Source organism: Eulemur rufifrons, chromosome 7, assembly GCF_041146395.1.
Source record: "Eulemur rufifrons isolate Redbay chromosome 7, OSU_ERuf_1, whole genome shotgun sequence".
In the NCBI taxonomy this organism is placed as follows: domain Eukaryota; kingdom Metazoa; phylum Chordata; class Mammalia; order Primates; family Lemuridae; genus Eulemur; species Eulemur rufifrons.
Genome location: NC_090989.1, coordinates 195670738 through 195814916, shown reverse-complemented (window position 1 = coordinate 195814916; position 144179 = coordinate 195670738). Strand labels below are relative to the sequence as shown.

Here is a 144179-nt window from a genome sequence, read left to right as displayed (position 1 = left end):
CCCACCCTTGCCAACACCTGGATCTCAGACTTCTGGCCTCTAGAACTGTGACAAAATACATTTCTGTTGTTTTAGTCACCCAGTCTGTGGTACTTTGTAATGGCAGCTCCAGCAAACTAATATTGTGGGTGATCTTTGTGGAGTGTGGGTGTCCTTCTGGGGCAGGAGGTGGAAGTGGCAATGGGAGATTGGCTATATACAGTGGAATTGACCAAACAAGTGTGCTAAAGATAATGGAATCCACCAAGTGTCAGAGAAGGGAGTTAATAGAGAGGAAGAAAATTAGAATGAACCTTCTGGATTCACACTGGAAATGGAAATATCAGGACAAATTTATGCTTTTCAATAGAGGGGTGGATAGATTGATACACATGTACATACATACATAAAGTACACATATTAATGCATATATACATACAACCTTTAGCTCTCTCCTCTGAAAGAGTCTAGAAGAGGCAACACCCCAAAAGCAATAAGCACATCTGGGACCCAGATCTTGGTATCTAAATACCATTCTCCAATGAAAGAGCACTGGGCTCTTTGGAGAGAGAGCTGATTCCAGTGCTAAGGCAGGGAGAGAGCAAGAAGAGCCTGAAATATCTTGTGCTATCAGGAAAGGATGAAGTGATCAGAGGATAATGAAACCTAACACAGAAGCCAGTTTGGAGACTACAGAGTCATGTGACACATGTCCTGGCCTGGATCCTCTAAAGGGCTCCTGTTCACCAAGTCTGGAGCAATTTGATAATCCAAATAAATACTGACAAAAATAGATTATAATCCATTGAATCAAAGAGGAAACTCCAAGTCCATAGTGATAGAAATAAATATACAAATAAATAAATTGGCTGGGTGTGGTAGTTTCAGCCTGTAATCCCAGCACTTTGGAAGGTCAAGGTGAGAGGATCACCTGAGGCCAGGAGTTTGAGACCAGGCTGAGCAACATAGCGAGACCCTGCCTGTATAAAAAGTAAAAATAGCTGGGCATGGTGGCGTGCGCCTGTAGTCCCAGCTACTTAAGAGCTTGAGATAGTAGGATCACTTGAGCCAGGAGTTTGAGGTTGCAGTGGGTTATGATGGCACCACTGCACTCTAGCCTGGCAAGATCCTGTCTCAAAAAATAAATAAATACATAAATACATTGAATATTGAGGAACAGGATATTTCCATGGTTCCCCCCAAATACTCACTAATTATAAAAGTAAAAAAGAGTACCTTAATGGTGAAGCAGTCTGGCAGATAGCAGCTGAGTCCAAAGATTAAGGTGAACATTACAAGGGCAAGTCAAATCATGTGCACCTGTGAGTGTGCCGTGAGGACTTGGCACCCCTTCTGTGGTATTCTTGCCAAAATACAGAGCCTGAATCAGATTATTAAGAGAAAAATCAGACAAATCCAAAGTGAAGGACATTTCACAAAATAACTTACATGTAATCTTTAGAAGTGTCAAGGTCATGAAAATCAAAGAAAGGCAAGGAAGGAGGGATTATTCCGGATTAACCAAGACTACAGAGTCATGTGACACATGTCCTGGACTGGATCCTTTTGCTGTAAGGGACACCATTTGTACAACTGGTGAAACATGAATGAGTTTGTACACTAGAAGCTTATAGGGTATCAGTGTTAATTTCCTGACTGATGGCTGTGTTCTGGTTATGTAGGAGAATATCCTTGTCTGTAAGATATACATACTTATGTATTCGGGTGTCATGTGCATCAGACCAGCAACGTATTCTCAAATGGTTTAGGAAAATAAAATAGTTCATTTGTATTGTGCTTACAACTTTTGTGTATGTCTGAGATTGTTTTATTAAATTGATGAAATTAAAAACCCAGGTCTTCTTTACCTAGTATAACAAATTGCATCTACCTATTGTTAATGTCAACCAAAGTCCAGTCAGGAGACAGAAAATGTAGCGGCTATTTAAATAGAATTTAAGATACAGAACTGGTAAATAAGTAAAAAATTATTTGCTAGGTAACTGAAATGGCAAAACAAACAAACAAACAAAAAACAAAACTCTGAGGCACCACAAATGTTGCAATTGCAAGAAGCAGCTACAACCCCTAGGGTTGAGAGGAAGTAAAAGGAAAAGGCTGAAATTATTAAAACTTGGAAACTTTGTGGCCTGTCCCCCTGGGCCACGGCCCCAGACCACTGAGGAAGGTGAGCTCAGGAGGGAGAGTGGGGTAACTGACATACACATGGTGAGTATTAATATAGCAATTCTCTATTGCTGTGCAGCCCATTATCCCAACATTTAGTGACCTAGAAAATGATGTTTATTATGCCTGCTGAGTTTGTGGGCTCTTCAGAACGGACACAGTTAGGTGGCTTCAGCAACCATTTCTGGGGCCTCAACCGGGAGGACCAGAAAGCTGGTGGTGACTCCATGGCTGAGGTCAGAAATTTCGAGTATATGTGTCTTCTCCCTGTGGCCGGGGCTCCGTCCCAGCGTGGCAGCCTTGGACTTCTTACCTGGCAGCTTGGAGCTCCAAGAGAACCAAGTGGAAGCTCAATCACCTTTCATGACCTAAGCTCGGATGTCACATGGATTCACTTTCCTGTCTGGACTCAGAGGAGGGAGCCACTCTCCACATGGGGAGTGTCACGGCACCTCGCAGAAGCGCACTGGCATGAGAGGCGGGGCGGCGGCCGCGGTGGGGCTGGAGGAAGGCGAGTTCCAACTGCGCTTGGGAAGAAATGACTGGCACTCAACCAGGGAGGGGGTGGGGCGTTCTGGGGCAGGATTCCTGCTACTTGGGGGGATCCAATCCTGCCTAGAAGACCCTACTGGAAGGGTCACGGGCCGCAAAGCCCAAGACCACGTGAGGTGAGCGGCTGGAGACCCAGGGCCGATGGGTGGGTGGTGCCCCCCCCCCCACGGCTCACCGAGAGCAGAGAGAGGCGGAGTCACCGGGGGGTGGCGCTGAGGGTCAGAGGTTTCAGCAGGAGAAAGGACCCCCGAGAGTGAAGTGACTCACCCCAGGTCACAAGGAGTTAGTGGCAGCACTTCAAGTACCGGCCAGGCCTGGGGGTACACCGTCAGACGACAGGTCCCTGTCAAGTTCATCCCCCTGGCGCCTGCGGGAGGCGGCGCGGGCGGGGCTGTGTACCCAGAGGACAATCCTCGCGGGCACAGCTTGGGCAGAGGGGCCGAGGACACACCAGGGCCACGGCTTTCTCCCCGGTCGAGGCGAGAGTGGGTGGAGAGTCACAGGACCCGCCACGGTCTCCAGGCCGGGGCGAGCTGGCCCGCGACGGGGCTCGCACGGGCAGCGGAGGCGAAGGTCCACCAGGCCGGCGTGGACAGGCTCCAGGGGCCCACACGTGGCCACAGGCGAGCTCTCGCAGGGCAGCCTGGGCAGAGGCCTTCCTGGGGGGAAGAGCCGGGAGTCCCTTTCTGGGAGGAGGAAGTAACCAGAGAGGTGACACCCTTTGGGGGAAGGTGTTCCCAAGGCCAGCCCTTCCCAGACTTGATCCGGGAGCGGGAGCCGCAGAACCCTGCCCGCGGGAGAAGGAGGCGCAGAGCAGCTCAGCCGGCCTTTGGGAGCTGTGGGCGCGGGTGCTGGGTTCCTGACTCAGAGCCCTGGGGACCTGGATTTGCCGGTCAGAAAGTTCCCTTCGATGCTGAAGCGGCTGGACGAGGGGCCACACTTGGAGAGGTGCTCGTGTGAGGGACGCTGGCTGTGGCGCAGCAGGGCTGCCTCGTTCCCAGAGATCACACCAGCTTATTTGAAACGTTATGGGGTACAGCTCTGAGTGGAAGTCGGAGATTAATTAAACCACCGCAGAGGACACACAGATAGAGCCTGTGCTGTGTCCGCGATCCTGGGCCCGTGAGGCCAACAGACACCGCTGCTCCTCTGGCGGTGCCAGGAGCGCAAGAGCCGGGCCGGAGAGGCTCGAGCGCCTTCGGTGGCACCGAGGCCAGCAGGGAGCTCACGGGGTCCCTCCGCCTGGGTACCGAGCCAAGGCAGGATTAGCGGAAGCAACAGCTGCCTGCCCAAATGAGAATTCTTTCATAGGGTAAATCAGTAATTACAAGCACAACGGGGAAATAAGCAGAGAAAACTACATCACTTCAGTGTTGCTACTAGAATCATACATGCCTACAAACAGCAAATGCGGAATCCTCCCCGTGGTTGTAAGTAAACTGCACACGTTGCACACTTGCAAAGGGACGTGTGCATGCACAGCTTTTGCTCTTCATCGCTGTGACACACGTGTGCACTGCTTGTAAAATGTGACAGTTGGGACAACTACAAGAACCATTGCTTTACAATGTGTGTAGAGAATAAGTGTGTGTGTTCATGTGTGTGTGTGTGTGTGTGTGCATGTGTGTCAGGCTTGTCCCAGGGAAAGCACTATTCTTTCTCTCCAGGAAAAAAAAATTATTGAATGAAAAAAAATTGGCAATGAACCATTTTGTAAATCTACACACCAACTTTAGGGAGCAGTTCATAGAGCCGGACAGAAATGCCCCAGCCCACAACCCGGTCTGTGCCTGTCCACTTCCTGCCCTCATGGTCACGCTGGTCCTTCATCACTCCTCTGCCGCACAAAGTCTAGCTGTCAGCCTCAAGCCCCAGCAATAAATCTGTGCAGGGTCTCTCTCATTTCAGGGACATTTCACTACCTGGAAATAGCCTCCCTAATTATTATGTCCCTGTGCCAAAATTTGTATATTTTTAAACCACCTGCATCTTAATGTTATTTCTAACTTTAATGCTAATTTCTTAATTTTATAAAAAAAGAAAAGCAGCAAACGTGGAGAGCTTAGTGTTGTCTACAAGTTGCCATGGGCAGGGGTTAAGGTGGATGCCAGACCTGCACTGGTCTTCCTGCTGTGCAGCCCACGCAGGGCAGACCTGTCTCCTTCCTCCATGCCCACATGCCGGGTCTCTCCCCACGCCTTCCCTAGGGCGACCACTGACGGCATGAAGGTTTGCCGAGTGTTTCCCCAGCCACATCTCCACAAGCTTCTAAAGTGTCTGTGCACTTGTGTGTCAACTGTGTGTAGCACATTGGGTTCTGAGAGTGGGACTTACATCCGTGGCACTTCCCAGAGTGGAGGGATGCAGAGGACTAAGGGCCTGGGGAGGAGAGGTGGGCATTGGGCCTTGGTCGGCCCAGAGACGTGTTCCTAGGGACTTGACCTGTCTGGTGCTTTCTCCACTCTTCACCTGCCGTCTGATGTACTTCACACTGCCATGCGGGCAGAGCCAGATCAAGGGATGGGCCAGCCAGGCACACGGACAGGACCCTGATCTAAACGAGACACACACACAGTGCTGGGGAGCCGAGGCAGCTCTGGAAGAGTCATGAGAAGAAGAAAGCAGCATTGCCCAGGACTTTCCTCAGAGATGTGGTTGAGAGGAAAACATGGGGAAGCCATGTAGGGCAGAGAAGGAGACCCCAAAGAACAGAGCTGGAGGAACAATGATCAATAAATGTCATTTATTGGCCGGGCGCGGTGGCTCACGCCTGTAATCCTAGCACTCTGGGAGGCCGAGGCGGGTGGATCGCTCGAGGTCAGGAGTTCGAGACCAGCCTGAGCAAGAGCGAGACCCCATCTCTACTAAAAATAGAAAGAAATTATCTGGCCAACTAAAATAGATATATAGAAAAAATTAGCCGGGCATGGTGGCGCATGCCTGTAGTCCCAGCTACTCAGGAGGCTGAGGCAGGAGCATTGCTTGAGCCCAGGAGTTTGAGGTTGCTGTGAGCTAGGCTGACGCCACGGCACTCACTCTAGCCCAGGCAACAGAGTGAGACTCTGTCTCAAAAAAAAAAAAAAAAATTAATTAATAAAAAAATAAATAAATGTCATTTATTTTTCTGAGCTTATGCAAATTTGGGGCCAGAACTGAACTTCTCAAGTGAATAGAGATGCATGAGGCAGAGATGCCACCTGGGACCTCCTCTCTCCTGCCCCAAGTGTGCTCTGCCCCTCTGTGTCCATGTGGAACAGCTGTCTGAAGACTTGCAGTTGTCTGTTTATGTTGCTATGAAGGAATCTCTGAGGCTGGGTAATTTATGAAGAAAAAGGGTTTATATGGCTCATGATTCTGCAGGTTGCACTGGAAGCATCACACCAGCACCTGCATCTGGGGAGGCCTTCAGGCTGCTTTCACTCGTGGCAGAAGGTGAGGGAGGAGGTGGCATGTGCAGAGATGACATGATGAGAGAGGAAGCAAAAGAGAGAGGAGGAGGTGCCAGGCTTTTTTCAACAACCAGCTCACCCAGGAACTGAGCAACAACACACTCCTGGGAGAAGGCACCACACCAGCCATTCACAAGGGACACGCCCTAGCAGGCTAAACACCTCCCACCAGGCCTCACCTACAACACTGGGGACCAAATTTCAGCATAAGATTTGGAGGGAAAAACATCCAGACTATAGCAGAGGAGTACCATATGCGTTCTTGCCTCATCTTCTGCAAGCCTCAAGCTAAATGAAAACATGCCATTTCCTTTCTACCGGAGGAAGGTGGCACACCTGCCAGCCTTGTCTGCATCACAGAGGGCACTGGCTCACCTTCTAAGAGGCAGCACCCACAGAGTCTTGGCTCTGCCAAGGCAGACTCATTGACCATCTTATGCCTGCAAGTTTAACCAATGATAAGCTGCACCCTCATTTTGTCTCCCCTCATCCACAAATATACCCCTTTGATTTCTCTTTAACAATTTGAAGCTATCCTCCTTAAAAGACAGTCCTCATCCTACCCACCCCCAAATTCTCATAGTCTCTCAAAATTTTTCCACATACTATCACCTCTCAAGGACCCCTCTCTGGGTATTCTCAACAACATTCATCAACTGGTTGTATTAATTTTCCTCTCTTGGCAAGTTTTCTTTTCCTGAATCATGTCCTCTGCCTTGAACATTTCACTGGTGACCTGAAGTCACAATGTTCCTCTTAGACCCTGCCACTCCCTTCCCTTTCTCCACACACTGGAGCCACGTTGACCCAATGCCAGCTCCAAGGAGAAGTACATAAGGCCTCTCTAGTTGCCCAGGCAGCAAATGTCAGCAGTTCACACATAGTCTGGCCTTTTTTCACTCTCTGCCTCATCTTAAGAATGCAGCCACTTCTTTTAGAGCTTCTTGAGCTTACAAAATCAGCTGGGCTAACTGCTGCAGAGTCCTTGTGGGAAAGTGGCCAGAATGTTCCTACAGAGGAGGGCACGTGCGCTGCGCTGGTCTGTCTGAGTGACTGCTGTAGGGAACAATCTTCTGAGGGCTCCAGTGTTGGCCCTTCAGGACTGAGAGAGACCCCAGGAGGAGTAAAGGAAAAAGAGGTATGCTGCAGCACAAGCTATGAAAAGTGAAATTTTTCTGATCCAAGTCAGCCCAACATAAGTAGAAAAAAGTATCTCTGGAGCTCCCCTAACTCCCCTTTTTGTCTTTCAACTCCTATTTTCTTTTTGTGAAGCAAGGGATGGGTTATCACAAAACAAAGGAAAGAAGAAAAAGGAAAAAATTGTGGGCATCTGTTTTATTGTAGTACTTACTTAATGCATATTTTGACTAATAATTCTCACATTACCTTCTGTGATAAAGGTATTACTGAAACTATTTTGCAAACAAGGAAAGCATAGTTCAAAGAGATTAACCAACTTATTTAAGATGCTACAACTAGTACTTATACAGAGACAGGGCTTACATGCAGGGCGGCCTGGCTTCAGAAGCACATTGGTTCCAGAGTTCTAATTAATTCAGCCAAGGAATAGCAAGTCCCAACCTTGAGCCCTGAACTGTGACAAGTGCTGGGGGGCTAGAGAAAACATCTCATATATTCCCACGTGAGGCTTCTGATTTAGTTGAGGAGATTAAACAAATAAACATGAATGAATCAGCAAGAATTATGAGTTGGTATATAATTATATGCTGAATTACATGACACACACAAAGAACTTTAAGACTTAAAGAGAGGGGAACATCAATGAAAACTGGCATATCCTTGGGCTCAAGTTGGTAATCAAAAGCAAGTTAAGATTTTATCAACAAAAGTAAAAGAGGGAGTTTCTGGTTCCAGGCAAGATGGAGTAAATACATTCCACCCTATTCTTCTTGCTAATTATAACTGAAAACCCTAAATGAAATGCATGGAGCAACTATTAGAAGACTCTGAAAGGTGGAGAAAAGAAACTGACTAGGGACCTGAAGACTCCAAGTGGAATCTGATGGTGAATTCCTATATATCTTGACCTGGGTCCTGCACTAGCCTACAGCCCAGAATCACCAATAGACACAGACAAGGAAAAAAAAAAAAAAACACCAAGAAAATCCTACTATGTCCAGCCAAAGGCTGGAAAGAGGATAGTCTCACAGGATGGAACCACATAGACTATATCTGCCCAACTCAAGGCAAACACCATGAAAGAAGTTGCACCCTTTCCCACCTACATGGGACCTATGGAGACTCTATGGGTTATTAACCACCCCCACTCCACCCCCCACACAAACACAAGGGTAGCATCCCTCCTCTTCACCACGAGGTGTGGTAGAGATGGCGGAAGAGAGTTCTGTTGACCATTCCCACCAACACTAATGAACGTCAGCAAAGACACGGTATCTCCCACATACATACACATCTGATGTATCAGCCACAGGGACAATGGAGAGGAGCCATGCTGACAAGTCCCTTAATACCAGAGGCGATACCTCTCCAGCCTTTCCCATCAGACACAGACTATCAGGTGGAACACCATCAAATACCTGTTCTATACTAGGTAAACAACAGCAAGGGTGTGAGACAGTGGGAGGGGGAAGTAACAGAGAAGAGGAGGCTAGAGAAAGGTATCATTTAATCTGGGAATAAAGTTCTGTGCATACTCTTAAGTAGTTCATATGAGAAATGAACTGAACTGTGGTGTGAAATGCTGTCCAGGTTCCAGATTGACTCTGGGTAGCATATAATTGGGGTCATCCAGATCACTGTTGTCCCTGCTTGAAACTTTATTGACATTTGAACCACAGCTTACAGAATTGAACCAGAATGTGTGTTCTAATTCTAAATGGGCTGACTGCCTAGTAAAATAGAAAACTAAAATAGAAACCAAATTTGCACAGCATAACATTCAAAATGTGCAGGATACAATCCAGATTTACTTCTCATAACAAAAACTTCAACTTAAATAAGAAAAGACAACAGACACAAACAGAAAGATAACACAGATGTTGAAATTATCCAACAAGTATTTTAAAGTAGTGATTATAAAAATGCTCCAACCAGTAAGTGCACTTTTCAAAAAAAAAATGGAAAAATAAAAAATCTCAGCAAATAAAAGATATAATGAAAAAACCAAATAGAAATTTTAAAACTGAAAACACAATAACCAAAATTTTCAAACTCACTGAATGGGCTCATTAGTAGAATGTAGATGATAGAGGGAAGAATCAGTAAAGTAGAAAATATATCTATAGAAATGACCTAACCTGAACAATAGAGAGAAAATAGATTGAAAAATTGAACTGAGCTTCAGAGAGTTGTGTGACAATAGCAAAAGATCTAATATTAATGTTACAGGAGTTTCAGAAGAAGAGGAGAAAGTGTGAGGGTGAAAACATATTTGAAGAAGAAATGCCAGAAAGCTTTCAAAACTGGGTGAAAAACTTAACCTACAAATTTTAAAACTTTAGAGAATTCCAATTAGAATAAATCCAAAGAAATCCACACCCAGATACATTATAATAAATTTTCAAAAATGTAAGACAAAGAAAATCTTTTGAAAGCAACCCAAAAGAAATAAAACATTACTTCCAAGAGAACAATGATTCAAATGAGTCTGGATTTTTTAAAGAAATATGAGATAGAACACTTCCAAATTCATTTTATAAAGCCAGTATGACCCCAATATCAAAACCAGGCAATGATGCTACGAGAAAAGAAAATTACAGGTCAATTTCCTTGAAGAACATCGATGCAAAAATCCTTAATAAAATACTAACAAACTAAATTCAACAGCACATTAAAAGTCTCATCCCCTATGACCAAGAGGGATTTACCTCAGGATGCAAGGAATGGCTCAACAGACACAAATCAATCAATGTGATACAATACATTAACTGCATAAAAGAAAAAAACCCACGTGATTATCTCAATAAATGCAGAAAAAGCATTTGACCAAAGTATAACACCAGTTCATAACTAAAACACTCAACAAAATAAGCATAAAAGGATATTAGCTCAACTCATTAAGGGTCATTGATAAAAAGCCCACAGCCAACATCATAATCAGTGAGGAAAAACTGAAAGCTTTTCCTCTAATATCTGATACAAGGCAAGGATGCTCATTCTTACACTTCTTTTGAACACGGAATTGGAAGTCCTCGCCAGAACAATTAGTCCAGAAAAAGAAATAAAAGACATCCTAATTGGAAAGAAAGAAATTAAACCTTTTGCAAATGACATGAACATATATATACAAAATGGGAAAGACTCAAAAAAAGACTCAACAACAAGAAAACAATGTTAGAACTAATAAATGAATTCAGTAAAGCTGTAGGTTACAAAATCAACATACAAAAATCAATAATGTTTCTATTCACAAACCATCCAGAAAGGAAATCAACAAAACAATTCAATTCCCAATAGCAACAAAAAGAATAAAATACTTAGGAATAACTTAACTAAAGAAGTGAAAGACTTGTACACTGCAAATTATAAAACACTGATGAAAGAAATTAAAGAAGACACAGATAAATGGAAAGAAATCCCATGTTCTTGGATTGGAATAATTAATATGGTTAAAATGTCCATGCACCCAAAGCAACCTACAGATTCAATACTATCTCTTTCAAAATCCCAGTGGCATTCTTGCAAAAATTGAAAAAACAATTCTAAAACTCATATGATACCACTAAAGACTCTAAATAGTCACTATGGAAAACACTATGGAAGTTCCTCAAAAAATTAAAAACAGAACTATAATATGATCCAGCAACCCTACCTCTAGGTATATACCCAAAGGAAATAAAATCAGGATCTTGAAGAGATAAACTGCACCCCGTGTTCACTTTAGCATTATTCATAATAGTTAAAATGTGAAAATAACCTAAATGTCCATCAATAGAAGAATGGATGAAGAAAATGTGATACACACACACACACACACACACACACACACAGGAATACTATTCAGCCTTAAAAAGATGAAAAACCTGCCATCTGCAACAATAGGGGTGAACCTAGAGGACATTATCCTAAATGAAATAAGCCAATGCAGAAACAAGTTTCCAAGGAAACTTGGAAAATCAGAGAGAAAAAAAAAAAAACAATGAAAAGATAAATATTTTGTTAAAAATAATGGGCTACTTTTTCCTCTTAAAATTTTAAAATCATGTTTGATAGTAGAAAGCAAAATATACCACTGTTTTATATGGTTCTTAAGAGAGATAGAGATAATAGATAATAGAGATAATATTTAAGAATAAGAAGGGAGGTGGACAAAGGATTCTATATGGCAGTAAGTTTCTACATTTCACTAAAAGTGGTAAGATATTGATGCTAGGAGACTATGATATATTAAGTATGGATATTTTAATCTCTAGAACAGACACACACATACTATACAAAGATAGATACTCAAAAACTATTGATGGATCATAATGTAATACTAAAAAATGCTCAAGTAATTCCACAGGAAGTCAGAAAACAAGAAACAATAATGAAAATCAGAGAGAACACAGAGGAAATAAATCATAAAATAGCCAACCTAAATCCTGACATAGCAAAAATTACATTAAGTGTAAATGATCTAAACATCCTAAATTAGAAGGCAAAGATTGTCAGAATGGATTTAGAACAAAAATATGAGCTCACTATATGCTGTCTACAAGAAACTCATTTCAAATATAAGTATATAGGCACATTAAAAGTAAAGGGTGTTATCTAACCACCTATGATGGGGGGAGAAAAGTAAAAGGCTGGAAAATATATAACTTATAAATACTACTAGAAAGAAAGCAGGAATTTCTGTGTTAATGTCAGACCAAGTAGCCTTCAGAGCAATGAAAATTACTAAGGATAAGGAGCAGCATTATATAATGATAAAAGGATTACTTCACCAAGAAAATATAACAATCCTAAATGTGTATGCACCAAACAACAGAGCTTTACCACACATGGAGCCAAAGCTGATAGACCTGAAAAGAGAAATAGACAAATGCACAATTATAATTGGGGACTTCAATAATACAATATCTAGTCAGAAAATCATCAAGGCTATAGAAGAACTCAATAACCACCAACCAGTGGGATCTAATTAACATTTATAAAACTTCACCCAATACCAGTGGAATACACATTCTTTTAAGGCACACATGGAACATTCATTTAAGTAGACCATATCCTGGTCCATAAAACAAAATTTAACTCATTTAAAATAATCAAAATTATACAAAGTATGTTCTCTGACCATAAAGGAATTGAGCTAGAAATTAGTGACAGAAAGATGACAGGAAAATCCCCAAATACTTGGAAATTAAATGACATACTTTTAAATAATTCATGATTCAGAGAGAAACTCTCAAGGGATATTGAAAAATACATTGAACTAAATGAAAATAAAATTGCAACACGGAAAAAAAATCTATGGGATACACCTAAAACAGTGCCTAGAAGGACATTTGTAATACTTTTAATAGATGCTAATATTGGGAAAGAAGAAAATTCTCAAATTAACAATCTAAGCTTCCACCACAAGAAAAAGAAGAGCAAAATAAATTCTAAGCAAATAGAAGGAAGGAAATACTAAATATAAGAGCAGACATAAATGAAATTGAAAACAGAAAAATAATAGAGAACATTGACTCAAAAGCTGGTTCTTTGAAAGGATCAGTAAAATTTATGCACCTCTAGCAATACTAACAAAGAAAAAGAGAGAAGACAAAGAAATTACTAACATCAGGAGTGAAAGAGGGATATCAGTACAGATTCCACAGCCATTAAAAGGATAATAAGGAACTACCATGAACAACTCAGTACACATAAGTTACATAACTTAGATGAAATGAACCAATTTCCACAAACACCAAAATTCACCTGAGATTCAATAATCTTAAAAGTCCCATAACTATTAAAGAAATTGGATTTGTAGTTTAAAATGAAGGAAGGAAGGAAGGAAGGAAGTCAGTCAACTCAATTAATCATCAGGCCCAGAGAGTTTCACTGGTAATTTCTTCCAAACATTTAAAGAAGTAGTAACAGCAGTTCTACATGATCTCATCCAGAAAGCAGACGATAAGGGAATACTTTCTAACTCATTTTATAAGATGAGCATTACTCTGATACAAAAAACAGACAAATACAGAACAGAAAAGAAAATTTCAGACCAATATTCCTCATGAGTAGAAATAGAAAAATCCTCAACACAATATTGGCAAATATGTGTATAAGCAATACATAAAAAATAATAATACACCACAGCCAGATGGGGTTTACTCCAGGAATTCAAAGTTGTTTCAATATTGAAAAATCAATAAATGTAACCTGCCATATTAACAGGCTAAAGAACAAAAGCCATATGATATCAATTTATGCAGAAAAAGCATTTAATAAAATTCAACATCTATTCATGATAAAAACTCTCAGCAAACTAGGAATGAGAAGGAACTTGCTGCATACAAAGAAGGCATGTGTGCGCAGACATGCCCCCAGCTAACCGCGTACTTACTGGTGAAAGACAGATGCTCTCCTTCTGAGACTGGAAATAAGGCAAGGATGGGCACTCCTAGCACTCCTGTTCCTCACAGCACTAGAAGTCCTAGCCTGAAATAAGGCAGGAAAAGGAAATACATGGGCATACAGATTAGAAAGAAAGCTGTCTCGATTTGCAAGTGACATGACTGTCAACATAGAAAATCTGAAGGAAATTTCCCCTCAAACCCCTTAGAACTAATAAGTGAGTTTAGCAATGTGGCAGGATACAAGGACAGCACAAAAATAAACCACATCTCTACATACTAGCAATGACAAATGGGAAACTGGAAATTTAATTGGACGTTAAAAATACAATACAATTTACAATAGCTACAAAATATGAGATACTTGGTTATAAATCTGATGACGAGTGCATGTGGGCTGTGTGCTAAAAGAAGACCTAAACAAAATTGAGAGACTTGCTGTGTTCATGGATTGGAAGACTCAAATTAGTAAAAATGACAATACTTCCCAAAGTGATCTACAGCTTTAATTCAATTCCTATCAAAATTCCAGCAGGATTTCTTTTTTATAAAAATAAGCTAATTCTAAAATTTGTACAAAAGGCAAAAATAAAACTTTGGTTAGTTAAAATAATCTTGCAGATGACCAAATATGGAGGAATTACTCTATACTATTTTAAGACTTATATAGCTCCAGTAATTAAGACAAAATGCTATTGGCAGAGAAGTAGATAGATAGATCAATAAATGAATCTTGAAATAGACCCATACAGTATGACCAACTGAATTTTTAGCAAAGATGCAAAAAAAATCAATAGAGAAAGTATTGATTTTTGAATAAATGGTGTTGGCACAATTGGACATTAATAGATTTTTAAACATAAACTTCCACACAACCTCACATCTTGTGCAAAACTTAACTCAAAATGGATGGTGAAGGAGGTCAGGAAATTTCACCCCAAAATATGACTACTTGGTATAAACAATATTTTGAATTAATGGCCATTCAAGATCAAAAACAACGGAAGGGGCTTTCCCTCTATCTGCGTAAACTGGACTGACCAATCAAAAGAACAAGTGATTTCCTTTCTCCTCCCTGTCATCTCAGTATATTGCAGGAAAGAAGATCAAGAATGCAACCAGACCTGGCCCAAATCATTTCAAATATAATATCCACCTCTCAGGTTAATTTAATTTGCTAAGAGAATCCTTTACAAGTCAATCTGCTTCCCCACCCGTTCATTCTCCCTAGCAACCATTTATTGCCCCTAAACAGAATTACCTATACTGCTCATCTCCCTCTGCCCTCTAAAAGGCAGCTATAAAAATATCTGGATTCAGCCGGGCACAGTGGCTCACGCCTGTAATCCTAGCCTTCTGGGAGGCCGAGGCGGGTGGATCGCTCGAGGTCAGGAGTTCGAGACCACCCTGAGCAAGAGCAAGACCCCGTCTCTACCAAAAATAGAAAGAAATTATCTGGCCAACTAAAATAGATATAGAAAAAATTAGCTGGTCATGGTGGCGCATGCCTGTAGTCCCAGCTACTCGGGAGGCTGAGGCAGGAGGATCACTTAAGCCCAGGAGTTTGAGGTTGCTGTGAGCTAGGCTGACGCCACGGCACTCACTCCAGCCCGGGCAACAAAGCAAGACTCTGTCTCAAAAAAAAATAAAAAATAAAAAAAAAATAAATCTGGATCCCCTTGGGATACTGGGCAATCATTTTGTGATTCTCCCCATGCACATGGTAAATAAACCTTTCTCTTATTAATCTGCCTTAATTGTAAATTGATCTTTCAGTGAACTTCCAGGGGAAAGGATAAGTTTCCCCTCACCCCCATAAGGGGAGATCCAAATGTAAATGTAAAACTGTAAAAATGGTTGGAAAAATATAGAATAAAATCTTTATGACCTACAGTTATGCAAAGAGCTCTTAGACAAGGCACCTAAAGGACAATCCATAAAAGAAAAAAATTGGCTTCATCAAAACTTAAAACTTTTGCTCTGTGAAAGACACTGTCAAGAGAATGAAAAGACAAGCTACAAACTGGGAGAAAATATTTGCAAACCACATACCTGACAAAAGATTTGTATCTAATATATGTAAAGAGCACTCTAAATTCAACAATAAGAAAACAATCTAATTAGGAAATGGACAAATACTTGAATAGACACTTCATCAAAGAGGATATATTGGTGGAAAATAATCACATGAAAAGATGTTCAACATTACCAGTGACTAGGGAAGTGCAAAGTAAAAACACAAGGAGACACCACTACATATGTATTAGAATACCTAAATTAAATAATACTTACAATATCAAGTGGTGGTGAGAATGCAGAGCGACTGGATCTCTCACATATTGCTGGTCGTGGTGCAAAATGGTACAGCCACTTTGGAAAACAGTTTGGCAGCCTCTTATAAAGTTAAATATACATTTACCATATGACCCAGCAGCAAACCCATTCTTGAGTATTTAACCTAAAGAAATGAAAACTTATATTCTCACAAAATCTGTTCATGAATGCTCATAGCAGCTTTATTTATAGTAGCCAAATATGTTCTTCCATGGACAAACGGATAACCAAACTGTGATGCATCCATAAAATGGAACACTGCTCAGCAATCAAAAGGAGTGAATTGTTAATATGTGCAGCACCTTGGACAGGCCTCAAAGGCCTTATGCTGACTGAAAAATACCCATTTCAAAAAGTTACATATTTTATGGTTTCATTGGTGTAACAATCTCAAAACTACAAAATTATAGTTAATGGAAATGTGTCGGTGGTGCCCAGGGGTTAGGGCTGGTGGAGACATGAGAGTGATGGGACAGTTTTGTATCCTGGTTGTGGTGGCTCCACAAATCTATGCCTGTGTGTCGGGGGCCCCAAGACCACCCTCAGGTTGAATGATTTGCAAGAAGTTCTCACAGGACTCAAAAAAGCCGCTATACTCACAGTTATGGTTTATTATAGTGAAAGGACACAGATTACCATCAGCACAGGTGAAAGGCTCGCAGGGCAGGGTCCAGGGGAGATGAGGCAACCTCCCGTTGTCCTCTCCCAGCAGTCACATGGACAGTGCTAATGCTGCCCGCAGCGCTGTGTCGTCACATGCACCAAGTAGCTCCATGCAGGGATGCTCACAGGAGCCTCGCTGTCCAGCGCTCCTATAGGAGCATGGACGGCCCACATGACTGGTCTGACTCAGTCTCTAGGCCTCCAGGGGTCAAATTGATCCCACCTGGCCCAAGGCCCCACCATAAATCACACTGTTAGCATAAGTTATCCGGGTGGCCTAAAGCCCCAGGTATGCAGGTACACTCTTATCAGGCAGGATAATCCAAGGGCTCAGGGCTGGCCAAGGGCCCTCCTTTCTCTGGAAAGTGCAGGGTTTAAAAATCCCAAGCCTGTTCAGTTAACCCTTTGCTTCATGACATGATAGAATTCTATAGAACTATACACCAAAAACATTAATAATAATAAAAAGAATGTGTGAGTGCACATAAAAACTTAAAAAATCTAAAATTCTGAAGTTTAGTTAATAGTATCATTCATACTAATGTAATTTTCCTATTTTGGATAATTGGTGATTGTTCCATTGTTATGTAAGATATTTTTGGAGAGAGCTAGGGAAGAGAACACAAAAACACTCTGTAGCGGTTTTGCAACTTCTTGTGAATATAGAATTATTTCAAAATAAAAAGTTTAAAAAAGTCAGTGATTGTCTATTTACTCTTGTGACTGTTTCTTTGGCTGTGCAGAAGCTTTTTAATTTGATCAGGTCCCATTTATTTATTTTTGTTGCTGCTGTGATTGCCTTAGGGGTCTTCCTCATAAATTCTTTGCCTAGGCCAATGTCTGTAAGAGTCTTTCCTACGTTTTCTTCTAGAATTCTAATAGTTTCTGACCTAAGGTTTAAGTCTGTTAACCACCGTGATTTGATTTTTGTGAGGGGTGAGACCTGTGTGTCCTGTTTTAGTCTTCTACATGTGGATATCCAGCTTTCCCAGCACCATTTATTAAATAAGGAATCTTTTCCCCAGAGTATGTTTTTTTCTGCTTTGTCAAAGATTAGATGGCTATATGAGGATGGTTTTATATTTGGATTTTCTATTCTGTTCCACTGGTCTGTGTCTCGGCACTTGTGCCAGTACCAGGCCAAGAGTAAATAGACAACCTACAGAATGGGAAAAAATTTTCGCATACTACACATCAGATAAAGGACTGATAACAAGAATGTATTTAGAACTCAGGAAAATCAGTAAGAAAAAATCAAACAACCCTATCAAAAAGTGGGCAAAGGACATGAATAGAAATTTTTCAAAAGAAGATATAAAAATGGCTAACAAACATATGAAACAGTGTTCAACATCTCTAATCATCAGGGAAATGCAAATCAAAACCACAATGAGATATCACTTAACTCCAGTGAGAACGGCCTTTATCAAAAAGTCTCAAAACTATACATGTTGGCGTGGGTGTGGAGAGACAGGTACTCTCATACACTGCTGGTGGGACTGTAAACTAGTGCAGCCCCTGTGGAAAGCAATGTGGAGATACCTTAAACAGATTCAAGTAGACCTACCATTCGATCCAGCAATCCCATTACTGGGCATCTACCCAGAAGAACAAAAGTCATTCTATAAAAAAGACACCTGCACCCGAATGTTTATAGCAGCACAATTCACAATCGCAAAGATGTGGAAACAACCCAAATGCCCATCGATTCATGAATGGATTAGCAAAATGTGGTATATGTATACCATGGAATATTACTCAGCTATTAGAAATGATGGCGATATGGCATCTCTTTGGCTCTCCTGGAGTGAGCTGGAACCCATTCTATTAAGTGAAATATCCCAAGAATGGAAAAACAAGCACCACATGTACTCACCAGCAAACTGGTTTCCCTGAGTGCACATTTGGGATTCACACCAATTGGGTATTGGACAGAGGTCGGGGCTGGGTGGAAGGGATGGGTGTATACCTACTTGATGAGTGCGATGCGCACTGCCTGGGGAATGGACACGTTTGAAGTTCTCTCTGGGGGGGATGGGGTGGGGGGAGGGGAGGAGTGCACACCTATATGATGAGAGTGATGTGCACTGTCTAGGAAATGGACATAACTAAAGCTCAGACTCGGGGGGATGGGGAGGCATGGGCAATGTATATAGCCTGATCTTTTGTACCCCCTTAATGAGCTGAAAAACAAACAAAAAAAAAAAAAAAAAAAAAAAAGTCAGTGAGAGGCAAAGCATACGAGGCAAGGGGTGAGAGGGAGGCTTTCAGGGCACAAGCGCCGGCGCAGACGCACCGGTGCCGGTGCAGATGCTGTTCCAGGCACTGCGGAGAGAGCGGCGCCCTCTAGTGGACAAGACAGACAAATGACTAAAGCAGCATGTTTCCGTCGTGAGCGCTGGTGCAAAGGGACTGAGCAGGAAATGGGATCCCACCCAGCACGCGCTGGGAAGGTGGGGCGCAGAGCAAGGGGTGCCTGGGGAACAAAGGCCCGGGGGTGGGAAAGGGCTGTCACCTGTAGGGAAGGGAAAAGCCGCTGTGACGGGAGCCAGGAGGGGCCAGGAGGGTGCCGAGGTCAGGGCAGGGGCTGCCAGACGCAGACTTCCTGGGGCTTTGCAGGGGTGGGAAGGGATTTGGGCTTTCCTGTTAGAGCAATGGCAAAACACGGAAGAGTGCGCCGCCAGAGAGTGAGCGGATCCGGTATCTGCTTTGAAAACATAATAGATTGGGGAAGGAATGGGATGAGAGCAGGTCAACTCTGAGGGCCAGGTGACAGGTGTGGTGGCTCCGGCGGGCTGGTACCGGCGGACGGCAGTGTGGACTCGCTCACTCCACACAGCGAGCTCAGGCGGGCGAAGAGGGAGCGAGGCAAAGAGCCTCCACGTCCAAGGTTTTGTGTTCCAGACGGGAGACAGCAGGCGACATGCTCGTGGGAAAGCTCAGGCGAGAGGGGGACACGCCAGGGGAGAGGCTGGGAGCCGACACAGAGCCCGCCACGGCCAGCCGCTGCAGAGACACACAGAGCGTGGGGATGTGCCCCGCAAGACACAGGGGCTACCCCTCAGGTGCGTCCACTTCTCAGTGACGGTGGAGCCAGGGGACGCAGGGCGTGAAGCAGGAGGGGAATGTTAGGCTGGAAGAAAATATGCAAACCATGAAATCCATTGCTCGCTGAGTCTGGGAAGAGAAGCAAAGTTCCTGGAGGAAACCTCGTGGCCAGCGGCGAGTGCAGGTGTGCAGAGCTTTGACCGCCAAAACTAGGGCCAGCTATTCCTTCTGCACTGGGCCTTGCTTCCTCCTAAGTCTAGGGAATCAGAAGTTTATGGCACCACGGAGCAAAGGGGCTTCATTACCTGCTCCACACAGTGCTAAAGGCGTGGAGAGACCACCTCTCTCCTGACCACCTCTGCCTGACTGTGGCGTGAGCGTCAGTCCACAGCATCTGGCCACAAGCTGGCAGGACTCACGGACCCTGAGGGGTTGGCCATGACCCAAAGCCTGCAGCCAAGAACTCTCAGGGTGACCTGGCAACTGCTTTGTAGGATGAGGCCTTCCGTCTTTGGTGTCCCCGTCCCAACATCAGTTTCCCTCTCCCATGATCAATTTCCCCTTCCTGACATCAGTATCCACTTTTTCAACCTCAGTTTTTCCTCCTTACTTCCTAACAGACTTGGTTTTGTGCAGTACTTTTCCTCCCCACACGCATGCTCTGGCTCTCTGGTGCTGGAGTTAGGGAACCTGCTCCACCCTTTGTACCCAGGGTCACTTCGCCCTGTTACAACGCCCCCTCAAGGTCCCCTGTCAGATACCAAAGCCACAGTCATGTCCCACCCAGCAGCGCACGTTGCCTCGGTCCCCCCTGCAGGGACCAGCCCCTGCCATCCCCTTCTCGCCCCTGCTCACTGAGGGCGGTGCCGAAAGAGAGTGTGGGGCCGGAGCACACCCCGAGGGCCGCTTCTGTGCCAGAATCAGCCTGCGCAGCCGAGGCCTCCAGGCAGGCCGGCTTCGTGGAGCTGGGTGAGAGTGCAGGGCTGGGCCAGTGCAGGTCCAGTGCAGTGCTGCTGCTCCCAGAACATTAATTAGTATTAGAGAGAGAAGTCCAAAGCTAATTAGAGGGCCCTTCTCCTGTATGTGTTAGCCACTGCTGCCCACTAATAAGATAGCACCTGGCCCACCCGTGGTCAGGCCACGTATACGTCTTCATCTCACCAACCCTCCCTCTCTTCCTCGGGTGAACTCGTGAGGACCCAGGGCCCATTTCCTAGAGGGTATTCGGTGGCAGCAATTCCCAGACCACGATGCTGTTGCCACTGGTAGACAATGAGGATGCATTGGGAGTATACGACCAGCTCCTCTACCTCCCAGTTCCCGGAGTCTTGCCTCGGATGGGGCTAACGTGTGCTGGGCACTGGGTCCCATCCAGGGCAGAGCGAGTGTGCTAGCTCGGCTGCAAAACCCCAAGACAGGCATTTGCAGAGCACTGTCTGAGGCATCCCAGGCAGTGTGGGCTTGGCTCTCCCTGCAGGTGGTATTCTGTCAGAAAAGCTGACGTGCTCAGAGAAACCTTTCCTGGTTAAAGCTTCCTAATGCTTTGCCCTCTGTTGATAGGCAAATCCCCCTGGGCACTGACCCACTGCTGCAGGTCACTGACCCTCTGTGAGTTCATGCCCTGACAGGAGTGTGTCGTAAGAGGGACGGAGAGAGAACAAGAAAGGGATGCCACTGAGGGGTATGTGGGTGACCGGGGGACCTGCCTTCTGTGACAGGGCCATGTTGCTGATCTGACACTGAGGGAGCCTGCAGACCACTGGCCGCACTGCTTCCATGCTAGTAATACTTAACAGTTTGTTTGAGTTTAGCAGGGGTGCACTAAAAGTTGTATTGTCTTATTCTGATGAGACATTTTTTGTTGACATGGCAAATAAACAAGAAGTGCCCAGTTTAGCAGTAAGCCTCTCATGGTGTAACAGATGCCTTTATAATTTAGTTCCTGTGCACTCAGTGAATATTCATATGCATTAGATGAGAATTGTTTGGCTCCAGTGAGACTATGCACTGTCTCTTTGTCAACAAACAGAGAGAGGTGTGCAGTTCCGCCGAAGGTTTATGTTCTGGTCATCAAGGCCTGCTCACTGGAGCCCTCCTTCCGCCGCACAGGTCACAGCAACACAGCTTTGCTGTTCCTTACAGAGCTGCCCAGGCGTCCCTGTCTGTTGTGATCAGAGGATGGAAAACAACGTCTCACACCTGCTGAGGGCTCTCCACGAAATAAATGCTGGTTGCTCATCTGATCTCGTGGGATAACGCCTGCGTGATGTCACAGAGTGGCTCTGCCCTAGTACTTTGCAGTAGACTTAGCCAAAGAGCGAAGGCTAGCAAACGGAGTGGGTCAGAGAATCGCACACGGTGAAAAATCTCCATACGTCTGTTCAGCACATTTGCATTTTTATACCATATCCCCCTAAATTAGCTTTTGAATGCTCTAGACCCCAAAGCTGTTTCTGCATCTGGGCCACAAAATTCACATCCCCTGATTTCTTGCCAAAGCGTGGGCTCTCTGAACGGCCTGGAGAATCAGTCTCAACCCCAGTCTGAACCATGGTCCTTATGTGACCGGCCTTAAAAGTTACTCCATCTGTTAACCATTTATTTGGAAAACAACACAATTCAACTAGAATTGTATTTGTTAATTGCTGTATCGACCATTACTGTTGTAGAACAATTTCTGTGTATTCTAACCAAACCCACAGGACAATTTTCAAATGTACCAACACAGCAAATTCTCTAAACTAATGGTTCCATTGTACAAAACACCAAATACCTTATCCCTAAACTTTAGTATCAAGATTATATATGAATTATGATCATATATTGCATATATGGATGATTTAGTATATTGTCCTAATTATATTATTTAGTATGTTTTGACTTATAAATACTTTGCACTGTAAAATATTGCATATTAATAAGTCATATGTTATACATTACAGGATAGAGGAACTTTGTCCTAAAGGAGGAGATAGTGAGTATTTTAGGCTCCCAGCGGGGAAAGCACATCGACCCCGCGCGCGGGGCTGTGTCGCAGTAACAATGTGTTGGCAGAACAGGCTGTGGGCCCATGGTCATAGTTTGCCGGTCCCTCATATATTTTATGTGCTGTATGTCATAAAATATGATTGTGTACTAAATATTAGGAATGTCTCGCATACGTGGACTGAACGCCTCAGTAACAGAGCTTAGTTTCACGCCACGGACAGCAGGAACTCCCAGGAGGCGTCTGACTGGGACAGATAACACTACCGGGGATAAAATGCATCAGGAAAATGTTCTAGCGTTAACATGAACTTAAATGTGTTTACGAATGAATGTTGAAATGCTTGTCAAACCTGTTTCACTCCTGTGAGAAGTGAGCAGGCACTGCCTGGGTCCTCCGGTGAGCCGATGAGCCCGTTCTTCCTCTGGGACAGGTCCCTCTGGGCCAGAGCCGGTCTCAGTCCCAAGCTCCGAACATACTTCAAGCAGGGTCTGTGCATACGCTGGCTTTCTCAGCAACTCAAATGGTAAATGCTTTGCTGGGTCCCTTGTGTAATGTCCTTGACATTCAGTAAAAACCTCTCACGTCTGTATTTTTCCCATTGTATTTTTGATGGATTGACTTGGAGCAGCCGTCCTTGGCTCTGAGTTGCATGTTCACACAGTGGAGTCCCCAGGGCTGTCCCACTCCTCTAAGATTTCCCACGCGGACCAAACCTTGGAAGTTTGTGAACCTTTGGTGGTTCTCCTATGGGGCTTCATAATCCTCACCTAATAGCTAAATTTCCTGGTGAAGTTACTCTTGGTTTACACTGACTTATTTTTGTTGTTGTTATTGTTGTTGTTTTGAGACAGAGTCTCACTCTGTCACCCTGGCTAGAGTGCTGTGGAGTCAGCCTAGCTCACAGCAACCTCACGTCTGGTGCCAGTTGTAGTTAACGTCATCCAGGGGAAGAGGAGGGTCTCCAATGGGGGAGGGGGAGCTGTTGTTGCATACCTTCTAGTTTTTGGTTACAAGTGATACTGGGAACACACGCCCTGCACAAGCTGTTCATGCGCTGATCATGTCTTGCTCTTCTTATCTACTTAGTTGGTTGGAGGGCCCCTGGACTATCCAGCCCTTTATCAGGAAGTAACTTGCGGTTACCTCCCCGGGGCTTTGCTTTCCTTTACTTTAGTGAAGCCTGCCATGGCTCACTTACGCTAAGCACCAAGCCAGCAAGCCATATATACAGAAGCAGAACTAGGCTTCTCACATCCAGGAAGCCTAGCCTATCATGGAGTTACCTTTGCTCTTATCCCTGTTTTTCATTCTGATTAACTATATTCATCAAACAACCAAAAGCAAGCATAGTCACAGAAGCGAATAGCATCAGTTAGAATCAAAGAGAGCACACATGTTCCTACTATCAATTCCTGTTCTTCAGTCTGAACCTTGAAAGTGGAGCACGTGTTTGTCCCTGGAGGCCCCAGCCTCAGCCCTGGTGGACTAAAAGATGCAGCAGCAGCTGAGGCGGCAGTCACCCCGCAGTGGCCTCTGCTGGCTCCTCCCTCCGTCTTCCCCTCACTCTGTTGTATCTGGGCTTCTTTCTTCCCTCTGCCTGGCCATGGGTTTGGGCATCACCATGGTCTTGGATGAGAAGCTCCTGGATCCCTGGAACTCTAGACAGGGCTGTCCCAGGAGCGAGGGCCAGAGAATACACGCGTGGAGGAACTGTGCCCTCCTTAGTCTGGATACGGCAGCTTCGTATGTGTGCTCTGTGGCCACCCTGGCTGTGTGAGGAGCTGCTGACACTGAGTTTACTATCAACCGAGCCCCACCTCCCACTCTCCACGTGCTCAGCTCTGTGTGTGACAGGCAGAAGACTTCGCACTGACTCCACTCACACCTCCCTGCGACATGTCTACTCTCCATCTGCGGTGCGGTGCTCTTGGACTCCAGGCCTCTCATTGCCGCGCCTGCCTTTCTTCAAAGCTTCTGAGCATTCGTTAAGTTTAATTCAATTGTAAAAGCCTTCCCCAAACCCTCTCTTCCTTTTCACGTTTGCAATCTTTCCTTGTTTCCCCCTCCTTGCCCACTGAATAACGAATGTCTATGATGACCTATCACGTCTCATACATGCACACACACACACACACACACACACACATTTTCCTCATGTGGGGGTATAAGAGTCAATGCGAGGCTGGGCGCGGTGGCTCACCCTTTTCAGCCTAGGCGCAATAGGAGCTGGGACAGGAATCTCATCCTTAGCGATACAACATAGGGGGGTCGATAGTTTGAGGGCCGCCGTAGATAAAAACATAGCCAGAATTGAAAAATCCATCTCTCTTTTAGAAAAGTCCTTAACCTCACTGTCTGAGGTGGTGCTACAGAATTGGAGGGAACTGGACCTCATATTTCTCCAACAGGGAGGGCTATGTGCGGCCCTTGGGGAAGAGTGCTGTTTCTACACTGATCATATTGGGATAGTTAGAGACACCATGGCTAAAGTCAGGGAAGGACTGGCAAAGCGAAAACGGGAGCGTGAACAAAGAAAAAGATGGTTTGAGTCATGGTTCAATAGCTCCCCTTGGCTGACTACTTTGCTTTCCACTATATTAGGACCCCTAATTGTGCTCCTGCTCATCCTCACTTTCGGACCGTGTATTCTAAATAGATTAGTTGCCTTTGTGAAAGAGCGGGTCAATACCATACAATTGATGGTATTGCGGCAGCAATACCAAGAGCTGAGCCGTGATACCTGCTTAAAAATAGAGGAGGTGAGAGACCCCATGTACAAGCAAGAGTGCTCGTAGCTAGAAAAAAAAAGGGGGGGGGAATGAAGAACAGGAATTGATAGTAGGAACATGTGTGCTCTCTTTGATTCTAACTGATGCTATTCGCTTCTGTGACTATGCTTGCTTTTAGTTGTTTGATAAATATAGTTAATCAGAATGAAAAACAGGGATAAGAGCAAAGGTAACTCCATGATAGGCTAGGCTTCCTGGATGTGAGAAGCCTAGTTCTGCTTCTGTATATATGGCTTGCTGGCTTGGTGCTTAGCGTAAGTGAGCCATGGCAGGCTTCACTAAAGTAAAGGAAAACAAGGCCCTGGGGAGGTAACCGCAAGTTACTTCCTGATAAAGGGCTGGATAGTCCAGGTGCCCTCCAACCAACTAAGTAGATAAGAAGAGCAAGACATGATCAGCGCATGAACGGCTTGTGCAGGGCGTGTGTTCCCAGTATCGCTTGTAACCAAAAACTAGAAGGTATGCAACAACAGCTCCCCCTCCCCCGTCAGAGACCTTCCTCTTCCCCTGGATGACGTTAACTACAACTGGCGCCAGCACGAAAAGCCCGAAGCTTAGAGTCAACAAACCTGAAGCCAACGCGATCAGCCACTTCTAAAAAAAAGAACAAATAAACTGAAGGGGGATGAAGTGCAGACTAGTGTGTCATGTGCAGACTAGTATGTCGTGTGCAGACTAACATGTTGTGTGCAGACTAACGTGTCATGTGCAGACTAATGTGTCGTGTGAAAACTAGCATATAGAAAAGTATAAAAGCTTAACCTTTACCCCAGGGCGGGGTCCTAGTTCCTGGAGAGGCCACTGCGTTGGTGCTCTGGAATTTGGACCCTGGCTCGGGCTAGTCAATAAACTCCTTTGCCTTTTTGCAGCCTCAGTGACTCTGCCTTTCTGTTCCTGGGGCCAAGGGGAACTGTATCTAACAAGACGGTACCGAGCACCGTGGCTGTTGGCAGGAAGCACTTTATAAAGGACGTAGCAGGAGTATGTGAGCAGATCCCCAGGACATGGGGTCCGAGCCCCGTGCTGCAGGGCTCACGGACCGGCAGTCTCGGGTGGGAAAAGAGGAGCACAGAGAAGGCATGGGGGCCGGGGGTTGTCTCTAAACTTCTGAAGAGCTGTCTCCTGGTAGAGGGATTTTGTTCCTGTTTTATAAGTTACCCACAGAAGCTACACAAACATATTTCAAATAATGAATTTACAGTCAGTGGCTGAGCAAGGAGCAGACACAGTTCCAACACAAGGAGATGCCTGTCGTGACACCGTGCTGCAGTGTGGGGCGTGGGCATTTCCCACCTCCAGGAGGTCTGAGAAGAGACGAGAGGGTCGTCTGAGCCCCGTCCTAACACTGCTGGAAGCAGCGGTACGGCCTTGACAGTGTCACGGACATGCCGTCCGTGGCCTGGCATGCACCAGGTCACCGTGAAGGACACAAACGAGGGCGTTTCAGGAACCTCGAGGCACTGCCATGCCAGGAATTACTCTGTGGCTACGGGATGACGGGGGCTGAACTGTTTTCACTTTCGCATCCTTCCAACCCCAGGATTCTGAGTCTCAGGACAGAGCCAAGTTAGAGTCAGTCCCACGCAGGTAGAATTATCAGGAATTTTAAGACATAGAACCTCAATAATCCCTGTTTCTTTTCCACTTTCCAACAATGAATCCGCTCTGTGTGACCAGCCTTGATATGAGGGGATTCCCCGCAGTGGGTCATCGACTCTCGGACTCATTCACAGACAGACAGACCAGGGGCACCAGAGCACTCCCTGGCCAGGCACCAGCAGGCCCCAGAGTCCCGCTCCACACCCCACCCTCACACTCTTAGTCCTTGTGTGCACTTCTCTGACCCCTCCACACCCCACCCCAAAGCTGCCCCAGATTGGAATGTTCTGGGAAGCTCTGGCCAAGTTGTACAACCCACTGATGCTTCGATTTCCTCCTCTCTAAGAGGAGGCAGATGCCTCTGCCACCTCCTTGAGTGGCTGTGGGGATGACGCAATTCTGTATGAGTAAAGTGTTGGGGGGTGGACACGCCTGAAGCTCTGACTCGGGCGGGGCAAAGGCAATAGATGCAACCTAAACATTTGTACCCCTGTAATAAGCTCAAATAAAAACGAATTTTTAAAAAGCATAAAACACTTTTTGATTTTAGCAACCATTTATTAAGGACTTCTAAATCCCATGTATTCACGTCCCTGTACTAAAGCACATCCCAAACTTTACCTTCCAATTCCCAAGAGTCTCCTGTTAAAATGTCCTTACTCCATTTGACACAAAGGGAAACTGAGATTCTCTCACAAAACTTGTAAATAGCAGCACCAGGTGTTAAATGCAGCTCTGTTTAATTCCAAAACCTATGCTCTTCCCAGTTCTTGTGCTGCTTTCCCGGTTATTGTCACTTTTGGACAAAGTAGAGAAGGATCTTTGGGGAAAGAAGGATGGATAGACTCAGCTGCAACCCTCAGATACAAAGTTCCTGTATCTTCAGGGGATCCACCAAGGACACTGGCAGGGGCATGAACATAGCACGGGAACTGCTGCAGGGGGCACACCGCGCTCCCCTCCACTCTGCAGCCAGGCTGGTGTCAGAATGGCAAAACGTCCTCCTGACAGTTGTCACATGCTGGAAGCATTTAACTGCACCGATGTGTATGTGCTGGAAGCCGTCCCAGAGATTCTCGCACCCATCAGCATTCCGCTGCCAATTAATCAACAGGTTGTTATCAAGACACAAATCTGCTTGCAAGGCTATTATTGTGGAGTTTAATTCCACAACGAAAACACTGCTACTTGTTAATGTAAAAGAAAGACGTAAAATACCAAGAGAAGTCGCATGCCTGGCAGTCCCCAGCACAATTTGAAAAGAAGATTAACAATTTGAACAATGTGTGAATTCTAAAATTTAGGAAATAGGGTCTATCCAGAATGAGTATATTTCAGATCCTTTTTATAGTTTGCTATGGGGAGTCTGAGGCAGATGCAGCCAGGCCTTGGAGAGCTTGGTCATCTCCTTCTTTCCTGTCCCCACCCACGGAAAGCATATGGGTCACTGCCATTCCCTAGGACAGCTGAGCGTGCACACTGTCCTGTTGGCCGTGTCTGTCTGATCAACGCCATCGACATGCCGAGGGACCAGCCCCTCTGTCGTGTGCTACATCCGTGCACCCCAGGCTGCTTGTCTCTTTAGGTCACGTGAAGATGTTCTGTTACTTTGGAAACACCAGGAAAGTTTCCGCAGTGCTGTGTCATAAGAATCACAAAACAGGAAGGTAAATGTCTATCTACGCTGATGTCCAGATTTTTGCCTTGGCCTAATTCATATTTTCTTTTATTTCCAGTGCTATCTATTTTCATTTCCTCAATAGTGTTTTTGCTTTTACTTTTCAAATTTTCTTTAACTGGAGACTTTTAACCCCCACCTAAGGTTGGTTTTCATTATAAACTTTTAGCACTGTTTGATGTTTTAAGCAATATATTGACATCACTTTATTAAAAATTAAAAGTATATTAAAGAAAAGAAATAACCCTTAAAAATTCCCCATCCCACACTTCTCTCTAGAAAGTTTTATCATTTCTTGTATATCCTATAAAGGATATACTATGACTATATAAGTATGTGCATACTTGACTATATAAGTATGTGAGTACTATGACTATATAAGTATGTGCATAAGTATGTGCACAATATAGTCATATTCTATGACTATATAAGTATGTGCAAATATATATATAAACACACACACGTATAATTGCCAATATATATGGTAGAAGCTTAAATTGCATTCTCATTCTCTAAAATTCAAGCTTCACTTGAACTGCTACCCCTCTATATTTGTGCTTATAGTTCATATAGTTTTGCTCCACTGTTTTTTAAATCTTCACAATATTCTAATATATGCATATACCACATTTTATGTATCACTTAACTGTTGAGTGAAAGACTTTAAAAAGGTTCTAATTTTGGACAATTAGTAACAACACTGCAAATAACTTCCTCTTCCATATATGTTGACACCCTTGCCCAAGTAATTCTATGTGACAAATTTCTAGAATTTAAGTTAGTGGATCCAAGGGTCACCATATTTAAATTTTTCTAGCTGTTGCCAAATTGTCATGCAAGCAGGGATGCTACCCATGAACGTCCTATGAGTGTTCGTTTCTTCTAGTCCTCAGAACACAAGGTATAGTGAATTATTTCATATCATTGCCACTGTGATAAATGTTTTGTGACATCTCAGTATATTCATTTGCATTTTATTGACTATTGCTAACACTGAGGTTCTTTTCACGTATTGTTTGGCAATTTTATTTTTTCCATGTTCATTTCTTTAGTCTATTTTTCTGTTACACATTCTCTGTCTCATTAGGTATTTTATGTATTATGCATTACTGTGTTCCAGATATACCCTCCAATTTTGTCATAGGTCTTGTTTTATTTATAGTATAGCTTACAGAATAATGATGTATTATTTCCAAGTATGAAGCCTGCTATCCTTTTCCTTTAGACTTCCAAATTCCACATCCTGCTTAGAAAGACTCCTTCGACCTGGATATTACAAAAATAATTTGTTTCCTAACACTAATAATTAGGATTTTAGTTACTGAAAACTTCTGGAATTTATATGTGTATGGCTTGACATACTTACAAATTTATATGTGTGTGACTAACTTGTTTTGTTTTGAATTGCCTACTTTCTCAATTAAATAATCCATATTTTCCCACAGTGATTTGAAATGCTACTGTTATCCAATTGCCAATTTCCATATCTAACTGAATTTTGGACACTGTTATGTTCCATTGGTCTCTACCATTGGCACATTTCTTTAATTATTATAACTTATGTTGCTTTATTGTAACTTTGCCTTATGTTACTTCTGGAGCTTTAAAAATATATAATTATAGACCATAAGAAGTTGCAAAAACAGTACAGAGAGGTCCCAGGTACCATTCCCCAGTTTCTCCCAATGGTTACCTGCATCTTACATAATTGTAGTACACTAACAAAACAAGGAAATTGACATTGTACTGTTCTGTGTCATTTTATCGTATGTGTAAATTTGTGTAAGTACCACTGCAGTCAAGATACAAAAGTATCCCATCGTCACAGAGATCTCCCCTGGGCTTAATAGGCACACCATGCCCATCCCCATTCATCATCTCTCACCTGGCAACCGCTAACCTGTTTTTCATCTCTATAATTTATTGTTAATTCAAGAATGCTATATATATGAAATCATACAGTATGTGCCCTTTTGGTAGTGACTTTTTTCACTCAGTGTAATGCTCATGAGACCCCCCCAAGAACTGCAGGTATTATTAATAGTAATTCGTTCATTTTTTATGGCTGAGTAGTATTCCATGACGTATCAGCTTGCTTAGCCATTCATCCACTGAGGGACACGATTGTTTTCACTTTTTCCTTAATACAAATAAAGAAAGCTTCTATGAACAATTATTTCCAGGTTGTTGTGCAGATATAAGTTTTCCTTGATCTGAGTGAGATAAAAGCTCAGGAGAACAACGGCTGGATTGTATGGTAAATGTACTTTTAGTGTTTTAAGAAACTGCCAAACTGCATTCCAGAGTGGCTGTATCATTTTACATTCTCACCATTAATGTATGAGAGATTCAGTTTCTCTGCTTTTTCACCAGCATTTAGGGTTATCACTTTTTTCTATTTTATCTGGTCTACTAGATATACAGTGATATCCTACTGTGGTCTTAATTTGCATTAAGGAAATGCAAACTGAATAATGAATAATGATATTGGATATCTTTCCAAGTGCTCATTTTCCATGTGTACAACCTGTTCTTGCCTTTTGCCCATTTTCTAATTGGACTGTTTACTTCTAATGTTGATTTCTGAGAGTTCTTTACTCTTCTAGACCTGAGTCTTTAGTCAGATATGTGGTTTGCAAATATTTTATCCCACTCTGTAGCTTGTCTTTCCATATTCCTAACAGGGTATTTTGCAGATCAAAAGTTGTAACTTTTGATAAAGTCCAATTTATTGTTTTTCTTTTATGGCATGTGCTTTTGAGGCTCTAAGTCTCAAACACTTTGTCCTATTTTTTCTAAAAATTTTATGTTTTATTTTAAATCTGTCATCCATTTTGAGTAAAGTTTTGCATGAGGTTTTCTTCCTCCCTGCCCCACCCCGACCATGAATAGCCAATTGCTCCTGCGCTGTCTGTTGAAAAGCCTGTCCTTTCTCCATCGAATTACTTTTGCAACTCTGTCAGAAGTCAAGGGCCCCTGTCCTGGAACTGTTTACAGGTCTACTATTTTGTTCTAGTGATCTCTGCTTATCCCTCTGCCAGTCCACAAGGTATGGATTATGTGGCTGTACTGGTCTTGGAAATGGGTAGAGTGATTACTCCCAGTTTATTCTTGTTTTTCAGAATTGTTTTGGTTATTCTAGTTTCTTTGCCTTTTCATATAGATTTTAGAACAATCTTGTATACATCTATAAAAAATATCTTTCTAGGATCTAATAGAAACTGTGTTAACCTGTCTATCAATTTGGGGAAAACTGACATCCTCACTATGCTGAGTCTTCTCATCCGCGAGCCCAGATTCTCTCTTCATTAATTTAAATCTTCAATCAGTACTTTGTAGTTTTCAGCACACAGGTCCCATGCTTGTGTTCTTAGATTGATACTCAAATGTTTCATTATTCCTTGAGTGATCGTAAGTGGTATAGTGTTTTAAATTTTGGTTTCCACATGTTCATTGCTAGTATATAGAAATAAAACTCACTTTTGTATGTTGATCTTATATATTGCAGCCTTACTGAACTCATTTATTAATTCTAGGAGTTTGAGTTTTTTGTTTTTCTATTTTCCTTGGTATTTTTTTCTACGTAGACCATCATGTCATCTGCAAATAGAAGCAGTTTTATATCTTTGTTCAGTTCTGTATGACCTGCATTTCCTTTTCTTGCGTATTACAGCACCTAGAACTTCAGTGCTATGCTGAATACAGCAGAGAGTAGACATCTTTGCCTTGTTCCTGATCACAGAAGAAAGGTATCCAGACTTTCACCAACGTGTATGATTTTAGCTGTGTGTTTTTTGTATAAGTTCTTTATCAAGTTGAGAAAGTTCTCCTCTGCTCCTAGTTTTCTGAGAATTTTTAATCATAAATGAGTATTACATTTTTCAAATGCTTTTTTTCATCAATTGATATGATCATGTGATTTTTCTTCTTTAGCCTATAAATGTGGTGGACCACATTGATTGATTTTCTAATATTGAACCAGCCTTGCATACTTTGGACATGGTATGTAATTCTTTTTATATATTGGTGAATTCCATTTGCTAATATTTTGTTAAAAAATTTTGCATCTTCATGAGAATATTGGTCTATAGTTTCCTTTTTTTGTACTATCTTTTTCTGATTTTAACATTAGGATAATACTGGCTTCATAGAATGAGTTGAAAGTATTTTTTCCTCTTCTGTTTTTTGGAAGATATTGTGTAGAATTGATGATAATTCTTTTTTATAAAATAGTTGGTAAAATTCTCCAGTAAAAACATCTGGGCCTAGAGATTTCTTTTTATTTATTTATTTACTTTTATTCTTATTTCAGCATATTGTGGGGGTACAAAAGTTTAGGTTATGTATATTGCCCTTGCCCCCCCATCCCCCTGAGTGAGAGCTTCAAGCCTGTCCATCTCCCAGACGGTGCACATCGCACTCATTATATCTGTATACACCTATCCCCTCCCCTACCCACATCTGCCCGACACTTGATCAATGTTATTCCTAAATGTGCTCTTAGGTAATGATCAGTGAAACCAATTTGATGGTGAGTACATGTGGTGCTTATTTTTCCATTTTTGGGATACTTCACTTAGCAGAATGGGTTCCAGCTCTATCTAGGAAAATACAAGAGGTGCTATATCACCATTGGTTCTTAATAGCTGAGTAGTACTCCATGGTCTACATATACCACATTTTATTAATCCACTCATGTATTGATGGGCACTTGGGTTGTTTCCACATCTTTGCAATTGTGAATTGTGCTGCTATAAACATTCAGGTGCAGATATCTTTGTTATAGAATGTCTTTTTTTCTTTTGGGTAGATGCCCAATAATGGGATTGCTGGATCAAATTGTATCTGTTTAAAGAATCTCCATATTGCTTTCCACAGAGGTTGTACTAGTTTGCAGTCCCACCAGCAGTGTATGAGTGTTCCTGTCTCTCCTCGTCCACACCAACATTTGTTGTTATGGGACTTTTTGATAAAGGCCATTCTAGAGATTTCTTTTGAGGGAATTTTAAATTACAAATTCAATTGTCTTAATTGTTAAGTGGATATTCAAATTATCTATTTCATATTAGGTGAATGGTGACAGCTTACTTTTTAAGGAATTGGTCCATTTCATTTAAGTTGTCAAATTTATGTGTGTACAGTTATTCATAGTATTCATTTATTATCCTTCTAATATCTGCAGGATCTGTCAGGATATCCCCCGTTTCATTTCTGGTATCAATAATTTGTGTCTTCTCTCTTTTTTTCTTTGTTAGTCTTGCTAGAAATTTGTCGATTTTATTGATCTTTTCAGAGAACTAGTCTTTTGTTTCATTGGTTTACTTTATTGTTTTCCTGTTCATGACTTTATTGATTTCTGTTATCTTTATTATTTCCTTCCTTCTGCTTGCAATAGGTTTATTTTTGTTCTTCTTTTTCTAGTTTCTACTTTGAATTTGTTAAGGTTTACTTGGTGGCCCAGGATATGGTTTATCTTGGTATAGTTCTGTGGAATCTTGAAAAAAACGTGTGTCCTGCTGTTGTTGAGTAGAATGCTCTGTAAATGTCAACTAGATGCTCTTGGTTGATGGTGTTATTGGGTTTTTCTGTATTTTTGCTGTTTTCCTCTCTAGTTTTTTTTCCAGTTGTTGAGAGGAGTGTTGAAGTCTCCAAGCATACATGTGGAAATTGTCTATTTCTCTTTTCAGTTCTATTTTTTCTTTACATATTTTTCAGCTCTGTTGTTTGGTTTAGTCATGTTTAGAATTGCTATGCATTTTGTGGAGTGACTCTTCTATCATATGTAATATTTCTTTCTAGCCCTGGTAATTTTCTTTGTTCTAAAGTCTACTTCATCTGATATTACTATAACCACTCTTGGCTTCCTTTGGTTAATATTTTCATGGTATATCTTTTCCACCCTTCTACTTTTAATCTACTTAAATCATTATATTTAAAGTGAGTTTTTGTAGACTGTATATAGTTGGGTCATGTTTTCTAATCCACTCTGTCAATCTCTGTTTTTTAATTAGTATCCTTAGAACATTTACATTTAATTTAATTACTGGTACATTAAGGCTTCAGTCTGTCTTTTTATTTTTCTTTTTTTTTCTTTTCTATTTCATTTCTCTGTTTTCTTTTTTCTACCTTTCTTGAGTTACTTGATCTTCTGTAGAATTCAATGTTTATTTATTTATAGTGATTTTTGACTGTGTCTTTTTGTGTTTCTCTTTTGGTGGTTGCTGTAGGCATTACATTACACATACATAACTTACTGAAGTCTACTGGTGTTTACATTCTTCCAGTTAAAGTAGGTAAAGAATTAGTATCCATTTCACCCCTTTACCTGCCAGAATATATATTACAACACAATTGTTTAAAATAATGTCTCTACATATATTGAGAACCACATTAAACAGTGTCATAATTTTCATTTTAATCATCAAACATAATTTAGAAGATTAAAGAATGGAAGAAAAGTCTATTGTTTTAATCCATATTTTTGCTCCACGTTTTTTCCTTCCTGATTTTGAAGATTCTTTATTTTATCACCTCTTTTCTGTTTTGAGAACTTCCATAACCCATTCTTTTCAGGTAGGTCTGCTGGCAACAAACTCAATTTTCCTTCATCTGAGACTATCTTTATTTCACTTTCATCCCTGAAAGATATTTTTGCTAGATATATAATTTTGGATTGAAAATATTTTCTTTTAGCACACTGAAAACTGTTATTCCACTTCCTTCTGGCCTCCCATGTGTGTGATAAAAGATCTACTGTCATTCAAACTGTCTTTTCACTAGAGGTAATGCATCATTTCTTCCTGGACACTTTCAAGATTTTTTACTTTGTCTTTACTTTTTGAAAGTTTGACTATGATGCGTCCTTGAGTGTCTTTCTTTGGGTTTATCATGTTTGGGATTTTCTCAGTTTCATTAATCTGTAGGTTTATGGGGGTTTTCTGCTTTTGTTTTTGTTTTTTGCCAAATATGGGCATTTTTTAGCCATTATTTCTATGAATACTTTTTCGGCCCCGCTGTCGTCTTCTTCTGGAACTCAATGGCATGAATGCTAGGTCTTTTGTTATATAGTTCCACATGCCTGTGAGGCTCTATTCATTTTTATTTCAGTCTGCTTTTTCTCTGTTGTTGAGGTTGGATAATTTCTATTGTTTTATCTTCAATTCTTTCTTCTCTGTTCTGTTGTTGAGTCCGTTCATTGAGAGTTGTTTTTTTAAATTTTGATCATTGTATGTTTTAGTTCTGAAATTTTCACTTGGTTCTTTATATCATCTATTTCTTTGCTGAAACTTTCTGTTTTTCCATTCATTTCAAGAGTGTTTGAATTGCTTGCTGGAGCATTTTATGATGGCTACCTTGAAATCCTTGCTGGATAATTCTCACATATGTGCCATCTTGGTGGTGGTGTCTGTTTATTGTCTTTTTTCGTTCCAGTTGAGATGAGTTCCTTGTATGCCAAGTGGGTTTTGATTGAGACCTGGATCTTGTGGGTATTATGTTATGAGGACATATCTCCTTTAAACCTGTTTTAGCAGGCCTCTTCTGATACCACTGTGGTGGGTGAAGGGGGGTATCACCTTGTTACTGCTAGGCCAGGTGGGGTAAAAGCCCAGGTTCTCTCTTGACCTCCATTGGCCCTGGGAGCGGAGGGTACCTTGTTGCTGCTGGGCTGCTGGATGGGGTGGGAGGTCAAGCTCCTCACTAGGCCTCGGCTGGTAGCATCTCGACTGGCAGGGGCCTCCACTGACACTGCTGGGGCTGGGCCTTTTTCCTGCTGATGGATGGTGAAGTCCTGACTTTCTACGAAGCCCCTTGTGAAATCACCCCTGGAAGGAGGAGGTGCGCCCTATTAGCCCTGAGTACAGTTGGAAGCACAGGCTCCCCCGGTGACAGCCACTGATGCCACCAGACACAGGGTGGCTTGTTACTGCTACCAATTACTGCTACTGCTCCTTGTTACCTGCTACCCAGGGGGAATGAAAGTCCCAGCTCCTCACTCTGCCTTCTCTGATGCCACCCAGCGGGGAGTTGGGGCTCCCTGTTAGCCTGCCAAGGGCGGAGGTCAGGGCTCCCCGTTCGGCCACCTGTGAGTGCTAGGTGTGGCCACAGTGTTTTCTGTGGTGTTGGTTTGAATACAGCAGGTTTTGTCTGAAGGTTTTCTGTCTTGCTAGGCTGCTGCTTTCATGACCCTTTGTCTAGAGGGAGCAGGCTCTTTCTGGATCCTTTTTTGTCCAGTGCACACTGGTGCTCATGGACTGCTGGCATCTCCAGTATCCAGTCTGAGATATCTGAGGCAAAAGAAAGCCCAGGAGACTCACCACCAAGTCATCCTTGGGTCCCAAGGCCCCTAAACAGTCTACCTTCTTCTCTCTGCCAGTCAAAGTGTTCTTATGCTTATTTTACATACAATTTCTAGGGGTTTTAGCTGTATTCGTTGTATTTATTGGGAGGAATAGGGAAATGTGCATCTACTCCATTTCCCCAGAAGCATAAGTCTCTATAGTATGTTTTGCTTCTGGTAAGGAAAAGAAATCTCTATTTTTCTTTATTTTTCAAAATTCTCTCTCTCCCCCCTCCGCCTCCCTCTCTCTCTATATATATATTTACTCTTTCAGAGAATGTTTGGAATAAAATTGTTGATCTCGCTCAAAATTTTCATTGGGGTCACATTAAATGTAAGGTGACTCTATGACCCAGTCATTTAGAATATTCAGTAACTAAATTGCAAGTAAGCCCTGGTCTCAGAGAGATTAACAATCTTAGGGAAACATCAGCTCTGGATACTTAAGGAGGATTTGAAGATCAGAGAACTGCCACTTTGTACATAACTAATTATAAAGTTCTGCCTCAATACTTCATTCATCATCAGTGATTTTTTTCCTATCACATCACTACACTAGCTATTGTAGTAAGTTCAGTCTTTCCCAGTTTTGCACTGTCTTGGTAGGGCTATGAACTCCTAAAAATACGTACTATGCTACTGGGGGCATCTGGTCTACTTTTTGTCATCCAACTGTTTTTAAACAGGAAGTCTTTAGACCAATCATTGCATGGGATGTCCTTGCTGATAAAGAATCTATAAGCTCTGACTTCAGCTGACTCTCCTACTTAAGAAAGCAGACCAAGGTTTTTAAAAAGAGAGCAAACTGGAGTTTCCTGATTGTAGTACGTGTGTGTTTGTTTTCTACTATTTGTTTTCTATTTACATTCTATGTAAATAAATATGGCAAATCACTCGACAGAGACTTATACTGCATTTCCTGGCCTCCCAGGAGGAATGTTTTCTTTTCACTTGCCTTTTCTGTAAAAACGTGACAGCAGGAAGAAGGAGGTGGTGGTATTAAAACAAGTAGCTATGGCTGCAAGCTGCAGAAGCAACAGTTTTGGACAGATGTCCGTGTGAACAATTTTGGTCTGGAGAGTAATTTTTATGTAAGAGAATATGATGTAAGTCACAGGGAAATTGGAAAAAGGAGAAATATTTAAGGCAACATGTGACTTTTAAATTCAAAAAAAATATTAAAGGCTTTTTAAGCAACAGCATCCTTATTGTCACAAATACTGTGACGGTGTTGACTGAGTCCCTCCTCTTCCTCTCTCACCTTCATGTGCTATTTCAGGCTCGTGGAGAATGCTCGGCACCTGTGAACAGGTGCTGTGCGACATCTGGCCAGAGAAGCTTCTCACTTCACATTGACATGTAACATAGCCTGGCTTTACGATGTCGAATTCCATTTATTTTTGTTTAAAGATAAAATGCAAACATGCCCACAAGAGTTTTCTGTTTTCCTTACTGGAAACAGATAAAAGGACTTGATGGCATGAGGGGAGGCCGGGGAAGCATCTTCTGTGATTCAATTCCGTAGATTCACTGACAACGGGCTTTTCTCTAGAGGAGTGCGTTGTGTGCAGAAGCACTAACCTAGAAATGAATTAAATTGAACTTGACTGTGAGTTCCCAGAGTTTCAAGAGAGAACGTGTTGGATCCTTTGCTTCAAAATTCTTTTGCAGCAGCATTCAGGGGAAAGCATTTACTTAAGCAGAGTGCCATGGGCTGACCGCATCTCCCCCAACGCTCCGAAATTCACACACTGAAGCCCTAACTTCCAATGCCTCAGAATGTGACTATATTAGGAGATGGAGTCTTTATAGAAGTAATTAAGCTAAAATGAGGTCATTAGCATGGGCCCTAATCCCATCTGACTGGTGTCCTTACGAGAAGAAATTAGGACGCAAGTGGGTTAAAGGGAACACAGTGTGAGGACACAGGGTGACGCCGGCAGCTGCAAGCCAAGGAGAAGGGCCTCAGAAGACACTGGCGCTGCCGACGCCACCATCGAAGACGTCTAGCAAACTAGCACATGTGGCCAAACCACCTTAGTGATGCAGCTGCAGAAATGTTTACAATGAATTTAAGTTATAAACAAAGACAAAACAAAGACCAAAATGGAAAGCAAGTCACTCGGGCAACCTAAGACAAGCCAGACCTGGGGAGCCACAGTGGCATTTTCTCGGACGTTTCCGTGTGGAACATACTCGCTCTACACCACCTGGCTGACCCATCTTGGCACAAATGTGTTCAAAACGCTTTGATAGCTCTTCCCTTGGCTGAGGGTAACGTCCAGCTCCCGGCTTGGTTCTCGAGGCCTTCTGGGTCTGCCCGCCTCTTTCTCTAGGCTCCCGTGTTGGGGAGCTACGTTCCAGCCATACTTGCCTCCCTTCGGTCCTCAGTTGCCTTTGCTGCCGGCACCCGGGAATCTTGGCCGGCAGCAGGCACCGCCGCTTTCTGTGTGGGGGGCTTCTGCTCCTTCCTGGGGAGTTTGCTCTAGCTCCAGGTACTGGCCCACCTCTGTGGGTCCTCGACCCCAGGGCTCTCAGTCATTAACCTGCCTCCACTCTGCGCTCGTCGTCTGTCCCCGTGGGGCTGTGAGCCCCAGAAACTGTAGTCCACTGTTGTGCTGCTGCATTCTCAGCATCTAGCACAGTCACCTGGCTTATTATAAAATTTACACCTACAGAATAATAAAGCAATAGACTACAAGTCTCTGTATGCTTACAGAAAAGCAAAGGAATAAAAGGTTTCAAACATTCTGTTATATTTGTGCTATCCCACTCTTGAGTTTTAATACGTAATTTCTTCTTGCGCCCTAAAAAGCATCTGGGAAAGATCCCCTGGGGCAAAGGAAGAGAAGGACATGAGGTCTGTTTCTCTTTCCGGCTGCATCCTCGAACTCGTCTCAGATTTTACTCCAACGACACGGATGGAGCACTTTCCAAACATGGCCTGAACGCTGGTGACAGTCCTTCCCTTCCGCGCGCGATAAAGCAGTGCCGGCCTCTCCTTCCTGCGCTGTGGGGAGGACATCCGGGCACGCGCCCTCCGTGACAGCGGGCAGCTAAGGCACCGCCGCTGGAAGCGAAGTGGCTGGGGGTCGGCGGCAGAATCTGCGACAGTGAAAGTGTCCTAGTAAGTCATTCGGCCAGATTGCCCGGATACTATCAGTTAGACTACTTAGTAACTAAGTTATAAATAATCTGTGGTCTCACATAAGAGTGCGTAACACATCGGCCCCAGATACTTGACGAATCCTTCGTGCTCAGAGGCCTTTAACTTCGCACCTAACAGAACTCTGCCTCTATACGATTTCTTTATCATGTAGATGAAAACGTGTAGTTTTATTACAACTGAAGTCAGTGTAACTCAATTCCTAGTGTTTGTTCCATTCAAGATTTTATTATGACCTCTGTTATTAATAGATTCTGGCAAGCATATGGATTTAATGAAAAAGAGACTCCACCTCCTGGTAAATTTCTAAATTTACTACAACTGACTAATTGAGGTTCTGTGTTGCCAGAAGAGGGAGCCTCAGGCATTAGCCTCCGGCAGCCCAAGCTTACTGAAGGGATAAGTGGGAAAAGGTGGTCTGCCTTCCCACAGCTTTGTAGGAAGGGTCTGTCTTGGGCATTTCCCCCTTACCAGCTCCCTTGCACGGAGCCCTATGGAAACCAGCATTAAAATGTATTTATGTTGGCCTTGGTGTAAAATACAACAGCTCACATTTCAAATCTTGTTGGCTTATCATGTTTTGTTGGATCCTATCCCCTCTAGTGTTTTTCTCTTTATAGGCCATAGAAACTATGTACAACAGCCGGCCCCTCTGTGACACTTTCCTGTCACCTCTCACCCACACCCACCTAGCACATCACAGCCCCTCAAAGGCACAGCACCCACCCTGGGCTGAGGATGTGGCCACCCCGCTGCCTGCTGCCCCACCCCAATGGGAGGGGACTTGAGCATCGGAGGGGCCACACGATGCGGTTCCTCAGGTCTCACTATCCAAAACAAGGTGTGAGCATGTCTACATGGGTTTGTTGTTTCTTTTTGTTGATGGTAAAAAGAAAACAAGCAATAACACCGAAAGAATTCCATGGAGATCTTTCTCTCTTCCCTCCTTTTAGTTCTTGATGTGGAGGACCGCCTAGCCTAGTACCCTGGTGGGGGCAGCCTCTAGTGTCCACCTAAACCACAAGCTGCCTTGAATCCTTACTGAATTTCTTTGGGACAGTTGTACACTCGGCCGGCCGTTCCCCTTCTTTGTGAGAAACGTAATCATAGCACCTCCGTCATAAGGATGGTGTGAGATTAGCGGTAAAGGCAGCCATTTAAAGTCTCAGAGTGAGCACTCTGTGAGTGCCAGCTCCCTTCCTGGGCACCTCCACTCCCGGGCAAACAGATCTGTAGGAAGCCCTTGCGCTTTTCTTATTTCCTGCCCAGTAGTTGACACAGAGGTGTCCGTATCACTATCAGAAGTGAAGCATGTGCAAGCACTTCTCTTCACTAAAGCATTCACGGATGAGGACTCGGCCACGATGGGACCACCCAGCTGTATTAATCGTGAAAAAACACTCTCTCCAAAGAGCCAAGGACGCAGGAAGTAACTACAGACCTTGCCGAGGAGAGGAGAAATGCCAGCTGGCGACAAGAACCGAGAGCCATCCACAGCCCTCGGGTGTTCACGGATGACAGGAAAAGCAGGAACGCAAACCTCAGTTCCCACTGAGCTTCCAAACTACCCTCCCTTTGGAGGAAGAGATCAGAGTAGATGGAAGAGAATGTCAGTCTTTTCATTAAATATATATAAATTTTGGTAAATGAAATATATATAAATTTTAATAAATAAAATGAACATAAATTTGAGTAAATATATACTTTGTTATATATATAGTATATACATGTCTGTGCACAGACATATATATTTGCTTATGAGTTTTTAAATATATTTAAGTAGAGAAGTGTCTGAAGCAGAGAAGGCGCCCAGCACTGCTGCACTGGATCTCCGCGTGTCTCGGGCCGTCACTCAGCTCTGGGGACCTCAGCTCCCCCGCTTGTCAGATGAGACCGACTCCGCTTCCCCCACAAGGCTGTGTTAACGACTGAGGGGGACAGCACACAGGAAACGCCCAGCACAGGGTCTGAGACAGAGAATCATGGTAACAATATTAAGGATATGATGACAACTGTTGGTTCATTTACCTATTTTTTCAACAAATATTTCTTCAGCCCCCATATACCAGGCCCGGCTGGATGCTGGGGACACAGCAATGATCTGGAAGGACAGGGGCCTTCCCTGTTGCAGCTACAAGCTCAATCGATCTGACTTTGGCAAATAACACGTAGGCAGGGAAAAGTTGGAGCTATTGAATGTTTTAGAACCACTCGTGAGCATTCGACTACAAGTTAATGTAATAGGCCCTGGGAAAGAGTTAACATAAACATTCTCGTATCTCTTATCTGGATAAATACAAACTCAGTGGAACTGGCTGGAACATTCCAACCAACATATGCATTAGCCAGGAAAGTAACTTTCAGAAATAATCTATAAGTCAATGTATTGGTTTTCTATTGCTACATATCAATTACTGCAAGCATTGTTGCTTGAAATGACGCATATGTATTTTCTCCAAGTTTCTTGGAGTCAGAGTCCAGGCACTGCCCAACGGGGTCCTCTGCTCAGGGTCTCTCAGGCTGAAGTCACAATGTCGTCACCAGGGCTGGGTCTCCTCAGGGCTTATTGGGACAGCTCCCCATGTGGTCAACAGAGTTTGTGCCGTTGCGTCTGTGGGGCTGACCCATGGCAGTTTGCTTTGCAAAGCCAGCCACAGAGAGGCGGCCGGAGCGAGTCTGCAGGCAGCGGAGTCTAATATGATGTCCCTATAATCAGGGGAGGGCCAGCCCGTCACCTTGGCCACAAGTCCCGCTCACTCCCAGGGAGGGATCACCCGTAGGCATGAACACCAGGAGGTGGCGATGGTGCGGGTCACCTTAGGGTCTGCCCACCACAGTTGACATCACATCTGATACCCAAAACATGGAAAGTAGAAAAAGGAAACATACAGTGATTATTTCTCGACCACATCTTATTTCAGAAAATAAAACGAATCCAAGATGTGCCATACACCCCACCACAATGATTCCCCCATGTGAATTTCACAGGCTGGGTACATTACTCAACAATTCAGAAGTGTGCAAGGCTAAATCTCATGACTGGATGCCCAGGTAAGAGACACTAGGGAGTTCTAAAAGGAAAATCAGTAACAGGATCAGTGACGACATTTCTTAAGACTTGCAATACTATGTCTTACATATTAAGGACACCCACCTATTGACAGCGCCATAGGGTCGGACCAATTCATTGTGACACAGAATGCATTTTCTCAACATGACATAATCTATCACACACACAACAGCATAAAGCTCAAAATGAAAATATTGAAAGTAGAAGATATTGGTTTTAAAGAAGCATTTGTTTTTAAAATGTGTTTAGATAAGTCAACCAATGAAGAAAATAGTCTAGAAACTCATTTCTTCATATGTTATACATACTTGTTACAAAAGTGGAATTACATTAATAAATATCAACTCTTTTTTTTTCTTTTTATTTCAGGATACTATGAGGGTACAAACATTTTGGTTACATTTTATGTCTTTGCCTAACCCAAGCAAAGATTAGAGGCATGCCCTTCCCCTCTACAGTGCTCTCCACGTCCATTAGTTGTGAGTTTACCCACCCCCAACCCCCTAATCCCTGGAGGATATTACTAGCGTGTGAGCGCCATAGTGTTGATCAGTCAGTGCCAATTTGACGGCGAGTACATGTGGAGCCTATTCTTCCGATCTTGTGACACCTCACTTCGGAGGATGTGCTCAAGCTCTATCCAGGAAAATATAAGAGATGCTAGATCACCATCGTTTCTTATAAAAGAATAGTATTCCATTGTAAACATATACCAAATTTTAATAATCCACTCATGAATTGACAGGCACTTGGGCTGTTTCCACATCCTTGCAATAGTGAATTGTGCTGCCATAAACATTCGGGTGCAGATGTCTTTATTATAGAATGTCTTTTGCTCTTTTGGGTAGATGCCTAATAGTGCTATTGCTGGATCAAATGGTATTTCTATTTTTAGCTCTTTGAGGTATCTCCAAATTCTTTTCCACAGAGGCTGCACTAATTTGCAGTCCCACCAGCAGTGTAAGAGTGTTCCCATCTCTCCACATCCTTGCCAGCATTTGTTGTTTTGGGATTTTTCTGATAGAAGCCAATCTCATTGGGGTTAGGTGATATCTCATTGTGGTTTTGATTTGCATTTCCCTAATGATTAGAGATGCTGAGCATTGTTTTATATGTTTGCTGGCCATTATTCTGTCTTCTTTTGAAAAGTTTCTGTTCATTTCCTTTGCCCATTTGTTGATGGAGTTGTTTGATTTTTTTCTTGTTGATTTTTTTAAGTTCTAGATAGATTCTTGTTATCAGCCCTTTATCGGATGTGTAGAGAGCAAATATTTTCTCCCATTCTGTAGGCTGTCTATTTACTGTAATGACAGTTTCCTTGGCTGTGCAAAAACGTTTTATTTTATTTTTTATTTTTATTTTTTTGGGACAGAGTCTCATTCTGTTGCCCGGGCTAGAGTGCCATAGCATCAGCCTAGCTCACGGCAACCTCAAACTCCTGGGCTCAAGCAACCCTCCTGCCTCAGCCTCCCGAGTAGCTGTGATTACAGGCATGCACCACCATGCCCAGCTAATTTTTTCTATATATATTTTTAGCTGTCCATATAATTTCTTTCTATTTTTAGTAAAGATGGGGTCTCACTCTTGCTCAGGCTGGTCTTGAACTCCTGAGCTCAAACGATCCACCCGGCTCAGCCTCCCAGAGTGCTAGGATTACAGGCGTGAGCCACTGCACCCGGCTGCAAAGGCGTTTTAATTTGATCAGATCCAATTTATTTATTTTTGTTGCTTCTGTGATTGCTTTGGGGGTCTTCTTCAAAAATTCTTTATCTAGGCCAATGTCTGAAAGGGTCTTCCCAACATCTTTTTCTAGAATTCTTAAGGTTTCATGCCTTAGGTTTAAGTGTGTTATCCATCTTGAATTGATTTTTGTGAGAGGTGAGAGCTGGGTATCCAGTTTTAATCTTCTGCATGTAGCTATCTAGTTTTCCCAGCACCACTTATTGAGTAGAGATTCTTTTCCCCAGTGTATATTTTTGCCTGTTTTGTTAAAGATTAGGTTACCATATGTGGATGATTTCATCTCTGGATTCTCAGTCCTGTTCCAAAGGTCTATGTCTCTGTTCTTGTGCCAGTACCATGCTGTTTTAATTGCTATAGCCTTGTAGTATAGCTTGAAGTCTGGTAGACTGATACCTCCCAGTTTGTTCTTTTTACTTAAGATTGCTTTGGCTATACGACATCTTCTCTGGTTCCATACAAAGCATAGAATTCTTTTTTCTAGATCTGTAAAAAATGATGATGGTACTTGATAGGGATTGCATTAATTCTGTAGATCACTTTGGGTAGTATGGACATTTTAACAATATTGATTCTACCAATCCATGAGCAAGGTAGATTTTTCACATCTGTTTACATCTTCTACAATTTCTTTTCTTAGTGTCTCATAGTTCTCCCTGTATATGTCTCTCACATCTTTTGTTAAATATATTCCTAGATATTTAATTTTCTTTGAGGCTATTGTAAAAGGTATTGCATTTTTTATTTGAATTTTGGCTTGACTGTTACTGGTGTATATGAATGCCTCTGATTTGTGTGTATTGATTTTGTACCCTGAGACTTTACTGAATTCATTTATCAATTCTAGGAGTCTCTTCGTTGAATCCTTGGGGTTCTCTAGATATAATATCATATCATCACCAAAGAGTGAAACTTTGATCTCATCTGCCCCCGTTTGGATGCCCTTAATTCTCCTCTCTTGTCTAATTGCTCTAGCAAGGACTTCCAGCACTATCTTGAATAGAAGTGTAGTTAGTGGGCAACCCTGTCTGGTTCCGGTTCTAAGTGGGAATGGTTTCAATTTTTCCCCACTCAGTATGATATTGGCCATGGGTTTATCATAAATGGACTTGATAATTTCAAGGTATGACCCATCTATGCCTATTTTGTTAAGAGTTTTTATCATATCAAATGCTTTTTCTGCATCTATTGAGAGAATCATATGGTCTTTGTTCTTGCTTTTATTTATGAGGTGAATTGCATTTATAGATTTGCGTATGTTGAACCAGTCTTGCATCCTGGAATAAAGCCCACCTGGTCACAGGGAATTATTTTTTGATATGGTGCTGAATTTGATTTGCTAATATTTTGTTGAGAATTTTTGCATCTATGTTCATGAGGGATATTGGTCTGTAATTTTCTTTTTTTGTTGTGTCCTTTCCTGGCTTTGGTATCAAGGTGAAAATATCAACTGTTAATAAATGATGCTGGACAGTTGGCTATCCTACAGAAAAATTGCTGCATTTATTTTCCTACCTCACACCATGCACAAAAAAATATATTCTAGATTAAAGTCCTGAATGTGAAAAGCAAACTTTAAAATTGTTATAAGAAAATATTGTCTGCTACTTATGGGACATCAGGACAGGGAAAGGATTGTCATATAAGGCACAAAGACACATAATGTAAAAGCTGATTAACTCTACTATGTTAAAAGCAAAAGATTCTATGAGACAGATACAAACAAAGTTAAAAGCCAAGTAATAGATGGAAAAGATATTTTTATTTCATCTGGCCAGCTAAGGGTTGGTATCCAGAATATGTAAAGACTCCTGTGGAACAGCAAGAAAATGAGAAACCACTTGACGGAAATGGGCAAAAGACGTAAAGACTCAATTCATGGAAAAGAAAACCACATGGCCAGGAACTGTGAAAAGGTGTTCAATGCCTCCAGTTATCAGGGAAATGCAAATTAAAACTAAATTAAAAATGTAAAGTAAAAAATTTCAACGAGGTACCATGTCATACCTGTCAGGTCAGCTAGTACCAGAGTAAAATGATTTACGTCATTTTAAAAAGCAGAAAACAAGCTTCCCCACTTTGGAGGTGACAAGATTGTAAAATTCCATTTCCAGCTAATGTGTGGTTTTTCTGATTAAATTAACATTAAGTAATTGATGGGAAAAAATAAATGGCCCCAAAGCCCCATAAAGACAAAATAACCCAGCCAGGCTCATCCTGCCACTAGGACACTGGGCTGCAGTGGGGGCCTATTCCTGGGGACCCGCCCTGCACAGAGCCCTGCTCTGGAGCCGTTGGAGGGTCTTCAGCCAATGGTCCCCTTGAGCCCAGCCACGTCCCACCCATTACAAGGGGACCTGTCCTGGAGGGGCTGTGGCTATGGGGGTCCCAGGGCACTGGGGGGCGCAGTGGCAGGTGGCAGTACCTACAGGAGGAGTCTCCTCTCCCCTACCTGCACCCCACCCTTGGGGAGAGACCCCATACCCGCACTGCAGGGCTGGGGCCCTCCAGACACCTCCTGGTGGGAAGGGCCGGTGGGACCACAGCCAGCCAGATGGATGTCACCTCAGGTGCTGAGCCCCCAGCCTTGCCACCAGCACTCCAGCTCCCACTCTGCCAGGCCCTGGTCCAAATGCCTGCTTCTTACCAAATGCTTTGGGTTGCTTGATTCCCCCGGGCCTCAGTTTCCCCAGGTGAAAAGTGGGGACATTGCCTCCTTTCTGTGGGGATTTTGGGGAAGTTGGTGTCAGACAACATAACTCTAGCAGAGTGTCTGGAATGTCTTAGGTTTATCTTCACAAAGTCATCCCATGTTGCCTTGGTCTGTAATATTATGACATGTGCATATATATCACTGTGTATCTGCATATTAGTTTCCATCCACTGTCCCTGGCACATAACTCCCACAGCCCGTGTCACAACACTGGGCACCTTAGGACTCAAGAGCAGCCTCAGAAAACAGAATCTTCCTCTCTCTCTGGCTTTCTCCTGCCCTCCTTTCACCTGCTGCTTTTTCTCCCCAAGGCAGCACTTTAATCTTTCTCCACTTGTCCATCAAAACCACAATGAGATATCACTTATCTCCAGTGAGAATGGCCTTTATCAAAAAGTCCCCAAACAGTAAATGTTGGTGTGGATGTGGAGAGACAGGAATACTCATACACTGCTGGTGGGACTGTAAACTAGTGCAACCTCTGTGGAAAGCAATATGGAGATACCTCAGAGAGCTACAAGTAGAACTACCATTTGATTCAGCAATCCCATTACTGGGCATCTACCCAAAGTCAAAAAAGACATTCCATAAAAAAGACATCTGCACTCGAATGTTTATAGCAGCACAATTCACAATTGCAAAGATGCGGAAACAACCCAAGTGCCCATCAATACATGAGTGGATTAATAAAACGTGGTATCTGTATACCATGGGAGTTTTACTCAGCCACAATAAACAGTGGTGATCTAGCCCCTCTTGTATTATCCTGGATAGAGCTGGAGCCCATTCTCCTAAGTGAAGTATCACAAGAATGGAAAGACAAACATCACATGTCCTCATCATTAACTGGTACTAATTAATCAACAATTATGTGTACATATGAAAGTAACATCCATTGGGTGTTGGGCAGGTGTAGGGGGAGGAGGAGATGGGTAAATTCACACCTAACAGATGTGGTTCACACTATCTGGGGGATGGGCACACTTGTAGCTCTGACTCAGGCAGTGCAAAGGCAATTTATGGAACCAAAGCATTTTATTCTGAAATAAATAAATTTTATAAAAAGTTCTCTGGCCTACCTTGTCTGATTGTAGGTCATAAGAACCCCCATTCCAGAAGAGGGCCCGCTCTCCACCCTGGGAGAAGGAAAGCTCCTCAGAGAGGCCAAGAAGCACCTGAACTGGCAGGCCTTGCTTGGTTTCCCGACTCAGTCTATTAGTATTAGATCCTACCCTCTTTGTCCAGTTGCATTTCTACATGTTTGTCAAGCATGCCTATCCAACGAAGTTTCTGTACAAGCCCCAGGAGGACGTAATTCAGAGAGCTTCCAGATAGCTGAACATGTGGAGGGTCCTGGAGCGTGGTGCATCCAGGGAGGGCGTGGAAGCTCCGACCCCTTCCCCACACCTTGCTTTACGTGTCCCTTCACCTGTATCCTTTGTAATAACTTTTATATTAAACTGGTAAACAGAAGTGTCTCCCTGAGCTCTGTGAGCCACTCTAGCAAATTTATTGAACTCAAAGAGGCAGTCATGGGAGCCCCAACTTGATGCTGGTCAGTTGGAAGTTCTGGAGACCAGACTTGTGACCGTTGTCTGAAGTAGGGGAGGCTTGTGCGACTGAGCCCTCCACCTGCGGGGTCTGACGCTGCCTCCAGGCAGGTAGTGTTGGAATGGAATTGGAGGACACCCAGCTGCTGTCCCTGCAGAAGGGATTGCTCACTTATGTGGGGAAGATCCCCACACACTCGTTCTCAGAGGTCTTCCACATTGATGCTGTTGGGTGAAAGAGTACACAAAACACTTCAGTGTGCTTTTTCCACTCTCAGAAGTCTTAAGAGTACTCCTTCCTCAGGATGCTCAGGGTCTGTGCAGGGAAGGAAAGGGAAGAAAACATGCAGCTCAGATGGCTCCAATGTTTTCAACTCTGAACTTGTACTTGTGGTTTTCCTGGGTTACTCCTCTAAGTGTTACCTAACTGATTGTTTCAGTGGTGGAGGCCCAGAGAAGCCAAGAGTGTTCTCTAGGGTCATGCGTTGGGTCAAAAAGAGAAAGAACCAAGATGATGATTGTGAGAACCACACACACCCCCGTTGCCCAGTTACAGAATCTTAGAATTGCTAAAAAGACAAAAAGAAAAAGAAAAAGAAAAGTCATTGAGAATCAGTAACTACAAGCCAATATCTACCAAAAGAGAGAAAGACGGAGAAAAAAACAAAAACAAAAACAAAAACAGACTTTCCTTTAAATTCTTCTTCCCTGTTGTGGAAATGCCAATGAGCGAGGAAGGGGGCGCCAGAGAGCGGCGCATGGCAGCCAACGCCGGGCAGCTCACCCCGCGAAGCTTGTCTGTGGACAGTGGGACGTGAGCCTGATTTCCTCACCAGGTAAGAAATTGAAGAAATCAGTTCTTTTTCTTGCTTTCCCTCAGCTTTATTTAGATATAGTTGAATAATAAAAACTGTACCTATTTCAGGTGTATGCATGATGATTTCATACATACATTGTGAAATGATTACCAAACCAAGCTAATTAACACACCCATCCCCTCACACAGTGATCTCTTTTTATGTGGTGAGAACACTTAAGATCTATGCCGCTTGCGCATTTCAAGTATAAAACACAGCGTTATTAATTACAGTCACCACGCTATACATTAGAGCTCCAGACCTTGTTCGTTTTATAACTGAACGTTTGCATCTTTGGCTGACATCTCCCCAATCCCTGTCACGCCCTGTCCACATCCAACCTAACCTTCTATTCTCTACTTCTGTGAGTTCAGCTCATTTAGCTTCCACAGATAAGTGAGATCCTACAGCATTGTCTTTCTGTGCATGGCTTATTTCACTTAACATGATGTCCTCCAGGTTCATCTATGTTATTGCAAGTGGCAGTATTTGCTTTTTTATGGCCAAATAACATATATGTTTATATATATGATATTTATTCATCCAAGACACTTAGGTTGTTTCCATGCCTTGGCTATTGAGAATAATGCTGTGATGAGCACAGGAGTGCAGACATCTCTTTGACGTACTGATTTTATTTCCCTTGGATGTATACCCAGAAGTGGGATTGCTGGATCATATGGTAGAGCTATTTTTAATTTTTTGAAGGAATTTCATACTGTTTACCAAAATGGATGTGCCAATTTATATTCCCACCAGCAGTATACAAGGGTTCCCTTTTCTCCACATCCTCACCAACACTTGTTATCATTTGGCTTTTTGAAAATATCCATCCTAACAAGTGTGAGGTGATGTCTCCTTGTGGGTTTGAGTTGCATTTCTCTAGTGATCAGTGAGGTTGAGAACATTTTCACATACCTGTTGGCCATTTGTATGGCTTCTTTTGCAAAATGTCTATTCAGGTTCTCTGCCTGTTTTTAAATTAGGATTTTTTTGTTTTGCTATTGAGGTGTGTGAGTTCCCTATATATTTTGTATATTAACCCCTTAACGGGTATATGGTTTGCAAATGTTTTCTCCCATTCTATAGGTTGACTTTTCATTTGTTGTTTCCTTCATTGTGCAGAAGCTTTTTGTTTACTTTTTATTTTGTTGCCTATGATTTTGGTGTCATATCCAAAAAACCATTACCAGCATGCATGTTAAGAAGCATTTTTCTATGTTTTCTTCTAGAATTTTCATGGTTCCAGGTTTTACATGTAAGTCATGTATGGTGTAAGGTAAGGACCCAGTTGTATTGTTTTGCACGTGGGTGTCCAAGTTTCCCAACACCACTCCCTGGAGAGACTGTCCTTTCCCTATTTTTGGGATTCTTGTCAGAGATTAGTTGACCACATATGCATGAGTTTATTTCTGGGTTCTCTATTCTGTTCCATTGGTCTATGTACCTGTTTTTATGCCAGTAATAATATTGTTTGGGTTACTATAGGTTTGTAATATAGTGTGAAAATCAGGAAATATAATACTTTCAGCTTTGGTCTTACTCAAGACTACTTTGACTATTTGGGGTCTTTTGTGGTTCCATATGAATATTTTCTATTTCTGTGAAAAATGCCATTGACCTTTGATAAGGACTGCATTGAATCTGTAGATCAATAGATCTATGGTATGGACAATTTAACAATGTTAATTCTTCCAATCCACAAACATGTGATAACTATTTTTTCCTGTCTTCTAAAATTTCTTTCATCAATTGTCTTATATTATCATTAAATATGAAACGTCTGATTTTGAATCAAAAGTGTAGTTTATTATATCTCAAACAAGAAGCAGTACAATTAATCAAAGTATGTGCCTAAACTATCAACACAATTTCATCTTAATGGTAACTTTTTTATGCCAGCAGTGAGGAAACCTGGAGAGCAAATGGTGATGAAATCACAAAAGGCATTTTCTACAGCTTGTTGAGAATTAAATATTTTTCCTTGCAAGACGTGGTCCAAAGCCTGGAAGAAGTGGTAGTCAGTTGGTGCAAAGTCTGGTGAATACAGTGGATGATAGAGAGTTTCCAAGTCCAGCTTCTGCAGTTTGAGCAGCTTTATTTGTGTGACATGTGGTCGAGTGTTGTCTTGCAAGAGGATTAGCTGTCTCTGTTGACCAATCTCGCCTGCTTAATTGCAGGCATCCTCACCATTTCATCCAGTTGGCTGCAGGAGACATCTGCTGTAATCAACGGACCAGGTTTCATGAAGCTGCAGTGGATAATTCCAGCACTGGACCAAACAGACATCATTAGCTTTTTTTGATGAAAAATTGATTTTGTACTGTGTTTCAGCACTTCATCTTTATCCGACCATTTTGCCAAATGCTTGCAATTGTCAAAAAGAATTTATTTTTCATCACACATCACAATACAATGTAGAAATGGTTCACCTTTACGTCGTGACAGCAAAGAAAGGCAAGCTTTGAGACTAAGTCTCTTCTGATGCTCACTTAATTCATGGGGAACCCATCTATCCAGCTTCTTTACCTTGCCATTTGTTTCAAATGGTCCAATATTATTGGAATGGTGATGTCAAACCTTACTGCTAATTCTCGTGTAGGTTGAGATGGATTCGCTTCTACTATGGCTTTCAGCTTCATTATCCATCTTGCTCTCAGGTAACCCACATGGCTCATTTTCAAGATTAAAATCACCAGAATGGAACTTCTCAAACCACCAACTGTGCTTTCATTAGCCACATCCTTCCCAAACACTTTGTTGATATTACAAACTGTCTGCACTACATTGGTTCCATGATGGAACTCATATTGGAAAATAACATGAATTTTTGACTTATCCATGGCTTCACAAAAATTGCTCTAGAAAAAAATCAGAAAGATAATCACAAGTCAAAGCAAGCATTTGAAAGACTGAGGATGTACCTTCACAATAAAAATAAAACAAGAAGTGTCAAAGTGAAGTGTCAGAGATACCAACTGTCAAACTTACTACTTAAGGAAACTGGGCATTTCATACTTAATAATCTAATAGTTTTTAGCTTACAGATCTGTCACACCCTTGGTTAAATTTATTTCTACATTTTTCATGCTATTTTAAATAGGATTGTTTTCTTAATTTCTTTTTTGGATAGTCTGTTGTTTGTATATAGAAATGTAACTGATTTTTGTATGTCAGTTTTGTATCCTTCAACTTTACTGAATCCATTTATTAGTTCTAACAATTTTTTGGCAGAGTATTTAGCATTTTCTACATGAGATTATGTCATCTGAAAACTCAGACAATTTAACTTTGTTCTTTCTGATTTGTATGCCTTTTATTTCCTTTTCTTGCCTGATTGCTCTGGCTAAGATTTCTAGTACTATGTTGAATAGAAATGGTAAGAGTGGGCATCCTTGTCTTGCTCCTAATCTTAGAGAAAAAGCTTCCAGCTTTTTATCATTGAATATGATGTTAGCTATGGGCTTATGGTATATAGCCTTTATTGTGTTGAGGCACATTGCTTCTATACCTAATTTTTGGAGACTTTTTATCATAAAAGGATATTGAAATTTTTTGAGTGTCTTTTCTGCATCTATTGAGATGAATGTATGGTTTTTGTGTTGTGTTCTGTTAATGTGGTGTGTTACATTTGTTGATTTGCATATGTTGACTCATCCTTGCATCCCAGGGCTAAACCCCACTTGATCATGGTGTATAATCCTTTTAATGTGCTTTAAATTCAGTTTGCTAGTATTTTCTTGAGGATTTTTTCCATCTATGTTTATCAGAAATATTGGCTTGTGATCTTTTCTGGCAATGCTCTTATCTGGCTTTGGTATGAGGACAATGCTGGCAATGTAAAAATCAGTTTAGAAGTGCTCCCTCCCTTTCAACTTTTGGAATAGTTTGAGAAGGATCAGCAGGAGTTCTTCTTTAAATGTTTGGTAGAATTCATTTGTGAAACCAACTGGTCCTAGGCTTTTCTTTAATGGGGGACATTTTATTACTGCTTCAGTCTCCTTACTCATTATTCAGATTTTCTATTTCTTCATGCTTCAGCCTTAGCAGGTTGTATGTGTCTGGGAATTTATCCATTCCTTCTAGGTTATCCAGTTTGTTGGTGTATAATTGTTCATAATAGTGTCTTATGATCCTTGTAGTTCTGTGGTATCAGATGTAATGTCTCCTCTTTCATTTATGATTTTATTTATTGAGTCCTCTTTCTTTTTTTCTTGGTGAGTCTAGCTAAAGGTTTGTTAATTTTGTTTATCTTTTTTTAAAAACCTACTTAGTTGTTTTGATCTTTTCAATTATTATTCTAATCTCTAATTCATTCCTCCTCTAATCTGTATTATTTCTTTTCTTTCTGCTAACATCATGCTTAGTTTTTTCTTCTTTTTCTAGTTCCTTGGGGTGTAAAGTTGAGATCTTTCCTTTTTCTTAATGTAGACATTTATTGCTATAAAATTCCCTCTTTGATCTGTTTTTACTGCATCCCATAAGATTTGGTCTGTGGTGTTCCCATTTTGGTTGTCTCGGATATTTTTTAAATTTCTCTTTTGATTTCTTCTTTGACCCATTGGTTGTTTAGGAGAGCATTGTTTAATTTCCAGCATTTGTGAATTTTCCGATCTCTTCCTGTTATTGATTTTTAATTTCTTATCATTGTCGGTGTAAAGGACACTTAATATAATTTAAGTCTTCTTAAATTTGTTAATACTTGTTCTGTGGCTTAACATATGATCTATCCTAAAGAATGTTTTGTGTGTGCTTGAGAAGAATGCATATTCTTCTGCCGTTGGATGGAATGTCCTATATATGTCTGTTAGGTCCATTTAGCCTATGATGCTGTTAAAATATGCTGTTTCCTTATTGATTTTATGTCTGAATGATCTAGCTGTGGTTGAATGGCATAGTGAAGTCCCCTGCTATTGTTGTACTGCTGTTTGTTTCTCCCTGCAGCTATGTTAATCTGCTTTGTATATTTAGGTGCTCTGATGTTGGGTGCATATATATTGATAATTGTTACATCCTCTTGATGAATTTACCACTATATAGTTATATAGTGACTTTTTTTTTACTGTTGCGATAGTTTTTGACTAAAAGTCTGACATAAGTACATGTTAAACTTTTATATTGTCTGATATAAATATAGCCACCCCTGCTCTCTTTTGGTTATCATTTGCCTAAAATCTTTTTCCATCCCTTAACTTTCAACGTATTTGTCCTTAAAGCTGAAATGAGTCTTTGGTAGGCAGCAATATTGTTGGATCTTGGTGATTTTTTTTAATTTGTTCAGCCACTCTATGTCTTTTGATTAGAGAATTTAATACATTTATATTTAGAACAATTATTGGTAGGTTAGGACTTGCTATTGCCATTTTACTAATTGTTTTCTGATTTTTTAATATTCTTTTGTTTCTTCCTATCTTGTTGTCTGCCTTTGTGATTCAATGACTTTTTGTGTGGTATGCTTTGATCTCTTTGTGTATGCACTAAGAGGTTTTTTCTTTGTGGTTACCATGAGGCATACATGAAACATTACAGTATATTTTAAGCTGCATTGTATTTCAATTGCATACAAAAACTTTCCACTTTTATTTCTGCCCCCCATTTTATGTTACTGATGTCAAACTTGATATCTTTTTTATATTGTGTATTCATTAACAAATTATTGCCACTATAGTTATTTTTAATGCTTTTGTCTTTTAACTTTTATATAGAGTTTAAAGTGATTTATGCATGATCATCACAATATTAGAGAATTCTGGATTTGACTATATATTTGCTTTTCCCATTGAGTTTTATACATTCATATATTTTCATGTTACTGATTAGTGCCCTTTCATTTTAACCTGAAGAACTCCCTTCAGCATTTCTTATAAGGCAGGTCTACTGGTGATAAACTCCCCCAGATTTTGTTTGCCTGGGAATGTCTTTACCTGTCTTTTGTTCTGAAGAACAGATGTGCCGGTGATAATATTCTTGGGTAGCAATCTTTTTATTTCAGACCTTTGAATATAATATCTCATTCTTTCCTGTTCTTCGGGGTTTCTGCTGAGAAATCTGCGTATAGCCTTATGAATGTTCCTTTATATGTAACAAATCACTTTCTCCTGCTACTTTCAAAATTCTCTCTGTCTGTCTTTAACTTTTAAAAATTTTACTATAATGTGTCTTAGGGTAATCTTCTTTGGGTTGTTCTTGCTTGAGAAGTTTTGAGTTCATGAATCCAGATGTCCATATCCCTCCAAAGATTTGGGAAGTCTTTAGCAATTAGTTCTTTATATAAGCTTTCTTGCCCTTTCTCTCTTTCTTCTCCTTCCAGAAATACCAGAATTTATATAGCCATTTGTTTGATTTTGTCTCATATGTGTTATGTGCTTTTTTATTCTTTTTCATTCTTTTTTTCTTTTTGTTCCTCTAACTAGATAATTTCAATTGACCTGTATTTGAGTTCACTGATTCTTTCTTCTGCATGATTGAGTCTGCTTTTGAAGCTCCCTATTGAATTTCTCAGTTCTATCATAGTATTCTTCGGCTCCAGGATTTCTGTTTGATTTTTCTATGGTTTCTATTTCTTCATTAAACTTTTGTTCATGCATTGTTTTCCTGATTTCATTTAGTTGTCTGTGTTCTCTAGAATATCATTGAGCCTCTTTAAGATGATTACAGTTGTCCTTCCGCATTGACAGAGGATTGGTTCTAGGGCCTCCTATGGGTACTAAAATCCATGGATGCACAAGTGCTGGTGTAAAATGACATAGTATTTGTATATAACCTATCCACATCTTCCTGTATGATTTAAATCATCTCTAGATTGCTTGTAATACCTAATACAATGTAAATGCTATGTAAATAGTTGTTATGCTATACTGTTTAGGGAATAACGAAAAGAAAAAAGTCTGTACATTTTCAGTATAGACACAATTTTTTTTCCAAATAGTTTTGATTCATGGTTAGTTGAATTCACAGATGCGGAACTCACAGATATAGAGGGCTGACTATATTTTGAATTCCTTGTCAGGCAATGGGTAGAACTTTATTTCTTTGGGGTCTGTTATTGGAGCTTCATTAGTTTCCTTTAATAGTGTCTTATCTGCCCGATTCTTTGTGATCAGGCTTTGCTTTGGTGTTTGTGCCTTTGAAGGAGCAAACCATTTTTCCATTCTTTACAGACTTATTTTGTCAGGTAAAGCCCTTGTTCTATTAGGTCCCCAGGTTGATGTGTTTGCTTCCAGGACCACAGTTCAGTGGGGTTATAGTCAGGTTATGTGGCTGCTGCTGGGCCTGCAGTAGGATTTGTGATTGATAGGCCTGTTACCAGGTGTTTGGGTGGGTGCTGAGCCTTCTTGGTCCCTGGGTAGACAGGACTGCCTCCTGGACATTGGCAAGTTGGTCTGGCACTAAAACAATGGTCCAGTTCTGGGTTCTCAGTTGAGTACACAAAAGGCAGATCTGTTTACAGGTGCACAGAGGAGTAGGACTCCTGCCAGGTCCCTTGGGGGTATCCTGCTGGGCCACTGGGTCAGTACAGGACTGGCCGTGGGCCATGGCTGAGTGGGCTGGAACCAAGTCATGGGGCTGCTTCAGAGTCCACAGCAGAGACTGAGGTCTGCAGGTCTGCCTACAGGGGTACAGATAGGTGTGCCTCCTGCTGGGTTCCTGGGTGGACAGGCATGCCCCCTGATCATGGCTGAGTGGTACTGGTGCTTGGGTCACAGCGTTGTTCCATTATCTGCAGTTGGGCTGAGGTCAGCAGGCCTGGCTCCAGGGTCACAGCTGGGTATGTCTCCCTCCAAGTTCCTGGGTGAGTAGAGCCACTCTCAAACCATGGCTGAGAAAAGCTGGAGCTGTTACAGGGCTATTTCTGGATCTGTGGTCAAACTGAAGTCAGTGGACCTGTTACATGAGGCACGGGCAAGCATGGTTTCTCCTGGGTTTCTTGGCAGATGGTATTGGTGGCAGAATCAAGGCCAAATGCGGCCATATCTGAGTCCACAAGGGAATGGGGATGTGTCCAGGTTTGTAGCTGGAACCACAGCCAGTGAGCCTGCCACTGGAGACAGGCCTGCCTTCTCAAAATGGCCTTCCTTGGTCTTGGGCTCTGCCAGGGATTCCAAAGCTCCCACAAAGGTACTTTTGTTTGTGAATGGCTGAAAAATTATGGTTGCTGTAGGGGATTAAGCAGAGGAAACTTGTATTCCACCATCTTGCTGAAGTCACCAGGAAGTCAATTTTTAATCACTTTTAACATCAAAAAAAAATGAATTAAACTTACAACTGGATTAACAAGTTACCAGCAGAAGTGGAACACTCAGGAAGGAAAGGGTCAGAGATCAGGGATGAGGGAGAGAGGGCTATCCAGAGAGAAGGGAAGAATGGGAGTGGGTTGCAGAGCAGAATTAAGAATTGAGGAAGCTACAAGGGCTGTGGAAGCTGATATCACTGCAATGTAGACATAAGGTTGGGGCTGGGGCTTTAGTCTATTCTTGAGTCTGTCTAAATTGTTCTTGTTCTTTTTATTGATTTTTAATAACAGTAGTAGATAAGCTCTAACTTTTCCTCAGAATGCAGCTTTAACTATATCCCATAATTGTATTCTCCTTTCATTGATTTTCTAGATACCTTGACTGTATTTTGAATTCCTTGTTGGGCAATTGGTAGAACTTTATTTCTTTGGGGGTCTGTTATTGGAGCTTTATTAGTCTCCTTTAGTAGTGTCATATCTGATTCTTTGTGATCCATGTAGCCTTGTACTGGTGTTTCTGCCTTTGAAGGAGCAACTCTTTCTTTCATTCTTTACAGACCTATTTTGTCAAAACCTCCTAGTTTTGATTTTCTCTTTGATTCAGGGTTTACCTATAAGAGAGTTTCTTAATCTCCAAGTAGCTATTTTTCTGGCCATATTAAGTTTTGTGGGATTATGGTCAGAAAAGATAGCTTGTAAATGTCTATGTTTGGGATTTTTTTAATAAGGTTTATGTTGTTGTCAAGTACATGATTGATTATTTAAAATATGCCATAAGAAAAACTTTATATGTAGGGACCAAAGTTCTGTCTGTCTGTTAGCTTAAACTAAGGGATTATGTTATTAAAAATAAAATGTTTGCTTATATTTTCCAACTTGCTCTTGCAATTTCTGAAAGATGCGCATAATGCTCCCACTGTGGCTCTATCTTTAGAGTTGTTGCTTTGAGTATTTATATGCCAAGCTTGGTGTGTAGTATTTGTGGCTTCTGTTACTTTTTTATGGACTTTTATCAAAACATGGACCTTCTCATTATTTCCTTGAGTAGTTTTGGCCTGAACATTTAAGATTAACAGAGACTCTTCTCTTTTTTCTTTGTATTTTTAATCAATCTTTTTGACCTCAGGTAAGTGACAAAGATTCCTTTCTTGAGCAAACTGTAGCCAGGCTCCTCTGAGTCTCTTCTCAGCAAGGCCCCACTTTGGTCTATAAAGACTTGAACACACACTGTCGCAGTTTCTAACAGCTCACAGATACAGCCCTAAGATGATTCTAGGACCCCACGATGTACCTGCTTAGGAAAACTCAAGGATGCCAAAGGAATTTACTATTTGTTCCAGCTAACACCTGAAGATAGGGCTCTGCCTTCAAACCCTGCATGAGAGAGCAGGAGCCTAATTTCCATAAGTGCCAGTCAGCAAATCCAGATGTGTTTCACAAAGACCACCCCCCTTCCCACTTTTTATAATTTTTCACTTCTCTGACTCCACTGGGAGCCCCCACTCACCCACTGTCTATCTCCCCATTCCCCCTGCCCAGTTCCCTCTGTTCAGACTGAAATTGAGCTCAGCTCACACTGGACTCTCTCCCTGCTGCAGTGGTTACCACTGACTGAAATCCTCCTCGCCACTTTCCTGTCTGGCTGTGGCAGATGATCTCCTGACACTTGGCAACGTAAGTCACCGAGGGGTTAGGCTCTGACGGAGCACTAGCACTCGGCACGTACCCCATTTCATCCCATATCAGTCCTGGCATACTGCCTTTTAATCCACATAAAGGCTGATCTGGAGATTTTTACTTGGTGTGGTGGAAGTCACCTTGAAAATCTCAATGCTTTAATTTCATAGCATTTATACTAGTTTTATTTTCAGCAATACATATAGGGGAAGTGCATGAAAAGTGTTCTACTTCTCTTCTGTGCATTTGAATTCACATAGATCGTGACCAACACCCGTGGCCATAATGCTTATGTGACAACTTTATTACTTGGCTGTGCTTGAAACCAGGTAGAGGGAGAAGGGAGGGGTTTCTGGTGAAACATGCAATGTTCTTCCCCTGGCTTCCGTCTGTAGGCACAGATCTTGTGAGAAGACAATCAGTGTGGGGTAGAGAAAAGCAAAACAGTATCAGAAAAACATGACCATAGAGGCGAACAAAGGCAGGATGGAGAGAAAGGGGCTGCAGGCACTGCTAGGACACTGCGCAAGATGGAGACAGAGCCACCGACCCCACTTCGCTCTGCCAGGCAAGGTGGCAGGGCAATGTTTTGTGTACAAGAATGTTCACTGTGACATAAAAGCAACAATTTACAAACAGCCTAAATGCTCAAAAAATCTAGAGGTGGCGAAATTTATTTACTAGAAATTCCACCATGAGGATTTTTAGAAAGAAAAACAGTGTGTAAAAGATTACACTGTTTGGGATGAAAGACACACATGTATGTGTGTAGGTGTGTATGTGATACCTGTGTGGTGTGTGTATGTGTGGTTTGTATGTTTGGTGTGTAGTGTGTATGGTGTATGTGTAGTGTGTGGCGTGTATGTGTGTGTAGTGTGTGTGTGTGATGTGTGGTGGTGCATGGTGTATGTGTTGTATATGTTGTACGTGAGGTGTGCAGTGTGTGAAGTGTATGTTGTGTTGTGTGTGGTGTGTATGTGTGTGCTGTGTGTGGTATGTGGTGTATGTATATGTATGCTGTATGTGGTACATGATGTGTAGTGTGTAGTGTGTATGTTGTATGTGGTGTCTGTGTGTTGTGTGCTGTATGTGGTATGTGATGTCTCATTGTAGTGTGATGTGCAGTGAGTGTGTGGTGTGTGAGAGGTGTGTGTGTTGTGTATATGTGCATGGTGTAAGTGTGGTGTGTGCGCTGTGGTGTGCCAGGCACGTGGCCATCTTCCAGGCTCAAAGCAGAGGTGGAGGAGGGAGGAGGAAGACATCAGCTATTTCGAGGTGGGAAACCTGGTGGGGAGGGGACAGTGGGTGAAATGTCCAGACAGGAATTTTCGGAGGCCTTCTTGTTACTTGTCCAGGATCCCATGTTGTTTTTCCCTTGATTTCCTCCTCCGTTTGCTGGAACACATCCTTAAGTGCTCTCTTAGGAAAGGGTTCTGGGTCCTTGCTACCTTCTGTCCTGACACTGGATTGAGCAGCCTTCGAACAGCAGACTGAGGGCCGCCAAGCAGAGCGGGCCAGGGCAGCATCCCCACTCCGCCCTCACCAGCATTGCCACCTGGCCCCAATTTAAAAAGCCTGCCCAGCAAAGCCTAGCAGTCACCCACCCCATGCTCCATCCCACAGTTATTTAAGGAGCACTTGCTCTGTGCTGGGGACCAGCAGTGAACACAAGAGGGAGGGAAAGCCCTGCCCTAGGGGCCTCACCTCCTGTGGTGCCACCTGAGGAGGTGGTGACCAAGTTCCTCCATCTGCGGTTCTTGCTGTCAGGGCACCTCGACACGCTTTTCTCCGCTGATCTGTACTTATGCCCACCTTTACATTGGTGCCCCAAGATGCTGCCCTGCCCTTTTCTCCGGCTGAGAACTAAGAATTATTTTTAGAGAAAAGAGAGAGAGAGAGAGGGATCTCAGTGAATGAATTAGAATTCATTTTCTAGTGGCATTGTCCAGAGCTCCTCCACTTCCATTTGGAGATGGGTGACTGAGTCTGAGGACACGACAGCTCCAGGCCTGGCGGCCAGCGCAGGCCTGCTGCTCTCAGCTGGGGCTCGCGGCCCTACTGGAAGCACAATTAACGCTCCTGTGTACGTTTTCATGTGGGTTAAGTTTGGCTTCTTGTCTCCCACACAAATCCAAACTGCTCACCACCAATTTCCTTCTCCCACTTTCTGTAAGCCTGAGATCCTAACCTCACAAACTGAGATTCGGTTTTCAGGGATGTATTTCTTTTAAATAATGAGAGTGAATTCCTCAGTTTCATGTAGACTCTCTTGCCCAAGTGAGCTGCCGATGTCGGTAAACCTGCACAGTTTGTTTCCAGTTAAAGAGGCGGAAGAAGCCCCCACTGGGCTCAGGAAGGAAAGGAACTTTGAAGACACCTTTCTGGATGAGTCTAGGTCACGGTATTTTTTAGAGGCATATTTCCTGACCAACGGAAAGACCTGCCCTGCCCAGCAGGGCCCAGGAACCCCTCACCCAGCAGTAGCGTGCGCTTCCCCGCCTGTATCCATTTTGTGATGTTGTGGAATGTGCTTCCCGTGTGTATCTACTTGGTTCTCTGCGCCCAGCATAATAGCACCAGGCCCCAGGAGGCTGAGATCTACGTCTGTCGTCCAAATTAATCTAATAATCTCATGTTGGATCTGTTTGAGAGTATCTTGTTTGTGTTGCTGTGGCTCAGTCTGTAATGCCGCATGTTTGCATTTGGGACAGAGCATTTCACCACAATTTAATCCATAAATGCTGTTCCAGATAACTGTGTTAGCCACAGTATATGAGAAGCAGAGCTTTTCTAATAAGCACTCCAGTTTTCTTGCATATCTGGAAGAGATTGGGTTTTTATATATATTAGGTTATTTTAGCAAAGAATTCCCCCAATGTATAATCAAGTAAATGAAATATGTTGAAAGAGAACACATGTGCAAGGAATATGCATATTCATAGCACCTACATAATAAACTCAGCTCTTATCAGAGTACTTTCCATTATAAAAACATGGTTAATTGTATTTTGTAGGGCAAGAATATAACATTGGTGTTGCTAATGAAACCCACCCAAACTATTTTAGGTTAACTAGAAGTTTACTCTTATTGGATAATAATTAAAACTTGAAGAATATTCACCTGAAAGCAAATGAATAAACAAATCAGAGCGTTGCTTGCCCCCCTGAGAACACTGGCCCTGCAGACGGAGCCCCGAGAGCTGAGGGTGTCCTCTGAGCCCCCCAGGGACCAGACTGCCTACGCAGAGGGCTAGGTTGGCTGGAGCCCCTGAGCACAGTGGACAGGAAAGCTCAAAGTGAAAACAGAATCAAAGCAACAACATTGCTATTTATTCCACAAAAGTTTAAAACAGTTTGTGCTCCTGTTCAGCCAGGGAGTCATTGTTCCTGCTTTTACTGGGTGCTGTGTCTTTCTTGGCACACACTTTTCAAAACAGGAGGAGGAGAGTATGCAGAGGTGGGATCTTATGCAGGCACGCCCGGCTCACCCCCTCCCTGGACTGAGGCAGAGGAGCCAGGGGCTGGGGGGAGAGGCCGCCCTGGCGGAGTGAAGGGAGGGTGGAGGGAGAGACCAGCATTCAGGAAGGGGCTTTCCAGGGTTTGGGACGGGGGGCAGTGCGGTCTTAGAAGACAGACCACTCAAGAAGTGCCCCTAGGCCGGGCGTGGTGGCTCACGCCTGTAATCCTAGCACTCTGGGAGGCCGAGGCGGGTGGATCGCTCGAGGTCAGGAGTTCAAGACCAGCCTGAGCAAGAGCGAGACCCCGTCTCTACTAAAAATAGAAAGAAATTATATGGACAACTAAAATATATATATACAAAAAAAATTAGCCGGGCATGGTGGCACATGTCTGTAGTCCCAGCTACTCGGGAGGCTGAGGCAGTAGGATCGCTTAAGCCCAGGAGTTTGAGGTTGCTGTGAGCTAGGCTGACGCCACGGCACTCACTCTAGCCCGGGCAACAGAGTGAGACTCAGATTGCCCCTAAACTTTTCTGCACCTGCAACTCCTTTGCATCTGGGTTCCTTCTTGGGGTATATGTTTTTAATGCAAACAATAAAACATGTTTCAAAGAAAACATTTATATTGAAATTATCAAAATATTTAAGAAATAAAATTGTGATGTAATATGCGTGCTTCCACATTAATGCACTCAGTAACAAGATTTCGAAACAGGCCCAATAATGGGTACAATTTTGTAGCAGCGATGAGTGAAACAGAATTTTGAGGAATCAGCCACAATTGTAATGTGCTGTGAGAATAAACTATTTTTAGTAGTGACACGTCTCTGGGTTTGTCCGTACATTTATAATAAGAGGAAATGCTACATTTCAGTAAGAGGTCAGTGAAGACAAGCATGTGATTGTTTTCCCCAGCCAGTTCCCAGGCAGACCCTCGGGGGTGCTGGGCTCCAGTGTGCGGACCCTGCTAGCGAGCTCCGCAGTTGGGGAAGCGCTGGGATCTTTGTGAAGGAAGAGCTCTGTCTCCAAAGACTCCAGCCGCTTCTAGCCACAGGCTCTAGAAGCAGGCAGCTACCAGCTCCCCAGTGTGGCCGGGAGGAGGAGGCTGGCGTCACCCTCGGTCGCTTGCAAACGCAGGGATCCAACACCACAAGAATGGGCCTCCCCGGTTGCCACAGCTGCTTTGTGGCCAAGGCGTTGCTCAGCAAATCGCGCTTTCCCAGAAAGATCTATTATTACAATAGTTGTTTAATAACCCTCCTCAGAGAGAGCGGGATGGTGTCCCCTAGCTTGTTCACCACGGAGCGGAGCGCAGCCAACAGCAAGTCCAAGAAACATTTGTGGGCCGGCTGTGCGGTAAATAAAGGAGGGGCACGTGGTGAGAATTAGCAAACAATGCCCAGGACTTGCCCTGCGACCTCACACTTTCATCTAAGGAACGTTTTATTCCGCTATTCTTAAAAGTAAATGGTTATCTTCACACCCACTGGGATGACTATATACACTGTGTGTGTGCAGAAAAATACAGATATATGTACATGACAAGTGCTGGTGAGGATGTGAAGAAACCAGAGCCCTCATTCATTCCTGGTGGGAAGGGAAAATGGAAAATAGTTTAGAAGTTTCTTAAAAAGATCAACAATTTACTATATAAGTCAGCTATTCCACTCCTAGGAATTGACCCCAGAGAAGTGAATACATATACTCACATATGAACATATGCAAATGTTCATAGCAGCGTTATTCATAATAGCCCCAAACTGGGAAAACCCTGATGTCCACAGAGAGATGAAAGGATGAACACAGTGCTATGTCCATACCATGGAATACTCAGCAAAAAATGAACTTCTGATACACGCACAACATAGACGAACCTCAAAAACGTTCTGCAAAACGAAATAAGCCAGAAGCAAAATACCACATATTGTATAATTATATTTATACGAAATGCTCAGAAAAGACAAACTCATAGAGACAGGAGGCAGAACACGTTGCCTGGGGCTGACAGGCAGGAGGGATCCTTGCAGGGTAACGGAAAGGTGCTAAAATTGGGCAGGGCGAAGGCGGGACACTCTGCAAATCTGCTAAAAATCATTACGTTGTACACTTGGAACTTACAAAAGTAAATTATGGCACAATAAAGCTGTTAAAAAAATAAATGGTGGCTCAGCCTTCTGTAACAAGCATTGGAGACTAGGTGAGCCCTAAGATTTCCACCTGAAGGGATTGGAAGAGGCTTCCAGGGGTCCGGACCTAAATCATCGTTAAAACATGCTGTGGGTGTCCCCACGTAAGAAGTGTGAGTCGCAGATACAAGAAACAAGATGCAAAGTAATGGCAAAACTTGCAGGACCCAGGGCCCCTCTGCAGGTGTGACTGTCACCATCCGCCCTGGGTGCTCACACACCCGCCGATGCCAACACCGTGCTGGGCCGCAGCGCACCTTCGCACTGTTTATGGGAAATCAGGGAGCAGGAGGATGCTTCCGGAACACTAATAGATAGTCCAGACAATTTGCATGGCTCCAGTAGCCTAATTTGAATTATTTTGTTTATCTGAAAGTAATGGTGAATTTTCTTAACAAAATTCTTATTAGTGCAGTTTGGCCTTCCCCACAGGGGGTGGCTGTCCTGCGGTTTTCCAGCAGAGACCCCACCATGTCAAGGAGACAGTCAAAATATAAAATGCAGTTTAAAAAAAAAGAGAGTTGAGACAAGAAGATGATTTTTAGAACCCTAGAAAAGAAAAGCCATATTAGGCAGAGAGTGAGATATACGGAAACACCTGTGCAGCGAGGCAGGGCATGGAAGGGCAGCGCTGGCAAGTGGGCCACACGAACTGGCAGCACCGTGACACAACGACCACGCCCCAGACAGAGCTGGCGCCAGTGGCAGCAGGGGCCAGGACGGGCAGCCTGCCCGCCCTCCACCTGTCCGGACACCTCCTCCCTTCACGGACGCCCAGTTTCCACCTCGATCTGCAAAACATCATTCATGCAGGCACCCGGGCGCTCTGGAGCCAGCCCCTGGGGGATGGCAGCAGTGAGTGGCAGACTGGGGCCACCCTGGGGGGGGGGCTGTGGCAGTGGTTTGCAGTTGGCTTCTAGAGCTCTGAAGAGATGGTCATTCCCACTGGCCCCTGCCCTGGGTACTTGCAGATGCCCCTGGGCCTTTCAGTGGCCGGTGGATGGTGGACGTACTGCTCTACCACTGGGCAACATTTTCACCAAAAACCTCAGTCTGAGAAAGACAGCAAACAGGACAAATTAGCGTAAAAAACAGTAAGACTGGGCTAAGATGATTCCTCAGCAAGGTGCTTCTGGGAGTGTCTCCAACAGGTCTGCCAGCCACAGGGGCAGCGGTCAGCGAGCCACGGGTCCAGCAGAGTGCGCTAATCCCACCACAGGACACTCAAAACCCAGCGCTTCCCGTCCGCTGACACGCTGAGATGGCCAAGATACACCGCTCAGGGGGAACAGCAAGGCAGAAAGCAACTTGTAGAGAAAGTTACCATTTGTGTAAAAAAGTAAAAGGAAAAATATAAGAACATATAGGTATATTTACTGACACACACAAGAACAACTCTGGGAAGAGCCCCACGAAACAGATAAAGTAGCCACTGAAGGGGAAAGGTGGGGGGAGTCGGGGCAAATGAGGAGCGGAACTTGCCATGGTGCCTTTGAACTATAGAAATGTGTCAGCTCTTCAGTAAACAAAGAACCAAAGCTAGAATGAGAACCAAGCACAAAACTGTAAAGACTCTACTGTCCTGAGTGGAAACATTTGGCAATGAGGCTTATGTCTTTTGTAGCTGGCATCAGGTAAATCCTAAATCCAGGCCTTCTCTACCTAAATAAAGCATTACTCTTTTATTTCAGGAGCCAATTACTGGGCACCCACAGAAAGCCAGGCCAGGGAATATCTGCGGTCTCTACTACTTTGGGAATGAGGAGGAGAGGCAGGTGGGGGTGGGGATAGAACTGATCTTGGAAAGTTCAGGGGGACTAGCAGAGGCCAGGTCAGAGAGCTCACTTGGAAGTACATTTGACACCCCTTTATAAGTTCATCTCAAAAAAGATTTTAAATGTCCCTGTAAAAAACATTCATATAGAACCAACACCTTTGCAAGATTTGTTTCAAAAATTATAAGATCACAAACTGCCCCAAAATAGCTATCAACATGGAATTGTGAGATTGAACTAAATCTTTAAACTGAGAGCAAAGTGTTTCCATGTTGAGACCCAAGGGATTTTCCTGAGTTAGTTAGAAACTCTTGTAAACTGGAATATTTTGTCACATACCCTAAATTAGTACAGAAAAATTTACCCAATGGTCTGATAGACTGTTTCGACAATTAGTATCAACAAAAAATACAAGGAGTGCAAAGGTATTTGTGGCTCTGTACAGCTCAATTAAAACTCAGTGACATTTAAGTGAGTTACTCAATACCTGGGAAAAAGTCCTTCTTTTGTGGGCATTAACAAAGACAGACATGTTACAGTGACATTTACCTGAATTGTGCAACTTAGCTCTAGAATCAATTGTTCTGGATCATCCCAACTACGTTGCTATTGTTCAAGTGCAGGAACTTTAAAAACTCAGTAATCTTCCTTATGATGATTTTACATTTTATGCAGATTTTACAATTAGAATGACTATAACGAACAGAGATGTTATATTTAGCCCCATCCAAAACCCTCCCAAGCCCAGATTTCCCTCGCTCTGCCCAAATAAGCCCCGCAGTGCTTTTCTGCTGGGTCTCTGCTGCCGCAGCTCTGGGTGCAATTGGTGCCTGGCGCGCTGCGTTCTGCGGGTCGAGTGACAGCGCTGACCGTGCTTTGACAGAGCTGCCAAAGGGCTACTTCCCATTTTTCACTCTCAGGTCTCAACAGAACAGTCAAAGCACCAGGTGTACCAAGTCAGAGACACAACGAAGTTCCTCTTTCAGACGGGCGGAAATGAGAAGTAACTCCGTTTAGCCCCAAGTTCTTTAATACGCAACCCGGGCCACCCTGGCCAGGAGGGCGCTCCGAGGGGCTCCAAGTCCTCACCCCAGTCACATTACTTCCTTCTGCAGGGGGGTCCTTCCTGATTTTAGGCTGTGCACTGAGACATTTTACGTGTTTATTTGTGTGCGGGAATCTATCCATGAGTAGCATGATGAGAGAGCCAGGGGACAACAGGGATGGGGCTCAGGACAGAACACCCCCACATGGCACCTTGGTACTTGGAGCAACTACAGGCACAGGGAGGTCCCTCTGCCTCTGCCACCTTTCTCCTCAGAGGCAGGTCATAAAACACTCATTCCAGAGGTGTCCTTCCTGTATCTAGAGAAACGGAGTGTCCTTATCTCTGAAGACACAGGGACACAGAGAAGAATGTGAACGGGCCTGGCTAAGAGGCCCTAGTCTGCTAGCGCTAGGTCTGAACCCCGTCGTCCAATCACTTCTGCACAACTGTCCACTCTTCACCAAACTCAGCGTAAAAACACACAGGTTTCCCTGCTTCTTCGGGTTGTTTCTAAAGGTTCCAGTGTCATGTAAAAGTCATATTAAATACATTGGTATGCTTTGCTTTGTCATAGGGGCCTCGGCCATGAGCCTGGCAGTGGGTTAGGGTGAGATGTGACTTCTTCCCATGGCACGATAGACCTAGGTTCAGGGTGACATGGCCAGCTGGGAGACCTGGCATGTGGGATCTACTCCCAGTGAGGGTGCACGCTGTTACAGGTGGGTCTCTGCCCGAGTGAGTTCTCACTTTTTCCCTAAAATGAGTTATACTGGAAGCCCTGAGGCCACCGATCCCAGGTGGCCCTGTCCCCATGTACTCCAGCCCAGGTGTACCTTGGCACCGTGGGTCACACTGCAGATGGAGCGGGGGTGCAGGCAGCCCTCGGCAGGTGGCAAAGCAGGCCTGTTCCCCTGCCCCTCCCTGGACCCCTCCCTGCTCCAAGTCTAAAGATGTCAGGGGCCCTGGGACCTCAGGAGGGGACGGGTTTAAAACCAAAGACCACCTTCCCATCATCTGCAATTGATATGCTCTCAAGACCTAACAGAGAAAAGCCACGGGACTATTTCCGCCACTTGCCTGCCAACACACGCCCACGTTAGCATGGAGCTCCTGGTCCCCAGCAAACCTCCTGACCCCACGGAGCACCTGGTCACGCAGCCGTGCCTTTGCTGCCCCGCGTCCTCACAGCCCGCAGGAGAGCCACCTGCACGTTCTCTTTCACTTTATTGGACACACCAGCTGTGGGGTTTACAAGCAGGACCGACCACACGCGCGGGATACACACAGCGAGCCTGTGGGCCCGCACGCGGCTCTGAAATGAAGGGACCTGGCTCACATGTGGAACACAGATACGCACACCCAAGGCCAATCAGATGGTGTCCCAATGTGGGTAACATGAACAGTTAAATTACTAAGTCATTATCTTAGGATCAAAATGCTTCAATGAAAATGGCATATTAAAAACATATAAATTACATTTAAGGTCTGTACATGATTCTTAAAAAAAATAACAATACTGTGTTCTGTACAATATTGCTTCCTTTGAACATTCCAAACCCAAGGAACACTTTCCCTTGAATTCCAGAGAAGTGGGTAAAATACAAATGTGGTACACTCAAAACTGTTTCACAAAAGTACAGAACCGTGTGGGTTTGTTTAAAGGCACATTTCGGTGTAATACAAGGAACTCCCGTTCCAGAGCCGCTTGTCTGTCCTGGGCAGCAGGCGCGGGTCCCTTTCCGGCTGGTCTGGCCGCGGGGAGGAGAGTCCGGCAGGCGGGGGCGAGGCAGGGCCCGCCGTCCTCAAACCGGAGGCCGCTGCGGGTGGTGCGGAAACCCAGGGTGCCTCTTTGCCACCTTCCGCACGCCTGTGTTCCCGAAGTTTCAAATACTCAATCCACACACAAAGATGCTACCTATTTTCCTGCAAAGCATTTGCTGCTCACTACCGACTACCACTGGGATGAACGCCGGCAGCGTCAGCGGTCACCGTCCAGCGCCCGAGGATGCCCTGCTGCTCGGCGCTCCTGGGGGAGGGGCAGGCTTCACACCGCCAGCCTGCAAACCAGCCTCCCGCCGCGGCCCGATCACTGCCGGGTCCTTTGTTCTCTCACGGCGGCCGACGTCCCCTGGGGTCATGGGGGGCTTCTCTCCCCAGCCCCAGGCCCTGCCACCCCTCAGGCTTCCAGCTGGCCTTGGGCCTCGTCCACCTGCAGGGTGTCGTTATCTCCCAGCAGCTCGGTCTCTGGGACGGAGCCTTCCTCCTCCTCCTCTGCCTCCTGCACGGGGCTCTGGGCCGCATCTTCCGGGACATTCTGCGTGTCCTCCGTGCCCTCTGAGAGCAGGGCCGCCCTGTCCGCCACAGACGTGTTGGAGGGCGCCGTGGTGACGTAGCCCGTGCTGGTGGAGCCGCTGCCGCTGTGGTGCGAGCTGGGCTTGGGGATCATCTGGGCAGGCGTCTGCTGCGGGGCCATGTGCATGGGGATCTGGACCGGGTAGAAGCCGGGTAGGTAGGGCCCGTAGGCTGGCACTGGCTGGTAGCCGTTGACCGGGATGTAGAGCTGCGGCGGCGGCACCAGGGGCCTGACCGGGCCCTTCATGGGGATGAAGGCAGGCTGCGGGAAGGGCTGGGCCTTCTGCTTGGGCCCGGGGTAGCGGGCGTTGCTCACGTTGCTCACGGGGCTGGTGCTCAGCGAGCTGGTCTGCGTGGCGTTGCTGGCGCCCGAGGTCTGCGCCGAGCTGGTGCAGTTGGAGAGGCTGCCGCATGCCCGGAGCCGGCCGTGGAGGTCCTTGAAGCGGGGCCGCCGGCTGGGGAACTCGCTCCAGCACTCGACCATGAGGGCGTACACCCAGGCGGGACAGTCGTCTGGGCAGGGCAGCAGCTGCCGGCTGCGGACCATCTCCACCACGTCCTGGTTGGAGTAGCCGCAGTAGGGCTGCAGGCCGTAGCTGAAGACCTCCCACAGCACCACGCCGTAGGACCAGATGTCCGAGTCGGTGGAGAACTTGCCGTACGTGATCGCCTCCGGGGACATCCAGCGGATGGGCAGCAGCGAGTTTCCCAGCAGTTTGTAGTAATCGGCAGAATACACCTCTCGGAAGAGGCCCAAGTCTGAGATCTTCACGCTGAGCTTGTCATACACGAGCACGTTGCGGGTGGCCAGGTCCTTGTGCACCACGTGGTGGCTGGACAGGTACTCCATCCCCGCCGCGATCTGCGCTGCCACGTGCACGAAGTCGGGGGGCTCCAGGGTGGACTTCACCGTACGGTCGTCGTCGGTGCTGCCCACGTCCGAGTGCGGTGAGCGCATGACCAGGAACTCGTGGAGGTCACCATGCAGGCAGTAGCCAAAGACCATGCTGAGGGGCTGGTCCTTGGTCACCACGCCCAGCAGGCAGACGATGTTGGGGTGCTGCAGCCGTGCCCGCAGCATGGCCTCATGCCGGAACTCCTCTCGGAGGGGCCCCTCTGCTTTGTCTTTCAGCGTTTTGATGGCGACAGCCTGGGTCTGCTCCCCTGGCGTAGGCCCGAACAGGTGGCCTTTGTAGACTTTCCCAAAGCGGTCCTCTCCCAGCTCCTCCAGGAACCTCACCGTGGACAGGCTGATCTCTTTGAGTTTGGCCTGCCAAGAAGAAAACCCCACGTGAAACACTGCTGTCATGGCAGCCCTGGAAGCAGGCACAAGGCAGCCGGGAGGGAGCTCAGGGGGCGGCAGAGGCCTGTGTGCCAGGGCAGGCACAGCCTGGCAGGAGACCACGGTTCCGCCACCTCAGCCTCAGCCTGCCCTGCACGCAGCCCTCTGATTAGTCTCAAATATGGCCTGGGTGCCAAGCCTGCCCCTGTCTGAAACCTTCAACGGGTCTCGAAGGCTACCAATTAGGTCCCTCCAAAGATGCCACTGCAGATGACACCCTTCCCATTGACGTGTGTGCGAGGACCCGCTCTCTCTCTTCCACACCCCACAGCCCAGCCTGGGCACCAGCCGGCCCAGGGCCATCCCCGGACTTGTCCAACCGCGCTCCCTCCACCTCCCCGTGTGTGCCGCCATGTCACAGCCAAATGCCATGTCTTTTCTCATGGATCCTGTGGTGCCCCCCCCCCCGACTTTTTTGTCTTTCATGATTTTGTCACTTTTAGAGCCCAGGCTAGTTCTTTTGCAGAGGTTCCCTCCATGAGTCTGTCCCAGTTAAACACCCTTTTGGCAGAAGCACCCTCGGGTGACGCAGATGCTGCAGCCCTGAAACTTCATCAGCCTCCATGCCTGCTCCTTCCGTGTGGCAGCCCTGTCCTTTCTGGAGGCTCCTGGACCTCCGTGCAAGCCCCAGCGGCTCTGCGTCCTCCTTGCTGGCCAGGCTGTGCCCGCAGCAAACCCTCAGTGACCTCCTTGCTGAAGAGCCAAATCAATCAGCTTCCCCAGCCACCGTGGAGAGCCCGTCCAAGCCGGAGGGGACTGGTGCTGCCCCAGAGCCTGCACTGAACGTACGGCCCCTTCACTGCAGCCAGCAAGGCTGAGGGACGCTTTCTCATCTGCTGCCCTCCAAGAGGCCTCCCAGTGGTGGCCTGTCCCTCCTGCTCCCACTCAGAGACTAGTATTCTCTCCTGCCTTGAAAAGCAAAACAAAGCAAAACCAATTCAACCCCAAACTGACCAGAAACAGCTCCCAGTCCCTTTAGAATGCCACATAAACCTCAAATTTTGGGGGCAATTTGGACGCTGTTTTTCTTGTGTGTCCTGCAGGCAGAGCTGAGGCACCTGAGCACAGAGGATGGTGTGCTGGGGCCCCGCGGAGCAGCACCGTCGACCTAGAGGGGAAGCCAGCCCACTGACTCAGGGGAGGTGAATTCCCAGCACGCCTGCCATCATTGTCTAAGGACACGCCCATCTTCATAGAGTTTGAGAGAGGAAATGGCCAAGTGGATGACAGTTTAAAAGAATCACATGTTATGTGTGCAGTAAATTAAGCAGCCTAACGTCACAGGCAACTGATCCCGGGATTAAACCCAAGGTTAAGCCCGGACGTGCTGCCTCATTAGCGCGCAGAAGCAGGGCGACCTGTTTGTGCTGGCCGATGAGAGGCATTTCCATGTCCTGGCTGGGCGAGGCCATGAGCTGCCGGCGCTGTGGTGAGGACGCAGAAGCCTTCTGCTTGTTCCGGCACATGCAGACCAGGAAGAAAAGGCAAGCGATGACCAGCGGAATCGTGATGCTCGGAACCAGGATGTACAGAATCCCCATCTTGCTGCTGTCTCGGGGACCTGTGAACAACAATAAGGCTTCCGTGATTTCTCAGAAATGTCCCCTGCTTTCAAATCTCACCTCCAGCCAAAATATTTAACTGCAAATGGATAACCGATAAATTACAGGAAGGGGGAAAACTGCACACCAAACCCCCAAAACGGTGATGCACAAAAAATGCACATCCTGCTACAGACTAGTGAAATAGAAGCCAAGGTGCTCTGCCCTACTTTATTCTCACCAAGGCCTCCTCAGGGACTGACACGTCAGTGACAGACACTGGACCCCCTGGTCCTTGGTGTGTGAAACTTGGTGCTGGGATTAGCAATGATCCTTTTCCTCATTCAACATGTTAATGTGTTTTTTCACATTTTTGTATAATGATAACATATTCTTTTAGAATAATAATTAAAAATACATTTGATTTAAAAGAGCACTGGCAGTCCAGGAGTTTGTCCCAATACATATGCAGCAGGGACACAAGAATCCTTAAAAAACAGAGGCACAGCCCAGGCCTCCAGCCGCATTCCTCCAGGGTCCAGTCTCAGTGGAAAGCAGCGCTTTGCCTCCCTCTGCAGGATTTGCAGGAAGTCGCCGCGGGGCTGGCCCGGCCAGCTGCAGTGACACAGGCAGGCGACCCGGCATCTCACCACCGTGGGCTGGCTCCTCCAGGGCTGCTTGGCCCCGGAGCACCCGGGCACTTCAAAGCGCCTGCATTCTAAGAGAAGGTGGCACCATTTAAGGAGGCCGACCCATCTCCCACGTGTGGTGGAAAGCGAGCTGGTTCTCCTGGGACCACTTTCCCACATCCCCAGGTTCTCTCCTCACCCCTGAAAATTACACCGGATTCAGACAGCCCTATCGTGGGGGACTGGAAACAAGTGATGTCTGGTCAATGGAATACCTGAAAGTGTTAATTCAGTTCTAAAAATGAACGCTCGGATTGCCACCTTAGGGACAAATCAAGCTGTCCCAGACCCAGTCTCACCCTACTCCCATCCCCCCAAAATAAGATCAAAACTACAAACAAAACTGTCCCTCCCCCTGCCCCGCAGGAACTCCCCTTCTGAAAAGGTCCCCTGAGGCAGATGTTCCAGAAGGCTTGGGGGCAGCAGAGACTGTGGTTCACTTTTCATTATTAGGGTGAGGGCAGATTCCATGCCCCTCACGCCAAGGTCAGAGTCGTTCGCACTGTTCACACGTTTGCATGCTCGTTTGTTTTATTATCTATTTAAAATTACCAGTGCTTACTGGGAAAAGACTGTAGTATTACAGAAATGTGGGCTTCATGAAGTGAATATTCCTAATAGCCCTTTTCACCAAAGGATATCACACTGTTAATAGGTTGGTGTTCACCTAATTTTGTATGTATATTTTAGGTTGAACCACATGAAATAGATGATACTCAACTATTTGACATACAGAAACAGTAGTTTCATATGGTTTCCAAAAATAAAATTTTAAATAGACTTCACTTTCAAGATAATCCTATCTTCCTTATTGTTCTGCTCTGGTTTGTGGCATAATAAAATATCTTGGATAACATTTCGTATCAGAACAGAGATCTGTGCACTCCGTAACAGACGTGACCATTCCGTGGTGTGGGCCTACTTCAATGTCTGATCCAGCCGCTCACTGGTCAACAGTGTGTCTGCTTTGTGTTTAGCTCTCACAAGTGATGAGGCAATAAATATCCTTGCATTTCTGCCCTATAGGTGCAAATATTTCAGTAATATAGGATTCTAGGAATTGCCAGGCCAAAAAACATTTTTCTTTATGTTTTGATTTATTTTTCATTACAAAAGTAATACCTACTCATGGTAAAAAGTGTGTTATATTTGAACACTTGTCTAGGTCTGGGGAAATCGCTGCTGTGAGTTTGGTGTGCACCTTTCCAACACTTCACCCGTGCCATTCAGGTGCCTGTGCATGCTCACACACACATTCAACTCACTTTGGTGGGGTTTTTTTTGTTTTTGTTTTGTTTTACCAGAAAGAAAACAAAACAAAACAAAACGTTAAACAGAAAAGCAGCCCTAACACAGCTCTTGCCCTGCAACCTCCTTTTTTTTCCATACAGGGCATCCTGGACTTTCTTTCTTGCAGGAAACGGTTTTAAAGAGCAGGAGCGCTCCAGAGTGGCTACACTGCAATTCAACTACTGACACTTGCACTCTTAAAATCTATGCCTGTGATGAACACGAGTTCTTGAAGACCCGGGTGTGGACTGCTGAGCCCGAAGCAATGCCATGTTTAGGGCTGCCAGGCACAGAAGGGAATGAAGGCCAGTTTCTACCCCCGCCCCGCTCTGCCTATGTGGGGCCTGCACCCGGGAGGAGGTCTCCGGGTGACACGAGCCTGGGCTTGCTCCCCTGGTTGATCTCTAGTCAGTGTCGCTCCCAGCTGAGTCTCAGCCATCCGCACTGGAGCTGGTGAAACGTTCTCGACTGAAACAGGGGTAAGAACCATGATGCTGTCAGCCAGTAACTATATGCTCTCCCCCTTCACGAGTAACAGACACACTTGCAAGGCGTGACTGAGAGAACTGAGTTTTAGTTTCGCCTCACTCCACCAAATCTACAGCAGTGAAGAGCTTTGAGGCTGGGGGTGGGAGGAATAGCATCTTGCTAACGCTGGGAAAGCTGTGCACTGGCGCGGGCAGAGAGACGAGGTGCCAAAGCGAATTCCGGGACCACAAACCGGAAAAGGGCTGACAGGAGGCCTGACATGCGAATGGCAGTCACGACTGATGGTAAACTTAGGGGTGATCTGCACGTCATTCTTCAGACTTTTTTGTAATTTAAAATGGCCTATAATATAATGGCCAGGTATTACTTTCATAACCAGCAACAGCTTTATTTAAAACAAGCGATCACGGTGGCGAGATGGGGCTACAGTCCCCCCTGTACCAAGGCGCACCCAAGCCCCTGGTCAGGATGTGGCGCCCATCACAAGGTTCACGCAACGGTCAACAAAAAAAAAAGAGAGAATACATACTACACGAGGGTATGTCACACAGTTCCACGCGTACGTTTTTATTCTGCGTAAAGCACCAGGGGCCCTCCATCTGGCCTCCGGGGTTCCGGCAGTAGGCGTGGCCCCCTCCGAGCTCGGGAAAGTCTGCGCTAGACAGCTGGTGGCTGTGGGGGTGCTGCAGGGCCCACGGCTGGCACTGGTGCCCCGACTTGGTGGTGCTCGCGGTGCCCCTGTAATCCGTGCCTGAGCCGTTGTAGCACTGGTGGTCTAAGAGAAGAAGACGTGTTAGGGGAATTGCTGGGGGTGTAGAGCTCACCCTTCCTCAGCTGTTTCAAGAAGGAACAACAAAACCACTCTGCCTACATGTGCCCAAACTGGAATTTCCAGAAGACCAAAGGATTTTACCTAACTTCCAAGAAAAGCAGCATTAAAAGAAGTAATGATTTAATAAAGTCTCAAGCCCACAAATTAAACGGAGGGTGTGTCAGGGAGGAAAACCCGTCGGAAGTTATTCCACAGTGAAAAACCTTCTGGGACCCGCCAGGCACCCTACACCCACCACCCACCAAAATGAGGGTGTCGGCACTAACCTCAGGGTCACTTGCTCTGGGAGCAAGACTGGACTGTGCAGGCAGGAAAGGCCTGGGCCCTCAACTCTAGAGGCCACCTTGCTCAGGAAAGTGAGGACAGCGCCACCACTCCACCTCCACAGAGGATCCCAGAGCTGGGTGTGCACTTGTGGAACATTTATGTAGCATTTACTGTGTGCAGGGCACTGTTCTAAGACCTTTGTAAATATTAACTCATTTCATCTTCATTCCAACTCCACAAGCTTAGTACTGTTAGTGTCCCCATGGAATAGGAGGAAACAGTTTAAGCAAGCTTCCCAGAGTCACAGTGCATACGCCCTGCAGCCAGGGTTCCGATGTACACAGTGGGCCCAGAGACCAGGCCCGGCTGTCCTGGTAAGGAGCCCTGCCCCCTCCTAGAACCCCCAGACTAGCCAAGGAAGCTAAATAGAGCCCCAGAGCTTCAGAGGAAGGTGGCTTCTTCCCCATACCTCACCCCTCATGGAGGGCGGAAACCCTGACGCATTCAGTGACAGGAGCCAATGGTTTCCCTCGGAGAAGTCAGCCGAATGACCTGTCCTATCCCTTCCACCCACACACAGATGTGGGGGTCACTGAGCCTCCAGAGAGCGGGAGCCACTCTGCTCCTGCAGGAGGGCGATGGGGAGCATGCTCTCCGTCCTCTGCAGACCCCGGATGGGGGCACACCCAAGCCTCAGGCTCGGAAGAATTAAGGGGCCCCACTCTTACATCCCTGTTGCAGGGAGCCGTGGAAAGGTGCCTGGAAAGGGGAGGGACCATCCATATTTCCTTGCCTAGTGGCAGCCGATAGTTACAGGCCCTTCTTCAGCTCCCACCAGGCGAGACATGGATCATCTCCCTGTGTCTCAGACACATCCAGGGCTAAGGGTCCTGCAGGTTTCTGGGGACTGTGCTCCGGGAGGTCTAGGGCAGGAGCTGAGAGTCTGAGTTTTTCCAGGGTGCCCGCGATTGGCCCTGCGTCCTCTCATTGCTCCCAGTAGCCGTTCACAGCAGGATGGAAGATCTCTTCCACTTCAGAAAACCGAGATCTCAGGCTCAAGGAGATGGAGGGACTTAACTTGAGCCGCAAAGATAAACATCCGCCAAGCTCAAGTGCGGGCCTGGGCTGAATGACTCCAAATGCCCTTCTCTGACTGCCCCAGGGTGTCCTGCTGGAACGGAGGCCTGGCTAGGGGTCCCCGGCTGCTAGCAGGGCTCCCTGGGCTTTACCAGCGGCCCCACGAACACGGGGGCGTGCCCACGCGCGCGCGCGCGTGCCGGGCGGGGACTCACAGCGGCCCAGCCTCTCGGCCGGGATGCCGATGCGCATGCAGTTGGCCGCGTCGGGGCTCTCGGGCATGGGCAGCGCCTCGCACTTGGGCAGCTGCAGCCGCATGAGGATGAGCGGGTTGGAGCGCGCGATCGTATACTCCTGGCGGCACAGGTCGCTCTCCAGCACCTCGCACTCGTCGCGGCACAGCTCGCGCGGCTTGGGTGCCCGCGAGCGCGCGTCGCACAGCGGGAACACGAAGTGGCAGAATGACGGGATGGCGAACTGCGAGCACTGGTCCGACAGGTGCGTGGAGGTACCAATCATGGTGAAGGCCGCTGCGGAGGCGCGAGACGGCGTTAGCGGTGGGCCTGCCGCGTGTCCCCGGCACCCCGCCCGGAACCCCAAACCCACATGCGTCATCCATGCCCCGACCCCAGTTCCCCCAGCCCCCATCCTTCACCCTGGTCCCCGCTCCTCACCTGCCCCGCGCCCACCCTCCACGCTGCCTTTGGGCGCTGCCCCAGGCACCCACCATCTGCTCCGATTTGCAGCCGACAGGGAAAGTCCCTAGTCTTAGGGCTTCACTTACAAACATCAGAAGCAGAACAAGAAGGAAAACTGGGCCCAAGATCTCACTCAGCGAGATGCTTCTTGGTTGGGGTTTCAGATGCAAAAGCATTTCCTAAGGACATAGCATGGCTGGAGAGCGCGGGACCGAGGGCTCGCTGAGCCCGGCCTTCCCAGCCCCCAGGTCTGCCTGGGAAGAGGGATGCGCTCAGCAAATGCAGCTGAGGGGCGGGGTGAAGTGAGGAGGCAGCTGGTAAAACGGGCAGAGACAGAGGGTGGGAGACGGCGAGCTGGGGCAGGCCAACATCACCAACCTGGAAGAGTTTTGTGATCATGGGGAGCGGACAAACCGAGGACCCAGCGTCCGGGTGGGGAGCAGGACCCCCGCAGCTGGGGGTGCGGCTAGACCTGGCAGGAGGGCAAGAGCGGGCTCCAAAGGGGGCGTCGGCTGGCCCAGTGCCCACATCCCACCTCCACCTGAGAAAACTGGCTTGCAGCGACTGCGCTGGGACAGCTGAGGAGGAGAGGCCCCTCCACCCACGCACGCTGCTGAGTCCACTCCCCACCGGGGCAGAACCCAGAAGCGGGAGTTTGGTCCCTGGCGCCCGCTGGCAGAACAGGTGGCCCTGCCCCTGCGGTCCCTCGCTCTGGGATAGTCGCTCAGTCCCTCTGGGCCTGTTTCTTTACTTGTAGGGCGATTTGAGACTGCACACCGGGAGAGGAACGTCCCTGCGGAGCCCATAAAGTGGCTGTGACATGATCGGCCCAGGCCTGGCCAGTGAGCTGCCGGCAGGAGTCTTGTAACAGGCTGTCAATGACAGGAGTGGCTGGCACTGCCCTAACCTGGTGCCCATCCATCGTCCTCACTACTCCGCACTCCTTGTGGCCGATCTTAACCAGGAGCAGAGAGCGTAAGAGGTTAAGATACAGGATGTCCCGGATTTGGTGGAAGAACTGAGATTTGAACCCAGTTCAATCTCATCGTTATGGATTTGTTGATTTGGGGGAGGGCTGTCAGAGAGGGTATAAGACGAAATGCAGAACAAGGAGAAGTCAAGCAAGCAGAGTGAGTGCACAGGCACGAGGGCTGCCTGTGCAGCGTGGCCAGCCCAAGACAGGAGCTCTGGCCATGCCGTGAGGACGGTGCTTTGCACCTGTATGGTTTGGCCACATTACAGAGTGCAGAAGTATACTCTAAGCACCTTGCACTTGCTAAGTAAACATACAAATGGGAAACATTTTAGGGCCAATGTTAGCAACTACAACTGCTTCTAATAAAGATCTTTGATTTTCTATTGCAAGTGAGAATGGAAGAGGGACCCACTGTCTGTGCCACTAACTGATGAAACACACGGTGGCCACTGTACATGTGCCTACTGTCTGATGAGAAGTGGGAACGGTATGTGGCTCCTACCTGTGATTCGGTTTTCGATCTCCCCCTGCATCTGAAGCGAGTCCACGTAAATGGTGCGGTTCCCAATGAAGCGCGCACAGGCGATTCCCCGGTAGGGCTGGCAGAACCCATCCTCATGGGAGTCGTCCCTGGAGAAAGCACACCAAGTCTGTGAGTGCGCCAGGGTGCCGAATACTGCCCAGGCTTTTGCAGTCTAGCGATTTTGTTATTCGGTATTTATCCAAATAAGCCAAAAACTCAACTATACACAAAAAACCTGCACATAAATGTTTATAGCAGCTTTATTCATAAGTGCAACCAAGATATCCCTCAGTAGGTGAATCTACAAACAAACTGTGCTATATCCAGACACTGGAATATTATTCAGTGCCGAAAAGAAATGAGCTATTGAGCCACGAAAGGACACGGAGGAACCTTAAATGAGGATTACTAGGTCAAACAAGCCAATCTGAAAAGGCTACAGACTGTATGATTCCAACCCCATGACATTCTGGAAAAGACAAAACTATGAGGACAATAAAAAGACCAGTGGATGCCAGGGGTGTTGGAGGTGTGATGGGATGACTACGAGGAGCACAGAGGATTTTGGGGCCATGAAACATTCTGTGTGAGACCATGAGGGTGCACAGGTGTTGCCATTCACTGGCCGAAACCCACAGGTCAAACACAGAGTGAACCCTCACGTAAACAACCAACTGCAGTCAATGATAATGTGCAACATCACTGGTGCGTCGTAATAAATGTGCCACAGTAATTCAAGATGTTAGTAATGGGGAAGTACGGGAGGGAAGGCTGGAGGAGGGTGCACGGGGACTCTGGACTTTCTGCTCAATTTTTCTATAAACCTAACACTGCTCTAAAAAATAAAGTCTATTAATTAAAGAATATCCAGAATGCTTAAGGGAGGATGGAACAAGGGGAAAAGTAACCAGGGGTGAAGATGGTTACCAAGGGGAGGTGCACACATGGGTGGGAACGAGTTTATGTGCACACACGGGGCATCAAGCATTACACATGTGTCATCTTACTGGTGAACTACATCAGAGACACTGTGGCACAGCCCCACACACATGTCCATTCTTCGCAAACAAGGCTTTATGAAAATGGTGATAATCCAGAAGGTGTGTTCTATCATTAAATCACCGGAGAGAAATCTTTGGAAAGGAGAAAAGCAATATACAAAAGTCTCTTCTACTGTATTCAAAGGCAATGGAAGGGACTCCAGGAATTCCCAGGATGACGGGCGTGCTTATCACACACAGAGACACGACCTGGCTCTGCCATGTCACAGCACAGACCGCATGCAGCAGGCTGCTCCCCTCCTGTCCCCGTCCAACTGTCCCGGTCCCTGCAGGGACAGCCTGCACTGAAGGGAAGGGGACACAATGCTCCCCTAAGCCCCCAGCTTGGAGTTTGTACTAAATTCTTTTCTGCAGAACCTGTCACTCTGGCTTCAGCTGGCGAGATCCATCCTTGTCAGTACTCTGGTGCATTTCCAAGTGGTGTTCAGGATCTTCCCAGGAGTCACCAGGGGGCTACAGCACACACGGCAGGGCTGCCACTGCTGGGGGCCATGAGGGGAATGCTCCCAGGACAAGCGTCTCACAAACACCTCCAGCTAGTAATTTAGTGGCTTGTTTTCTAGTAAATTTGGAACCTACCCCGTAAGCCTGAGAACACGTGTCTTTCCACCCTACATGGATTTAGACCATCCTCAAATGAAATCTGTGTTGTGTTCAGTTTAACCAAATGGACTGAAAATCCCTACCTGAGCTCTCACCAAGGCCAAGGCTACACGCTTGCAATAGCAAAGACCTTCTCCAGCCCCTGAAGAAAAGCTGCTTCTTAAAGGAAAGAACCTGCAGCCATAAATAATCCAAATAAGATTTTGGTGTCAACAGAGCAGGGTGTCCTTCTCACCAGCTCCCACCTGTTATATGTTTGGGTCCAGGGTTCCTTACATGTAGTTTAACGCAGGCAAGCACTCATGTTAACACCACCAGCCTGGCCCACCCCTCGTTTACTCTTTGTGAGCTGGAGTTAACTGCTGATTAGGCACTGGCCAAAAACACCAACATAAATGAAAGTCACCTCTGTCTGAGTATGTGCAGGACATGCCCCACCTGTAGCTGGGTTCAGAGTGCGAGCCCACTCTGCCCGAAAAATCATTAAGCACGCTGGTCAGATTAACTTCAGCTCTGCCTAGGGTACAAGATTCAGTTCAGTCACTTGGGGTGAGCCCATAAGAGTGAGCAATTTCTCTCCTACCCTGCAGGAGTCTGGGAAGACAAAGCTGGGCCCCTGGCTGCAGGCTTCTCTCCGGCCACTGGCCAGGTACCCACAGGAAGGGGAGAGCAATGGAGGTGTAGGCAGGGTGGCAAGGGGGTGCTGAGAAGGGGCTCAGGCCACCACATCTCACCCGGAGGTTACTCTGGGCTTCTAGTCTAGATGGAGAATGTCAAGAGAAGTAGTTGGAAAATGACATCCTATAGGCTTTTCAATTTTGAGAGAACGAGTGGGAATTACTTTCTATTCCTATAATTCAAACAGAATTATGTGTTGTCTTCCTCTGGTTTAGTCTGGGAGCTCTGATGAGTAACAGCTGGAGGAGGTCTGTGAAATGGGTCACTTGGAGACCAAGGAAAGGGCTGAAACAGAATCTGGCGTCTGTAAACTCCTGCAGCAGCATCGGAGAAACAGACATGCTTGCCGATAGCAGAGCAGCCGCGTTATGGAAATGCAATTTGAAAATCTCCTGCCCCGATGCTGCCAGGCACTGATCCAAGGACTCATGTCACATGGATGAAGAAGAAAGTTCTACACCAAGAAGTTACTGTCAAGGAGAAGTGTAAATAACTACAATGCTGGGTAAGAAAAGCAACAGGAAAGGAGTAGAAGCTTGGGAGGAAACACAGAGGAAGGAGCCAGCAGGCTGGGACAGAAAGAGCTCCTCTACAGAGGCGGGGAGGTGGCAGGGCAGAGCCACACCTGCCCCCAAATGGCACTCGCTTAAAGTAAGAATTAGCTGGAAGAAAATCTTAGATAAATTCATGGATATAAATAATGAACAAGCTTTAAAGGAAACTAAGGCTGTTTTGAGGTTGAAAAGTAATCAGTGTCAAAATTCAAATGTAGTTACATATTGTATAGGAAGTTAACATTTTTCCTCCAAACAATTTTTTTTTTGTTAAAAAGTAGTGAACATAGGCCAGGCGCGGTGGCACACACCTGTAATCCTAGCACTCTGAGAGGCTGAGGCAGGAGGATCGCTCGCGATCAGGAGTTCGAGACCAGCCTGAGCAAGAGCGAGACCCAGTCTCTACTAAAAATGGAAAGAAATGATCTGGACAGCTAAAAATATATATAGAAAAAAATTAGCCGGGCATGGTGGCACATGCCTGTAGTCCCACCTACTCGGGAGGCTGAGGCAGAAGGATTGCTTGAACCCAGGAGTTTGAGGTTGCTGTGAGCTAGGCTGATGCCACGGCACTCTAGCCCAGGCAACAGAGTGAGAGTCTGTCTCAAAGAAAAAAAAAAAAAAAAGTAGTGAACAATGTTCACAACTGTTATGCTTAGCAAAAGAGAGCCTGCTTGAATAAAGCAGAGGATGCTAAATCTGCAACTTACTGGGAGGCAGAACAAGAGGACACAGAGCAAGCGGCCACCTTGCTCAGACGCCCTGTGCTTAAGGAGAACTGACGGCAATTTAATGCACCGCTTCACGGAAACTCAACGCCCTTCACAGAAAGATACACAATCCATAGTACAAACCACAATGTCCAGTATACAATAAAAAATTACCAGACATGTAAAGAAACAGGAAAATATAACCCTGCTCAAGACCAACAGACCCAAAGATGATTCATGTGTTAGACTCAGCAGACCAGGACTTTAACTATAAGGTTGGTAAACAAAACACAGAAGAAAGAATAAGGAAGATGTGGGGTATTTCGAGAGAGATAGAACTGTAAAAGAAGAACTAAATGAGAAGACTAGAACTGAAACATACAGTGTCTACAATAAAATATTCATTGATGGTACAGTCATGAGCCACAGAATGATGCTTCCGTCACCAACGGACTACTTATATGATGGCGGCTCCATAAGGTAGTAACAGAGCTGAACAATTCCTTCCATTGCCTAGTGACATTGTAGCTGTCATAACATGGTAGTGCAGGTACTTCATTTTTAACAAATTTAGTGCAGCCTGAGTATACACTGTTTATAAAGTCTATAGCAGTGCACAGTGATGTCCTTGGCCTTCACATTCACTTACCACTCACTCACTGACTCTCCCAGACCAACTTCCAGTCCCGCCAGCTCCATTTATGATAGGTGTCCTATACAGGTATACCATTTTCATCTTCTGTGCTGTATTTTTATTGTACCTTTTTACATTTAGACATGCTCAGATACAGAAATACTTACCATTGTGTTACAGTTGGTTCCAGTGTTCAGCACAGTCCCATGCTGCCCAGGTCTGCAGCCTGGGAGCAGCAGGCCACACCACACAGCCTAGGGGTGCAGTGGGCTGTACCACCAAGGTCTGTGTAAGCACACTCTGTGACATTTACACAATGACAATTGTCTAATGAGGCATTTCTCAGAACATATCCTTGTCATTAAGTGACACATGATGGTATTTGCAAGAGGTTGGCTAAGATAAAAGAAAAAGACTCGTGAACTCGAAGACAGGTCAATGGGGAAATTTCCAAACTGAAGCAAAGAGACAAAAAGATTTACAAGAAGCAAAGAGAGCCTCAGTGACCTCTTAGAAAGTAACTTCTGTGAAATCAAGATCATAGAAAGAGTCAGAAAAAATGTCTAAAGAAATAATGGCCCAAACATTTCCAAATTTGATTAAAAAACAGGAAAGCACTGGTCAAGGCATGTCAGTGAAGCCCAAACAATATGTGACTAAGGAAGTCACAACTACACACATCACCATCAACCTGTTAAAAATCTAATGGAAAAGGAAAAACATGCGAGATAACAGCCAAGCGCTCCTCACAAGCAAGCACAACAGAAAACAAGGGAATGACATTTTAATGTCTCTGCTAGAAGAGAAAATGAACTGTCAACCCAAAATTCCGTACCCAGCAAAAACACCTTTTAAATAAAACATCTATTAAACATGAATTTACTTAATATCAGACCTTTAAAATACATGAACAAAAACTGACAGAACTAGAGGACAAAATAGAAAAATCCACCATTACAGTTGGAAATTTTAATACCCATCCCCTAGCAATCAGTGGCATTAGACAACACAATAGAGAAACAGAAGAGTCCACAGACATTAACCACCACCCTGACCTGATGGACATCTGTAGAACAATATGCCCAGCATCAACAGAACATACAACCTTTCAATGCACATGGAATGTTCACCTGGAAAGACCACATGCCTGGCAAAAATAACTCACAATACATTTAAAAGAATTGAACCCATAAATTTCTGACCACAGGAAATTAAATTAGAAATCCATAAAAAATATTTCAAAACTCCTCAAGTATTTGGAAAATAAATAGCACTCTTCTGAATAACTTTTAGGCCCTGCAAGAAGAAAATCCAAGGAAAATTAAATGGCATTTGAAATTGAACATGAAAATATAAAATCTGAACAACAAAAACATAGCCCACCAAAAATTTGTGGAATGCAGCTAAAGATTGTAATTAGAGAAGAATTTATAGCTTTAAATGATTAAATTAGATAATGTTTACACCTTAGGAAGTTAGAAAAAGAAGGGCAAATTAAATCAGAAGTAATTAGAACACTAAAGACAAGAGCAGAAATCAATAAACTAAAAAAAACCTCCCAAAAAACAAAAATCAAAGCTAAAAATTGGTTCCACAAAAAGTTAATATAATTGCTAACACCCAGAAAAACTGATTAAGAATGGTAGAAAACACACATTATCAATATCACATATGCACAAGAGGACATCACCAAAGACCCTACAGATATTAAAAGATAACAAGAAATTATGAATGAATATGTGAACACAGACCCAATGACTTAGAAAAAATGACAAATTCCTTGAAAAACACAAAACACCAAAATTAGTACAAACAGAAATAAAATCTCAGAATAGCCTTAAATCTCTTAAAGAACTTGAAGTTATAGTCAAAATCCTTCCCACAATTAAAATTCCAACTGAAATAATAAAAACTGGTGAATTCTGTCAAACATTTAAGAAAGAAATGTCAGTAATTTTACACAAACTCTTATAGAAAGTAAAGGAGTAAGGACACTTTCTAATTCATTTTATGAGGCCAGCATAAATCTGATACAAACATCTAACAAGGACATCACAAGAACATTACAGACCAACATGCCTCATGATCAAGGGGCAACACCCTCCTCAAAACATTAGCAAGTTAAATCCAGCAAAACAAACACAGAAAATACAAAAGAAAATGCATAGTGGACCAACTGGGGTTAATTTAATGCCACTGCACTCTACATTTGAAAATGGTTAAAATACTAATACTTAGGAATAAATTTAACAAAAGCTATACAAGACCTCCAGATTTATCAATAAAAAAAAAAAGACCTCCACATCTGAAACTTAATACCACCCCATCAAAATGCTAGCAGGATTTCTCTATAAATTACTTTTAATTACAAAAGGAAAAATAACTATATAATAAGAAAATGAGTCTTAACTGAGTAAAATTAGCATCCCCGATAAGGGGCAAACTGACATCATTGTACATCCAGATGTGATGCAGTAGGAAAGAGACTTATGTACTATTTTAGTCAAAAATGCAAAACTGGAATCTAATCAAGAATTTAGAGACATTCTATACAACTTCCCTGCATTTATCAAAAATTTCAATGTCACGAAAAGACAAGGAACTGTTTCAGATTAAAGGAGACTAAACCAATATGATTAGAATCCTGTACCAGGAAAAAAAAAATCTAAAGAATATTCCTGGGACAATTAAAGAAATTGGAGTATGAATGGCAGTTCAAAGACATATACCCTGAATTTGAAGCTGTTGCTATGTAAGAAAGTATCCTTGATCTTAGGCAATACACAGGGAAGTATCAAGGGACAAAGGAGTATAATGAAGCAATCTAATCTCAAGTGGTTAAGAAGTGAATAATAATTTAAAATATGCATAGAAGGAATACCAAAACAAATACAGCAAAATGATAAAAATAAACATACATAAAAAGCATATAAGATTACTTTTTGCTATTCTTGTAACTTTTCTGTAAGTTTGAAATTATTTCAAAATCAGAAGTTTAAAAAACTCTCAGTAGGCACTTTTATAGAAACTGACAAGCTGATTTTAGAATTTATATGCAAATGCAAAGGTACTAGAATAGTTAATACAATCATGAGAAAGAAGAACAATGCTGGAGGACTTACACCACCTAATTGTAAGATTTACTATAATGTTGTAGTTATCAAGATAGTGTGGCATTGGGATGTGAGGATTATCCATTGAACATGATAGAGAATGCCAAAACATACGGTCAAATGCTTTTAACAAAGGCAATTGAAGGGGGACAGAAAATCTTGTAAAAAATGGTGCTGGAACAACTGAGTATTTGTAAAAAAACTGAGCTTAGGCTCAAAACTCACACTGGACACAAAAATTGCTTTTGAGATGAATCATAGACCAAATCATTAAAGCTAAAATTATAATACAGAACAAAACATAGGAGAATGTCTTCATAACATTGAGGTAGGCAAGGATTTCTTAGACATGACACATAAATGAAAAAAAAGGTAAGATTTATTGATATTGAACTATTCTGCTCATCAAAAGACAGTATTAAGAAAATAAAAGGGCAAACTACAGACTGGAAGAAAACATTTAATGTATTTGACAAAGGAATTATATGCAGAATATATTTTTAAAACTCCCATAACTCAATAGGAAGACAAACAATATAGTAAAATTGGACCTAACAAAAGTGTGGCCTAAAAAGATGGTCCCCTTTTTAATGATCAAGGAAATTTAAATTAAATGACCATGAATCATCATGGCACAACCATAATAATGGCTAAGACTAAAATGACTGATAACATCAAATGTTGGTGAGGATGTAGAGTAACTAGAACACCCATACATTGCTGGTAGCAAGATCAAATGCTAAGAACATTTGGGGGACTGCTTGGTACTTTCTTAATACAATTAAATATACACTTACCATCAGACCTAGCAATCCCACTTCTAGGATTTATTCTAGAGAAATGAAAATATGTTCATAAAAATATATGAACACAAATGTTCATAATAGCTTTATTGATAATTGCCTGAAAATGTCCACTGACAAGTGCATAAACATATTATAGTATATTCATACAACAGAATATTTCCCATCAATAAAAAACAAAAAAGATATTTTTCAGTCTCTTGGAGAAATTTGAATATAAATTTTATATCAATGTGAAATTTCTTGAGTGTAAAAATTGTAGAAGTTAGAGGAATGCCCTTGATCTTAGGAGATAGGTGTTATAGTATAAGTATTATAGTTAAGACCACGGTGTCAAAATATCTGCATTGACTCTCAAATGATGTGCATTATACTTGGAGAGATAAAGCTAATTTGGCAACAGCTAGTAAATCTAGATGAAGGATATATATGCATATATATATATATATATTATTGCTCTAGTTTTTAAACTTTTCTGGAGATTTGAAAAATTACAAATTGAAAGTTGGAGGAAAAAAGTTTTTCCACTTAATGGTATATCCTAAGAATTTCCTATAATATTACATTCTAAGCACTCATAATGATTACTTTTAATGATATCACGGTATTCTTTTGAGGTAATATGTATTTTCTTTAATGATTCCACAATTAGGTTTCTAATAAATAATGCTTCAATGAGCATTTTTGTACGTATTTTCCATATTGCATATTCTAATCTTTTTTTTTTAAATATCAACATATTACAGAGGTACAAATGCTTAGGTTACATATATGGCCTTTGCCCTGCCCAAGTTAGAGCTTCAAGCGTGTCCATCCCCCAGACGGTGCACACAGCACAGATTAGGTTTGAATATACCCATTCCTTCCTTCCCCTTCCCACCTGCCCGGCACACGATGAATGTTACTACTATTTGTGCACATAAGTGTTGAACAATTAATATCAATTTGCTGTGAGTACATGGGGTGCTTGTTTTTCCATTCTTCGGATACTTCACTTAGTAGAATGGGCTCCAGCTCTACCCAGGATAATACAAGAGGTGGTAGATCACCATTATTTTGGGGGGCTGAGTAGAACTCCATGGTATACATATACTGCATTTTATTAATCCACTTATGTATTCATGGGCACTTGGGTTGTTTCCACCTCTTTGAAACTGTGAATTGTGCTGCTATAAATATTCGAGTGCTGATGTTTTTTTTTTTTTCCTTTGAGTAGATGCCCAATAATGGGATTGCTGGATGGAAATGGTAGTTCTACTTTTAGTTCCTTGGGGTATCTCCGCATTACTTTCCACAGAGGTTGTACTAGTTTGCAGTCCCACCAGCAATGTATTAGTGTTCCTATCTCTCCACATCCATGCCAGCATTTATTGTTTTGGGACTTTAAGATAAAAGTCATTCTCACTTGAGTTAAGCAATATCTCATTGTGGTTTTGATTTGCATTTCCTTGATGATTAGAGATGTTGAACACTTTTTCATATATTTGTTGACAATTAGTCTATATTCTTTTGAAAAGTTTCTGCTCATGTCCTTTGTCCACTTTTTAATGAGGTTGTTTGATTTTTTTTCTTGCTGATTTTCCTGAGTTCTATATAGATTCTAGTTATCAGCCCTTTATTGGATGTATAAAATGCAAATATTTTCTCCCATTCTGTAGATTGTCTGTTTGTTCTCCTGATAGTTTCCTTGGCTGTGCAGAAGATTTTAATTTGATCAGGTCCACTTATTTATTTTTGTTGTTGCTGTGATTACCTTTGGGGTCTTCTTCATAAATTCATTCCCTAGGTCGATGTCAATAAGTGTTTCCAACATTTTCTTCTAGAATTCTCATAGTTTCATGCCTGAGGTTTAAGTCTGTTATCTACCGTGAGTTGATATTTGTGAGAGGTGAGAGGTGTGGATCCTGTTTCAGCCTTCTACATGTGGCTATCTAATTTTCCCAGCACCATTTATGGAATAAGGATTCTTTTCCCCAGTGTATGTTTTTGTCTACTTTGTCAAAGATTAGATGGCTAACTTGCTGTCTCTCTCTCTCTCTCTCTCTGAAAAAAGAAAAAAAAAAAGAAAGAAAAAAAAAGAAAGGAAGAAAGGAAAAAAAAGAAAGAAAAAAAAAGATTAGCTGGCTATATGAGGATGGTTTTATATCTGGGTTCCCAGTTCTGTTCCCCTGGTCTATGTCTCTGTTCTTGTGCCAGTATCATGCTGTTTTCATTACTACAGCCTTGTAGTATATAGCTTGAAATCTGGTAAACTGATGCTTTCCAATTTGTTCGTTTTGGTTAAGATTGCTTTTGCTATACGGGGTCTTTTCTGGTTCCATATGAAGTACAAAATTATTTTTTATAGATCTACAAAAAATGATGTTGGTATTTTAACAGAGATTGCATTGAATCTGTAGATCACTATGGGTAGTTAGACATTTTAGCAATGTTGATTCTGCCAGTCCATGAGCATGGTATGATTTACCATGTGTTCACATCCTCTGCTATTTCCTTCCTCAGTGTTTCATAATTCTCCCTATAGAAAACTCGACTCCTTAAATATATTCCTAGGTATTTTATTTTCTTTGCTGTTATTGTAAAGAGTATTGAGTCTTTGATTTCTTCTCAGTTTTGACTGTGGCTGGCATATAGGAATGCTATTGATTTTGTTACCTGAGACTTTGCTGAATTTGTTTATCAATTCCAGTAATCTCATGGCAGAATCTTTAGGGTTTTCTAGATATAAGATCATATCATCAGCAAACAGTGATAGTTTGACCTATTCTGCCGCCATGTGGATATCCTTGATTTCCCTTTTTTGTCTGATTGCTCTGGGTACGACGTCCAGCACTATGTTGAATAGAAGTGGTGATAGAGGGCAACCTTGTCTGGTTCCAGTTCTTAGTGGGAATGCTTTCAATTTTTCCCCATTCAGTATGATGTTGGCTGTGAGTTTGTCATATATGGCTTTTATCATTTTGAGGGAAGTCCTGTCTATGCCTATTTTGTTAAGCGTTCTTATCATAAAAGTGTGCTGAATTTTGTCAAATGCTTTTTGTGCATCTATTGAGAGGATTATACGGTCTTTGTTTTTACTTCTCTTTATGTGATGAATTATATTTATAGATCTGCATATGCTGAATTATCCTTGCATCTCTAGGATGATGCCCACTTGGTGTTGATGGATTACTATTTTTTTTTTTTTGATGTGCAACTGAATTTGGTTTGCTAGGATTTCACTGAGAATTTTTGCTTCTATATTCATAAGGGATATTGGTCTGTAGTTTTCTTTTTCTGTTGGGTCCTTTCCTGGCTTTGCTATCAGGGTGATGTTTGCTTCATAAAACATGCTGGGAAGGATTCCTTCCTTCTTGATGTTGTGGAGTAAGTTCTGCAGGATAGGCACCAGTTCTTCTTTGTAGGTCTGGTAAAATTTGGGCATGAAACCATCTAGTCTGGACTTTTCCTTTTTTTTTAGGTAAGGTTTTGTATTGTTGCTTCAATTTTGGTACTTTATATTGGTCTGTTCAGGAATTCTATTTCTTTCTGACTGAGCCAGAAGGCTGTGTGTGTCTAAGAATTTGTTCATTTCCTCCACATTTTCAAGTTTATGTGCACAGAAATTTCTATAGTATTCAGAGGTGATATTTTGTATTTCTGTGGTATCAGTTGTAATTTCTCCTTTTTCATTCCTAATTGAGCTTATTGGAGTCCTTTCTTTTCTGCTTCTGGTTAATCCAATGAGAGGCATGTCAATTTTGTTTATCTTTTCAAAGAACTTACTTTTTATTTCATTAATCTTCTGTGTAGTTCGTTATCAATTTCATTTATTAATAGTTTTGCTCTGATCTTCATTATTTCTTTCTTCTGCTGGGCTTGGGATAGGTTTGTTTTTTCTTTTCCAGTTCCTTGAGATGATTCATCAGATTGTTGATTTGTGATCTTTCTGTCTTTTGGATATAGGCATTTACAACTATGAGGTTTCCTCTGCAGACTGCTTTAGGTATTCCCACTTATTTTTATAACTTGTATCCTCTTTATCATTTATTCCAAAGAATCTTTTTATTTCCATCTTAATTTTCTCCTTTACCCAACTGTCATTCAGCAATAGGTTGTTTAGTTTCCATGACTTTTTGTAGTGATGAGTGTTTCTATTGGAGTTAATTTCTAATTTTACTCTAATGTGGTCTAAGAAGATGCATGGTATAATTTCTAGTTTTAAAAAATTGTTAAGACATGTTTTGTGGCCTAGGATATGATCAATCTTAGAAATGTTCCATGAGCTGATGAGAAGAACATATATTGCATGCTTTGGGGGTAGAATGTTCTATAAATGTCTGTTAGGTCCATTTGTTCTAAAGTTCTGTTTAAGCCCATTGTTTCTTTGTTTGTTTTGTTTGGAGGATGTGTCCTGTTCTGGCAGAGGGGTGTTGAAGTCCCTGGCTATTATAGTGCTGCTGTTTATAATTTTGTTTAGATCAAGTAGGATTTGCTTTGTGAATCTGGATGCACCTGAGTTAGGTGCATAAATATTTAGAATTGTTATGTCTTCTTGTTGAATTGTACACTTCATCATTATATAGTGACCACCTTTGTCTTTCATTACTTTCCTTGATTTAAAGACTAAGTTGTCTGAAATTAAAACTGGTAAATCAGGTTTCTTTTGGTTTCCATTTGCATGGAATATTGTTTTCCATCCCTTCACCTTGAGTCTGAATGCATCCTTGTGGGTTAGATGTGTTTCCTGAAGACAACAGATATTTGGCTAGTATATATTTATCCATTCGGCCAGCCTATGTCTCTTTAGTGGGCAGTTTAAGCCATTCATATTTATTGAAAGAATTGACAAGTGGGGCAGATTTCTGTTCATCCTCCTGAGTTGAACATTCTTGCTTTGTTTTATCTCTTAAGCCATTGTGCTATCTGGCCTTTCATCTTTAGCTTTTGGATGATTTTACACTGGTGAGCGCCTATTGTGCTGATCCATGTGTAAGGCTGTTCTGACTACTTCCTGGAGGGAAAATATTGTCTTGATGAATTTTCTCAGTCTTTGCTTGTCCGAGAAGGTCGTTATTTCTCCTTTACATAAGAAACTTAGTTTTGCAGTATACAAAATTCTAGGGTGGGCATTTTTCTGTTTGAGAAGACTGAGAATGGGCCCCCAGTCTCTTCTGGCTTGTAAGATCTCAGCTGAGAATTCTGCAGTTAGCATGGTAGATTTTCCTTTGTAGGTTATCTGCTGCTTTTGCCTTATGGCTCGTAGGAGAGCCTCTTTCATGATTATTTTGGCCAGCCTGACAACTATGTGTCATGGTTTCTTCCTGTTTGCAATGAATCTCCCAGTAATCTTTGAGTTTCGTGTACCAGATATCTAGATTTCTAGTAAGTCCAGGGAAATTTTCCTTCATTATATCCTCAGATAGATTATCCAACCCTTGTGTATTTTCTTCTTTACCCTCAGACATGCCTGTGATTCTTACGTTAGGCCTCTTCACATAACCCCACATTATAGGCTTTGCTCTTTTCTCTTATTTCTCTGCTCTACCTCTGCAACTGGCTTGTTTAATTGAAAGGTGTTATCTTCAATCCCTGCGATTTTTTCTTCTGATCAACCTTATTCTTGAGCTTTCCACTATGTTTTGTAATTCCTTGAATAAATTCTGCATTTCCAGAAGTTCTGCTTGATTTTTCTTTAATATTTCAATTTTTTTAGTGAGTTTTTCTTCCAGGTCCTGGATATTTTCTGTGGTTTCTTTGTGTTGGGTATCCATTTTCTCTTGCATATCACTGAGTTTTCTTACAATCCATGTTCGAAATTCTTATTCTATCATATCAGTGTTCTGATTTTGGTTGGTATCCATTGCTAGAGAGCTGGCATTCTCTTTTGGAGGTGTCCTTTCAGTGATTCTTCATACTCTCAGAGTTCCTTTGCTGATTCCTTCCTATGTGGAGCAGCTGTTGCTTCTTACCGTTGGGTTTTCGTTTAGATAATGACATGCCCAGTTTAGTCTCTGAGCCAGTGGGTGGTACTTGTGGGTGAGAATTTACCACACCCTGTGTGATGAGTCAGTAAATGCAGTAAAAGAAAGTGCAAATTGACCACCCTGTTAGTAGGCGTCACTTGGTGGGAGGAGCAAGGTGCAATGTTTTGGGGTCCTGTGACCAGATCTAGTTCCTCTGGAGAGGCACTCTAGTGCTTGAGGTGGTGGGTGGAGTCCTGGGACTTCCAGGTGTGTGCTTCCTCTCTACCTCAGCAGGAGCAGGTGGGGGAGCGAGGCTGGGCAGGGCTGGGTTGGGGGTGCCTGCCCTCAAGCTCCACAAATGCTTTTTAGCAGGGGTCAAAGGTCTGTTCCCTGCCTCTGGGCAAAGTTGCCAGGGATAGGCTGCAATGGCCCCACTCAACTAGAAAGTATGCATGTAGAGGTGGGGCTATCTGAGACCTGCAGTCTGGCAGTTTGGAGCAGGCCTCGGTCCTTTTCACCCTCCCCTATCCCATGGTTTCTCCCAGGCCTCTGCCAGTAGGCAGGACCTCAAGCCAGCTGAGCTCCTCCTGACTGTGATTGGAGCTGGGAAGTTCCCTGCCCATGATCACTGCCTGAGCTGGGAGCGTGGCCCTCCCATCAGAGGAGGGGTGCCCTTCGAGCATGCTATAGCTAGGACCCACTCTGACCTGCCCCCAAAGGCACACACACCTTAGTAGACTAGTTCACAGATATCCCTTCTGTGCCCTGGGGCAATATGATAGAGACCAGAGTGTATGGTATGTGGCCTGCAGGCCTGCCCCTCAGGCCCTGGAGATCAATCCCTGAACATGCCAGGGAGAAGAATGCTGGTCCCAAGTCACCCATGGGGTGCCCAAGCTGGGTCAATGTCTCTCTGCCTCGGGGTTTGCCCCGCTGTGCTGGAGTCACCAGGCAAGCAGCACAAGGGAGGGCCAGCAGGTATGGAGCTCACAGTCCAAGCACCCCTCAGTCCATTGTAGAGCCCCATCCCTGTGGATGCCTCTGGGTGGTGGCTACATTGTCTCTCTCAGGAGCCGCAGGTAAGGGAGGGGAAGGGAAGAATGAAGCAATATGGCGGCTGTGGATTGGCTCATGTCTGTGGGATGGGAGGTGTCCTGGGGAGCCCGGTGCCCTGTCTGCAAGAGGCTCTCCACTCGCTGGCAGCAGTCTCTGGGCTAGTGTCAGCAGGTCTCTCCAACAGCTTGGCAGAATACCAGCAATCCAAGATGCAAGGGAGAGGAATTTTAACCACCCCACCTACCCTTCTCACTGGTCTCCAAGCCTCTTGAGGCTTAGTGCCTGCCAATGCCTTTCTCCTTCCAGTTCTGCTCTGCAACCCCTTCCCATGGAGTCTCCTGTAGGTTCAGGAACCCTTCCTTCTGACCCTCATCTGATCTATGTTTGTCTGCCTGGTTTCTTTTTTTTTTTTCTTTTTTCACTTTCATCTAAAATCTCTCCTTCTCACAGAGATGCTCTGGCTGGAGGTGTTTCTCGTTCTCCATCTTGCCTCTCTCTGCTGAATGACATCTGGAACAGGACCTGGCACAGAGCTGATTCTCCACAGAAATGTGTTAAATGAATGAATGATTTCCTTGAAAATGACACACTATATATTTGTTACTCTCTACTTCCAAAATGAAATACTCCTAACATCTGAATATACTGATGTCATATAAAATAGATGTGGCAAAAATGTCTAATTCGTCCAAATTGAACATATCCAACACCAATGCTCATGTCATAAAAATCCAAGTCAGCAGAACCTTTTAGAAAGATTGGCTTTTCATGGCCACCCCTAAGGCCAGGAGCATGTAAGGTGGTCAGAGGTAAAGAAAGCAGTGGCTCTGACTGTACCAGTTCACTGGGAAGTAAATCTCACTCTCATCTACAGTGTTCAGACAGCTGGTCCCTCCCAGGTAAACCAAATACTTTCCCCCTGGAAGGCTGGTGTTTCCCTGGGTGACTCTGGAGGTGGTGTGTAAAGAGGTCTCACTGTGCCTAATATGGCGTCAGAGCTAATACCTGGGATCTGTGGGCTCAAGTGAAAACAAAAAGACCAAGTGGCAGCATTAAACATGTTAGTGCACATTAAGCATTCACATTAGCACTGCTACCATGCAAGTATTTTAATTTGTGTCACTATGAGGCCTGAATTAAGATGTGTGTCTGTATACTCTACTTATCTAACTGATGATTGTCTATTTAGTCACTTATTGCTCATATCACATAACCCTAAAATGAATTCAGTTTCTATCCTTTATTCAAGTTTTGCACTGTGGGATTTAAGGAGAGTTACATTTCCCAGAAAATAGAAACTGACATAACAAGGTAACACTGAGAAAAAAAAAATTCGGTTGGCTTCCCCGATTCTTCAAGCTCTGTTTGAATTGAGTTGAACATGATTAGGTAGGTGGTCTAATGGCTTTAACATCAAATGTTAAATTTGTCAGCCTTTTGCCTGAGCAAATTTATTTACCAACAATAAGGCAGCGTAATTTATCCTGAAGTGATTTTTAATAACTGGCTTGTCAGTTGGCAGTTTCATTTTTTTATAGTGCTAGTTTCCTACAATTAGAATAAAGTTTGAACTAGACTTGTGACAATTCCCCCAAAATAGCAAAGGAAGGAGGTGGAAGCTGGCTGAGTTCCTCTAAGACATGCCAAGCATGAGGTGTCTCTGAGTCACCGCATGGAGAGGCTCATTATGTGGGTGAATGGGGGGTCTGGACATGGGAGATGAGTCAGACTTGGACACAGAGAGTCTTGGGCCAGGAGCATCTGCATGGAGGAGGGCTGCAGTCCGGGAATTACCCGATGCTTGTTACGTAAGAAAATAAGAGGGACATGGCCCCAAGGAAGGTGATTTCCCTCAGGCCAATAATCAATATAACTTTTAATTATCCAAAAGAACAGCATGCTTTCTCTCAGCAGTTGTGTGAGTGAAGCACAACATGTGTGCAGACACTGTGGGGCATGGAGTTGGTCTAGGACAGCAACACGGGAAAGATGGGGGCTCTAATGCCATGGCGTCAGGGAGCACCCCCACCCTGTCCCCATGCCGCCCCAGCAGGCAGGCCCTGTGCGTGGGCCTCTGATCCTGAATATGAGAAAACAAAACCCACACGTGACATGTCAGACAGGTAGCCTAGCACTAATCCCCCAGGCATTCCCAGCACTGCTGGCAGAGTAAGCCATAATAACCCTGGCCTTTGAAGCTCCATCTGCGGAGAAACTGCCTTTGTTTTAAGCTTTTGTTCTCCATGTACACGCCCTCCTCACCCCTGGCTTAACGTGGATGGAAGGAAAAACAGTGTTTTGATTACAGTGAATCCCTTAACCTCCAAGGATATCCCCCCCCCACCCCCCGCCTCCCTCAAACACACGAGCTGAGGTCTGACACTGCAGCACGCACGCCTGTGGACACGTGAGCAGAGCACCTAGGAAGTGCCATGGGCCAGAGGGTGAGAGTCAGCCACAGCCACCTGTGTTCACGCTTCAAAACCCACGGTGATGAGATTATTCACCATCTCACCTCTCCATTTGCACGTATAGGATACACCTCGTGACCAACAATGAATGTGAACTGCTGTACATTTTCCAAACAAGCGGCCCGAGAGTCCCTGACTAGGATAAAGCAGCCATTCCAGTAACAAATACATGGAACTTGTGGATTGACGTTTTAAGCTCACTGAGTCTCCCTTTCTGTCTTCGTTTTGCTTAACTTCCAGAGACATCATAAACACACTCTTGTACAGGGGGTGGGGAAAGGGTCAGTCTACTGAAACACAAACAGTCAATAAGAGAAAGAAACTCACGGCCACAGAAAGATAACTGCCAATGGGCCGGTGCCTCAGACGACAAGGTCACAGAGCATCATGGTGTGAAGAAGTCAACCGCTAGAAAGCACCATGGTCATCACCAGAGGCTCAGGGCTGGGGCTGGGGAAGACGATGGCCAAAGGACACAAAATTTCAGGTGGAAGGAGGCATAACCTCAAGAGATCTATTGTGCAACATGATGACTATAGTTAACAACATATTATTAACATAGACTTAAAAATTGCTAAAAGAATAGATTTTAAAGTGTTTCAAAAAAATAATGAGCATGAGGTGATGCCTATGTTAATTAGCTTGATTTAGCCGATCCTCAATGTATACATATATCAAAACATCCTGTTGTATACCACAAATATGTACAATTTTTAATTGTCAATTAAAAAAATAATTACTTCAGAAAGAGTCATCTGCCAGCGTGAAGTCAGCAGATCAATCCAGCAGCACATGAAAAGAGTAATTCCCACTCTGACTGAGTGGGTCTCAGTGTGGACTGTGAAGATATTCCCCACTAGGAACACTCTTATGTAACATAATATTAATATGTGAAAGGAGAAAATCTACAGTCACCTTTGTATCTGAAAAAGTGACTGCAAAACTCCAGGCTCTACATTATTGGTGATAATAAATGTATAAAGTCTTAACAGGACAGAAGAGAAGAATACATGCTTCCACATGGTGCTAGAAGTCCCAGGCAGTGCAATAAGACAAGAAAAGAAAACAAAGGGTAAGAATAGAAAAAAGTAAACTATACTCTTATTTGTAGAAGACATTATTTTCCCCATAGGAAAAAATCCAAAAAATGTTGCAGAAGAAATAACAAAATGAAAAAGTTAACAAATTTGTTGGGTACAAGATCAGTACCTAAAATTCAATGCCTTTCTCAACCACCATCAACACGCAATTTGAAAATAACATTTGGAAAGAAAGATAACATTATCATTAGCAGAATCAATGAGCTACCTGGAAATATATATAAGAAAAGGTGTGCCAGATAGATCTCCACGGAGAAAATTACAAAACTTTGTTGAAAGGGGCATAGAAAACTTAAATAAACATTAAACCACAAATTAAAAACAGTCCCAGTTCTCTGATAGTCAAACTTCTATACAATTCCAATAAAAATACAAGCATAAAATTAATGTGGTATAGTAATAAGGTAGGTGTATGAGCCAGCTCGGGAGGCCGTAACAAACACCATCGACTGACTGTGTGGCTGAAACAACCGAAATGTATTTTCTCACACTCTGGAGGCTACAAGTCCAAGATCAAGTTGCCGGCCGGTTTGGTTCCTGGTGGGGCTCTCTTCCTGCCTCGCAGGTAGGTGGCCACCTTTCTGCTGAGCCTCACACAGTGGAAACAGAGAGAGAGAGAGAGAGAGAGAGATATCTCTGATGCCTCTTTCTCTTTTATAAGGACACCAGTTCTGCTAACCTTAGTCACCTCCTCAAAGGCCCCATCTCCAATACAGTTGCGTTGGGTTAGGGCTTCAACATATGAATCCTGGGGGACACAGTTCAATCCAGAGGTGAGGGGATCTTTTCCTACATATGGCAAGATATATTACAAAGCTATACTGTTAGAATACTGTTCCTGAAGTCCAGGAACAGAAGCTATTGGCACAAAATAGAGAGCCTACAACCAGACCCGTATATGTAGAAATTTCACATAGGACAGAGGTAATGTTAAATTTAATGATTACAGGTGGGGCCATTTATTAGATGGTACCAAGGCACTAGGGCATCTATACGGAAAAATACTACAGTAGAATACTAGCTCATACCAGCATAAAAATATCAATTCTAGATGTAATAAGAACTATGGAACGGAGCATATCTAGAAATTATTTTAAAGCTCTTACAAAGATATCCTAACAGAAAAACTGACAAAGTAAAGTCTATTTTGGTTACTTGTGGTAGTTATTTTCTAAGATGTAGTCACAAACAATGAACTAGTGACTATTGAGCCATCACTTCTAGAGAAAATATAGAGTTAGTTTTTTGTAAGCTTCTGGTCACAATATTCGCTTCAACCAATAAATACATAACCTTGTTCAATGTGCTCTTTTATTTAAAGACACCTTAATTGATATATATTATTGATTTGTTAGCACTGAACTCACAGCCAGCAGCACTACAACTCATGCCTGAATGAAGCCTCTCTAATACAGGTTATTTTCTCCATAAGACGCATCACAGCCTTCTCGCACTTAGGAACACTAGACAGAACTTCAGCACTATGCCTGGGAGCCATTTAAAATGTGGAAATCAGGCCGGGCGCAGTGGCTCACGCCTGTAATCCTAGCACTCTGGGAGGCTGAGGCGGGTGGATCGCTCGAGGTCAGGAGTTCGAGACCAGCCTGAGCAAGACTGAGACCCCCGTCTCTACTAAAAATAGAAAAAAATTATCTGGCCAACTAAAATATATATATACAAAAAATTAGCCGGGCATGGTGGCGCATGCCTGTAGTCCCAGCTACTCCGGAGGCTGAGGCGGTAGGATCGCTTAAGTCCAGGAGTTTGAGGTTGCTGTGAGCTAGGCTGACACCACGGCACTCACTCTAGCCCGGGCAACAGAGCGAGACTCTGTCTCGGAAAAAAAAAATAAAATAAAAAAAAATAAAACGTGGAAATCACCAAAAGCACAAAACTATGAAAAATGTGACACCAGCATCCCACTAAAAGGATGCCTGCTTACAGGATGAGGGCTAAACTAAGAAGGCAGAGTGTTGCCTTTTTCAACCTCAGCTGGGAATGTGCATGTCAGGTGACTTCAACTTTTCACCACTGTGCATGTCTGGGAATGACCATGAAAACACTACGAGTGTGGATTTTGGGGTCACAAATAAACTTTAGTAAATATGTGAATTTGCAAATATGGAATAATGAAGACAGGCTGTATATGAACAGGCAATTCCATGGCTATTAAACCAACCTCACTATTTACTGGTGAAATCTAATGTAAAATTACTACTTGACACCCAAGATTATGTCAAAATGTTAAGCTCTGATAATACCATGTGCTGGGAAACATGGGGAAATGATAACTCATGTGTTGCTGAAGAGACCACACATTCCTTGGTCACTGCAGAGAGCAGTCTGGTCACTCCTAGTAGACGTAGGAGGTGCACACCTGAAATTCTCCTCCTGATCTCTGTCCTGGGAGGACTCTTGCCCACACGGACCAGGAGACATGGGACGGATGTCCCCTGCAAGACGGTCTGTATCAGCAGAAAGAACCAACTTTCACCCAGCAAGCAATGCACGACTAAAGTAGCACTGACTCACAGAATGAAATACTGTGTATTAATTAAAATAAACTTTATCTACATGTATTATTAACATGGACTTTCAGATTGGAAAATCCTCCTCACCAACCTCTAAAAATATCTAGTCATGTACTATTTACATAAAACAGAACACAGAAAGGTTGAAAATTATGTGGGGCGGAAATAGTAAAAAAGGTCCCTGGCAAATGCAAATTAAAACAAAAAAAAGCAGATGTAGCTCTATTATTGTTAGGAAAAACTGAATTCAAGGCAAAATACATTCAAAGGAACTGTAAAAAAAAACAACAATGAAAAAGCTATATAGCCTCAAATCTATAGATATTTAAGGACATACACACAAAACATAAAAAATAGAAAACTGATAGAAATTGGCTAATCCAAGAATGAGTGTGGATGACTTTCACAAATTTTCAGACATCTCTTACCAATGAGGACAAAAAAAATATATTTTGACACTTTTAATAACACACTGAACATACTTGATCTCATATGTGAATCAAGAAATGAGTGTCATTTATCAGCGCACACTTACTTCTTGAAACAACAGGAAATAGTCACAAAATTGACCATATCTAATTGGCCATAAGGAAAATCTCAACAATTTATCAAAATAGAAACAGCCCAAATTCACTAATAACAATGCAAAAAATTAGGAAATAATAACAAATAAGAAAAGCCTAAATGCCGGGGCAGTTGGGGGGGAGAGAGAGCCAAAATGGTATTCAGAGAAAACTTCATAGTCTTAAATACATTTATTTGAAAATTTAAAAATGACTAATAAAAATTATTTTTCAAGAAGCCAGAATGATATAAAAGATCACGTGAATCACTCTGCATACACCAGAATAGCTATACTTAGAAAGACCGACGACACCAAGTGTGGGCAAGCGTGGAGAGAAACTGGGGCTCTCCCACAATGCGGCTGGAAGTGCAAAGCACTGCAGAGACTTTAGAAAAGGTCTAGGAAGTTGCAAAATTAAGCACACTCACACCCTACAACCCAGCAGTTCCATCCAGGTAACACCAACAGAAATGAAAATACATGCCCACAAAAAGCTTACATCAGAATATCCATAGCAGCTTTATTTGTAATAGTCAAAGCTGGCATCTGCTTACATGTCCATCAGCAGGGGAGCGGATGATGCAATTGCTGTGTTCATGTAGGGGAACCATCCAGCAATGACCAGCAACAACCTACTGACATGTGCACAACACAGGTGAGTCTCAAGAGCACTGTGCGAGGTGAAGGAAGCCAGGCTGAAGTGGCTAACTGCTGTAGGATTTCATTTCTATGAAGTTTTAGAACAGGTAACACTAGTCCATGGTCGGAAAAAGTCTGAATGGTGGATGCCTGGGGGGAGGAGACCTGACTAGAGCGCTGTATGACTGAACTTTCTAGAGTGATGGATGTTCTATGCCAGGCAGAGATTTATGCATTTGCTGGACCTTTTTAGTGGTCCTTAAGATGTGTGCATTTCATTATGTGTCAGTTTTAACCCAGAAAGAAGAAACAAGAACAGTAAACAGATATTGATGTCTTGTTAATGATATCCATGCTGAAGTATTTCAGGGTAAGTGTACAAACACCTGCAACTTACCGTGAAATTAACAAGCTGGGCTGACGGGTGGACAAGTTGAGTGGCAAAGCCAGCGCCATGAGATGAAATGTCAGCATCTGGCTGGTGGGTATATGGACGCTCGCTGGAAAATTCCTTCTAGTCTTTTGTACATTTGAAATTTTGCATGATAAAATGTTAGCGAAAAAATACGTTAAAATACAAAGAAAGTGATCCTTGATAGGAAAATTCGATTTAGATCTTAATTCTCACCAAGTTTGCCTAAAACTTCATTGCACCTCCAATCGAAATATCGCCAGAATTTTTCAAGGAAATTGGGGCCTTCTTTACTGAGACACAACATGATAAAACCACAAATCATTAATACATAACAGAAAAATTTTAATTTTCATATGACTAAGAAGATGTAAATAATTATTAAAAATCGTTAAGAAACAAAGCAGGTAAAGGGAGAATGGGCCGAGGCGATGAAGCGGCGATGGACGCGAGAAGACGTGAGCGCCGAGGCACACACCAGCGGCTCAGCCTCGCCAGAAATGGGGGAAATGGGGAGGAAAACATATTTATTCACTTTTTAATCATCCATTTTTCATTTGGCAGAAATGAATAAGCTTGGAAAGCATCTTATGGAAGATAAGGAGAAATGGGTCCGCTGATGCCTCGGCAGGGAAGGAGCCTGTGGCAGTGCGAGTCATACAAGGTGAGGCCTGTGCCCTGCGGGTTTGCATCTTGGAATCTGTCCTGGAGAAACTCTCAGGCACAGTCTCAGGGACAGGGCAGGGAGCCCTCACGGCACTGCTGGGTGGGACACGGCTGCGACAGAAGTTCCTGTCACTGCAGCAATGGGCACCTGCTCTGTGCACGAGGCCAGAGAGAGGGAAAGAATATCAGAGAACTTTAAACCACACTGACATGGAGAGCTCTCTAAGAACATGCTAATCAAACATGTCAAATACAATATCATGTATGTAAAAAGTAAATAAAAGCGAGCAGATGTCTCTCCCTAAGTACATACATGTACCGAATGCCGAGAAAGCCCTGACAGCACCCTCAGGACAAGGGAGGTGGCGCCGGGCGGGGGCCAGAGGGACAGGAGGTCAGGTGGGTTTCCATGGGCCGCAGCTGCCCAATGACTTACATGAATGTGCTGACTTAATCCACAGTTTAAAATGAGGAAAAAGAAAATGTAAAACTAGCATCAAAGATTGTATAAGAATATTTATTTATTTATAATTTGTTATATAGATGTGTGAATGTTAATTACCTATATAACAGTTTCATAAATTATGTATATCTTATGATACATGGTCATATCATATATTTATGTAAATTGTATATAAATAAATCATAATAGTATTTACTTATAAAATATATAAAATAAGAAAAATAATAATTCAACTTTTGAAATGACGTGTACATTTTTCAAAGCCCCATAAATGAGCCCTTGATGCAATTGCTTCTTTCCTTACTCTGGGTGTGAATGATTATTGAGGAGAAATGCTCCAGCACTACTGCTTAGCACAGAACTTTCTCGAAGACCTGCCTTCTGCAAGTGGGCCACTGATGTGCGCTCAGAGGGGTCTCTGCCCTGCCCACCCTCCCACGCGGCCCTGCAGCGCATCCCCTGGGTGGGTGACAGTCACGAGGCGCAGGGAAGCAGGAGTCAGCAGCACCACACAGTGACTCCACTGCAGAGTGTCTGCGCCTCCGCTCAGGACAGGTGACAGTGCAGCTCTGGCTCTGCCATGTCTGCGGGGAAAATGAAGGGGGCTCTGACGGCCACTGCTCCTTTCAAACTCAGGCAACAAAGCGAGTAGTTCTCCACGGACACGAGGGCAGAGGAGACTCTCCCGAGATAGTTGGGGCAGCAGGGGAACAACCTTGCACTGGGAAACAAGAGGCCCAAGTTCAAAGCCAGGTGCCAGCCCTGAGCCTGGTGAGACCTCAGTGTCCTCACCTGTAAGGTAGGTCTGAGACCCCTCCCTGGTCAGAGGTGGCCTGGGGCTCAGGCACACACGGTTTACTGACTGAAGACCGGCGGCCCTGGCATTTCAGAGTGAGAACTATCTCCCTGTCTCCAAATGTCCTCATGAGCCAAGGTCGTCCTGCCAGCCCCGGCGGTCTGGTCTACGCTCCTTTCAGTTGCCCTGTGTAAGGTCGTGATCACTGAAATAAATTAGCCATTTTTGTTTTCATGACATTTTTTTCTTTACACTAAACATGGAAAATGTACATATTTCCCAATTCAAAACAAGCCTGCTGCCATCCTTGTGTGAAGCCCAGCCAATTTCTAGCAAAGACACGAGCTGTCGGGATTTAAACCCTGGATTTTTATATAACGGAAACCCTCAGAGCATCAGAAAATGGTTTGGGGAAAACAGATACTTACTGGAAGTTATGGTTTGGGCTGTGTGTTGGACCTAAAAAGATGAAACAAAAAGACAAGTTATTAACACTTCATGATTTGGAACACAACTTTTTCAAGTCAAGCCAACGGCAACCAGAGCTGAGGCCTGCGGGCTCACTGGTGGCCCGGCCGTCCTTGCCGGGCTGCGCTCCTGCCCATGACCACAGGCCAGCGCTGCTGGAACCCACGGGAAAGGGATTTGGTTTTGCAGGTATTTCTGGAGATATTTTGGAGTTTCCGCTGTCCTTTCTCTCTTCTTGTCTAATCTTTAAACACAGTCTGTTTTCTACTTGTGATACAATGATGTGGGTGTGGGAGACAGGGTGGGACCCTCTCACAGTTGGGACGAAGGGGACACGTCCCTCCCCACATGTGAAGAGCACAAAGTTCAGAAGTTCGCGGTGCTCTGCGCCCTCCCACCCCCAGGGCTGGGCTGCAGGGGCTGATAGGCACTGCGGCTTCACAGAACCACGGCAGCGGCTGTGGCAGGCAGGGCGCCCACACCACCCACGCGGCAGCCTCCGCCCCGGTGCCCACCACCCTGTGGCTCCGCCAGCCCCCCGGGACCGGAACTCCTGGAACACGGCCTCCCCGCCGGGCCTCTCAGCCCACCGAGCGAGTCTAGGGTTACTTTCTGAGCCCCGGGTTTACAGACGTTCCACCTGCACCAGTTTTCTTTTATTCGTAGTAAACAGGAAGCAGGTTAAGCTGGGATCCTGGGCACAGTGGGAAAGACCTTGGGGGTGGTATTATGGGTTTCCTCTCATGTTGACTTGTGTGTGTTCAGTCTCAAAAGGCAAACTGGCCTTTGGCTTGGTGGCTGTGAACGTTCCTGTCTGCAACCCCACATGCCTGCCCGTCCCGACTCACCCAGCCGCACGAACAGGACTCCGGTGGCAGTGATGGTCTTCACCCCGTTGGTGGCCACACACTGGTAGTAGCCCGTGTCTGTCGTGTCTAGGTCTTGGATTCTCAGTCGAGAGCCATATTCCGTCTTCCGGATGATAATCCGCCGCGGCTCCTGCACAACCGGGGCGTCGTTCTTCAGCCAGCGCACGCTGGGGGGAGGGTGTCCCGCCACCCTGCAGTGCAGAATTGCGGTCTGGCCTTGGACAATGGTGATATTGTTCACAGGCTCCAGAAAGTTCAGAAAGTAACCTGCCGAGGAGAGCAAGGACAGGGTCACAAAAGAGTGAACTTCAGTGAGGGCTGCAAGGCAGGGCTGCCGGGGGCTCCGTTACGGACTCCTCTGAGGGAAGGCTTTCTCTCACACGTGTCCCCAGGGTCAGCTCTTGTCATCTGCAGTGATTGTGTTCTAGAATGTTGCAGTGAACAATGAATCAGTGAGCAGTGAACCACTGTTCCCAGGGGAAATACAGGGTCAGGTTCCTGTGAGCCTCTGCTCACGTTTTCGTCAGCCAGTCAGTACGTAACCTTGGTTTGTGTGTGTGTTTCTGCTTATAGACACTGTGTTGATACGGACTGTTGGTTCATTCACACCGAGCCCACGGCCGACAGCCTCAGGACTCAGGCCGGAACGAAGCTCCCTACATACGGGTGTTCCCCATACGGCACATCACGGTCCTCTCACACTCAGGACACCAGGCAGCATGTTGGCATTATGCTTGGGGCCATTTTAAATAGCAAAATCACCAACAAAAAGCACAAATATGTGAGCAATATGGCACTGAGCCAGCCAAGAAAAGGACACACGGTCACAGGTGAGAGCTGAAACAAGGAAGCTGAGTGTTGCCTTATTCAACCTCAGCTGGGAACATGCACGTTGAGTGACTCAATTTTTCACGGCCTTGGGCCTGTCCTGGAAAGACCATAAAAGCGCCACGAGTATTGATTTGGGGGTTAGAAATAGATTTAGCCATTAGGTGAACTTGCAAATGTGAAATCTGAAAATAATGAGGATCAATTGTTTTTCTCTTTCTAGACACTAACTCTAATCAGGACTTTCAGGAACTCATGCACAAAAAGTCTCTCTTCCCCTTCTTCCATACCATTAAGCATAAAGCCACAGGAAGTAAAATTTAAAAAGAAAATGTATGACAAAACATGGACATCCCAAAGTCAAGCCGGTCCCTGGCCTGTAAATAGAACAGAAGTCACATGCTGAGGGCTTTGTCCTGCTGTGTCCAGGCCAGGCACAGGTGGGAGCAGCCAGGGCTCACGTGCAGGAGGGAACACAAGGTCACAGAAGCCCCTGAGCAGCAGGTGCTGCTCCCAAAAAGGGAGCTGGAAATGCTGGCCAGTGTGTGGGGGTGTGCCCGTGCGGTCGGGGCTGGAGGACCACTCTCTCACAAGGTGAGCATGCAAACTAACATGCCATTCCACATAAGGCAAACTAATGTTAGACGCGACAACCACCAAGAGATGAACTTACATCAGATAAAACTAAAATAAGAGAGTAATCTGAAAATGACTTCAAAATAGATTCTGAATCTTTCGGTTTTTCTGGTCGGCTCTGATCCTTTCTTTTTAAATGACATTGAAAGACGGCATGTATCTGTTGCTACTGATTCAACTGGAAAATTATAGGATTTCCCATGGGTATGAGTGTTGTAGGATGGCTGCTGGTCCCCAGGTGCTGGGCAGTTGGAGGTGGCTGGGGAGAGAGCCAGGCCGAGGACTTCCAGGTGAACTGACGGTCTTCACTCACAGGGACAGTGGACAGCTCTCTGTCTGCAGAACAGTCACTGGTTAGCAGTGATTACTACTGATGACCATTATCAATAACATCACTAGATTCTGCCTGATTCTCTCCTAGCCACCCCTTCTCAATGTGCTGGATTAAGTTGCAGAAGGTAATTCTTACAGATGACACAAAGCTGGAAGGCAATGGCAATGCGGAGGACAACCCCTTGAAAACACGGGCTGAGTAACGCAGGGTGGAGTTCTGGGTGTACCCTCTGCATTCATTCAGCCCCGCAGGAGGCTGCGGAGACCTGCACTCCCGAAGCCCCTGTCTCCCCGACCCCACGCCTTTCTACCTTTGTGGAACACAAGATCTATTCTGATTTGACAATAAGAAGTGGTGACTTTGCTATATAGTCTGGGCTGTCTATCCCAGCGCATCACTTCTCTGTGTTCTGGCCAAACTAGGCTCAGACTAAGACTGAAAAGACGCTCCTAAATGGCCATGCTCTACCTGGGGAGGCGGCGACGCAGAGGCACCCCGAGGCCCGCCTAGCCGGGCACAGAGCAGGCAGGGCCTTCTGGGTGGCTCCAAGTCCTGCCCCTGGCCTGACGCAGCCTCCTTCACACAGTGCCGAAGCTCGGCGGGACCAGAAGCACCAGCCGGCAGCCAGGCAACTTGCTAAATTCACGGCTCTCTCCCTAAGTAGGTGAGCAAAACTGAGCCTTCAGGAAGAAATCAGGAAGACAGTAATGGAGAATAATTTATATCCATGGTATCAGCCTTCCTGAATCTTCTCTATCCTTCCCCCTTCTTCCCCCACTGGTGGGGCAGTCCCTGCTCTCCCTAAAGCACACCGAGCTGGGTCCTTCTTCAGTTGGCCAGCTCTCCTCGGTGTTCTTTGCTATTTCTCAAGGGTCAGGTCTGCCAGAAATGCCACCTCCATCGAAGGCACTCCCTGGCTGCCCATCTAGAAGAAGGTATTCATTTCCGCTGATCCACTGGCCTGTTGCTACAGCTACATCACATTTGTTAAATTAGGATGACTGAAGTATGTTTTGACATCAATAACAACAACTATTACTTTTGGGGGCAATTTTCTCAATTTTTATCTTCTAGATTTTAAAATCATCCTAATAAGTTCCATTTAAAAAAAAACAGTACTTTGGCTGGGTGCGTTGGCTCACACCTATAATCCTAACACTTTGGGAGGCCAAGGTGGGAGATCACTTGAGGCCAGGAGCTTGAGACCAGCCTGAGCACGAGTGAGACCCCATCTCTAGAAAAATTAGCTGGGCATAGTGGTACACATCTGCAGTCCCAGCTACTCGGGAGACTGAGGCAGGAGGATCGCCTGAACCCAGGAGTTGGAGGTTGCTGTTGAGCTGTGATGACGCCACTGCACTCTACCCTGGGCGACATAGCAAGGACCTATCTCAATAAAAATAAATAAATAACAATAGTACTTTGATGAAGAAAGACCTGCATTTGTAGGTGATTTGTATAAAACTGCCCTCTTGGTGATGTTGAGATAGCATGGTTTAAGCATCCATGTCAGATCTTCTTAACTATTTAGAAAAAGTTTTATAAATTTCTTCATATAGATTTTCACATTTATTTTTAGATATATTTCTAACTATTCTTTTATTTTCTTTACTATTGTAAATTGGTTTTATTTCTATTATTAATATTTCTGTCTAAATGGTTTAAGGTTTATAGTAAAACTACTAGATAGCAATCTTCTCTATACTATACTAATTTCCTATGGCTTCTGTAACAAATCACCACAAACTGTAGTGGCCTAAAACAACACAAATTTATTATCTTACAGCTGTGGGCTCAGAAACCCTAACATCAACGTGTGGGCAGCGCCGCCTCCTTCTGGAGGCCCTGGCCAGAGTCTGTCCCTTGCCATTCCCAGCTGCTAGGGGCCACCCTCACTCCTCGGCAGTGGCCCCAGGCTTGCACCACTCCAACCTGTGTCCTACCACTGAATCTGGCCCTCTGGCCTCCATTCCCTCAGGACCTCTGTGGCTGCACCGGGCCCACCCGGACAAGCCAGGGTCATCTTCCCATCTCAAAATCCTCTGTTCAGTCGTGTCCGCAAATGCCCTGTGCCATGCAAGGTAACATGTGGATTAAGTAACACGTCCCAGGGATTAGAACACAGACAACTTTGGGGAGGGGGTGTCATTCTATCTATCGTACATATTTTTCTTTTAAATTGGCACTTTACTGAGCTATCTTATTAGTTATAACAGCTTGTGAATTGATTGTCTTGGATTTTCTACACAGATATCATCTTCTTCAAATAACAATAACATAGCCTTTTTGCCTTCAAATTCAAACCTCCCCTCTCTCTTCTCTTGCCTAATTATTTTGCTTAAGATTGTTTTTGATTTAAAAATTTTAAATTCTGAAATATTCCAAACATGCAGAAATATTGGTATTAATATGATAGATATCCCCTCACAAAACATCAAGATTTGACGCTAAGGCTTTCATGTATTTGACTCAGGACACCATTAAGACATTCTAGAATGCAGTCACAGCCTGCTCCGGCCTTTCTTCCTCTCCAGAGAACAGTACGCATCGCTCCCCTTTTATAACTTCTGTACTTAATTAGTTTTCCAGCATTTTCCTTTTCTAATGTATATATTAAATGCCAAATTTTCCTTCAACTTCCTCTGTAGCCATCCAATAAATTATAACTTGTCTGATGATTCTTTTCTCCTAGCTATTAGTTATTACAAGTGTGCTTTAATCAGACTGTTGTCACAGAACCTGGTCTGTGTGATGACAATTCCTTGGTGCCACTGAGATTCGCAGCCTGGCAGGTCAATTCCCGCAGAGGGTCCACATTTGCTTGCTAGGAGTGTGTTTTCTCTGACTTTCACTGCAAGGTTTATACATGCCCATTAGATCAAGCCTGCCCATTGTGTTGTAAAAGTTTTTAATATGCTTATCTACTAGTTTCAATGAGACGCGTATTCATTCTTTCAAGTTGTGTTTATATATTGGAAATTATAGAGCTGAGTGCATTCAACTTCAGGTTTATTACACTGGTCTTTATATCACTATGTGATGGTTTTGTCTAAAAGACCATTTTGTCTGATATTACAGCTACCTCAGGGTACTTTTGGTTAATATAATCCTACTCTTATCTTTTTAACATCTTTATCATTTTTATGAATCTGTATTAGACACAAATCTGGTAAGTGGCAATAATTTTACGTGTCAATTTATGAGTCTAGGTATTAATCTATGAGGTTTTTAACTGGGTGAGTTTCGGTTTTAATGTTTTCACATTGCCTTTTAGTTCTCCTGTCATATTTTCTACTGGATTTTTTTATTTTCCATTTTCTCTCTTTGCTTATTTGAAGTTATACTGAGCTGGCTAGCTGCACTACCTCTTATAGGCACACCTAATTTGACAGAGTCTCCCAAATACAAGAACCTTTAAATGCTACGAGCTACAATCACTCACACACATGCATACACCGCCCCCCACACAAACACACTGGTCTGACCTGCTTCGTTACACCCTGTTTTTAAGTCTCCAGTGGCCACTATTCTTACTGATTTTTTCCAAGTAGAATTTATTCAGATCTGCCAACTTGTTTGCCTCCTTTTTCCGCACCAACACTTCTTACATCTCACTCCTTCTCCCAGGTTCAATTGAGCTCTTTCTGAATCACACTCACTCTTTGGGTAAAGGACTGAGGTTGTAAATACTCTTAGTTTTGTTCTAAAAATATGTGAAACTTTCACACTTGAATAATATTTAGCTGGGTATGGAATTCTTAGACACTACTGTCTTTTGGCTTTTGTGGTGACTGTTGAAAGTCCTGCAGTCTTGTTCCTTTGCAGGTGATGTGAATTTCCCTTCTTGGGCTATTTTTAACATTTTCCCTTTGTCTCTGCCATTCCAAAATATCTATCACTAAGTGTAAATTGACTTTTCATCTATCTCCCTCAGGTCTCAGTGCCCTTCCTCCAATCTGAAGATTCCCGCCTTCCATCAATTCCATAAAATTCTCTATCAGTATTTTATGAAATATCATCTCTCTCCCTTCATTTCTCCTTTGAGATCTCCTTCTAGATACATGCCGGTCTTCTTTGTACGATGGTTCCTCTGTGCTCTTTACCACTTTCTTATATTCCCTGCCCTTTTCTCTCTCAGCTGTGTGCCATCTGCTCTGTAGCCTACTCGCCAGGTTCTGTGGACTGCATGTTTCATTCCTAGAAGTCTGTGTGGTTCCCTCTCAAATCCACCACTGCCCTTTCTTCTGTGCGGCTCCTATTTCCTCTTTTATCTTTAATCCTCTGGCTTCGCTGTGTACTGGCTCGGCCCTCCTCCCGCAGCCCCCGGACCGCGTTGCCATCTGCATCCTGAGGCTGTTTCTTCCGTGGGGTCCCTCGAGGACTGGGTTCCTTTGACAGGCAGCGCCAAGCTTTCTGTTAGCTTTTTGGCTTGGGATTTCCCACCACAGTCTGGTTACACAAGCCTGCTTTCCGGAGGTGCAGGGCCAGGCTTTATTTCCCATGGAAAAGGCTTCTGTGGTTCCCACCTGGAGCCAGGGGAGAGGCCAGCTGTCCTCTCACTTCCCTGGGCGGACAAGTCGAGACAGGTCCAGCCCGCTTTCCAGGACACGGCTCGTGGGGCTTGTCTACAACGCCTTAGTTCCGTGGGCCCCGGGGGTTCCCACCTTGCTGGCTGTTGAAACCCAAGGCTCTTGACGAAACTGGGCCCAGCAGAAAGAATAGTTTCTGTAACAGGGAGGGTATTTCAGAGGCCTTATACGAGGTTACAAGAAATGTAAATTCTTTTATTTTCCAAAAACCAAACTTGATTTTTATCCTAACCTCTTATTTCTCCCGACTGAAGGAAACAATACATCCAATTCCAAGTGAAATCGGTAACTTGAACGTATTTATTTTGTCTAATCTCAGCCCAGTGCTGCTCTGCAGTGCGGCCTGTGTCCTGTAGGCTGTTCTGACGGTGAAGTCCCGGCGGGTCCACGGGGGCCACAGCCTCCTGGTGCTGTCTGGGCTCTGGAACCACCGACACGACCACTCTGTGCCAGGCCAGGTGGTGACACCACTGTCCTGGGTGGGCGAGCCCACGTGGCAAATGCACAACGCCATCAGAACCGAGGCCCTGGGAAAGGGCCACGCCGCAGGCACCTCAGCGGCCCCGGCTGCCAGTTCTGATTCTTTTCCCTTCTAGTCCTGGCTCCCAGGCATTTCTCCATCTCTCCTGCAAGTTCATATAAGCATTTACATCTTTTACTAATATTTTATTGAGTACCTGTGTGTGATTTATGTGGGAGGGCTGCTAAATTAGTTTGGTTCACTATTTTCACCATTATCGATTCTCCAGGGGTCAAATACAAAAGCTCTCTGGAGATTAAGCACAACATACCCTTCTCCCCTGTGCTTAGTTTATGGCCATTTACCCTCGCCTGGCTTCACTTCCCATGTGTGCAAAGCAAGGGGTTTGTGCCAGGCGTTTTCTAGGCTTCCCTCCAGCTTCCAGGAACGGCCCTTCGGGGCTGCCCCAACCTCTCCAGACAGTTTCACAGGATCGGAGGAGCCAGCCATGTCTGAGCACTTGCCTAGCTCCCCGGCGCTGCGGAGAGCGGAAGTCTTCCCTTTCAGTCGATCCAAAAGAGTTCTCCTTCCTCACAGCGGTGCAGCTTCAACAACCGATGCTGAGGGGTTCATCTCCCCAGTGCACAGGCCAGCTCTCCGTGCACCCCTAAACTCTGGACAGTGGAGCTGACTCCAAGCACTGAAACACACCTGGAGGCAAAGGTAACAGGAGGGCCCCGTCCACTCTGCCTCAGCAAGCACAGTCATATCAGCCACCAGCGACTCTCACACCCCAACCGACCATAAGCACTTGCCAGCTGGGTCAGGTGACTGAGGCGTTTGAGGACCCGCGTCCTTCCCAGGCCACGCTGACGGGTCTGGGCAGGAGACACAGAAAGCCTTACGCACTGGGGGCACGGGCCTTTGATTAGTGGGAAATAAAACAGACGAATGTCCTGGAAGGGCAGGTGGGAAGCTGTAGGGGGGACATAAAACTGCTGTTCCTGAAGAAAACATCGCAGGTCAATAAATCAGTTGTGGGCAGTGAGCAGTGAGCCGCTGTGCTCCGGCTTCCCTGCTGGCCTCTGGCGGTCCGCACAGGCCTCACTGCAGACGACGGGGCGGCCCCAGAAAGGACAGGAGTCGGAGAGAGCGAGGGGAATGGGGCAAATGAGAGGCAAAGGCCCCCGAGAGAGGAAAGCAAGTATGTGACAGTGTCTGCACCTGTGGAGAGACACAGCGTGCCATGGGGTGAACTGTGTCCCCCAAGCTGACGCATTGCAGTCCTAACCCTGGAACCTGTGATGTGACCTCATTTGGAAATAGGGTCATCGCTGATGCAATCGAGTCAAGGCGAGGCATACGTGCTTAGAGTAAGCCCTAATCCAACAACTGGCATCCTTATAAGAATGGGGAAACTGAGGCACAAGCTCACAGAGGGCAGGTGGCTGTGTGCAGAAGGAGGCGGAATCTGAAGGGACGAAGCACAGATGCTGGGAACAGGCTGCCCTCAGAGCCTTCAGAAGGACCTGCCCTGCCCACAGCTTGGCGCTCCAGACCGTGAGAGAACACATTCCTGGCATTTTAAGGCACCCAAGAGGCAGGCTTTGTCATGACAGCCCCAGGGAAAACCTCTATAGGGTTTGAGGGATAGAGGGATTGAAGAAGAAAGGAAGAAGGCTGGAGAAGGAAGCAGACAGCCTGACAAACTACAACCTATGCACAGGGTGACACCCACACCTGGGTGAGGGGACAGGACGTGGCTCGTGCACACACAGGCACCACCACCCTCCCAGGATGGACACAGACAGACAGACGTGCACAGCCCACTGCAATACGGTCTCAAAGCCAGCGAGCTAAGGGAGAATTACTGCTGTCTCTGTCACCTGCAGCAGGAGCAGCAACGGTCACCGAGACAGAGGGCATTGGCAGGCCACTGTAGTGACCCCACCCCGCTGAAGCGCAGGCCGTCAGACGCTACCCCTGGGAGAAAGAGGGGCTGATGGAACACTCTAGGGAAGAAGGAGAAAGAGAAGGGAAGACACAGAGACAGAAACTGGCGCACTGATGGCAGGAGGCCACGATGGGTCCCTGCATGCCTCAAGGCAGTCTCAGATGCGCAGCCCAAACTCTGCCCTGAACAGCCGACTGGGCATCCTTTGAGATCTCCTATTTGTGGGCTGGAGTTTTCTCCCGAGACCATTCAGCCTGTCTGGATCCAGATGCCCGACAGGCACTGCAGATCCACAGGCAGCAGCAGGACAGGCGTCCCCGTGTGGGCCACGGTGCTCCACGCATAGCCTTCACCCTCAAGCGTGGTGCTAGGCTCAGACCCGGAAACCCTATGTCGGTTCTGCTCAAAGGATGTTGGGAAACGTTTTGGGGAAAGGTCAGCTGTGGGCATCCCCAGGGCAGACACCTGGCTGGGGCTGCAAGCTGCTGGCCCGGACCTTGAGAGTGACCCAGCGGGGAGGCCTCCCTTCTCTCTGGTCCTCGTGCTGGGCAGGCTGAGCACGCTGGACGAGGAGGCCACACCCTCCCCTCATTCCCCAAGGACTTCTGCTCTTTGCCCAGATACACAACGTGCTCCTGGCAATCCCCAGACAAGGGTGGGTGTGGACGTGGACACTGATTCAGCCAAGCCCACGATGCCCTGGGAAATGAGCTCTGAGCCCATGGCCTGTGGGCCCCGCCAGGCTCCTGGTGTTCTCATTGCTTCTGAAAATGAGCTGGGGGTCCTGAGAGCTGCCCTGGACCTGCCGGCCCCATGGGCTTTGAGCTGAGGAGAGGCTCCAAGACAGCCCCTCTGCTTGAAGGTGCTGGTGTCACAGACTGGGGCTGTCCGTCGTGTGTCTACCCACACGCCGGAGGGGATGTTTCGCTGCACCTCTGGGAGCAGGGCACCTCCAAACAGTTCTGACAGCTCCATCTCAGAGACTACCCCAAAAGGGCCTGGCCAAGGCCAGCCTGGCCAACGCCAGCCTGGCCAACGCCCCCCGGGCTGAAACGCCACAAGGTGAACTTGGAGCCCATCCTGCATCCTCTGAGGCCACCTCGTCCTTTGCCTCCCCACACCCTTCAGGTCACACCTTCAGAGCTGCCCTGGAGGGTCCCCAAGCACACAACGCGATGAGCAGGTGCTCTATGTGGGATGCCCTTCGGTGGCCTCTGTCCCACCTGGCCTTCCTCTGCCACGTCCCCTCCTGCCTGGAACAGTCTGAGCCGTGGGGCCTTTGCCAGAGGCTGCCCCTGTGTCCTCACACTGCCGGGGCTCGGCCTCCCAGGCCACTCCGCTGGCCACGGCCACCACCGCTCACCCTGCCCTGGCTCCACCTCGCTCCACAGCCTTCGCCATTTGAGGTTGTCGTGCTGCCCACTCACTTGTCTCTGCTGACTTGGGGGGACACTTGGTGAGCCCAAGAGAGGCAGGCATCTCACCACTCCATACTGAGATGTTTCCAGGGACTCCAAGGGCCCGGCATGAGGTGGGTGGGCTTCAATAAACAAACACTTGCTGAATAAATGAAGGCTTGGTGCAGGGCCAGCCCCAATTCCCTGTGCATTTCCGTAGCACCGTGCTCTTCACATCATTTTTCTTAGTTTCTCTCTGTGTCTAGACTCTGCCTGTTCTCCCTTTGCAGAGAGATTATTAAGGAGTAACAGAAGAGTCCATTGCAGGGTGTGCCTGAGTGGTGGCCCTGACCGCACCAGGTTCCCCTGCTCAAGTCCCCCTTGTGGGTGTCTGGTAAACCTCAGCCCCACCTGTGTTTATTCCTTATGTTGACAAGATGAAAAGAACTCTGGGGATAGGTTCCATCTACCCGGCAGGAGGGAGGCATCCCTCAGTGTTCTCCACCCTGGGTTGCCTGCTGATGGTCAGCACGGGGCCGCCACAGATGCACCGGATATGGGCAGGACGCCTCTCGCGCCCTGGTCTGGGCACTTGGAACACACCCTGCTCTAGGGAGCCCCCCATTCAACGGGGACTACTAGCGCAGGGACAACAATGCCTCCTGGAGCCCAGCATGGGTGAGCGTCTGCCACACGCTGCCACCCCCCTGCGTAATCAGAACTGATGTCCACTCTTCCCCTGTTGCAGGTTAGGAAGTTGGACCTGGGGAACGTCTCCGTCACTGGCCAGGAGAAACTCAGCGGGAGATCCGCACGCGCACGCTGATGCCGAGCTCATGTCTCCGTCACAGAATTCACAGTTCTCAACACTGTGTCTGCAACCAAGATGCTATTTTCATTTTCTATCTGATTAGGCCTGAAGACCCTCACTCTATGTTAAACATATGTTAAACCTATGTTAAACCAACACACACACACACACTCATGCCAAGAGTTCCAGAATAAACAAGAAACACATGCAGCATATTTGCTAATCAACCCGTAAGACCTACATGAGTTGGGAAACCGACGCTTAGTAAACAGAGAGCAACAGGCCTGGTCTCCGAGTCAACACCGTGAACTCTGCTGACTCTGTTTTCTCTTTCCAAGAAAATGTAGGCTCAGCACCGCAGTGAGGCAGGACCCAAGCAGCAGGGGACAGCCTAGTGAAGCGGCCCCCGGTTCAACACCTGCGTGAGAGCACCTGCCACCACCACATTTCCTCCCGGGGCAGAGGGAGGAAGTGCCCTCTGGCTGCCGCATGGACGACGAGCAGCTCTTCTCCTGAGACGGGACTCACAGCTCACCGGGTCTGCTCTGGCCCCAGCAGAACACAGGAGGCCACAGGAGGCCAGCAGCCGGGCGAGCCCTCGTCACCCCACCCTGGCCTCCAGAAATTATCCACTTCCCACAATCATCCCAAAGTACTGCTTTTACAAAGCACAAGCTGTATTTATTACACATGCATCTAAAATACAGGCTTGGGACAAAAGCAATGGTTTCTAAGTCAAACGTAAGGTTTTCTAAGTAATATGACAGCAGTAATTATTAACTACAGGTACGTGTGTATGTATGTACACTATATGTCTCATATAACAGGGGATACAAACATCCATGCGCTCGTTAACCTGATGCTATAACCAAGTTGAAAAGTTGCCTTTAGTCCTAACAATGATAGTACTTTGGCGTGTGAAAATTAGAGGAAAACTTTTCGTCTGAAAATCACATTCTGGATGTGAGGGTGATCTAGCTGTGACATCTGTCACCCCATTGATCACCAGGGTTGAAAATCACATCCTTAGTGTTCATTTTCTCTTCCACATGGGCTTTTTGCTCTTGGATCTCTCTGTCTCTCTCTGTCTCAATACCTACTACCAAATATATGCCATGTGCTAAATACTGGCACAGTGCATCTAAACAAAAACGCTTTTTGCAGCTGATTCTCAGAACCTGTTTTGCTGAGGCCAAAATGAAGCTGCCACATCACTGAAGGACTGGCCCTCAGCCAGTGTCCCCTGCCAGGGAGTTCACAGATGCATGTGCACCATCAATGGCGACTGGACTAAAGAAATAGCTAATATAGTACAGTCAGCTAGTATTACTTTATAGATCTAATTTAAGCCAAATGTGGCCAAGCAGTGACACTCTCAGAAGCTCTTCTAGCACAAAAGTGCAGGAATGATGAATGGTACTGCCAGGCCAACTCCTTCGCTCACTGATGGGAGGAGAAAGGAAGGGTGGAGTAAGGCCCTTTTGTGCATGACCCATAACTCAAAGGAGAGTAGAACCACACTACAAAACCAGAGAATTAGGTGACAAGGGAAAGACAGGGCCTAAGGCCAGCCTGAGACTCCTTGGGGGTGGAGGTGGGGGGTTTTACTATGGATCCCATCCCCCTAGGGTGCTGATGGAGCCACCGAGAGTGATGACTGTGATGTTAACAAATGGCAACAGCATCAGCTACTGCCTCTGGGTGCCTGTAGCGAGCTAAGCAGGCCTTTCATCCCTCCTACAGCCGAGGTGTCCGGGGTGCTCCCGTCTGGCAACCAGGCAGAGCAGCACCACACCCAGGGCCAGGCCCCTGGGCCAGGTGAAGCCACCACTCATACAGCACTGCCTGCGAGCAAGCCCGGCTCAGAGCAGCTGGGCTGCACCACAGGCCACTGCCGAGACACATGGCCCAGCGTCCTGGGGCTCTTTGCTTCCTTTTTGCACTGCCCTTTTGTAGTTGTGCAGGCGCGCGCGCGCGCACACACACACACACACACACACGCACGGCCACTTGACCGGTTACCATTGTAATCCGAGTTTTTATGCCTTGGAGAGACCCAAGGCAAACTTCCAAACTCTGATTACAACTTCTTTTGGCATTGGAAACACACGGAACACACATGGTTTTTAACCCAATCACTTGTGAATTAACAAAAACAAAAAAGTCAGGAAGCAATCAAATCCCAGATAAACAAAACACACGTTAGAGAGCATCCTATTCTAAGCTTGAGAAGTTGCTTGAATACCAAAAGTGGAAGTAAAAGAATCCTACCTTAATGCACTGATGTTGACTTATAAATGTTGGGAACTTGTGGCTGAATGGAAATAAAAATTTCTGTTAAATTTTAGTAGATGGTCATTTCTTTACCTCCATAAGCAAATGCATTTTCCTAAGTGCATCGCGAACCCTGCAGCTGTTTCCGCCCGCAGGGTGCTTCTATGAGGCTCCCTGTGAAGAACAGTTCCCCCCTGCCCCAAGCCGCTTGTGGTCCCTGTCCAGGAGCCTCTGCAGAGCTCCCGCCAGCCCCCACCCTGGCCTTGGGGGAGAGGTTTGCAGCACATCTGAAACACAGAGTTGCAACACATTTTTCGGAGCAAATATTAGTCTATAGAATGACTACAGGTTGGTGCTGCACCATTACTGTGGTCTGTCTGCTTCTCCCCACCTGGCCCCCCGCCAACACTCCCCGGCCAGACGCCCCCAACAACTTACAATAAAATATACATTTTTCTTGGGACTCAAAGAGCTGTGCATGATGTAGCCCAGGGCAGCCTGCCTGAGCTTCCTGTGGGGCTGGAACTTTCTAGACCTGTACTGCCTATTATGGGAGCCTCTCCCCACACTGAAATGAAGCTAGTACCACTGAGGAGCTGAGTCCTTCATTGTGTTTATTCTAAATTGACTTAAATTTCCAGAGCCAGGTGTGGCTGCTATGCTGAGACGCTGACTCAGACTCTGAGGCTGCTGCCCCCGGCCAGGTCTCCCCCGCTGCATTGCCTCCGGGCCCGTCCCAGGCTCCCTGTGCTGCCTCCCCCACCCTCACTCTTCAGACAGCCGCACAACGTCTGCCCCGCTTCAACTCGCCCTTCTCTTGCAGCTGGCCCCTGAAACCTGACCTCTTCCTTTGGGCTACTCACCACACTACTCAAAATGTTGCAATGACGTGACAGTTCCTTCAGGGTGCTGACTCTCCCAGACCCCACAGCCGGAGAGGCAGGAGGCACACTCTCCACCCACCACCGTGTCCCAGGACCGCGTGCAGCGCTGGCTGCAGGGTGACCAGCAAGTACCTGCAGACCATCTGCACTGGGGTTAAGGCAGGCTTTGGAGACACGAGTGAAAATCTAACCATCAAAAACTATCTTTCTGGCTGGGCGCAGTGGCTCACGCCTATAACCTAGCACTCTGGGAGGCCGAGGCAGGAGTACCCCTTGAGGTCAGGAGTTTGAGACCAGCCTGAGCAACAGCAAGAGTGAGACCCCCATCTCTACAAAAAATAGAAAAATTAGCCAGGCGTTGTGTGAGCTATGACACCACTGCACTCTAGCCAGGGTGACAGAGCAAGACTCTGTCTCAAAACAAAAAACAAACAAACAAACAAGCCTGTGTTTCCTTTCAAGGAAACATGGTTCCAAGGCCCAGAGCACTAAAAAAGCTCACAGGGCACAGGCCTTTGTGCCTTCGGGCGCTGAGTCTCACCTGGAGGACAGTGGACGCCCTCGGGCCGGACAGGGCATCCCTTTCCTGGTAAAGCACCCCCCTCACACACAGCTGGGGCCTGCCAGCAGGGCCAGGGTCACTGCACAAGGGCTGCCAGACAGTCACATGTGCTGGATATATCTAACATCCTACAGAAGGCAAAGTCCTCTCAAAGAAGCCTCCAGACACCAGGCGGCAACATTTAGGGACTCCTCACGTGCCGGGACGGGCGGCGGAAGCCGGCTTGGCTGGGAAATGGCTATGGCTCTCAGAGCTGCTCTTCAGACCGAGCAGAAACACAGTGTCCGTTCTGACAACAGACTGTTCGGGACTGAGTGTGTTCCCCCAAAATCCATATACTGAAGCCTAACCCCCAGGGTGATGGTATTGGCAGGTGGGGCCTTTGGAAGGTGATTAGGATTAGAAGAGGTCAGGAGGTGAGGCCTCATGATGGGCTCAATGTCCTCACAAAGGCAGAATCAGAACTCTCTTCGCCCCACGTGGGGACGCAGTGAGAAGGGCTGCCCACAGCTGGGAAGAGGCCCTCACCGGAACCCGCCCTGCCAGCACCCGGATCTCAGACTTCCAGCCTCCAGAAGTGGAAAGAGAAACGTCTGCTGTTTCAGCCACCTTGTCTGTGGTGTTTTGTTCTGGCAGCCGAGCTGACTGAGACAATCTATGAATATAATAAGGTGACAGTGTGTGAGTTAGGAAAGGCATCACTGCCTCAAATAACAGGTCCGCACCTGAGGGAAGTTTGAGAATTCTGCGCAGGCTACAAATCTAGGATGCCCACCAAGTGTGCCACGTGAGCATGGCGCTGACAGCAAACCTCAGGGAAGGGCTGAAGGGACAAGGCAGAAAGAACCGCTTCCGCGGTGGCAGTGAGGAGGAGGGCCGCCCGCCCACCTGAGATGCCGCTGAAGAGTCATATCCAGAAAGAGAAGCCTAGAAGGCAGTCGCTTGCCAGCAGGCTGCTTAGTGGCCAAGAACAGCCCAGATCCTAAGGCTCCCCTTGGGCCCCCTGACCACCCCATGGCCCCTTCGTCCCCTGCCATGCTGCCACCTGCCGCCTGGCCAGCCCTCCTGAGTCAGGAAACACAGGAATCAAGGTGGCCGTCCCTCGCGCCCACCATCAGGGGGCAGCACAGGGCCGCGGGACGCCCCATGAATTCAGGCAGGCCCAATCCCCGTAGAAAGGACAGCTCAGCAGGGAGCCCTCCACCTGACATTCTGAAGACACTCAGAGAACCTGTGGCCCAGCTTACCTTTCAGAGTTGGAACCGGGCTGTCCTGTCCTTCGAGTTGTCCCAAAGGGTCATTTGGATCTGGAACCTCTACTTCACCTGGGAAAGAAAAACCAGGACACACATTAAACAAGTTTGCACTTTAGGAGCCTTTAATTTGCTTTTTATGCAAAGAATGATATGCTAGTGAATCTGCCCACTGTTTGCAGAAAATATAGAGGGATAAGACATTATAGTAGCTTCGAGAGGGCTTTCATAGTATCAGGTTTGATATAACAGTAAAGGTAATTCTTTTTTTTTTATGACGTTTTTTCATATATTTTCTTCTAGGAGTTTTATAGTTTCATGTCAGAGTTACCCTATGATCCAGCAACCACAGGAAAAAAAAAAAAAAAACAACTGCATGACTCCACTTATATGAGGGATCTAAAATAGTCAAACTCTTAGAAACAGAGAGTAGAATGGTGGTCACCAGGGCTGGGTAGAGGGAAAATGGAGAGTTGCTGTTTAACAGGTGTAAAGTTATCACTGTGCTAGATAGACAATATCTAGAAATCTGCTGTACAACATAGTGGCTATAGTTAATAATATGGTATTGTGTACTTTAAAAATTTTTAAGAGTCAATTTAAGCATTCTTACCACACTTGAAAAAAAAAGAATTCTAAAGGAATAAAAGCAGAGAAAAAAAAATTGAAAGCCACAAAACAGCCAAAATCACATCTGCTTTAGACTCTCAGCACTACATTTTAGAAGACAGGATTCCGCAGCTCAGCATTGACTGAGAAAGCATTATGAGTCAACACTTCTGTGCTAATCAGGTTGTCATTCATGCATAAAAACAAGAGCAACACGTTTAGTGTCCACACATACCTAATTCATTCTCTTTGAAAAAAAATTGTTTAGCAGTGTACAACACACAAACTCCAGGTAAATAAAGACAAAAAAGCCTCAAAAACATGCATGTTATAAGACATCCATTACTGTTAAATCCAGTTGACCATAAAATGAGTTCCATTAAATAACTTTTGAAGATATTCCGGATCTACACTTTAATATCAGTGATGTCTTCTCAGGGATATAGTTAGATGTCAGAAAATGTGATACTAATCGTTAGTGACCCATATCATTTAAATTGAAAAGTAAAAACATGTTATCATTTATGCTTTTATCCAAGATCTATTTTTTTTTTGTTTGTTTTTTTTAGTAAAGGTAATTCTTAAACGTATCCCAAGAACAGCAAATACAAATGCTTTGCTGCATCAACAGGTGAAGGAAACAAGTGAATGATGCCCTGAGCTTCAACCAGGGAGGGAGGGAGAGGGAAAAAGAGAAAGAGAGGCAGAGAAAGAAATTAAAGCACTGGCTGACAAAATAAAACACTTCTGTAGCCAGATTCAGTGGGCTGCCCTCCAGATTGAGGGCCCCTGGTAATCAGGTAATAAATTCAGAATTGGAGACTTTCTTAAGCAACTCATTCCTCTCCCTGGCCCCAGACCCACTGGCAGCAGCCAACTCCCTGTCCCACAAATGTAAAGGACATGGGCGGGCACTGTGGCTTTTCTCTTCTGGTCCAAACATGCCCTCCCAAGCCGTGCTCTCTTGCCATCTTTCATAAGGTGACCCTGACAGACCACTCAGAAGTTATGTCTATTCTCCAAATCTCCCCACAAACCACACCCTCTCCCAGGGCAATCAGCACAGCCTCCCCTGGGTCAGCAGTTGCATGTGTCTCCATCTCCCCAACAAACAGCTTGGGGACAGTAGGAGCTGCACCCCGGGGGAGGGCCAATGGTCCCCTCACTAGAGCCTAGACAGAAGCACCAACGTGATAGAACACAGGCAGGCCTAAGCTATGCAAGACAGTCAATGGATTTTTGCTAAAGAAGACTTCAGTTTGGATTTGAACTGAACTTTGAATTGGCGTGTTACACATACCATCACTCAGCACCGTTTAAATGGAGAGAGACTACATGAAATTAAACACACTTGCACTATGTACACACATTGAAAACAGACATAAAAGTTATTAACCGCTTAGAAATTGACAAATGGTGTGAAACAGTCAAATAAATATATACCCTGAAGAAAAATAAGCTCCCCTAGCCCAATTCCACTGTGGAAAAGATTCTGAGCTCTTCCCAGTCCACTTCCAATTCAGAAGCAGAGGCATTTTCACATGTGGGAATTTCACCTCCTCTGCAAGTCAGATAGGGCTAATAAGCTCAGGAAGTCTAATTGCCGAGACCCTTAGAATCAACACTTTAAGTTTCAACAAAATTAGGCTCTGTTATTGCTTGCTAACTGAGAAATATGGACACCATTTATATTCTGAAATTTAAAAATGTCATCTTCCTACACTGTATAAAATTTAGGCTCAGAACGACAGTGCTCACTCAAGATGCTGCAGCCTCCTAAAACTGGGACGCAGACTGATAGGAAGTACATGCACTCGAGGGACGGGGACAAGGGAGAACAGGGCCCCATGTTTTCAGCAGTTCCCAGCAGGGCTTCTCCTGGCCATAAAAAGGACTAAGAATAACCCCCACAACACACACACCAAGTAAAACGAACAAACAGCAACAACAAAAACTGCCACACACGCACCCCTACACCTCCCAAAATGTTGCTGTTTGTTATCTGGAATTACAGGAAATTAAAATTTCCTCTTTTATTTCATTTTAAAATGTCTCTCCAGTGAATTAACATCGATTTTTTAATGGTGTGTGAGATATAATTCACACACCATAAAATTCACTATTTTAAAGTGCAAAATTTAGTGGTTTTTAGTATATCCTCAAGGTTGTGCAACCATCACCACCATGAAATTCCAGAACATTTCATCAGCCTCCAAAATAAACCTGTTCCCATTAGCAGTCACCGCTCCGCCCTGCCCCACCCCCGGCCCGCATCCTGCCTCCCCCGTTAACCATGGACCTGCTTTCTGTCTCTATGGATTTAGCTACTCGGGACATTTTGTACAAATGAAATCATACAATATGTAGCCTCTCAAATAACCATCAATTTTATAGTTAGATTTTTACAAATTCTTGCCCTGTCACAGGCAAAAAGGAAAAAAGAAGGCTACATAGGAGTCTGCTGTCCTGCGTAACTAACAAACCAGACACTGAATAGCTTACTGGTCAGACTGCCCAGACTGGGGGAGGCTCTGGCGCCACAAGTAGAGCAGGATATGGGGAACATGCGAGAGATCCCAGAGATGACTGAGGGACAAAAGGGAGAGGACCCCCCAAAGACGCCAGAGCCACTGGGATTGTTCCTCTAGAGACAGGACGGCTCAGGAGCAGACAGGGTCACGTGGCAGAGACCCGTGCACGTCCACACTGCTGTGGCAGGAGGGCCCAGGGGGCAATGGCTCAAGACAGGGAGGATCGAGGAAGGATTTCGTCACTGCCAGTTTGGGGCCACCGTAACGGATGTCGCACCAGGAGCTCGTAGCGAGCACCTGCTTCTGCAGTAATGGGCAGCCACAGTTCCCGGCTGAGCAAACAACTTTGTGTCACCTTGTAACACCACGACCTGCCTCAGAGATCACTGCCACCCCAGTTCAGCTGCTGCCTGATCATGGTCCCTGCACCCAGTTACATCTCCCAGGTGCCCGTCCTGAGTCACTCTTCCCATGAAGGCCTGTTTGGCTTCCGCCTGGTGTGGCCACCCTTGCACCCCAGACTACGTCCTTGTGAGTCGGCGGGTCATAGCTGGAGGGGCTACAGAAAAGCCACGGACCTCTCATGTGACATCTCGGCTTATGGCATCAATAAGATAAGATAAACCTGCAACGTAGCAAGTGGGTCTATTTTAATTCCCAGGCACTTCCTTTAGTATCACAATATTTCCTCTCTCATTAACAACAAAGACATTATTAAGCAAGAATTTCTTAATGAAGTTCAACTTATACCCTTTCGTGAGTTGCAGAGCTATTCTGGTTTTATGTTTCTTTTGAACATATTGTGTTATTAATATTCAGACTTTTCTTTTTTCTTTTCTGTAATAGTTTTCACTTTCACCCAGATAGTGTGCATTATACCTGTTAGGTGTGAATTTACCCATCCACTCCTCCCCACTCCCACCTGCTTGATTTCTGATAAATGTTATTTCTACATGTGCACTTAAGTGTTGATCAGTTAGCACCAATTTGATGGTGAGTACATGTGGTGCTTGTTTTTCCATTCTTGGGATACTTCACTTATAGAATGGGTTCCAGCTCTATGCAGGATAATACAAAAGGTGCTAGATCACCATTGTTTTTTTGTGGCTGAGTAGAACTCCATGGTATACATATACCACATTTTATTAATCCACTCAGGTATTCCTGGGTACTTGGATTGTTTTCACATCTTTGCAATCGTGAATTGCACTGCTATAAACATTCAAGTATAGATGTCTTTCTTACAGAATGTCTTTTGTTCTTTTGGGTAGATGCCTAGTAATGGGATTGCTGCATCAAATGGTAGTTCTACTTGGATCTCTTTGAGGTATCTGCGTATTACTTTCGAAAGAGGTTGTACTAGTTTGCAGTCCCACTAGCAGTGTATGAGTGTTCCTATCTCTCTGCACCATTGTCAGCATTTGCTGTTTTGGGACTTTTTGATAAAAGCCATTCTCAATGGAGTTAAGTGATATCTCATTGTGGTTTTGATTTGCATTTCCCTGATGATCAGAGATGTTGAGCATTTTTTCATATGTTTATTGGCCATTAGTCTTTCTTCTTTGGAAAAGTTTCTGTTCATGTCTTTTGACCACTTTGTTATGGGGTTATTTGATTTTTTTCTTGCTGATTTGCTTCAGTTCTTTATAGATTCTAGTTATCAGCCCTTTATCCGATGTATAGCATGCAAACATTTTCTCCCATTCTGAAGGTTGTCTATTTGCTCTAATGATTGTTTCCTTGGGTGTGTAGAAGCCTTTTAATTTGATCAGGTCCCATTATTTATTTTTGTTGTTGCTGTGATTGCTTTTGGGGTCATCTTCATAAATTCATTGCCTAGGATGATGTATAAGAGTTTTTCCAACATTTTCTTCTAGAATTCTCATGGTTTCATGCCTTAGGTTTAAGTCTATTATCCATGATGAGTTGATCTTTGTGAATCGTGAGGGATGCAGATCCTGTTCCAGTCTTCTACATGTGGCTATCCAGTTTTTCCAGCACCATTTATTGAATAGGGTTTCTTTCTGCCCACGTGTATGTTTTTGTCTGCTTTGTCAAAGATCAGATGGCAATATCAGGCAGCAACATAATAGCTGGGGACTTCAACATCCTTCTGACAGAACAGGACAGATCCTCCAAACAGAAAATAAGTAAACAATGGATTTAAACAGAATTAGAGAGCAGATGTAATATAACAGCCGTTTATAAAACATTCTACCCAAAAAGCACTGAATACATGTTCTTCTCAAAGCTCATGGAACATTCTCTAAGATTGATCACATCCTAGGCCACAAAACATGTCTTAACAAATTTTAAAAAATAGCCGGGTGCTGCTGGTCTGTGTGCCGTGAAGGAGGGTCTTAGCTGCCCGCCACTGCCGGAGGAGTCCCCCCTCCCCGGGTCGTAGTAAGCATTAATAATGTCTTTCATCTTCGAGTGGATCTACAATGGCTTCAGCAGTGTGCTCCAGTTCCTAGGACTCTACAAGAAATCTGGAAAACTTGTATTCTTGGGTTTGGACAATGCGGGAAAAACCACTCTTCTTCACATGCTCAAAGATGACAGATTGGGCCAACACGTTCCAACACTGCATCCGACATCAGAAGAGCTGACAATTGCTGGAATGACTTTTACAACTTTTGATCTTGGTGGGCATGAGCAAGCACGACGGGTTTGGAAAAATCATCTCCCAGCAATTAATGGGATTGTCTTTCTGGTGGACTGTGCTGATCATTCTCGCCTCATGGAATCCAAAGTTGAGCTTAATGCTTTAATGACTGATGAAACAATATCCAATGTGCCAATCCTTATCTTGGGTAACAAAATTGACAGAACAGATGCAATCAGTGAAGAAAAGCTCCGTGAGATATTTGGGCTTTATGGACAGACCACAGGAAAGGGGAATGTGACCCTGAAGGAGCTGAATGCCCGCCCCATGGAAGTGCTCATGTGCAGTGTGCTCAAGAGGCAAGGCTACGGCGAGGGTTTCCGCTGGCTCTCCCAGTACATTGACTGATGTTTGGACAGTGAAAATAAAAGAGCTTTACTTCTCTGGACTGATCCTATTCACAGCTTCCTCATGAACTTTACTAATACAACAAGGAAAGCTCTCCAACCAAGTCTGGCGTTGAGAAGCCAAGAGTCTTTGTCAACTCTCTCATCGCCCAGTGGTGACATGTGCTCTTCTCCACACTGTTGGGAGGTAACGCTGCCCCATGTGCTGGTGCAGGTCAGGATCCCGGGACTTGGAAACTGGCAGAATTTGCCGGGTAAAACTGTGTGCCATCATGGGGCACCTGAAAAGAAAAACACGTCTCACCACTGTGGTTGATTTCAAAGAAAGTGATTCTATTTTTTAAAGAAAGTGTTGTTAATGTAATTGGTTATCCCTCTTAATTTTTGAGTTCACAATTTACTTGGTCCAGAGTTTTCTATTCTTTTTTTTTTTTTTAAACTAATGAGTGGTATTTAGATACTTCATAAATTTATGGACAGATACACATTGGAGGCCATGGCTCAGGTGGGCGAACTTAACTCCTGCTGAGTTAGCAAGTTGGGGAGAGAAGTTCCCCTGAGCTCACCTATCTCTACGACTGCCTAGTAGGTGGCATCACCTTGTGCACAGAGAACTAGAAAAGGGGCAGAACCCTGGCCTTGCAGTTGCAGGTTTCCACTGTGGTACGCTCCTCACAGAATGTGTAGTAGATTGTTCACTGTGGAGGGGTTAATTACAGAGGGGGTTGTTATTATTTTTACTTATAAAGTTATAAAGTTCAGCCAGTCTTTGCTTTTATACTGTTGTGAAATTTCATTTCTCTATAGCACCTTCTTTTTTCATTTTGAATTATAAAAAGTGACTTTCACCTCATGAAAGAGTTGAGATCATCTCTCATGTTGTCACATACTGCAGATGTGTCTCAGTTACTTTTGCACAGACTCTAGGGGGAAGTTTTTCTGAATAGGAGGACAAAGGACAAAGTTAACAGCTTAAGGGCTCTTAGTTCTGTGAGTTGAGGACTTAAAATGGGTTATTGTAGCAATTGTTTGAATTTAGGAAAGATTTACTCGGTGGGCTTTAAAATTTCCACTTGCAGAATTTAGTCTTGATTTGGCTGTTCATGAACTCTTTTTCTTAAATTTTTTCTCCTTATCAGTCACCTGTTTCATTCATTGGTGTTTAAAGTAAAAGTTAACATCTGTGGCTTTTCCAGATTTTTTTGCGGGGGGTGGTATAAAATTGCCTTTCTCCATTTTAGAAATAAGTTAGGAAAGACATTAACTCAAAAACTGCCTGTAGAACTGTTCCTTTGGAGGCAGCATCATTTATTGTCAGTGAACACCCAGTGTGAAAGCAGCAGCATCCCCACTAGGGTGATGGAGATTATTTTTATAGCGTTCCCTTTTCTTAGTGCCATGTGTGAAATTGGATTTTCATGATCTTGATCTATATTCTACCCTTGTGGTAAAAGATGAGAAGATAGGAGATGGTCTTAACATGAGAGGATATCTTTATTCCCTTTTCCTTTAATAAAAGATTAGAGGTAGTTTCCTCAAAATTGAAAATTGTAATGATGCTTGTTTGTGGAGGATTGAACTAAATTCAGTGGATTCCTTTTTAATGTGAGGTAGGGAAACTGGGGATAACATTACTGGGGTGAGAGAGTGTCATTCTTTAGTTGGATTTCTCATTCTTAGTCTTCAGTCCTGGCCTGTTGGGAAAGCATACTTTTTCACTGCCTGGTCCTGAATGCAGAGACTCAGTGACATATATGTCTGGGAAATGCATGCATTTCATTTATTAGCAAGCATGGCTGGATTAAGACAAAATTATTGGTTTGGAAAGGTGTTAAAGCCTTAAGTGAACAAATCTAGCTAACCGTGAATGAATTAGGTAGTTAACTTGCATACCTTTTTATTTCCTCTGGTTAAAGGTTACTCATATTTCTCTCTTTGGAGACATGAGAAGTATGATTGCTTCAGTGTTAGTTTTCTTACTTTTGTTTTTTCCCTTATTTTTCCCTAATCACTTTGTTGCAAGCTAGAAAACTATGGGTTCTACATAGGGCAGCTCTTGTGAAAGTGGTTTATTCCACTGGAGAAAGAGGGGATTGAAAAGTCAATTAGCATCAGTCTATTTCTTGTCCCACAGAACACCATTCTTATAGTAAGATAGCTGAAAGAAGCTGCTGTGAGGAGCTTAGCTCCAAACACAGGATCAGAGCCTTGTGTGGGAACTCCCATGAGTTGAGACTTTCCATTCTGTTTTATCAGAGTGCATATGTCCTATTTCAGGAAGAGTAAAACAGTCTTTACAAAAGAAAGTCAATCTGTATTCTAAGCATTTTAATAAAAAGTTAAAACAGAAAAAAAAAATAGAAATTATACCATGCATCTTCTCAGACCACATTAGAATAAAATTAGAAAGCAACTCCAATAGAAACACTCATCACTACAAAAAGTCATGGAAACTAAACAACCTACTGCTGAATGACAGTCGGGTCAAAGAGAAAATTAAGATGGAAATAAAAAGATTTTTTGAAATAAATGATAAAGGGGATATAAGTTATAAAAATCTGTGGGATATACCTAAAGCAGTCTGCAGAGGAAAACTCATAGTCATAAATGCCTAGATCCAAAAGACAGAAAGATCACAAATCAGCAATCTAATGAATCATCAAGGAACTGGAAAAGGAAGAACAAACCAATCTCAAACTCAGCAGAAGAAAAGAAATAACCAAGATCAGAGCAAAACTATTAATAAATGAAACTGACAATAAAAGAACTATACAGAAGATTAATGAAATAAAAAGTAGGTTCTTTGGAAAGGTAAACAAAATTGACAGGCCTCTCATTAGATTAACCAGAAACAGAAAAGAAAGGACTCTAATAAGCTCAATTAGGAATGAAAAAGGAGAAATTACAACTAATATCACAGAAATACAAAATATCATCTGTAAATACTATAAAAATCTCTATGCACATAAACTTGAAAATGTGGAGGAAATGGACAAATTCTTAGAAAAACACAGCCTCTTTAGGTTCAACCAGGAAGAAACAGAATTCCTGAACAGACCAATATCAAGTACTGAAATTGAAGCATCAATAAAAAAACCTTCCAACAATACAAAGTCTAGGACCAGATGGTTTCACATCCAAATTTTACCAGATCTATAAAGAAAAACTGGTACCTATCCTGCAGAAATTATTCCATAACATCAAGAAGGAAGGAATCCTCCCCAACACATTTTATGAAGCCAACATAACCCTGATACCAAAACCAAGAAAGGACGCCACAAAAAAAAAGAAAACTACAGATCAACATCCCTTATGAATACAGATGTAAAAATTCTCAATAAAATCCTAGCAAACTGAATTCAGTTGCACATCAAAAAATAATCCATCAACACCAAGTGGGCTTCATCCTAGAGATGCAAGGATGGTTCAACATACACAAATCTATAAATGCAATTCACCACATAAATAGAAGTAAAAACAAAGACTGTATGATTCTCTCAATAGATGCACAAAAAACATTTGACAAAATTCACCATGCTTTTATGATATGAACTCTTAAGAAAATAGGCATAGATGAGACTTAACCTCAAAATGATAAAAGCCATATATGATAAACCCACAGCCAGCAACATATTGAACAGGGAAAAGTTAAAAGCATTCCCACTTAGAACTGGAACCAGACAAGGTTGCCCACTGTCATCACTTCTATTCAAGATAGAGCTGGAAGTCCTAGCCAGAGCAATCAGACAAGAGAAGGAAATCAAGGGCATCCAAATGGGGGCAGAAGAGGTCAAACTATCACTTTTTGCTTATGATGTGATCTTATATCTAGAAAACCCCAAAGATTCTGCCATGACACTATTAGAACTGATAAACAAATTCAGCAAAGTCTCAGGTTACAAAATCAATGTATACACATCAGTAGCATTCATATATACCAACAACAGTCAGCTGAGAAACAAATCAAAGACTCAATACCCTTCACAATAGCAACAAAGAAAATAAAATATCTAGGATTATATTTAACTAAGGAGGTAAAAGACCTCTACAAGGAGAACTATGAAACACTGAGGAAGGAAATTGCAGAGGGTGTAAACAGGTGGAAAACCATACCATGCTCATGGGTCGAAAGAATCAACATTGTTAAAATGTCTATACTACCCAAAGTGACCTATAGATTCAATGTAATCCCATTAAAATATCAACATCATTTTTTTGCAGATCTAGAAAAAATAATTCTATGCTTTGTATGGAACCAGAGAAGGCCCCGTATAGCCAAAGCAATCTTAAGCAAAAAGAACAAATCAGGAGGCATAAATTTACCAGGCTTCAAGCTGTATTACAAGGCAATAGTATGAAAACAGCATTGTACTGGCACAAGAATAGAGACATAGACCAATGGATCAGAAGACAGAACCCAGATATTCAGACTTTTCATCCATTAATTTCTTCACCTGTTGATCTGAATTAGTATGCTTATTGTGATATAATTGGATGCAGTCTTCAGAATAGCCAGAGAACTTCAGAGCAGTCTCCTTTTAATTAGTATGGGTATTTTATTCACCAAAGCTAGGCATTCTTGGATTTGGATGTCCTCATGAAAGGAATAATTTCCAAGATGTGAGAAAGAACAGAATTAACTACTTAGCTAAGCAACTGTCAAATAAAAAACATCCCTGATGCTGGAAAGGTAACAGTTAAGGGGGGAAAAGCTAATAAGTGGAAAGGAGCAGAGTATAAAATCCTAAAAAGGTGAGTCCCATCAGTCTGGAAACTGGGTCAGGAAAAGTATGTCAACAGTAAAGAGCTTCAAGAATGTTTCGGGGAATGCTCTCATTAAAACACTATGCCCCGTGTTTTAATTGCAGCTAGAAACCCACACAGCATTCAAGGTGAGCTTCCAGTTCCTAACTGGCAGTAGTGTTAACAGTTTGTAATTGTTTTAATTCTCATTAATTCTAACTTGGAGTTGAATGAATATTAGCCTCTGGTTCTATAGTCCTTAAAAGGCAGTTTTAACTCTGCTTTGGAAATATGAAGTAAAACCCAACAACTTGAAATTAGAGTAACCATTTCATTTGTTTAACCTTTGCTTTGATTCTAGCAAACATATTAAACCCCCAAATGCATCAGCCCAACTCCCTCTAATATTGCCTTCATAAAGCTTTTTCTACCTTCTGCCTCTGACACCCCCCAGAACCCCCAACAAAAGCCCACTGTCAGGGGCCAAGAGGATATTTGGCTGGAGGGGGAGAGAGGCCGCTCAGGCAGCTGAATCGGGGCCTTTCACAGACCTCTCTTTCCCCGTATCTACAGCCCCTGGCAGCTGTCGGCCTGGCAAGGTTGGCGGACCGGGGCACCCCACCCCACCCCACCAGATGCAGCAGGGAAGGTGAGATCCTACCCTCTTGCTATGACAGCGAGCTCTGAGGCCTCCTTTCTCCACAGTGGCTGTTTGTCTCTGCACCAAAACCAGCAAAAAGAGCAAACAGAATGCTCGGTTTATTGTATCTTTTCATTTGGTTTCACAGAAGCATCTTTTGAGTATCAGTTATTCCCATCATACAAAGGTTCTATTTTTCCACCTTGAATCTCTGGAAGATTTTGAAGTAAAGGTTGGTGGGGGGGAGATATTAAAAACAAACAGACAAAAAGCAAACCCTAAATAGAAGAGAATTAAACTGCACTGTCTCTTGGCATAAAGGAAGTTTCCTTCTATTTACTTAAGGCCTTAAGTGAAGGCTTCAGTTGCACATCCCCTCCCCCCCAGAACACAGGCCTGGTGCCGGCCTTCAGGATCGACGAGAGAACTCTCGGGGTGGAGCGAATGAAACCGAGCAGCAATGGGCTCTGAAGATCTGGAGCAGTTTCTGTCAACTAGGAATCTACGTCCTGGTCTATGCAGCCAGAGCTTGCTCTCATCCCTGAGGAGGTTCAAACGCAGAAGAATCTCTGGCAGCCATCACTTCAGAGTCCACGGAAGCAAACAGTGGTGACATCTGATAAAATCCAAGGTGGTAACAGTGATTTTTTTTTTTTTTTTAAGGAGCCTCCTGTACTCGTTTCCTGGGGCTGCCATAACCAAGTGCCACAGAGCGGGCAGCTTGAACAACAGAAATATTTTGTCTCCCAGTTCTGGAGGCTGCAAGTTCAGACAAAGGCATGGGCAGGGTGGGTTCCTTCCAGGGCTGTGAGGGAGCTCTGCTGCAGGCCTCTCTTCTTGGCTGGTAGACGACTGCTTCCTCTCTGTGTCTTCACGTCCTCTTCCCTCTGTGCCTGTCCATCTCTGTAACCAAATGTCCCCTTCTTGAAGGACAGCAGTCGTCCTGGATTACAGCCCACTCTAAGGACCTCACTTTAACTTGGTTACCTGTGCAAAGGCCCTATCTCCAAATAAAGTCACATTCGGAGATACTGGGGTCAGGATTCCAACATGCCGATTGGGACACAATTCAACCCATAACAGGTAGTATGATTTGTCTTCAAAACTTAATGCTGATTTGAAGGTGATTTAACCCGGCTGCCAGGCTCAGACTGACAGCGACTGCCTCCCTGAGAAAGAACTGCCAGGTTCTTGGACTAAGCGCAGAAGCACAGACCAGACTTCCCACACAGCAGAAGGAACCGTTAACAACCTGCTACTGACTCTAGTGTCCCCAACTCCTCCCTTCTGATGCCACTTCCTATTTAAGACATCCCCACCTGACGTCCCCAAACCCTCTGCAGATGGTGGCTGTGATGCGGCTGTCCTCCGAGCTCTGACCCTCCTGGGCTTCCAGCTGCAGCCCTGGCACCTCCCGAGGTCCCAGTCTTGTGCCAGAATGAGCCCTTCAGCTCTTTTCTCTCCAGCCAGCATTCCTGTATGTCATATGTACACCAAGGCCACTCCACGCCTCTGGGCACAGCATGTCAGCCTGGAGGGCCTCCCACAGGCTGTCTAACCAGCCACGTCACACCCCGCCCACACAGCCCCTCCCTGGACTGCCCACGTGGGGGCCTTCTCCTGCCTCAGTCCCCCTTACGAGTCTGCTTCTCTCCTGTTCTCTCAGTGAAAACTCTCCCTCTCTTTCCATCCCTGACCCCTTGACACCAAAATGCCTACAACTCCCAAATTACCTTTCCAGGCCACACCTCACACCTGAAAGCCAGACACAGAAGTCCAGCGCTTGCTCACACCCCCACTCGACGTGTCCCCGCAGAACCTCTCGGCCCCTCTGCCAAGCTGCACCCTGCCGGCTGCCCAGCCAGCTCTGTCCCAGCTGGCGCCACCCTGCTGCTGGCTAAGGAGTTATCTCTGACTCCTTCCCTCTCAAATCCCACATCCCATCACCCCTCCCGGCTAGTGCGCTGGCCCCAGCTGCCCCCAGCTGCCCCCAGCTCTCTGCTCGTATGGATGGCCTCCCCGTGCGACCTGCCTTGGCCCCGTCTGCTCTCCACGCAGCAGCCCAAGGAAATTTCTAAGGGCTTCAAACGCCATCACTTACCACAGTGTGGGCGAAGCTCAGAAGTGCAAGGTGGGGTGGAGGAAGCCAGACACAAAGAGCATGCCTGTAATTGCACTCACACCAAGTTCAAAGGCAGGCAGATGTGGTAGTGGGGGTGGCGGCCAGAAGGCTGGTTACCGCCGGGGCATACCTGGGTGGGAGCATGGGAGGGCTGAGAGGTCACGGTGCAGCTGCTGGTGAGGTGGGCATGCACACTGTGGTAAACTTCCTCGAGCTGCACACTGGGAATTTATGTAGTTTCCTATAGGTAAATATCACTTACACACAAGTTTACCAAATGCTGTAAACTCTGTCTCATGTAACACTGCTTCCTTGAGCCAGACCCTCCCGGACCCTGTGCCAAATAACCACACACTGCCCTCCGCACACAGGCAGCAATCCTAACCTAACGCCCTCAGCTGCTTCTCTGTGTTATCTTTCCCTCAATGCTTTCCCAGAGAGCACTGATTTATCTGTTTTCCTGTCTCCCTTCACGGGAGCAGGAGGTTCTCTGTGGTCACTGCTCACCTCCCCGAGCCTGCCCACGGCCCGCAGCAGTTCGCCGGCCGAGTGAGCGAGTGGACGGGCGCGTCTGTGCTACCAGGCCCCAGCATCTGCCCGCCTGCCCCGAGTGGAGGAAGGCGGAGCCCTCGGCCGGCCCCTCCACACCCGACACACGTGTGCACGCGCAGAGCAGGGGCAGCTCCTGGGTGGGCCTCCACGCCTCATCCCGCACTCACTGGGCTCCAATTCCAGGCCCTCCTCCTCTGGAGTTGACGTTTATTCTTCCCTCTGCTTGGAAAATGCTTCTCCAGACACACATGTAGCTGACCCTCACTTGTTCCTTGCAAGCAAGGCCTCCCGGACACCTCAGCCCCACTGTCTTCCTTGCTGTATTTCTCTTCAGAGCACTATGGGTGTGTGCGTGCGTGTACGTGTGTATGAGTAGGTACACACCTGTTCACTCTCTTTGTGTCAGAAGAACGTAAATGCCATGATGACAGAATCTGGGTTACAGTCGTGCTTCTGCTCCTGAAACTATGCCAAGAATGCACTAGCCACTCAACAAACATCTGAGGAATAAATAAATACCGGTGGTAACCGGGTACCATCATGATTATTTTTTAGAAGTCTCTGCATTTCGGCTTGCAGCTTGAAGGCTAGAGCCAGGATTTACACCTGCTCTAGGTGCAGGGTGGTACCTACTGTGCCAGAGCCATCCTGTCTCTGTGGTGCCACCTTCTCTTCCCAGAGGGGGACGATGGTGTCATGGTTCACACCCTACGAGTCACAACTCTGCAGCCCCCAGGATTGCTAGAGAGCACAGGCTCCTGTCCCTCCTGCCCCCAAAGAGCACTCGCCTGCCCCCCTGCCATGGGACCTAGGATGCCCCAAATTCCCCAGGAGCTCTGGCAGCCCCCAGGTTCCCAATCTCTCTGACATCCCCTTTTAAATGTACATATATATCTTAACAACCCCAAGTGAATAAAAAGACACTGTTACAACTTTAAAAACTCCCTCATAGACTACTCAACCATAAAAAGAGCCGACTGATGACCCCTGCAGCAGACCCATCTCCAATACCTGCTGCCAAGTGGAGGAAGCCGGACTCAAAAGACAACATACTGGAGAATCCACTTCCAGGATGGTGGAATGAGGGTGGGGATGAACTCGCCCGCCCCCTACACCAACAAAATGTGGGCTAAACAACTAAAATCAATCACTTCACAACTCTGGGGATTAATCAGAGCCACAGAATTAAGTGAGAAACTATCCAAGAGAACCTGCTGCCCCTTGGTAAGACAGTGGGCCTGTGGCAGTGTGGCCTGTGGCAGTGTGGCAGCTACTCCTGCTGCCCGGCCTCCCCAGCCCCAGTCTTGCAGACAGCCAAAAGATCTGACGCGCTGGGAGCTCTGTGAGAAATACCCTCCTCACAGCACAGTCAGTGTTCTGTCTGGACTCGTAGCACTCCAGGAAACCTCTAGATTTGACGCAGAGCTCAGCTGTGGGTAGAGGGCAGAGAAGGCGGCAGGCGGTGGTGGCCCCCAGGGCATTCCCCGAAAAGCAACACCTGCTGGCGACTCCTCAGCTGCCTGAAGCTGTGACTACATCTGCAGTGAACAGGAGCCTGGCCCAGAATCTAAACGGAAATCCTGAAGAATTAGAGGACCCAGGGCACTTCAAAAGTTCTGACGGATTCCTAGGGATGGAAGCGTCCGTGTGCTCGCACGTGGCTGAGCACATGCCCAGGAAGGACCTGGGGAAGGAGCAGGCAGCAGCCATTCCTCACCGGGCGGCCGTGAGGCACTGCGCAATCAGGAGGTGAAAGCTGAGCCGGCCTTGCGCCTCCCCGAAGCCGGGAAGCATGTGTCTCACACAGACCCCGCCATGAAAGGTCTGAGACACACAGGACAGCCGTGGGAGGGAATCTTCTGGTCAATGACTAGCTAACCACACAATTATACTGACTCAGATGCGACCCCAAAGAATCCAGACTTAAAAATAAAAAGAACTGAAAAAAATAGATAACTCAGTGGTCACACATCACAGGAAAGCCAGAAACCACAGAACTGGTAAAGGAAAGCTGCTAAACAAATTAACATTAACAAGAAAAGCACCACTAACCACCCAAATGAAAAAAAAAGCAAAAACAAAAACAGCAGCAACGACACACTTTGAAGTGTATTGGGATTTGCTACCTAAATTGTTGTAATATTATTGTCCAAAATGTGCAGTTTTTAACAAATAAATTATAAAACATGCAAGGAAACGGAGAAGTATGTCATGTGCACAGGAAGGGAAAAAAAGCAACCAACTGAAAATGTCCCCCAGGGGGCCAAGATTTTAAACTTAATAGACAGACTTTATCAGCACCACACTCTAACCAACTGAGCTAACCAGCCACATAACAAAGACTTTAAATAAGATATTATAAATATGTTTAAAGAATTAAAGAGAAGGATATCTAAAGAATTTTTTAAATTAGAACCGCTTTATCTCCCCAAATAGAGAATAGCAATAACAACAGCAATAATCACAAGTTTTGAGCACTTAACCTGTGCTGGGCACTGCTAAAACCATGTTTCCTGAATTACCTTGTTTAACCTTCAAAACGAGGCTGTAGGTTCTACTGTCACGCCAGTCACCCCTCACTGGGCTTGCAGCCCAAAGTGAATCTGTGTATGAGATGCAGAAAGGCGGCAAAGAGACTCGCGTGTAAGCAAAGCAAGAAGAGAACCAAAGTACATGGTGTGTCCCTTCCGAGTCACTCCTGGACACACACACACGCCCCCCTTGACTGGTTATAGTCACTGGAAGTCCCGGAAGAAACAGATCCATGTGGAGGTTTTAGGGATGGAAATGGTGAGCTTCTGTGTGAACGCACATTGAGGCATTTCCTTCTCAATTTAAAAAAGCACCTGGTTTAATTTTTTTAAATAAAAAAGTAAACTTTCACCTTTGAAATTCTGTGATAGAGATTTTCTAGTTTTCTAAAATTTTTAAAATACAAATTATAAAACTTAAAAATATCTATTGCACTAAATGAAATGTAGCTGCATTTAGATTTCCCTGCCTCTGATCCTCCACCGATGCATTTCCGACAACTTGAGGACAGAGGTTTTATGTTCTGTTTCTTGAATATTGTCCACCCAGCATCGTTACACATTGGCTTACATTAGATGATGTCTTGTTTCTACAATATGATGAGCAAGCATTCTGAAAAGACAACATAAACATTGGTATTTTATGGTGACAGTATTGTAGCATTAATATTGACTGTACTAAAACAATTTAAATCACTGCTTGTGGTTATCATCAGAATGCACATAACTGCCAACTATGAATTTTCTTTCATAAACTAATGTCTTTGTCACTTCTAAGCTTCTCCTTTTAAAGAAAAAGAATTTACTGAAAGAATTAACTTCGTGATCCTATCACCAGACACTACTTATCTCCCTTGCCCCTATAAAAAGGGACATTTTTCAATACATTGTTTTCTGTAATTGAGACTCATAAACTCATAAATCGTGATTGTCTCCAAGCTTTTCCTTAAGGCTTTTTTATTTTCACAGCCCAAAGTGGTAAACTAATGGATCAGGGCCTCCCATCACGGGCAATGACCACGGTGGACATGGCCCCGTTCCCCTGAGCTGCAGCTGGGCTCTCAGCTCAGTAGTTTAAAGCCATTTTGCCCTAACAACCGAATGGCGCCGACAACCTGCTATCGAAAAAAATACGCGTGAACGTCACACAGGTGGGGCAGCCAGGAAAGCAGGGCAAAACCTCCGGTGTCTGGTGACCTGTGACAGTGGGATGACAGCAGGCTGGCTGGGCCTGAGCCTGGGGGCGACACCCTGGGCTCAGCGGTGGGGGCTGACTTTGCTACCTGGGAGGCTGTGATGAGAAACTTCTAGAATTGTGCTTCACATTCTTTACCTAGAAGTCCATAAATGCTCACGCCTTCTCTCTATCTCACCCCCTTTTCCTAATTTTTCCTCCTCTAACCTCTCACTTGAGAGATGCCCCTGCTGCCAGCAGTGCCCCCGGCCCACTGTGAACTCCACTTAGCAGGGCCATGGCACCTTCCTCGGGGGATCGCCACGGCCGCTGTCCCTGGCCTGGGCCCCAGGTGTGCGTGACCAGGGTCACCAAACACAGAGCGGCTGTGGCTGATCAGTGACGGGGACATGCAAGGCAGCACCAACACCTCAGGCCCTGCTTTCCTTTCCTAGGCCGTTTGGCCGTTTTTGTGTGTTTCTTCATTATGTGTCAGCTTCTTAGAGAATAAAACCACCGCTGACGTGGCTGTTGTCACCAGTGCACTTGTGAAGTGCCTGTGGCCAGCCCCTCTTTTGGACAACAGTGGGGACAGCGTGGCTGCTGGCTGGAAAGAGCCCCGAGATGCCCAGAAATGTTGACCATTTGAGGACTCACGTGGCCACAACCAGGAAGGGGACCATGTCTTTGTGGCCTCCCCTTCTCTATGGTCTCTCCTTTGAGGGTTGCTGAGCTCGTGGTAACAGAAATGCAAACACAAAACAGAAGGCAGCAAGACAGATCAGCTGGTTTAGTGCTGAGTTGCTGGGCCACAGTAATGTTCACAGCCGTTTCCAAAGAGACTCATCACGTATGCAGACACACGCTCCCACACACGCGCTGGCTCAAAGACAGCAAGGAGCCCTTAATGGGCTACGGCCCTATTTAAAATATTTACCAAAACACATGCCAAGTCTAGCGCCACGTAAAAGTCGATGGGGGAGGAAGGCATGGAAAACTTTCATCTTGGAGGGCAAAGTTTTGCAGAAGTTAGTATTTCAGACCAAGGCACAAGGAAGGGCCTCCCGGAAGCGCTGTCTGCGGGCCTGGCGGACTCCCGCGTCCCGCGGCAGGAGCTGACCCTCACCCAGCCCCTGCTGACGTTTTTCCTCGCACCATCACTTTTATATGTAAAGAATTCAAAGCACAGAAGAGTTTCATTAGTCACTTCTCTATAATTAACCGCCCCAGCCCAAACTCCTTTGTCTTGTCAAGTTTCTGCAATTTATTGCTTTTCCCTAACCTGAGATATAAGCAGTCGGCTCCAACGCTTCTTTGGGTGTTCACTTTTCTTGGAAGGCCCCTATGTACATGTAGAAGTTACTAAATAACATTTGTATGCGTTTCTCCTGTTAATCTGTCTGGTATCAGTTCACTTCTTGGGTCCAGCTAGAAACCCTCAGAGGGAAGAGGGTTCGCTCCCCCGTACTAGAAACTTGCTGTATTCTACAAGCGTCCTGAACATAGATCCCGCAGAGAAGGCTGAGGAGTTGTGGGGGTTTCTGGGCAGCTTTGCTCCTCTGGAACAAGTTCCCTGACTGGATGCTTTGAGTGTGAGCCGGCCAGAGGTGAGGTTAGCAGGGCAAGGCGAATGGGCATGCCTGGGAAGTCTGAGGACCACCACGAGCACCAGGGTCTCGGCTTCTGGGCAGATAGGCCATGCCCAGCGTGTCCTTTGGGTCTGGGTGAGTGGAGATGGGGCACCCTGTCTAGTTGACAAAGCCCATCCTAAATAAACCTCTTCTTGATTGGGAGGGTTTTAGGCAGAGTGTGCACATGGGATCCTTGGCCCAACTTGCCCAGTGGTTTATGTCACCCAGCAGAGTGCTGGCGGGCATTTGGATCTGAGACTCCTGCCTCCCTCTGGCCCACGGGAGATGGACTGCAGCCAGCCTGGGGCGGCGCTGTGTGCCCGCAAGGCCAAGGTGGAAAGAACGTGGGAGGTTTTGCTAGTTTCCTGACCACTGGGGAAGTAGAGGAACCACCACACCATCACTCCAGGAAGAAGGCAAAGGGTCCTGGAGGCCTCGCAGGGGTGCTGCTTCTGGAAGAGATGAAGGAAGTGACCACAGATAGACCACAGACGTTTCACCAAAGATGACATACGCATGGCCAACAATCACATGGAAAGATGCTCAACATCACTGGTCATTAGGGAAATGCAAATCAAAACCATGAGGTATACCTCACACCCAGGGGGATGGCTGTAACAACACAAAGTAACGTGTGTGGCCAAGCATGTGGAGAAACCAGAACTCGTGCGCTGCTGGTGGGAATACTAAATGCTACAGCTGTGGTGAACAGGATGGCAGTTCCTAATAATTAAAATTATAGACAAGAGGTGGAAACAGCCCCAGTGTCCACCAGTGAATGAACAGATAAACAAAACGTGTTCTATCCATACAATGGAATGTTATTCAGCCTTATAACAGAAGGAAATTCTGACACATGCTACAACCTGGATTAACCTTGAAGACACTATGCAAAGGGAAATAAGCCAGTCACAGAAAGAAAAATACTATTTGAACTCACTGTAGGAAGTACCTACAGAAATCAAGTCCATAGAAACAAAACAGAATGGTGGCTGCCAGGGGCTGGAAGGGGGAAATGGGGAGTTCTTATCTAACAGGTACAGAGTTGCGGCTACGTAAGACGAAAAGCGTTCTGGAGACTGGTCGCACAACAGTGTGAATGTAACAGAACTGTATACTCAGAAATGGTTAGGACGCTAAACTTTATGCTATATATTTTTAACACAATTTAATAAAACATGCAAGCTATTAGAACTCCATAGAAGGAAACAACAGGAAGTCCATATAGAACATTCCAAGCAGAGGGTGCCCGTGGGGACCCTCAGCCATACATGGATGTATACGAATATGAATTTCCTCATGACTGCATGTAGCCTTGCACATAAAACCGTGAGATCTGTGCTGTCCGGGGAGCTTCAGGCATGTTCAAGAATTGTTTTGACTATGTGAGTTTTGCTTCATGGTCAACTTTAGTATCTGTGGTGACCACGCCACTCCGCAGCATAACACACTGTATTAGGGAGTTGACTTCAAAGCCATAGCACATCTTTCTGGGATGATCTCTTCTTTGGGTGCAAACATTTGAGATTTTATTTTTAATTTACTATGACCCTGAAATCATCAGACGCACACTCCTTTCCGAACTTCTGACATCAGGCAAGCTCTCTGTAGCTCAGTCTACTCGTCTGAAAGTGGGCGTGACGGTAACGTCACCCAGCCTTTGCAGCCACTCGGCACAGTGCCAGGTGCGCCCCGTGGGCTCCCTCAGTGTTGGAGCCCACTGCCACCATCGCCACTGTGGAGACCACAGGAATCAGACGACTGACGACCGGGAGGTGGGAAGAGTTCAGCACCATCCACTTCCTCCCCGTGTTTGTTGGGCTGTCTGCAGT

General features: G+C 44.8%; 1 protein-coding gene and 1 pseudogene across 1 annotated transcript; one reads left to right on the top strand and one right to left on the bottom strand.

Moving 5' to 3' along the window:
* Positions 1–70634: 70634 nt before the first annotated feature.
* On the bottom strand, positions 70635–122894 carry ROR2 (receptor tyrosine kinase like orphan receptor 2). Its single transcript, XM_069473981.1, has 8 exons — positions 122794–122894; positions 106797–107084; positions 105909–105939; positions 80660–80787; positions 78699–79013; positions 76837–77082; positions 73657–73859; positions 70635–72226 (listed from the first exon to the last, which is right to left on the bottom strand). Exons 4-8 carry the CDS (start codon positions 80688–80690, stop codon positions 70781–70783), a joined length of 2241 nt encoding a protein of 746 aa, XP_069330082.1. The 5' UTR covers positions 80691–80787; positions 105909–105939; positions 106797–107084; positions 122794–122894; the 3' UTR covers positions 70635–70780.
* A 5374-nt stretch (positions 122895–128268) lies between these two features.
* On the top strand, positions 128269–129009 carry LOC138387094 (small COPII coat GTPase SAR1A pseudogene; annotated as a pseudogene).
* The last annotated feature ends 15170 nt before the right edge of the window (positions 129010–144179 follow it).

Excerpts from the sequence above, each read along its gene's own strand:
- ROR2 (XM_069473981.1), bottom strand. The coding sequence starts at position 80,690 with ATGCAGGGGGAGATCGAAAACCGAATCACAG. Across the intron at positions 79,014-80,659 it reads GATCGAAAACCGAATCACAG|CGGCCTTCACCATGATTGGT; the intron begins GTAGGAGCCACA and ends GCGCCTCCGCAG. Across the intron at positions 77,083-78,698 it reads GGCCGAGAGGCTGGGCCGCT|ACCACCAGTGCTACAACGGC; the intron begins GTGAGTCCCCGC and ends TTCTTCTCTTAG.